Source organism: Mustelus asterias, chromosome 12 (genome assembly GCF_964213995.1).
Source record: "Mustelus asterias chromosome 12, sMusAst1.hap1.1, whole genome shotgun sequence".
Classification (NCBI taxonomy): Eukaryota; Metazoa; Chordata; class Chondrichthyes; order Carcharhiniformes; family Triakidae; genus Mustelus; species Mustelus asterias.
The window spans coordinates 85,052,000-85,166,168 of NC_135812.1; the positions used below are offsets into that span (position 1 = coordinate 85,052,000).

General features: G+C 42.7%; 1 protein-coding gene across 4 annotated transcripts; it reads left to right on the forward strand.

Annotated features, from left to right (window-relative positions):
• The first annotated feature begins 25,925 nt into the window (after positions 1 to 25,925).
• On the forward strand, positions 25,926 to 77,077 carry LOC144501636 (casein kinase I). 4 transcript variants are annotated; one of them, XR_013499168.1, is made up of 11 exons: positions 25,939 to 26,363; positions 47,004 to 47,114; positions 51,539 to 51,687; positions 52,861 to 53,089; positions 53,660 to 53,830; positions 55,932 to 56,080; positions 58,256 to 58,424; positions 63,267 to 63,406; positions 68,299 to 69,983; positions 71,024 to 71,083; positions 75,241 to 77,077. XR_013499168.1 is itself a non-coding variant. In XM_078225535.1 (10 exons), the coding sequence occupies exons 1-9, from the start codon at positions 26,288 to 26,290 to the stop codon at positions 68,329 to 68,331; spliced, it is 1,227 nt and encodes a 408-aa protein (XP_078081661.1). In that variant the 5' UTR covers positions 25,939 to 26,287; the 3' UTR covers positions 68,332 to 68,344; positions 75,241 to 77,077. The 4 variants fall into 4 exon arrangements, 3 of the variants coding, with proteins under 3 accessions (XP_078081660.1, XP_078081661.1, XP_078081662.1); XM_078225535.1 differs by lacking the exon at positions 71,024 to 71,083 and having other exon boundaries at positions 68,299 to 68,344; XM_078225536.1 differs by lacking the exon at positions 68,299 to 69,983.
• Positions 77,078 to 114,169: the final 37,092 nt, after the last annotated feature.

Below are 114,169 nucleotides of genomic sequence, written 5' to 3' on the forward strand. Positions count from 1 at the left end.
GTGCAACCGTGCTACCTTAAAAATAAAATGTGATTGTTCACTGTTAGTTTGATTTTGTTTTATGATGTGAGGTTACAATGTAAATCCAGGACACTCCTGTCTAGCTCAAAAGTGCAATTTACACAAATACACCCTGAGAGGTTTTTACTGTTTTGCATGGTTTAAGGGATGGACAAAAGTTGCATTTGATTCAATCCAGTAAGGTGCTGAGTGCAATTTTCCTGAATCTTTTGCAGTGCAATAATGAAACGACAAATGTGTAACTGCCTTAGATTGTGAGGAACTTCACCTTCTGTTTCACTACTGGAGAATAATAATCAGAAATTATTTTCATTTTGAAGCTAACCTGATGCAGTACAGCTCTTTGTACACCAGGTGGTGATGTCCTCCCACACAAAACGTTTCCTGTTGGTCTTTCGGCTTTATGTTGCCAATCCTTAAAATAATAACTTTTCCTTGTAACTTGGATCTCAGGAATGGATTTTAGCACATAAAAATAAATGGAACTCCTCGAGCTGTGTGGTGAACCATGGTTGGTTACCACTATGAGTGCTGAGCCATGGATGGTCAGCACTTATGGGTGTTTGTAGATATGTTACTGTAGTTACTGTTGGTGTTAGGGTTGGGCTGTTCTACCTGTTGATATTGTTCTGTGGTACACTCCAGTTGGCTCCGCCTACCAGGGGAAGTATAAAGGTCACTGCATTGCCTGGTGACCCTTTAGTCTGGGATTGTATTGTATATAGTGTGCTCCATTCTTGTCAGTAATAAAAGCCTTTATTTCCCGGGTACAATCTAGTCTCCCGAGTGATTTAATCGCGCATCAAGCTGGTCTTCTCAGCTCAGAAGCACAGTCTGCTACACCTGCTCAAAATTTTCCTTGCACAACTAGAAATGTCACTGTGAAATATTCATCGAGCGTGAAAAATAAAATCCAACACCTGAGAAAGAGCTGGCAGTCCGGACCCCCATTCTATTGCTGGACCCCTATTCAGCAACAACGCCTTAAAAGATGGCATCTTAGTGAGGTGACTACTTGTGAGCTGTCTCCAGCATACCTTCTAATTTCATTTTTATGCACTTCTAAGACTGAATTCTTTTAAACTGTCTAATAATGCTTATTTAAATTCACTTACAGAATTGGTGATCATCTGGACTCTGAAGACTCCCAACCTGGAAGTGACCCAAACAGATCAACCCTGTGGGCCCGATAGCTGGCGCAGCAGCTACAGAACCAGGGCCTTCATCTACACTTCCCGCTGCCTCGGGGAAAGCAGCCAGCCTAATCAAGGACCCCACACACCTTGAACATTCTCTCTTTCATCTTCTTCCGACGGGAAAAAGGTGCAAAAATCTAAAAACACGTACCAACCAACTCAAGAACAGTTTCTTCCCTGCCGCCATCAGACCTTTGAATGGTCCTACCATATATTAAGCTGATCTTTCTCTTCATTCTACCTGTAACTGCAACACTATATTCTGCCACCTATCCTTTTCCTTTTCCCCTATGTACTTTATGAACGGTATGTTTTGCCTGTATAGCGAGCAAGAAACAATACTTTTCATTATATCTCAATACATGTGACAATAATAAATCAAATCATATCAACAAAAATCTACCGTCACTCAGTGACCATGCACCATTATATATAACCTCAGAGCTCTGAGATGAGAGAAGAAATTTCTTCAGGTTTCAGTTCAGGTTCGCTATCTAGGGCCTACATACATGCGTGAGTGCATGAGATGCGAGGACAGAATGAAGCTCAGTAGCAGCGATCCCATCATGGGTGTGCATCTCACCTATACCCACTCTAATGGGCTTGCAATGTGAACAATGGGGCAATGTTCTAATGGTGTTTGCTTTATTCTTTCATGGGATGTGGGATCACTGGCAACGCCTGCGTTTGTTGCCCATCTCTAACTGCCCTTGAACTGAAGGCAGTTAAGGGTCCATATGTAAAGCCCATCTGGTTCTCTAATGTCCTTTTGGGAAGGAAATCTGCCATCCTTACCCGGTCTGGCCTACATGTGACTCCAGAGTCACAGCAATGTGGTTGACTCTCAACTGCCCCTGGGCAACTAGGGGTTTTAACAACACCAGGTTAAAGTCCAACAGGTTTATTTGGTAGCAAATGCCATTAGCTTTCGGAGCCCTGCTCCTTCGTCAGATGGAGTGGATATCATCTGATGAAGGAGCAGGGCTCCGAAAGCTAATGGCATTTGCTACCAAATAAACCTGTTGGACTTTAACCTGGTCTTGTTAAAACTCTCACTGTGTCTACCCCAGTCCAACGCCGGCATCTCTGCATCACAACTAGGGGTTGGCAGTAAATGCTGGCCAGCCAGCGATGCCCATGTCCTATGAAAGAATATAAAACAAAAGGCCAGACCAAGCAAAGATGGCAGATTTCCTTCCCCTGATGACTCTTTACAACAATCAATTTCACGGTCACCACATTACTGAGACTATATTCTAGATTAATTAATTAAACAGCTGCCATGGTGGGATTGTGAACCTGTGTCCCGGGACCAATAGCTCTGGGCCAAGTGACATTGCTAGTATCTCCCCCTATATTGGAGCCTGAGGAAACGTGAGGCAGTAAGGAATCAATGGCTTCAGGAGAAGGGTAACAAGTGGGGGAAAATAATTGATAAGGAATAATACTCACCACACCAAAATCAAATAGTTACTGGCCTAAAATCTCCAAATTTGTGGAAAATGGCAAATTATCCTGACTGGATTGCAAACTGCAGGTAAAAAAACAAAGAATAGAATCCTACAGTGCAGAAGGAGGCCATTCAGCCCATCGAGTCTGCAATCCCACCCAGGCCCTATTCTCGTAACCCCATGCGTTTACCCTATCTAGTCTCCCTGACACTAAGGGGCAATTTAGCATGTCCAATCCACCAAACCCTCACATCTTTGGACTGTGGGAGGAAACCCATGCAGACACGGGGAGAACGTGCAAACTCCACACAGACCTGAGCCAGGGATCGAACCTGGGTCCCTGGCGCTGTGAGGCAGCAATGTTAACCACTGTGCCACCATGCTGCCCAAGAATGGTTGTATATTTTATGACTTTCAGTAGGCCAGCATATTGAGCACAGAATAATCTAGATGAATCACTGACTAAGTTACACGAACAGAAGGTCAGCATCAAATAGTCGTCCTAAGTTCACCCCTTCTTCCATTGCTCCTTTCCAATATCTGACCAATCAGACGCAAGAAATCATTTAAACTCTTAAAGCATGCTTCGGCATAATTATTCTATCCAATCATATCAAATTATTTTCTACCCTATGCAGCATTTCCTGCTAATGATACTGCGATGATAAAAGACTCTTCACTGTGGTTTGGGTCTCACCACTTGCTGTAGAGGAGCAACTTATGTACCACAGATTGAAAGACCAATCTTATTGGAACAAGTTAGGTTAAAGTATAGAGCATGATGGAACCAAATCCAGGGGGAAGGAAGAGGAAGCAAATAGGAGGAGGAAGGGGGGAGAGATGGAGGAGGAATGGCAAGGATGGCAAAGAAGTGCAGTGAAGAATGAAAAGAGGGGGATTTGGAATAGGAGAAGTCTTTATCAATTTGGTTTGCCTTTAGCTGGTGCTGTTGTGATATGTGCCTGCATGCCCCTGTAACATGAAGGTGCTTGGCAGAGCAAGGGTTAAAATAGGAATATAGGAATTAGGAGCAATTCAGTCCTTTGAGTCTGCTCTGTATTTAATTAGCTCATGGTTGATTCCTTCCTGGTCTCATATCCACCCCCCATACCTGTTCCTCATATCCCTTAAAATGTTTTTTTTATCAGAAATATATCTATCTCCTTCTTGAAACCATTTAATGATTCAGACTCCACCGCGCTATGAGGCAGCGAGTTCCATAAAAACTGAAGCATCGTACCACCCACCGTATGATGTATTGAGTCATATGGTAAGAGATTCTTATCGAATAGCGTAGAAACAGAACTCTGTAAGTAAGCAGCCTGGCGAACAGCACCAATCATGACTATATCTTGGATCTGTGACAAGTTAAAAGACTAGTCTTAAATGTTTCAAGTCTAAAAATACAAGTCTCAAGAACTCATGGTTCTATAGGTGCAGGTCAGTGGGACTCGGCAGAAAAATGGTTCGGCACAGCCAAGAACGGCCAAAAGGCCTGTTTCTGTGCTGTAATGTTCTATGGTTCTAACTCCACATTGAGACCTCACTGCGCATTCTTCAACCTGATTGGCAACTGTTGGAGATCAGCATTATCAGTATATTAGAATAGGTGCCAAGCTGACGGCACTCTGGAAAACTAGATCTACATACAATCTAAGCAGCAGTTCTAGGCTGCCATTAAGAGTGGTTTTATCTTTTGGAACGTAGAGCAGTGAAGTACAGAAGTGCTCCACTTCCATATTAAAAGGACAGAGCACTGCTCACTGGAGTTCAGAAGAGTGAGAGTGGATCTCATAGAAACTTACAAAATTCTAACAGGGCAGATTCAGAAAGATTGTTTTCAATAGTGTGGGAGTCCATAACTAGGGGTCATAGTTTGAGGGGAAGGGAAAACCTTTTAGAACTGAGGTGAGGAGAAATTTCTTCACCCAAAGAGTGGTGAATGTGTGGAATTCACTATCACAGAAAGTAGTTGAGGCCAAAACATTGTGCGATTTCAAGAAGAAATTAGATATAGCTCTTGGGGCTTAAGAGATAAAGTTAAAGAATTAAAGTTTATTTATTCGTCACAAGTAGGCTTACATTAACACTGCAATGAAGTTACTGTGAAAATCCCCTAGTCGCCACACTCCAGCACCTGTTCAGGAACACTGAAGGAGAATTTAGCACAGTCAGTGCACCTAACCAGCACGCCTTTCGGACTGTGGGAGGAAACTGGAGCACCCGGAGGAAACCCACACTGACATGGGGAGAACGTGTAAACTCCACACAAACAATGACCCAAGCCAGGAATCAAACCCGGGTCCCTGGAGCTGTGAGGCAGCACTGATAACCACTGTGCCACCATGCCACCCACACTGTGCCACCATGCCGCCCATTAGATCAAGGGATATGGGGGGAAAGGGGGAATCAGGATATTGAATTTGATAATCAGCCATGATCATAATGAATGGCAGAGCAGGGTTGAAGGGCCGAATGGCCTACTGCTGTTTCTATGTTCCTATATTCCCACTTTTCCAACCTCAGTGTTCACTGGGCATCAGCCAATCTACTCCCAGTCCTTTTGCAACACTGTGCTTGAAGCAGCTGGCAGAATGTGTACAGGAGCTGTACAGGGTGATACATCCTGTAATTATCCTTTCCTCCCTCCCTGTGGGGAAGAGAGCCTGTCTCTGCCGGCTGCACCCCTGAAGATCTTTTATTTGGCATGTCACCTTCCAGCGCGAAAAAAAGACACAGTTTTCTTCAGCAACATAAACCGAATAATTGTGACTCGTCTTGATGTCATGAGACTGGTTTTAAATCAAGGTCCCCGTGCCCTGTGACACCAAACACTGTCTGCACTAATGCAGGGCTGTGTTCAACTTGCTCAACAGGAGCTCAAGAGCGAATTTTAACCATGCTAATTCAACTGTTGGCAAAGGAAACAACAGGCCTGTCAAGAAACTGGAACCCTCACAAGTACTTGTCAACAAGGAAATGAGGCCAATTCTTCACTCGCTCCCACATCGGTTCAGCACTGAGCAAAGGCAGGATTAGGCCTGATTGTGATGTGAAAGAACCTGCTGACTCTCACCGTCAAAGCCAGGGATGTCTAAGTTTTTGCCTTTGTGAGCAATCAGGACTGGCATCAGCTAATTGTGCTAAGTTGAATCCAGAACTTTCTGCTCTGTGTGGCCCACTATATGTTGGAAGAAAATCTTTTTTAGATGATAAGCCCACCAATAATTGTTGAGGGATATGGAGGAGATCCACCCAATTGACACCGTCAAATGCTTTCCAGCATTAAAAGCGAATATTCTGGAGCATCAACTCTCCAGAACACAGTGTGTTCACACTAGAGTGGCAGAGCTAGTCGATATCCAAGGGGTGGCAGTGGGATAGGGGGAGACATATCACATCCAAACAGCCCGGTGGCACAATGGTTAGCACTGCTGCATCACAGCGCCAGGGACCCAGGTTCAATTCCCGCCTCGGGTATCTGTCTGTGTGGAGTTTGCACGTTCTCCCCGTGTCTGCGTGGATTTCCTCTGGGTGCTCTGGTTTCCTCCCACAGTCCAAAGGTATGCAGGTTAGGTGGATTGGCCATTCTAAAATTGTCCCTTAGTGTCAGGGGGATTAGTGGGGTTACGGGGATAGGGCCTGGGTGGGATTATTGTTGGTGCAGACTCAATAGATCGAATGGCCTCCTTCTGCACTGTAGGCATTCTACGAAATCGCCCAACCCCTCCTCATTCATGCCATGGTCAGGAAACATGCTTTTGGACAACCACCTCATTTTTTAGCCTCCATGTTCAGCCTGCAACCAACTGTATGTATTCAGGCCAGTTTTCACAAACTGGTGTCATCGCATGGACACGTGTCCACAGCGTGAGGTGGAGGCCGAGTTAATCAAGATCACCGGCACTCAGAGAACTGCTGAAGGAGAGGCATCTGTGACGTCCAAGTTGGATGATGAGCTTCTGGGCTGGAATCTGCATGAGATGCTGTGGGAAGCTGCAAAATGTCATCAAGACACCGATAGGTAAAAGGATGCTATATGTGCCAGGTTTTTCAGGAACACAGTGACTTCAGAGGGAAACTCAAGGTATTGGTGGAGTGGGAGGCAACTCATGTCAATGAGCACAGGATTGATGGATGAATGGTTTGGGATGCAGCTGACAGAGATTTGGATGAGCTCCAATTTATGGAGGGTATGTGTTGGGAGATTGGGCAGGAGAGCACTGGAGCCATTGAGTCTGAAGTTAACAAAAGCAAAGTGATGGCAGGTTGGGAGGCAGGTCAGGCCGGTGGGGGGAGTGGGGGGGGGGGGGGGGGGGCGTCGGTGTAAGGTAAGGTGGGGTGGAGTCCCTGGACAGGTCAGGCCTACAGGGGTGACGGTGTGAGAGAGGTCAGAGCTCAGGTGGAATCTGGAATAATCTTCATAAGTTCATAAGATATAGGAGCAGAATTAGGCCATTTGGCCCATTGAGTCCACTCCGCCATTCGATCATGGCTGATATGCTCCTCCCCCCCATTTTCCTGCCTCCTCCCCCTAACCCTTCAACCCATTACCAATTAAAAATCTGTGTAACCCCTCCGTAAATTTCCTCACTGTTCCAGCATCCACCACACTTTGGGGTAGTGAATTCCACAGATTCACAACCCTTTGGGAGAAGTAGTTTCTCCTCAACTCTGTTTTAAATTTGCTACCTCTTATCCTAAGACCTCTTATCCTAGAATGCCCCACCAGTGGAAGCATCTGCTCCACGTCTATTTTATCCACACCTTTTATCATCCTGTATACCTCAATTTGATCTCCCCTCATTCTTCTAAATTCCAGAGAGTATAGGCCTAAACTATTCAATCTCTCTTCATATGACAAACCGGCACCTCTGGAACCAATCTAGTGAACCTCCTCTGAACTGCCTCCAATACCACTACATCTTTCCTCAAATAAGGGGACCAAAACTGTGCACAATACTCCAGGTGCAGTCTCACCAATCTCTGGAACAATTTGAGGTCTGGGGGGCTGGTGGAGGCAGTTGGACCTCAGGGCGTTGGGGGTGTCAGTCGGGGAAGGTCGGGCCGGGCCTGAGGAGAGGTCAGGTCAGTTAGGGTCAAAGGTTTGCATGGGATGGGGGTAGTCAAGATGGGTTGGCATGGGGCCTGGACAGGTCAAGTCATTGTTGGGTGTATTGGGTGTGGGAGGGGTATAGACTAGCCATGGGTGCAGAATCCCACAGGGTGTCAGGGGGTGGGAAATACCCTTGGAGTGTGGTTATTGGTGAGAGTCCCCTGGGGTGTCAGGGATGTTGGGGAGAAGTCCCCTGGGTCTTTAGAAAAGTTACCCAGAAGTTGGAAGAGGTTTACATTTGTCCAACTTTCTCTGAGTAACTATTGGTGTAACCCTGTCAGAATCACCCAAAGTTTGTGATTTAAATCATATTTTTGAATGTTGCCCAGCGCAGAGCAATTGTCCAGAGAAGTTCGCACTTGACATGTGGCATTCCGAGAGGGATTTCCTCAGTGAATCTCCCCCTAATCAGCACTGGGGAGCTCAGAAGTTATAACCCATATCATCTTCGGCACCCGATACAAAGATTTCATCAAATTCATTCTAAGCCACTTTGGTAATGGCATCATCATAAGATTCCCACTCTGGATCAGATGTGGCACTTTCAATTTTATAACCATCCCTCCACAACAAATCATCTTCCAAACCATTCATTGAGGTGGATATTCTGCATTTTCTGAATAATCCGCTGACAGTTTGTGTGCCAATAACATCCTACAAATTGATGCTGAAACCACACAAAACATGGTGCAGGGCAAATGTATATTGCTACGTATTGTGAAGGATTTTTCCCTGTCATCCATCCAACTCTTCCATTTGGTGTGAACATGATCTTTGAATGGCTTCTTTACGCATTATTTCTTTCCAGGCACCTCTTGGTCCAATTAGATATAAGAGATGGCAACATCTCCATATTAATAAGCTGCATATTTTTCCAAAAGCCATGGGACACCTACTCCATGCTTCCACAACTTTGCCCCATCCTCATCTTTGTCATGAACATAAACAGATCCTCCTGAGCCAGCTTGATGGTTCTGCATTTGAAAATTACTATCGTCTTTAATTTGGTTCTGATGGCCATGCAGGCTAGCACCACCACCATGAATCGCAGCTTCTCACGTCCTGTGGTTTTCATCAGAACTGTTATCGAACATTTCCACTTATGCAATTCAGTTGCTGGGCATAGCAAAACTCATGAGTGCTTCATCCATGATGTCAATGTGACATAGCGAGTACTCGTGTTACTGCCAATGTCTGAGGAGGAATCACTGGAAACTGGTCATTTTGACACTGAGATCTTTTGGTAGCCTCTGAGTGATCTATTGTTGATCATCTGCTGTAACACGAGACAGTTTTGTTTCATGAAGTAGCCACACCAAACAGCTGTTGCTCTGAAATCCTTGCTAGACAGGATGGGGAGATGCCTGCGTTGGACTGGGGTAAACACAGTAAGAAGTCTCACAACACCAGGTTAAAGTCCAACAGGTTTATTTGGTAGCACAGGCCACTAGCTTTCGGAGTGCTGCTCCTTCGTCAGGTGAGTGGGATTTCAGTTCACAAACAGGGCATATAAAGACACAAACTCAATTTACAAAATAATGGTTGGAATGCGAGTCTTTACAGGTAATCACGTCTTAAAGGTACAGACAATGTGAGTGGAGAGAGGGTTAAGCACAGGTTAAAGAGATGTGTATTGTCTCCAGCCGGGACAGTTAGTGAGATTTTGCAAGCCCATGTCACACTATCTGTAACCCCCATGACTTGCCTGGGCTTGCAAAATCTCACTAAGTGTCCTCGCTGGAGACAATACACATCTCTTTAACCTGTGCTTAACCCTCTCTCCACTCGCATTGTCTGTGCCTTTAAGACTTGATTACCAGTAAAGACTCGCTTTCCAACCATTATTTTGTAAATTGAGTTTGTGTCTTTATATGCCCTGTTTGTGAACTGAAATCCCACTCACCTGATGAAGGAGCAGCACTCCGAAAGCTAGTGACTTGTGTTACCAAATAAACCTTTTGGACTTTAACCTGGTGTTGTGAGACTTCTTACTATCTTTGCTAGACTCAGGGTTTAATTTGCCCCATGTAAGTGCATATACACACGCTCCACTTCTAGTAACGATGTAACCATTCTGATGATTTTCAAGGACCCATTCCGATGCATGCTTCTCAAGTCAGGCCAGTAGTGGGTTCCCTGTTCCTCCCATGGCACACTTCGTCTTGGACATCTTCTTCAAGACGCTTTTCTTCTTCTATTCTCGCACCAGGTTTTCACTGACATCGAACTCCCTTGTTGCAGCACGAGGTATTTGACGAATTAGCAAGCGTTCCGAATTTTAGTTTAAAACCGGCTTCCTACATCATTCCTTTTTCAGGAGGACCCATTTCTGTTTTGTTGGCTGGCGCGTGCAATCTAATCTCTGTAGGTTTATCTTAAGCCTTAACCCTTCACAAGTTCTTGGCAACACGGCCCATATCACCCACTTGATCCCAGGCAGCAACTTATAGGGGAAGTATGAATCCAAACATTAGTTAGTCAATTTATTTATTAGTGTCACATGTAGGCTTACATTAACATTGCAATGAAGTTACGGTGAAAATCCCCTAGTCGCCACACGCCGGCGCTTGTTCGGGTACACTGAGGGAGAATTTAGCATGGCCAATGCACCTAACCAGCATGTTTTTTAGACAGTGGGGGGGAAACCGGAGCACCTGGAGGAAACCCACGCAGACACGGGGAGAACATGCAAACTCCGCTTAGATAGTGACCCAAGCCGGGAATCGAACTCATGTCCCTGGCGCTGTGAGGCAGCAGTGCTAACCTGTGCCGCCGTGCCTCCCTGTGTGCTAAACATGTATTTTTGAATTGAAAAATTGAGGCTGACACCTAACGTGAACTATGCCCTAAACATACATGTATAAGCTTAAAAATTGAGGGTTCGGTTACAAGCTAAGCATGCACTTTGGCACCGAAAAATAGGGTCATATTTTGCCGGGTCAACTGATATATGCTTATATGCGATCAATGATATTTCAAACTCTGGCAAGGAGAGGAAACAAAAAACCTCCTTTCTGAAGCTCATTATGCTAATGACTACCTCCACGAGTGCAGCAGTAAAGCTGAGTCCCCCGGATGAAACTATCCTGCGAGCTGCTTCAGAAATTCAATTTCTACAATGCACCATCGCAAAACTCAACCTCTCCTTTAAGGTGTATGAGTATGCCTTTAAATAGAGGCCACCTCATCCTATTTACCAGCCTCACAGTTGCCCAGTTGCCTATCGGGGATATGATTAGTGCTTGCAGCTCACTGATTACATTTACACAAAGTCCGGCCTCAACTTTCCACAAACTACTGTATCGAGTGAACATTGTGGTCTTCCTCTTCTATTGCCAGCCTAATCTGTGCTACCTACAAACATTGATCTATTGGAAAAACACAGTGAGTGGATGAGCATCTAAAGGAGGAAGATAGATTAATATTTCAAATATGCCTTAATCAGAATTGTAAGGTGAGGTTGAAGAAGCCTCTTTTTTTTAAAAACTGGCAAGAATTTTTCTTTCTGTTGATTGATCCTTATAATGTTTCTGTCTTCACTCAATGTTTACACACGGATTTGCATTCCTGGGCCAGATATACAACATGCACTGGATGTATTTAATGGGATTACTATCATACCGGATATGAAAATAGCTTTTGCAAGGTTTGTTAAACCCTTCCTGACAGAAACACTTAGCAGCTGCTCCAATGCGTTCAAACCCAACCCACAGTGCACAGCACCTCCTCTGGCTGCTACCATGGTAACAGCTGAACATCCAGTAAGCACACCACATATAATCCACAATCAGGTCATCAGACAATAAACACGATTACCAAAAAGCGCAAACGGGAGAAGAAATACACAGAGAAAATAAATTAAATTTACATATGAGCGTCAAGTTCTCAAGACATAAAGCACCTCATTAGCACAAGATGTCAAGGACTTGATGGAATCAACAGAAACAGAAAATTACACTTTACCACAAGATAGAAACAATCACAGAACCTGAACAATGAAATGATATAATTAGAGGTACAAAGTGAGCTGCAATATACATGTAAATGCAGGATGCTTGGCAAAGTCAACTGCAAATAAAGACCTGTTAAACATCAGAATAACTGCCCAACAAGTTAAAAAGGTATCGCACAGGGGGAGAAAAAAACTTAATAATATGTTACAAGACTCATAAAACAAATGACACAGGAAACAATAAAATTATACGGAAAGAAAGGCCTAGAAATTCGATCGGGCACCAATTTCGGTGCAGTTTGTGCTGCACTTCCTTCAGAAGGCCAATGCCAGGAACATGCCAAAATAGCTCACTGTCCTCATTTGTATAATACTGGCAAGCTGCAGGCACCAGGTATGGCCAAGAGACCATGGGTAGCATGGTCAGCCGGCCAAGGGCCTAATTTGAGTGTGGGAATGGGGGGTAGATAATCAGGAGGAGCAGGTGAGTGGTATTATGTACGCTCCTATGGACTAACGACGCATAAAGAACCACGAAGTAGGCTTGAAAACTTGAACACTGGGAGCTGTTTATTTAAGGTGTGCACTGGTTCACAGTCAATCTTTTTAACTAAATGAATAAACTAAATCAAATTAACTGAGGGGGCAAATTAAAAGGGGCAGCCCCCAAAAGGAAGGGAATCGCCCGAAACAGAAAACAAAACGGAAAGGAAACTTAAAACATCAAACTAAAATGTGATTAAAGGGGTCAATAATACACCCCAGTCCCTGCGGTGCCCAAAGAGCACGGAAGGCCTCTACGGTACCCTCGGACACTGCATGCTCCCTCTCCAGGGACACCTAGCCATGAGTGTGGCCGCGGTAGAGGGGCAGACAGTCGGGCCAGGCGACCCGACCCCCTCGGTTGCCCGCTCCCTGGACCTGTTGAGAGCAAGTTTGGCCAGGCCCAGGAGCAAGTTCATGAGGAGGTTCTCTGCCTTCCCCCACCCCCCCTCCCCCAACACACAGACACACACACACACACACACACCAGATGCCTGTAGATCAGGACCGTGGGACTGAAGTGCAAACAAAACATCAATAAAAGATTTTTAAGATAACTAAAAAGGGAATGCAGCCTATAACATAAAACATAAACACGGTCCATGGACTTTGCAGTAAAAGGCAGGTTTCTTGGGAGCCCGTGAACCGGTGCAATTTACGGTTGTGTGGAACTACTGCAGGCAAGTCCCCAAGTCCCTGATGTAATGATGGAGGATCCCTCTGTAAAGGGATCTCCAATGGGGACCTCCACCGCTGGACAGCAACAAGGCCCGCCAAGGTGTATCCGGGCGATGGGCGAGGACATGGTAGCGGAAGGTGTGCTGCAGCAGCCCATACAGGAAAACGCTCCGTGCCGTGGCAAAGGGCACGGAGGGCATTTCCGCAAAGTGGCTCAAACTGTGGGGCACCTGACCTGGGAAGGGAGGTTTAGACTTAGGGCCAATGTGAAATTCCAACTGATTCACACTCAGGGTTAAGTTTGCCAACAGGGTCCCACACTGGGGAGGAGCTAATTGCCCAGGGGTCACCTGACCCATGCTCTTAAAGGGGCAGTCCGCACCCCAAACCCCAACATACAATATATATACATACTATACATTATATATATATATATTACTGCCAGCCACCACATCATATGTGGTGGCTAGCAGTAATCTGTAGCTTTAAGGTAGAGCCCATCAGAGTACCCCTGCTCCTCCTGGCTCCTTAATAAGGGTTTTTATTTCAAAATCTTTTTTTTGGGACTTTATTCCTGATCAAAAAGCCAATTAAGTCCAATCACAGTCCCCACATGAGGGACAAACCAGATCCAAGCTGACAAGACATGATATACATCCCATCTTGGGCTCAATCAAACAAGCTCCAAGCTGACAGGATGAGGCATTACACCCCCTCCTGGGCTCAATCTGAGCTTCACCTTAGCCAAAAGGTCCAGATGGCTTTAAAAAATTGCATCAGGTGAAGCTTCAGTTTAACCTCATTGGCTACCCTGGGTGCTTACACTTGATCCTAGCCAAAAGGCCGAGAAGCACTTATCTTATTAGAAGCAGTCAACAGCAATGTTGTTAGGGTTGCTGGTTAAGCTGCATGTGGACCAGGTAATCCTATACCTATTAGATTCAGGGTAACCACTTTTTGGTTTGGATCCTAAAAGGGCGCTATGGCCCAAATTTTCACCCGCAAGTCACATGCACAGAATTGGGAGAAACCCTGGTTCTGTGAACCTGACTTCTAAAAATCACCAACAAATGTTAGATTTTCGGTCCAGGTGGGTGCTGGGGAGAGGGGGTGGGTCCAGGAGGGCTAGATTAGACATGTGGGTGGGCAGCCCCGGAAGAACTGTAGCAGCTGCCAGTTGCAGAGGTGGGATTGGAGGAAGGCTTGCCGCGAGACTCAGCACTGTGTCCAACAATTTAAAAAGGAGAATAAAACATGAAACATTCCTACAGTCCTTACCATTCACCCCCTTCACCACCCCACATACTTACCATGCCCCTTCCATGCCAATCCATGCCATCTCATGCCCCAAACCCACCCTTCATGGCCCCTCATACTATTCATGCCAATCTATGCTCATAATCACCTTCTGAAGAGCAATTCAGGATGGGCAATAAATGCTGGCCTAGCTAGCAATGCCCACATCCCGTGAAAAAATAAAATGTGCCCCTTTTCCTACCCCTATGGTCCTTTACAGCACCAATGCCAACTTAATGCCAACTCATGACCTTTACTCTTATGCCCACTGTGCCAACTCATCCAGTATCCACCATGGGCAGACCTCAGGACACATGCAGATATGAGATAAAATAAAGTTCTACGGACTGGATTTTCTAGTCTAGACTGCTACGGAAATTGTAGCAGGCAGGACGGAAAATTTGATGGACCAGCAAAAGGTCCTTGACTTCAGGCAGGAATTTCCTATCCTACGAAAGGTAGGACCAGAAAATCCAGTCCCATGTTTCTATTATAGAGTTCATTATATTGAAAAAACTCTCACTCATAAAAACTGATTTACTAAATTTACATTCTTTCAACTAAATAAAGGCTTCTAACAACAAGCATTTCATTCACATAGACAATTCCTTATAACAACAAGCATTGGAATTCATAGTCCCACTTCAAAGAGTCTATAACCATTGGCCGTTGTGGATCTAACTGTGAAATGGCAAGCCCCTATTGTGACAAAGGACAGCTTTGAAATCAGTCATGCAGCAGTAATCCAGTAATGGAAGCCCTCAGGTTTATGTCAACAGAGTGAAATAGCAAGCAATTTTTTAAAAAAAACATTCTAGACTTTTTTTCAAAGACCTAAAGGGCAGGACTTTTAAATGCCTTGAGAACTTGACAGCTCCCTTTAACAAGGGTTTTTGATACTGTTGAAAGGTCCTCTTGACAGTTCCTCTTGACACTTTTGACAGTTGATTTGGACAGGGCTGCTGGCAATTCCATTGAGCTTGACAGTTAATGAGTTTAATAACATTTTATGCACATTCATGTCTACTCTTAACAATTCCAAAATGCACCTTACCTTCCCCAAAAAGCACCTGACTTTCCCCGAAGTTTTTCCAGGACTTGCTCCAAAGAGGTACCTTACCTCTTCACAGGGGCATCCTTACTGCCAAGATGAATCCACAACATTCAGATGTTCAATATTCTTATATGTTCTAATCTGCACACTTTGGGTTTTAGAATCCTAGGCTACTAAAATCCAATTTGAGTGGAGTAAGTTGATGATTTCAATGGCCAGTTGCCTCCATGAACCACACATGCGCAAAACGCAAACTGCCCCATCCCTGCCCCTATGAAAATGGAAAGTACCATGTTCAGCGGTGGGACTTATGATATTCTATCACTTGTGCCATTTTCACCAGGACAGAGCCTCTGTGTTGTGGCAAAAAATCCAGGCCCATGTCTCCTATTAGCACACCTAGGAGACCTTGAGCTAGATTTTCAAAGTGGGTCCAAAGGTCTGATACCTGGCTTAATTCCTGATCCTGACTATGTATCTAACATGCATCACTCGTGTGATGCTGTTTTTATATGTAAATGGGCTGATTGGGCAGGAGACGAGCTTGCCATCCATTGAGGAGTGCAAAGAGGATACGGGAGGCAGAAGCTGATTTTCTGGTACCAGCTGCAAAGGCAGGCGCCAGTCATATTGGGGGTTGCTGCTGCCTTGCCAAGGAGAGCAGGCAGCTCACAAAAGCTCACGAAAGGGCCAGGAGGATAAAGATGGCACAAAGTGACCATGAGTGCCAAGTCATGGTACAATGCTCATCTCAGAATTGTTTGACCACCCCAAATTTCACAACAAAAATACAGATGCGCAGCGGACTGTTTGGTTTCGTCCAGAAAAAGATTGAAAATCCCATTCTGTTCTAGACAAGCCCGATGACATGACTCTTAAGGATCTTAAGGAACCTTTAACTGGCAGCTAGCACATTCTACAAGATGCACTGTAGCAACTCACGCAGACTCCTTTGACTGCATCCTTCCAAACCTGCAACCTCTAGTATTTGGCAGGACAAAAGCAGCTGATTTTTGGGAATATCATCACCTACATGTTCCCTCCAAGCCACACATCGTCCCAGTTTGGAGCTACATTGCCGTTCCTTCATCATTGCTGGGTCAAGAAGGCAGCTCACCACCACCTTCTCAAGGGCAATTAGGGATGGGCAATAATTGCTGGCCTAGCCAGTGACACTCATCCTGTGAATGAATTTTTAAAAATGATAAGAGATCTGATTGAAGCGCACACAATTCTGAGGGAGCATGACAGAGTAGCTGATGAGAGGTCTTTTCCCCAGCATGGGAGAATCTAGAACTGGGGGCACAGTGCAAAAATAAGGGCTCTCCCATTTAAGATGAAGATTAGGAAGAATTTCCTGTCTTAGAGGGCTGCTAGTCTTTGGAATTCTTTTGCACAGAGAGCAGTGGAGGCTGGGTCATTGAAATATTCAAGACCGGGTTAGATAGATTTTGATCTACAAGAGATTTTAAGGGCCATGGGGGGCAGGTAGGAAAGCGGAGTTAGGGACATAATCAGATCAGCCACAATCTTACTGAATGGCAGAATAGGACTGGTGGGCTGAATGGTCCACTCCTGTCTCTATCTCTTGTGATCTTACACCTTTTTACTCTATCACAGTATTCTCCTGGGCAAAGGTAACCAAAGTTTCTTTTTGGCTCAGTTTCTTTAGGTTAGTTGAACAAAATTTAAGAAAATCTACCTAACCTTTGAAACCACATTAAATAGCCCCTCATCTTCCAAGTCCACCCAGGATTATAGGTATCTCCAGGACATACAACAGTCCTCGCTCAGACTGCTCCATATCGTGAGATCCACATTCAGTGCCATGCGCCACTATATGCACATACGTGATACCTCTCTCCAGCAGCCTGACCCAAAACGTTGGCTCTATTCTCTCTACAGATGTTGTAAGATCTGCTGAAATTTTCCAGCATTTTCAGCATCTGCAGTATTTTGCTTTTAGCCTTGATTTGATTTGTCGACTTCTTGGTATTAAACCATATCTACATATTATTATAACCCTACATTCCATTCATAGAGTCATAGAGGTTTACAGCATGGAAACAGGCCCTTCGGCCGGACTTGTCCGTGCCGCCCTGTTTTTATAAAACCCCGAAGCTAGTCCCAATTTCCCGCATTTGGCCCATATCCCTCTATACCCATCGTACCCATGTAACTGCCTAAATGCGTTTTAAAAGACAAAATTGGACCCGCCTCTACTACTACCTCTGGCAGCTTGTTCCAGACACTCACCACCCTCTGTGTGAAAAAATTGCCCCTCTGGACCCTTTTGTATCTCTCCTCTCTCACCTTAAACCTATGTCCTCTAGATTTAGACTCCCCGACCTTTGGGAAAAGATATTGACTATCTAGCTGATCTGTGCCCCTCATTATTTTATAGACCTTTATAAGATCACCCCTCAGCCTTCTACGCTCCAGAGAAAAAAGTCCCAGTCTATCCAGCCTCTCCTTATAACTCAAACCATCAACTCCAGGTAGCATTCTAGTGAATCTTTCCTGCACACTTTCTAGTTTAATTATATCCTTTCTATAATAGGATGACCAGAACTGTACACAGTATTCCAAGTGTGGCCTTACCAATGTCTTGTACAACTTCAACAAGACGTCCCAACTCCTATATTCAATGTTCTGACCAATGAAACCAAGCATGCTGAATGCCTTCTTCACCACTCTGTCCACCTGTGACTCCACTTTCAAGGAGCTATGAACCTGTACCCCTAGATCTCTTTGCTCTGTAACTCTCCCCAACGCCCTACCATTAACTGAGTAAGTCCTGCCCTGGTTCAATCTACCAAAATGCATCGCCTCGCATTTATCTCAATTAAACTCCATCTGCCATTCATCGGCCCATTGGCCCAATTGATCAAGATCCCGTTGCAATCCCAGATACCCTTCTCCACTGTCCATTATGCCACCAATCTCGGTGTCATCTGCAAACTTACTAACCATGCCTCCTAAATTCCCACTCAAATCATTAATATAAATGAGAAATAACAATGGACCCAGCACCGATCCCTGAGGCACACTACTGGTCACAGGCCTCCAGTTTGAAAAACAACCCTCTAACACCACCCTCTGGCTTCTGTATTCAAGCCAATTTTGTATCCATTTAGCTACCTCACCCTGATCCCGTGAGATTTAACCCTATGCAACCATCTACCACCATGTGGTACCTTGTCAAAGGCCTTGCTAAAGTCCATGTAGACAACATCAACTGCACTGCCCTCATCTACCTTCTTGGTTACCCCCTCAAAAAACTCAAATTTGTGAGACATGATTTTTCACTCACAAAGCCATGCTGACTGTCCCTAATCAGTCCTTGCATCTCCATTCTACTCTATTCCAAACCATCCAACTATTTTGTATTAGCACAGTGTTGATTGCCTCAGTTGAGTCTGTTCACAAATCCACGGCCCTGTGGGGAAACAATTGGTTTTCACCGGAGGTCTTGCCTTAGATTCATTAATTTTATACTCATGTCTTCTAATTCTGTGCTTGCTTTCAAATGAAGTAATCTGGAAGTATCTATATTCTGCTTAGAATTTTAGCAACCTTGGTCCTGTCTCCTCATCTCTTATTTCTGATTAACATGATTTTGTCAATCTTCTGGACTTGTTTCAAAGATACTGGGCGGGATTTTCTGGTCACGCTCGCCCCGAAACTGGAAAATCCCACTTGAGGTCAACGAACCTTTCCATGGTCCGCCCTCACCTGCTCCAATTCCCGGGGCAGGGAGATTGGGAAAATTCGCCCCATAGAGCACGCCTCTAAGATTGTACGAGAGGCGAAAAATCAGGTTCGTGTCCTCACATATTCGTACCGGCCCTGTTTTGCCAGGGAGATCGAGCGCGAAGCCGATTTAAGTATTAATGACATGATTAACATGTCATTAGCGAGTCCCGGACGGCATCAATGGACTCACTTGCAGTTACCAGCTCGCTGGTCGGTTCTCTCACTGGCGAGAATCACAGCTGGTCTCCACCAGCGGAGACCAGTGTGATGGCCTTGCCAAGGGGATTGGAGGCCATTGAAGCCTCCGGGAGATTGGGGGCATGGCCAGGCAGTGCCTACAGGGCAGTGCCAGCCTGGCAGTGCCCATCTGCCACCCTGGCACTGCCCCTCCCAAACACTAAAACTGTGCTGGGGCAGTGCCAATGGGCTGGGGCCTGAGTGGGGGTGGAGCTATGACAGGGGAGTAGGCAAGGGGAGAGCTCTGCGAGTGGGGGGGGGAGATCTGCATGGGGGAAGCAAGGGAGAGAACTCTACAATGGGGTAGCGGAGCGGGGGGTTTGATCTGCAGGGGGAAGCTCTGCAGACCCAAGGGGGGTGTGAGTTGATCGACATGGGGGAGCTCCACAGGTAGGAGGGGTGATTGGCTGACAGGAACTTTGCGGGAGGTCAGAGACCGGTGAAGGGGAGCATGCAGGGTGGGCGCCATGGTGGGATTCATGACAGGGATTCATCAGCGGGGGGTTCCAATTCCCCAATGCCGGTGACCCATGCTGCCATGGGGGGGATGACAACGCCATCGATGATGGGGGTGCGTCTGACATGCAGGGTAGGGGGAGTAGCAGGAGCTCTCCCAGTTCACTGGGAGACTGGGCTGCCTGCGGAATGGCATCCCGAGCTGTCAGCAGCTGGCTTCTCTTGCAAGCTTAGGCTCTAGCACCGCCATGCCAATTGGCAAAACAATGCGCTTCATTGCAAGTTCTGTTTGTGCATTTGAAAAGAGGTTTGTTGAGATGAAGAGGTCGGATGAGGGAAAGGAAATAAGGCACAATCTCATATAAAAAGCCAGTGCATGGTTAGAATTGTGTAAAAATAGCTTCGGGTTCAGAGGCATCAGGGATGAGGTGATGTGTTTCACCCCCATCCCTTTCAAGAGCATAACCTGGATCTGCCCTTGCTTTCCAGTCCAGTAACAACACCTTGCACCTATTGTCCTTCCAACTCTCCTCTTCCAATTTCAGACACCCTTGTAGCTCTGGTTCCAACCTTGTCAATCTTTTTTGCACTTTCTCCACTGCTTCTATTTTTTTGCAATATTTAAACCAATACTGTGCTCAGCACTCTGAAGTGTTGTCTTTATTTTCTATGTTTTGATAAACACCAGAGCATTTGTGTCTGGCTTATTTGTAAAGGTTAGATGGCTTGGGCCAACTGTGAATATGATAAATTTACAAGTTTTCTTCTGGTTGACACAATTGACAACTTACTTAGCACAAAATGTGTGTTTCCAACAACTGTTTTAAAAATAGGCAGAAAATTCACCCAAAGATAGGTGCCGAAATTCTCTGCTCACCCCACTCCCGCTGCCAGCGAGAACGGAGAATTTGCCGTTCAGCCAAATCTCTGTTCACTGCAGCGGGACAGGAGAGTCCCGGCCGCAGGCAAGGTCAGAGAATTCTGGCCACTATTTAATCTGATATGCTGCTTATTCAAAGTAAATTTCTGGCCAAGAAAAGACAGATCGGCCAGAATTCTCCGGTCCTGGATGCCCCACTACTGTTGTCAGTGAGAATGGAGAATTTGGCACTCAATCAAATTTCCGTTCACTGCAGCAGGACCGGAGAATCCCAGCTGTGGGCGAGGGATTCTCCCCCCAGGTTGGAACCAGAGCTCCAAGGGCGTCGTGGGAGAATTCTGGCCATAAAAAGATACAAAAATGCACAGCATAAGGATATATAGAAAATTTTATATTTATCGCATCTTACAATGTATAGCAAATATTATACCACACATCCACAGTCCAAAGATGTGCGGGTTAGGTGGATTGGCCTTGCTAAATTGCCCCTTAATGTCAGGGGGACTAGCTGGGGTAAATGCATCGGGTTATGGGGATAGGGCCTGGGTGGGATTGTGGTCGGTGCAGACTCGATGGGCCGAATGGCCTCTTTCTGCACTGTAGGATTCTATGATTCTACATCATTTGGTACCATATATTTTACTATATTGTATTCTAACATTGTACAGTGAACAAGTTTATAATACTCCGTTACTAAGGTCATAAGGATTGGTTAATTCCACATACTATGCATAGAATAGTTAATTATGTCACAACGATAATTCAAAGTCACTTTTCCTTCAATGACTTTTAAATTATGTCCTAAAGGTAAGGTTTTGTGCTTTGTTCCAGTTTGCATTAAAAGTCCTGAATATGGCTATTCCCTAGTTGAAGTTTGCCTTAACAGTTATGAGTCCTTTGATGTGTCAAAGAATATTATTGCAACGTTTCCACTATATTACTGGGAAAATGATTTATTTTCAGCTCTGCGCCACTATAGCTGAATGCAGTTATTTCTGCTACTTTGGTCGAGCAGCTTAGTTCTGATCCATTTGTTACAGGATCACTTAGCTCTGTCTATCGAATGCTGCTTCAGCTGCTTGGCATGAAGTGGACGTGTGTTGTAGCTTCACCAGGTTGGTGCTGTTGCTGGTTTGCCCCCCTCCCCGCTGCACTCGATAGAGTGGGGGATATGCTGGGCCATGCGGTTATAGATGGTGGTTATATGCAGTTCTGCTGCTGATGGTTCACAGTGCCTCATGGATGCCCAGTTTTGAACTGCTGGGTCTGTTTGAAATCTATCTCATTTAGCATGATGGTAGTGCCACACAACACAACAGGAATTTGTCTCCACACCGACTGTGCAGTGGTCATTCCTAACGATATGGTCATGGACAGATGCATCTGTGACAGGTAGATTGATGAGGATGAGGTTGAGTAAGTTTTCCCTTCTTGTTGGTTCCCTCATCACCTGCTGCTGACCCAGCTGAGCAGTTACAGAGCTGCTTCAGGACTCAGCCAGCTTGCTCAGTCGTGATGCTACTGAACCACTCTTAGTGATGGACGTTGAAGTCCCCAACCCAGAGGACATTCTGAGCCCCTGCCACCCATAGTGCTTCCTCTAAGTGGTGTTCAACAAGGAGGTGTGCTGATTCATCAGCTGAGGTAGGGGTGATAGATGGTCATCAGCAAGAGATTTCCTTGCCTATGTTTGACCTGATGTCATGAGACTTCCAGGGGTGCCGAGTGAATGTTGAGAACTCCCAGGGCAATTCTCTCCTGACTGTATGCCACTGTGCTGCCATCTCTGGTGGGTCTGTCTTGCCAGGGTGAGGGAGTACCAGGTATCGACTTAGGCAGCAGAAACAACAACAGCAGATTAAGCCTTGTCAAACCTTCAAAATCTTCCTTACTAACATCAGAAGGCTCATGCCAAAATTGGAAGATCTGTCTCACAGAGTAGTCAAGCAACAACCTGACATAGGCATGCTCACAGAATCAGACCTGACAGACACCCGTCCCAGACACCATCAACACAATCCCACCAGTAGGACAGGCCCAGCAGAATTGGCAGCACAAAGTATAAAGTTGGGAATTGCCCTGGGAGTCCTCAACATTGACTCTAGACCCCATGAAGTCTCGTGGTACCAGGTCTAATATGGGCAAGGAAATCTCATCACTGATGCACAGTGGCAGCAGTGTGTACCACTGCAGGAACTTAATAAGCCTCCTCAGGCAGCATCTTCCAAACCCATGACCATTACCATCTAGAAGGGCAAGGGCAGCAGACACATGCAAACACCACCACCTGCAAGTTCCCTTCCAAGCCACTCAGCATCTTGACTTGGCAATATATCACTATTCCTTCACTGTCATTGTGTCAAAATCCTGGAACTCCCTCCCTATCAACACTATGAGTCTATCTACACAACATGGACTGCAGCAATTCAAGAAGACTGCCCAGCATCACCTTCTCAAGGGCAATTAGGGATTTATAACCGGAGAGTAGTGGTGGAAGGAATAACTGCTGGTCTAGCCAGTGACACCCAAATCCCAAGAACGAATTTAAAAAACATTGCTGTGGGTCTGGGTTACAGGTTGGCCAGACCAGATAAGGATGGCAGATTGCTTTCCTAAAGGACATTAGTGAACCAGATGAGTTTTATTTGACAATCAATAATAGTTTCTGCAGAGTATTGGGTTGAGGAGAGCCAGATACAGAACCACCTGCATCTTAAACACCATGTGCTTGCCCTGAGGTCCTTGTAAATAATTCTAAATAAATTGTTTGAAGTTAAACTACACTGACCATTTAAGTCCATCATAGGGAAGCAAAGTCTCATCAATGTATATATGGTAAGACTAGAAAGCATGGTAATAGTGAAACCTCACTAATGTTTGACAATAACATCAAAACAATTTTATGGTCACTATTACTGAGACTAGTTTTCGAATCCATATTTATTAGCTAAATTTCAGTTTGACCTGCTCCATGGTGGGATTTGAACTCACGTCTCCACAGCTTGGGCCTATCTTGATTGCCACTCCAATGACATTATCACTATGCCACCATCTCCCCCACCCCCATTCTTATAACCTCCACTATATATAGGCCCAACCTGCCTAGCCTTTCTTCATAAGTCAACCACTTTCATCCCAGAATTCAGCCTTGTGAGCCTTCCCCAATGCAATATATCCCTCCTTAAGTACGGAGGCTAAACTGTACATAGTACTCCAGGCGCAGTCTCACCAATGCCCTGTACAGTTGTAGAATGATTTCCTTACTTCTCTACTCCATCCTCCTTGCAATAAAGGACAGCATTCTATATACCTTCCTAATTACTCCTTGTTAATGTTTTGTGAATCATATACAAGAACTCTTTGATAAAGTAGAAATGCATGGCCAGTTCTTACTCTAAGCTCTCTTGTGTCTTCATGATGACAGGTTCTAAAGTTATTGCACAGGTGTATGGGTTGTAAATAAAATTCACATTGAAAAAATATAAAAGGATAAAATTGTGCAACAGGTTTTTTTTATTCTGTCAGATCATAAAATCTCTACAGTGCAGAAGGAGGCCATTCAGCCATTGAGTCTGCACCAACTCTTACCCCAGGCCCTATCCCTGTAACCACACATATTTTACCCCGCTTATCGCTCTAACCTATTTATATCTTGGGACACTAAGCAGCAATTTAGCATGGCCAGTCCACCTAATTTGCACATCTTTGGACTGTGGGAGGAAACTGGAACACCCAGATGAATTCCACGCAGACACAGGGAGGACGTGCAAACAGACTGTTACCCAAGGCTGGGATTGAACCCGGGTGCCTGGCACTGTGAGGCAACAGTGCCAACCACTGTGCCACCATAATCGCTTAGAACATAGAACAGTACAGCACAGGAACAGGCCCTTCGGCCAACGATGTTGAACCGAATGTGACACCAAATTAGACTAATCCCTTCTGCCTGCCCTTGGTCCACATTCCTCTATTCTATTCCTTGCATATTCATGTGCTGTTCAAGATCCTGACATTAATTATATACTTACCCTTAACATTTGATCTCCCAAAGTGCAGCACCTCACATTTGCCCGAATTAACCTCCATCTGCCATTTCTCCGCCCTTATCTGCAGCTGATCTATATCCCACTGTATCCTTTGACAACCTTCTACGCTATCCACAACTCCATCTATCTTTGTATCATCTGCAAACTTACTAACCCACCCATCTACATCTTCATCCAAGTAATTTATATATATATATCACAAGCAGCAGAGGTCCCAGTACAGGTCCCTGTGGAATACCACTAGTCACGTACCTCTAACCAGAAAAACATCCTTCCACCACTACTCTCTGACTTCTACCTTTACATAGAAGAATAGAATCAAAGAATTCTTACAGTGCAGAAGGAGGCCATTCAGTCCATCAAGCCTGCACTGACAACAATCCGACTCAGGCCCTACCCCCTTAACCTCACTTATTTACCCCACTGATCCCCCTGATACTAAAGAACAATTTAGCATGGCCAATCCATCTAACCTGCACATCTTTGGACTGTGGGAGGAAACTGGAGCACCTGGACGAAACCCACACAGACACGGAGGAAGAACGTGCAAACTGACAGTTACCTGAGGCCGGAAGCAAACCCGGGTTCCCTGGCGCTGTGAGGCAGCAGTGCTAACCATACCATGCTGCCATGATCGCTTCTACCTTTTCATATCACCGGACGAAATATATCTAAAAACTTCAATGTTTACATCTGCTTTAGCAGGGGACAGCACCGTTGCACAGTGGTTAGCACTGCTGCCTCACAGCACCAGGCATCCGGGTTCGATTCCCGACTTGGGTCACTGTTTGTGTGGAGTCTGCACATTCATCCCGCATCTGCGTGGGTTTCCTCCAGGTGTCCAGTTTCCTCCCACAGTCTGAAAGACGTGCTGGTTAGGTGCATTGGTCGTGCTAAATTCTCCTTCAGTGTACCCGAACAGGCGCCGGAGTGTGGCAACTAGGGGCTTTTCACAGTAACTTCATTGCTGTGTTAATGTAAACCTACTTGGGACTAATAAATAAACTTTAAGGCAGTGGCTTTGTGACAATGCAAAAGGGGGGCAATTGTCTGTCATGACTAATTGGTAACCACACTCATCATGAAAACTATTGCTTGTTAATGTTGGGTAGTGGGCCATAGTAGACATTATTTCTCATGTATATACATAGTGTACTTCTAGTATATCTATTTAATGGCCACTCTGCACTTGTTGTAACATTTTATAGTATCTATGACGTCACCGAGCCGCCTCCTCCTCCCTGTCCAGTGACGTCAGACAGCGGATGTGACGTCAGAGGGTCGGCTCAGTCAGGCAATGGCGGAGTAGAGCCGCGGAGAGGGAAGGAGATAGAGTGAGCAGAATCCGACGCCATCCTGCCTACAGCGGGCCAGAATGACTATAAAACCCGGCGGAGCATAAACTCCAGCGTTTAGCGGGTCCTCCGGTGCGGATATTGCCGGGGTGCGTTGGGACAGGGGCGAGATAAGTGTCGGTGAAAATCCTTCTTGTGAGAAAGGCTGGGAGAGAGAGAGTTTCCCTGAGTAACCGGGGTTCAAATCAAACTCCATTCAGTGGCGAACCCCCCTCCCCTCCTCATCCCCCCCCCCCGTCCCCACTCCACCATGGAACTGAGAGTGGGAAACAGGTACCGACTCGGCAGGAAAATCGGCAGCGGCTCCTTCGGAGACATCTATCTGGGTAAGAACTGAGAGTGGATCTGAGGAGCAAAAACAAGAGAGAGAATAGTACTCCCTAATAATAACAAGGCTAAAAACTGTGTGTGTAACATATTTAGCTCTGTGTCACTGGCCCACGGGGGGAATGAACAGGGTAATAGTTAAGAAAGAAAAACTGTCATCCACCTAGTCACTCTCCATATCCACAAGCTCCTGGGAAGATTATGATTCAGAGGGATCACATATAGAAAGAGCTGACTATTTAGATAATGTCCAGGGTTCATTTCAACTGAGCAGATGGACTGTCCCATCAATCAAAGGATAGAATATCAGTCATATATTTCAACCGAGCAACAAAGAAATCACTAAAGGGGAGCATAACAAGCAGAACTGCTTTCCCCCCCCCATCCCAGAAAAGCCCAGCTGATCTATAAAGTAATACTCCTGGGGATACAAGCTGTGGGAATTTCTCAGAGGAAGTGGTTGAAATCTTTCAGATGTCCTGGGTAATGTGCATGTAAAATAGAAAATTGTGTGCTGCCAAAAGGCATAATGGTGCTGTTTTCTAAAGGAGTGTTTCAAAATAATTGTTTTGTTTGTGTAAAAGTAGTGGATTGTGGGAGGGCTGCATATAATCAGATTTGTTTCCTGGTGAAAATTAAGCAGCAGGAGCCAGGAGTACCAAATGGTTTTACACATGTGAGAATGATTGCACTTTGGTTGAGGTCAGAGAGTGTAATTCATCTTAAAAACCTGTTTCTGAATGGGCTATTCATAAAGTAAATATTGAACATCTCAGGGCAATTACCTGGGCACATGCCAGTGGAACAGTGTTGTAACTTGAGTTTATGATGTTGGGGATTCTGCATATTGGACGCTCAGCGTTATTTTGAAATGCCCACAGTTAGCATAGCTTTTCCAAAATCTCTCCACCTCAATGTCCTCAGCAGCAGGCCTAGAGTTAACCTCATCATCCAGGTTATTTCTTGAGATTAAATGAATAACATGCTGGTAGGAATACATGAATGTACGTCGAACTTTTGTTGTAGGATTTGATTGAATATCATAGATGTCTGATTCCTGCTTGGATAATGTTGACCTCTATTTATCTGAATGCACATTCTGTGCTATAGCACTGGAGTAAAAGCTAGACAAGAAAGAGAGCAAGAAAGGCAGACAAAATCTAATTGCAGTTTGTTCTTTTGCAGTATGTTGTCATTTAAAATAGTGGCTCGCTACACAGTATGGGAGAGTCTTACCTTTTGTGTTGAACTGATCAGCTGTGCCTAGACAACAGAACTGCACAAACTGATATCTGATAGGCTATTCGTGATAATTAAAACAATTGTTTTGGATCTCGTCAGGAAAGGAGCCAGAAATTAACCTCTGACAACACACAATCAAATAACATTTGTATATTTTCAACAATAACCAGTATTACTAAAGTCAGTGTTTTATCAATTGCTGGTTCTTAAGTACAGAATGTGTTTCACAGATTGCAAATTTGACAGAATTTGTATCAGCCTTTGAGGGAAAACAAATTTGTTTCAGATTTTAAATATTCTAAAATAAATTGAGAAACTTGTTGATGTAGAAAGTAACTTCTGTCATGGGGTGTTGTTCCCGACTGCAGTCCTGACTTTACTGGCCCTGCTGTAATATAAATGCATCAATAGTATTGCCTCTTAGATTATCAGCCCTGGTCATTTTCCAGAGCTACTCTGAAGGCAGCAGTGCCACTGCAAGCTCTTGTACCGTGTGACTTTTGAAGCACTTTTCCCCAGTTTTTTTCTCACTGTCAAGTGTTCTGAAAGCTGTCCTGCATTGTAAATGGGGGAGAACGGTGTAGGGTGAATATTTCAGAACACCATATTTCTGTCATGTCTCAGATTTCCTTTACAGTACTGCATGTCTCCTAAATTCACATTAGAGCCATTTCCAAATTTTGGCTGGTTCCTGTTTATGAACAATAACTACGGTTACCATTGTTTCAGGAAATGAATCATGTACCATTGCACATAAATGCCCCAGGTCAGTGAGAGTTTTGTTGATCAGACTCTAGGTTATACTGCAGAACCCATTTTCCCTGTAATAATGAGTGCAGAACTCCGATCGATATATGTACATTTTATTATGGTCAAATGTCTGGTGCATTATTTACTCATTGTTAAAGGATTCAAGGATTTTACCTTGATTTCTATGTACTAATTATTGACTTCATTATGCTCCTGTTCACTATGGTGTAATGTATTTTGCCACTTTTCTCCCCACCCACACTCTGCAGAAATACCATATTTCGGGTATTTATCTTCATGTATCCATGTGAACAAATTCTACACTTGTCTTTCAGTGGGGGGGAAAATTTCCACCTGTTTAAATGGCAGCCCTAAATCCTTCCCAAATGTCCTTTTTCTCAAAATCCAGATTAGAATTCCTTGGTAAAATAGTCTCCTATTAATAGGGTGCACTTTAAAAAGTGTTTTAGGAATCAATTTTTAATAGGTTCTTGGTTAGATTGTTCTTTTTTGTTGTGACTTGTGCCTTGCCTGTCACTTCCCCCACCCCCTCAAGGCCTTGATTCCTTTGTTTCTTTGTCCTGAAGCTGTATTGTGTAATTTGTTTTATAAAACACTGTTCAGAAGGCTTTAGATGACGTGCAAGAACTACAGCAGTTTTTAGACAAAAAAATCTTTATAAAATCTGGTTAGTCCCCAGTTTGAACTCCAACTGAGAACTCGTGTCAAGGTGCTTTAGTGTTTTATTTCCAATTTTCTTCTCAATTTTCCTCATTGTTTGTAAGAAAGATGTTGCATTTGGTAGATTGACCTCAAAAGCAGAAGTACCCCGCGAGTTCTATTTAAATTCTGAACTCAGCCCAGCTGATGCTGCAGCACTTTGTAATACCATTTGAATGTGACTGACAGTCTGTACCAGCTGGCCGTTAATGGATTTTATTCCCATCTTCTTAAAAAAAAATTATGCGTTCTTCAGATTAAATGTTTCTTTTATCTGCAATAAATAAAGTGATCGGCAGCTTAAGTATAAAAAGCAGTGTGTGTAAGCTTTTTTCATTGTTTTTGGCTGTGGCGTCATGCTAAAGTGGGTCTAGTGAACATCTGCAGCGTTCAGACTAGGCAGGAAAAGGGCCACCTTGATGCTTGAAAGCTGTCTTGCCTGATCTTTAAGTAAAATTGATCTTCTAAAAATATGTGCTTAAGTAGGGATGTGATGAAGTTTTGATGCATTTATTTAAGGAAATCAATGGAATTAATTGCGCAGCCTCTCAGCTAGTGTGCTTCTTGGGATATAGGCAGGTTTGTTTTTCAAACAGACTTGCACTTATTCAGCTCCACTGATCAGTTTTTGGTGCAAACCACTGTGGAAGTCAGAGAACTTGATTATTACTGCCTTGTACCTCATCTGGATCGAGTTGCCTTTTCATTTTAATCTTGGAACTTGAACTTATTTCAGCAATTACCAGGTGCTTTGCCACTGCCATTTGGCATGACTCCAATGGTTCAAGAGGCAAAGCTGTGGCAGATGGCCTCCCTTTGTTGTTTTACCGCTATATGAATTTTGCATCCCTAATTTTGTGCGAGAGCTTGATGTTTATCCTCTACAATTGTAATTGTGGGGTTATTGGATCCCAGTCTGCCAGCATCTAAAATGTTAAATTCTTATCCTTATCTTGAAACCCCTTTGTATGCTTACCCCTCACTAACCTGTTACCTCCTGTGACCCTCAGAATTTTCCATTTCACTGATTGTGGCCTTTTGTAAAATGTCAGCTGAAAAGACTACAGCTTCAGTTTGAGGATTCAAAATGGGATGGTCTGAAATAGAAATCCGTCAAATAAATTATACCGAGAGCAACTCAGCTAGTGCAGCAAATGTGGAAGGTGATGCTACTTGAGAGTTTTCAGTTTGAATGTTTGTCCCATGAAGCTGCAGTGTGAAATGTTCCAAATGTGCTTGTTTGTGCTTTTGAGGTGGTTGTTTGTGCTTGGTAATGTGTTTTAGTTGACACCTTCAAATTCCCTGATTTCCTTTTTGAAGAACAATAGTGTGTGAAACTGGCTTTCATATGTCCACTGAAGTCATTTAACGCAAGACACAATGCAGAATTCAATACTAGGAAAGGGCCTCTTATCATTTAGAGTCCTTTTGTGGGGCGAGGAAGCACAAAGCTTCCCCTGAAACTTCAACACTTTCTTCAAATATACTCTGCATTACAAATAGATTTCAGCTCTGATTAGGAAGGGGGAAGAAGTGAAGCGTCATTCTTTTTAATATATATTTCATGCAAGGAGGGAGAGTGTATTTATCTCCCAACAATATTCCCTTATTGAATAAATATAGTAGCACTTCACCAAATGTCTATGGGTGACTTCCATTTGTTCAAGCAGCAACCAGAAAGATTGCCAGGTGTAAGTTGATAAGCATTGAAGCTTTTAAAGGCTGGAAAGAGTTCTAAAGGATTTCCATGCTAATACTATTCCATGCTCATAGTTTGACACCATCTGAGCACAAAGTTATTCTAGAAATGATTTCACCCTCCTGCTTTGTGAACTTGCACCATACTTGTCAACATATAAGTTGACCTTCTGAAGCCTCAAGAAATCCTTCCAAAAATGGGTTGACTTGTCCACCACGTATAAAGGTGAGCTGCTCGTGTAGGTCCCGTCGTTATGAAATATGAAAAAAAAGCACCAATAATTCACATTATATCTGAGTGACATGGTTTATTGAATAAGATACAAAAAAACTTTTAACCATGTTCAAAGTGTTTTAAAACCGATCAAATTCTTCATTCAAGTATGTTTGGAATTCAACTCGAGGCAATTACATCATAACCATCCCACTTTACTATAGATTTGGCACTCAATTTCAGAATCATTCCTGTTGATTTAATATAATGGATACTTGTGTTTTAGCCACTCTTATGAATTGTTGCAAAATGATGATTTTGGCGTTGAGGTTTTTTGATAGTGTAGTAGCTGGCCCCTTTAAGGGTTGCACATCGGGAAGATCATGTGATCTGATCACCCAATGGGGAACAGGCACAGGGATCTCAGTGCAGAGCGTGGGCTTTTGCAGCCAGAGTATATCCTCAAGCTCGCAGTGTTAACATTGTAAAAAACACACTGCACGTTTCCAAAGATGTGCAGGTTAGGTGGATTGGCTGTGCCAAATTGCCCTTCAATGTTCAAAGATGTGTAGGTTGAGTGGATTAGCCATGGTAAATGCACATTGTTACAGGGATAGGGCCTGAGTGGAACCCTCTTTCAGAGGGTTGGTGCAAATTTGATGGGCCGAACAGCCTCCTGCTGTGTAGGGATTCTATGTTTATCTACTTGTAAGTAAAATGTTATAGGTTCGTTATTGGTGGTCGCCAATCCTTGCAATCACTACACTGGCGACAAGGTAAACCAGAGCAACTGTTTTATTTGAGGAATTCGAAGAGAACATTGTTGCAAAAGTGCACAGTGAGATCAATCTGAGTCTGAAAAAGAGGGAGCAAACGTGCCTCTCTTTGCTCGAACCCTTCAATGTGACCCTGGAACGGTTGGAATATTTTTTTCAGGGCTAATGGAATAGAGGGGAGGATAAGAAGGAAGTTGTCTTACTACATGTGGGACCTAGACGTATAACTTGATCTGAAGTGTAATGTCCCCGGCTGCTCCCAATACAAAGACATTTGCAAACTCGTTGAACGAACAAAGGGCATTAGACTCTGTAACACTGCAAAGGTATAAGTTTAACTCGGTGGGGAGGGCCCCAGGGGACACCATTGTGGCCTTCGTAGCAAGGCTTGAAGCAGATTGCAGAGCATTGTGACTCCAAGTCGGCCTTAGATGACGTGTTGAGAGATCAGTTGGTATGCAGTGTAAATAATGCTACTATACAAAGGAAACTGTTGGCTGAGCCTGAGTTGACCTTTTAAGAAGGCAATGGAAATGGCAATAGCTATAGAGAGCGGAGTGAAGGGTGCTCAGGAGTGGGAAGAAACACTAAATACTGAAGTTTTAAGCAGCCTAGGCACATCACCAAGTGCTTTCAATGTACGGGAAGCCAGTCCTCAGAAGTGTGTAGATTTAGAGATTCAGAGTGCTTTGGGTGTGGGGGGGAATAAAGCGTCATTTAAGGCACAAATGTAGAAGCAAGCAGGGCCAGCCAAGTACAAGCAGAGTAAATAATCCAGCCCCACTGCATAGAATGGAGGATTGTCCAGCGGGGGAGCAAAATGTTATGCTACTAAACAATGTGGAATTGCCAAGGTAGCTTACATCGCAGCAATGCTGATAGTGAATGGCTGGACACTGAAGATGGAGGTAGACCTGGGGGTGTCAGCTACTGTTATGAGCAAGCCGATCTACCGATATTTTAAAGGAGTTCAGCTCCTGAACTTGATAAACTCTGCAGCTAAACTAGCTACATATATTGGTGAGGCCATAAAGGTAGTGGGAACAACTACAACCCATGAGAGTTACAGACAGCTACCGCTGATGGTGGCGTCGGGTCAAGGGCCCAGTTTAATGGGGCATGATTGGCTTCAGGAGCTTAAGTTGAATTGGTTGGAGATCTTAAAAATAAAAAGAAGGGAGCCTGCACGAGGTCATGAGGAAACACCAATAAATATTACAAGAGGAACTTCGAATGGATTGTAAACTAGAATCCATGTAGATCTGGAAACCCCACACAAGATTTTTTAGAGCAACACCTGTGTCTTGCACATTAGTAGAAAAGGTTGAAGGGGCGGCACGGTAGCACAGTGGTTAGCACTGCTGCTTCACAGCTCCAGGGACCTGGGTTCGATTCCCGGCTTGGGTCACTGTCTGTGTGGAGTTTGCACATTCTCCTCGTGTCTGCGTGGGTTTCCTCCGGGTGCTCCGGTTTCCTCCCACAGTCCAAAGATGTGCGGGTTAGGTTGATTGGCTATGCTAAAAATTGCCCTTCGTGTCCTGAGATGTGTAGGTTAGAGGGATTAGTGGGAAATATGTAGGAATATGGGGGTAGGGCCTGGGTGGGATTGTGGTCGGTGCAGACTCGATGGGCCGAATGGCCTCTTTCTGTACTGTAAGGTTTCTATGATTTCTATGAATTATAGAATCCCTACAGTGCAGACGAGGCCATTTGACCCATCGGGTCTGCACCAACTCTCTGACAAGAGTATCTTACCCAGGCCCTCTCCACTGCCCTATTCCCATACCCCATACATTTCTCATGGCTCATCCATCTAACCTTCGCATCTCTGGACTGTGGGAGGAAACGGGAGCACCCAGAGGAAACCCATGCAGACACGGGGAGAATGTGCAAACTCCATACTGTCACCCAAGGCCAGAATTGAACCTTGGTCCCTGGAGTTGTGAGGCAGCAGTGCCAACTACTGTGCCGCCCTGCTCATCCTATTTTGACCATTATTTGTCTAAAGTAGAGCATTTGAGATGGATGATCCAGTCCTTATGAAGCATTTTGGAAATGGATCAAATTGGATCTCCGAAGTTGTGGTGGTCAGGGTGGGGCCACGTGTGTGGTCTTGGGCACCTTCATCAGGGCAGATTCTTCTTTCAATTCGCACACCAGTTTTTCACCAGATTCCCTCGCTTACAGCAGTTATTGGTATTTATAACATTTCATCAATGAAATGCTGAAAATCCACTTGGTTATCCTGGAGTCTAGAACCACAAAGTAAAAGAATCTTATGTTTGATCAACAAAGTAATTAGAAAATGCCTTTTTTTAAAAGTCCATTCTCTTTATTGAATACTTTCTAACTTAATTAAGAGTAACTCTTACACTTGATTCTGTTCAAAGATGTTTCATCTGCTCCACATTCAGGATGTGTTGATAAAATGTAAAATTGTTTCTCAAACTTAATTGTTCTATTGGTATGCATCCTTTTAACATGTGGGATATGGCTGTTGAGCAATAGTTGTTTTAAGTTACAACGTTTTCAGTTTTGTGTTTTTCTGATGTAGGAATTGACAACTGGTATGTTTTCTTTTTAGTTGTGTTATGAAATACAGTTTGTAGTGGAACAGGAAATTAAACATGTTCATCAGTAAGAAGAATTAACTTGCTGTGTTGAGACACCAGTGGGAAGAATGATGTGAAGCACGTTTCCCTCCCTGGGAAGATTGGGTGCAGTTGACTCAAAACATTCAATATAAGTATGCTGTGGAAATCCTAATTAGAGATGTACATTTTTTTAAAAAACTAGTCTGTGGTTTGAAACCACTCTTCAATGGAACTTAAGGAAACTTGCATTTAAAATTAAATGTTTTTTAAAGCTTATCAGCCACAAGTAGGCTTACATGAACGCTGCAATGAAGTTACTGTAAAAATCCTCTAGTCGCCACACTCCAGCGCCTGCTCAGGTACACTGAGGGAGAATTTAGCATGACCAGCACACTTTTCGGACTGGGAGAAAACTGGAGGAAACCCATGTAGACATGGGGAGAAAGTGCAGACTCCACACAGACAGTGACCCAAGCCAGGGACCTGGCTTGGGTCACTGTCTGTGTGGAGTCTGCACTTTCTCCCCATGTCTACATGGGTTTCCTCCAGTTTTCTCCCACAGTCTGCAGTGCTAGCCACTGTGGAGTGTCTGAACCGAACCCAGAAGTAAATGGTGGACTATCTTCCTCATCAGCTGAAAAGCGATTAGTCCAAGCCATTACCTGCTGAAGAAGTTAGCCAGTGACTTGGTGCCATGAAAAATTATCAAAGCTCTTTGGCTGTTTGGTCGTGTGTGGTGCTGCTTTTTGGTAGTGGGGCAGAAAAGGTCTGGATTTTTTTTTACTTCGCCTGAAGGCATAGCTGAGATCGGATGTTCTGTTTGTGATGCTGTGTTTTGCTATTCCCTGGCAGAATGCATTTGTACTGGAATAACCAGGGTTACCACATTGCCCCAATCCCCGCCCCCAAAACATTTGTACTAGCTAAAATAGGAGCAGAGTACTTGCAATAAAACATCACAAGGCAATTGATTTATTAAAAACCTTTTGGAAAATGCTTTTTACTTGGCCAGGCCTTTTAGTTTTTTTGGAAAGCTGGGCATTAATTTAAATGGATTTAAATTGATGGAAAGCCACATGGTAGCAAGCACAGGGCAGAAAACCTTGGCTCCTTGTGTGTTACTGTGTATGTATATGATAAAGCAAAAGACTTGGATTTGTAAAGCACTTTTCATGATCACTGAACATCATCTCAAAAGTGCTTTACAGTCACTGAAGTAGTTTTGAAGTGTAATAACTGTTGTGACATAGGAAACCAGGCAACCAATTTCTGTGCAACAAGATCACACCAACAGCAATATGCTAATGACCAGATCAATTATTTTTACGATGTTAATTGAAGCTAAATATTGACCAGGGCACCAGGGATAAACTCCCCTGTTATTCAAAATAATATCATGGGATTTTTTTTATGTCTCTGAGAACATGAATGGGTCTCGGTTCAACATCTCATCCGAAAGGCAACATGTCTGACAGTGCTAGACCAGAGTATCAGCCCTGATTTTTGTGCTCAAGCTCTGTAGTGGGACTTGAACCTGCAAACTTGTGATTCAGAGGTGAGGGTTCTGCCAACTGAGTCGCAGTTAACACGTGTCATTGTTGTGTCTTTTTCTTGCTTGCTACTGTCAAGCATCTCAAGAAAAATATTCCTGGCTTCAGAGAAGATTTGTTTGCACTGTTAGCAATCTGCTGTACCACAACACGTAAAAACGTAGATCCTGACCACCAACACCAGAGCGAAGTTCAGCATTAATCTAAAGCACTTCAGAGAGGTGGCTAAAAAGAAGCCCTTTGCATAATTCTTTACACTTTATGCAAATTAGTGAGTCTTCACTAAATAGCATTGTCAGAGACATGGGGAAATTATTTGCCCTCTACTTAACCATGGATAATGCCGGGAGAAAGGGTAATTGAGAAGGAATAAGAAAGATGATTTGATTTATGTATTGGTCGATATATTCAGAAAGGAACGTTCCTTGCTTGTCTCAAAAACAGTGTATTGCTTCTTTAAAATTTTAATGCCTTCGAGGTGACCATATAATCAAGTAAATTTTTTTAAAGTATAAAATCACTAGACAACTGAACTGTGAAACATTGCACAAGTGAGACTATAATATAAAATAGACCAATTTCAGCAATAATTCTTGCTCTTATAATGGGATACATAACATGATGTCATCCATATTCAGTCATATTATATTACAATCCGCAACCTGGTGGTAACTTATTTTAAATAATCATTGGCAGTAAGCAGCACTTCTTCCCACTGATGTAGATGTAATCTGGCCTGTCCATTTGATTTTGGAGGCTGGCACTTGGGACTCGATTCTGTATTTTTTTTAACAGTGAATTGCAAAATCAATGCAGCCTCCTTAATGGATCTTCATTTTCTTCTGCATCACTCTTGGACTCAGCTGTCAGCTTCAATTGCGAACATAGTCCACTTTTTTTTTAACGCTCCATAGGATCAGCTTTTTAAAAAAGATTTTGAGACTGCTATTTTAGGAGACTCAACAGTTCACTTAAAAGCTGTTGTGATTGAGGAGTGAAAGAAGGAAACCAATTGTCAACTTTGGTTATACTTCAGTAAACATTAAAAATCCAGGAACAATGGCAGTCACTAACCCGTTTGGTGTTGATAATTTAATTCAAATAATAGGATATTCTAACATGGTTTTACTTTTCAGCTAGATTTTTAAAAACCCTTAAAATCTTTCCCATCCTCAGTTGTCGTTTAATTTTCAGAACAACAGACTAAGATATTGTACTATCTGTTCTCTGCATGCGAGCTAGGAATGAAGTGAAATAAGTAGCCCTAAACTGGAACTTTCCAGAAGTGTTATTTAAATCAACTTATCATCGGTATATGCATTTTTATAATCAAATTTAAACTTTTATATTTTTAAATGATCAATTAGAATCATTCTATTGCCGTGCAAGTCGCTGGGTCCTGATGGGCTTCATCCTAGGTCCTTAAAATAAGTGGCTAGTAAGATACTTGATGTGTTGGTTTTAATTTTTCAAAATTCCCTAGATTCGGGGAATGTTCCATTAGATTGAAAAATAGGAAATGTAAATCCTTTATTCAGAAAAGGAGGGTTAAGGTTAGGAAACTACAGCTTAACAGCTGTCATTGGGAAAATGTTAGAAGCTATTATTAAAGACGTTATAGCCAGGGCACTTAGATGAATTCAAAGTAATCAGGCAGAGTCGACATGATTTTATAGGTGTTCTTTGAAGTAGTCACATGTGCTGTGGCTAAAGAGGAACTGGTGACTACTTAGACTATTACCTGGAATGGGCGGGTTTTTTGAGCAAAGTTTGGACAGGCTAGGCTTGTATCCGCTGGATGAGTAAGAGGCCACCTGCTGACTACATACAAGATCCTTGCATGGCTTTGACAGGGTGGATGTGCAAAGGATGTTTCCTCTTATGGGAGAATCTAGAATTGGTGATCACTGTTTAAAAATAGGGGGTCATCCATTTAAGATCAAGATGAGTAGAATTTTTTGCTGAGGGTTGAGAGTCTTTAGAACTTTCTTTCTCAAAAGGCAGTGGAAGCAGAATCTTTGAATATTTTTAAGGCAGAGATAGATTGATTCTTGATGAACAAGGGGGTGAAAGGCTATCGGGTGGGCAGGAATGTGTTCCTTAATGTAGAGAAAAACTAAAAACCTGCAAGACTAATCAAAAATTTAAAGCATTCTGACTTGCTGTTAATTCATACGCTTGTGTGTTTTGTCCATTTTCTTGAGCACTGGACTTTTTAAGGTTTTAAAAAGCATAAGTGCATTTTATACCATACAAACCCATGCAGTTTGAAATCCTTGTTTCACAGAGGCTACAAAGAAAAGCTCTTTATAGCTTTATTTAACATTAACATGTATACCCAATGTTTTTGTAGTCCTTTTAATTGTAGGTCCAGTACAGAGGAAAAAATTGTTTCCCTATGGTAGTGTTGCAATGTGTGAGGATATTTTTTGCAATGAATGTGAGTAAACTGCACCACTCATAGTAAATCAGACCAGGATTAGTAATCCAGATGAGTTCATGTTGACTGGAATTGTAAAATACCACAATACAAGAACAGGCAATTCTACTCATCAGGTTTGCACTTTTCATTCATAGTGTATTTTTTCAAGCATCTCATTCCCTTTAGACAGGATTTATGAACTGTGCATCAACCATGGTTTCTGGCAGCGAATTCCATTCTGCTTGTAATGATTTTTTTCCTTGCCTTTTATTTAATTTTTCCCATGATTACCTTTAGATTTGTGTCATCTCATTACTTTCCTGGAGACCCATAAATAATCATAACTCTTCATCTTGAAGATCTCAATCAGTTCATCTGCAACCATTTGCCTCCAGTGAAGAAATCTATAGCTGCTCCAGTCTCTCTTCATAACTCTTAACCCCTTGTTCATGGTAAAATCCAAGTGAATCTATGCTGCACATTTATTTTATATCCATCCTGTATGCTGCACATTTACTTTGTCCATCCTGTAATAAGGTACCTAGAGCTGTACACAGTACTCCAACTACAGCCTAACTACAGTAGTGTGCATGTCCAACATTATCCTCTTATTTCCAAAATGCATGACTGCACATCTTTTACTTGGAACAGTCTTTACAACCCATCTGCCTCGCTTCGCTGTGTCCTTTTGCAGTCTTTCACAATGTGATCTGCTTCTCCTTCCCACTCTTAATTTGATGTCAGAAAATTTCAGTATTGTGTATGTCTTTTTAAAAATTAAACTGTACCTTAAATGTATGGTTTAAAAAGTATCCACTCTTGAGGAACCACATGATCGTTTCTCGCTCCAAACTAAGACAAATTCTCTAAGGAGAAGTCACATTAAGTCACATTCTTCTGCATCATTGCTGTTTAGTTCATGTCATCCATATTCATCTTTTTGCATGTGTCCCAGTTTAAAAGAGCAACTCTTGCTTTGGAAAGATGAGCTTAAAGGGAGAGAAAATGTGGAACTAATTTTTCAAGTTTTTGATGAATCACTAACAATTTGTCTGTCATACTCTTTTTACCCACTTCTATGTATAGCGACTGCTCTTGAGTGACTGCTCTTGACAGTAAGACAGCATTTTACTGTGTGTGATATCAAGGAGCCCTAGCAAAATTGAAGTCGATGGGAATTGGTTGGGGAAATTCTCCAACTGGTACACAAAGGAAGATGGTTATGATTTCTGGTAACCATCATCTCAACCCCACGATATCCTTGCAGACACTCCTCAGGGTAGTCATGTCCTAGGCCCAACCATATTCAGTTGAGTCATCGGTGACCTACCCTCCAATATACCATTGACCAAAAACTTAGCTGAACCGGCCATTTAAGTACTGTGGCTACAAGAGCAGCAGAGAGGCAAGGAAGCCTGGGGTGAGTAACTTATCTCCCGATTCCCCAAATGCTGCCCACCATCTGAGGCACAGATGATAGTGTGATGTGATACTCTCCACTTGCCTTAATGAGTGCAGCTCCAGCAACTCAAGAGGCTTGACGCTACTCAGGATAAAGCAGTCTGCTTGATCGGCACCCCATCCAGCACATTAAATATTCACTCCCTCCAACTGGTGCCCACCACTAGCAATGTGTCCCATGTATAAGGTACATTGCAGCAACCCACCAACTCTCTTTTTGACAGTATCTTCCAAACCCACTTTCTTGACCACCTTGGAGAGTAAGGGCAGCAGAAGTGTGGGAACAGCACCACCTGCTAGTTCCCCTCCAAACCCGACAACACCTGGAATTATATTACCATTCCTTCACTGTTAGAGTCACAGCCCCTGAACTCCCTTCCAAACAGTAGTGTGTGTGTGCCAACACCACAGGAACTCCAGTGGTTCCAGAAGATGCCTCAGCAACACCTTCTCAAGAACAATTAGGGACAGGCAACAAATTATGGCCTTGCCAGCAGCACACATTTCCTGTGGAACAAATAAAAAAGAGAATTAATTTCTAAAATTGAGTTTTTGTAGCCGTAGCTTAATTGGATATTAGGACTGTAAAGTCCTTTTACATAAAATGTCCCAAGATACTTCCCAGGAGCATTATGAAGCAAAATGACACCAAGCCACATCAGGAGATATTGGGTCAGGTGACCAAAGGGCTATCCAAATCAAAGAATCCCGACAGTGCAGAAATAGGCCATTCGGTCCATTGAGTCTGCACCAACTCTCCAACAGAGCATCATACCCAGGTGCTATTTTCATAACCCCACGTATCATCCACATCTTCGGACACTAAGGGGAGAGTTTACTATAGACAATCCACCTAACCTGCACATCTTTGGACTGTGGGAGGAAATCTGAATACCTGGAGGAAACATAGACACAGGGAGAACTTGTAAGCTCTGCAGAGACAGCCCCAAGGCCGGAATTGAACCCAGGCCCCTGGCGCTATGAGGCAGCAGTGTTGACCATTATGGCACTGTGCTGCCCTTATGTGCAAGATTTAATGAATGTGGTTTAGCTGAATGATTTGTTCCTTTTAAGTATATAAAACAAAAGTTTAAATTTTAATGGTGTTTAAAATTGTTAAACGGCACATTTGGTTTTCATTCTAGACTACTTTTTCATTTGTATGGTCGAAAAAACAGTTATAACTCGATGTTGAGGTAAACAATTCCTTCTAGAGTTTCAGCTGACGTAATGTGAAGGATTGTGAAGCCACCAAGTTTGGATCGCTTGAGGTAGACTCGGGACTTTATGTGGAAATGTGATCAAATCTGTGTTGCAAATTCTGTATTGAATTGTAGTTAACTCACTCTAAGTAAAATAGGCATGGTTGAAAATAAGCAAAATAATGCAGGTGCTGAAATCTTAAATGAGAACAAAGGACCTGGAAAAACTCAGTTAATTTTGAGTCCATAGGCTCTGAATGCTTCCTGATATGAATATTGATTTTTTGGAGTTATAGGACATTTAAAATATTGAATAAAACCATGTCAGTTTACGAGGAGTAATAGTTACATCAATTAGTGTGTAAAGTCCAGACAAAGAGTACGTTTTTGCATGGTTCGTGAAGAGATCACATAGAACCAGTATAGTATGTTGTACTTTGGCCAGGGTTAACTAAATATTTTAACAAACTCAACGTTTGTTGTGAGGTTTTACCACCCCATCAAGTTTGGGATTAGTTAAATTACTAACTAACAACCACTTCTTGTATCCTAGCAAAGTATCATTTCCTCCTATGAGTCATTCTTAAAAATTCTACTTCCCCCTTCTGGACTGGCCCAAATCTCATGTTAATGACTTCCAGGCATTCAGTGTTCCAACTCCTGTGACTGGGTCTTGGGAGGTGGGGGTTGCACAAGAGAAGATCCGATGACTTGACTTACTAACTGAGCTCCCACCGAGCAGGAAAACAGCTGGTCTTCAATCCATATCACTGAGGTTACTATCTTCCATGCAGAAGTCTGAACAAAGTGTGAATTTCTGTTGAGGCTTTTATTGTGACGTTGTTCAGAGGAACGTTACAGTTGCACATTGCGGTGCAGGTGGCTGCAAGTGTCACCTTCATCTGTGCAGCTAGAGCAGGGGTCTCCAAACTACGGCCCGCGGGCCACATCCGGCCCGGACACAAATTTTATTCCTTCATTTATAGAACTGATTTTTTTACTTTGGCCCGCGAAGATGTGTAGAATCTACGATGTGGCCCTCGTACTGAAGAGTTTAGAGACTGCTGAGCTAGAGGATCAGATAAAACAAGACGTGCTGGTTATAAGTGCATTGGCAATGTTATATTCTCCATCAATGTACCTGGACAGGTGCCGGAGTGCGGCCATTAGAGGATTTTCACAGTACCTTCATTGAAATGTTAATGTAAGCCTACTTGTGACACTAATAAAACTTTAAAAAAAACAACTGCTTTGCATGTTCTATGATTCACACACAAGTAAGACGAGAGGATACTTACATGTCAAAAGAGACATGTTCCCTTGCTCTTGTGTTTGAATTCCAAACAGTTTTAAAGAATCAGCCCAGTTTATCTTGTCTCTGTCTTGCTTCACTGTAAACACAGATTTTGGGTTGTGAGTGACTGGGATGCTATTGTGACAGGCCTGTAAATTTAATGCTACAGTTTCTTCTCTCCATTTTGCTTTCAACCATTTCAGATTGTGTTTCTTATAGCATTTACGCAGCATAGAAAAAGTAGACTTCTCAGAAGACTAACATTGTTATCGATGCATTTACCATAAAGGTAAATGCACTTGTATCGTCTTTTTACCTTATTCGACTTCTAGCTATCAGCCAACATTTAAAAGTTGATGCATACAGGAACCTCTTCATTCAGCTTTCTGTCCAAAGCTTGGACATAAGTTAATCAGAAGGTGTTTCTAAAATCCATTTTTTAGTCTACATTAGTTTTGGACAATTATGATGAGAGACAGTAATTTCCATTACCATGTTACATTGAAGATGTGTACTGCACAGCGTCAGCACTGGACTTAAGCAAATACGTTTTAATGTTGTATAATTGTTTTTTGTGTATTTACCCTCCATTACCTCAAGTTGTTCACAAGATCGCTACCAGTGGCGTATCCATAAATGCCAATACTTTATTCCTAATGTATGCTCCAGATGCTTTCTCTAGAATCTCCCGTAATTTGGAGAGTAGTCTCTAATTTTCCTTCTGGCAGTTATTTCTACAGTTCAAGTGAGGAGAGCATTAACATACCACACACCCACCATATTAGTGACAGCACTGCTGTGTGACATTACAAGCCTTCTGTTGAGTTAAGGCTCATTTGTTTACTTGGTTTTTCAATGTGAATGCATATATTGGAATAAAAAGGTTCAACCCTGTGACATTTAAATGTGTTCTTTTTTAAAGGTCATATTACCATGAATGTTTATTGTTTTTGATGTCACCTTCTCCTAAGTGTAAAGTAACCAACAAATTCCTTTGCAACCTCTACCGCTCATACTGTTTACAGATCTGTGTTGTTTTAGCTTGTTAGATGCAGGTAATAAATATATATCATTGAAATTATTGTCAAATGTTGAGTGTAACATTTTATTTATTAAGCTTTTATGCTCTTTAAAATGATGGATAAGAAGCAACATTTCCTATTTGTGATCCAAGGTCCTCCTTAAGAGGACTTATGAGATTAGATGAAGAGTAAAGCTCCCCAGCGTCAGAAAAACATTCCTAATTGTCCAAAGTAAAACATCACTTTCCTGTATCAGCTCCTGTGGACAGAACGTGAGCGATAGTGCTGAATTAGAATTTTGACCCAGGAACAGCAAGCATGTCCAAGTCCAGATGCTGTGTTACTGGGGAATGCGATTTCCCCATCTTCTTTATGATAGAGGCTTCATAGTGGAGTGGTTCTGTCAAAGCAAACTTGATGAGTTGCCATTAGTACATCCTGTAGATATATACTAAAGTCACAGTCTGTAGGTGGATATTGAGCTCTTGGCAGGGACAACAGTAAATCAGACTGTTTTATGTGAGATAATGTTGAGCTTTTGTGAATGTTGTTTCAGTGGCACATGGTGAGAAGTCTACTTCAGCCTTGTAAATAGCTTTGAGAGGTCAGGAAGTGAATCATTTCACCCAATCTCGGTCGAGTTATTATACACTCATTGTTGATATGACTAGTCCAGTTAGGCTTCTAGTCAGTGGTGACCCCTGAAAGAAATGTTTGGTGAGGGAGATAGTACTTTTGAAGATTTGAGGAGAGATGTTTGGAAGTGTGTATTGTGAGTGTTAACCGGTTCCCACTTAACCCAAGTGTGGACTTGCTATACTATTGGGGGGAGTTGTGAATGAAACATATTGGCCAGTGAAAGTGAGTAATGGTGATTGGATCTGGGATACTTTGAGGAATTCCTACTGAAGTGCCCTGAACTTTGGTGATCAGTCTTTAATAACAACCATCTTCTCTTTTTGTGTGCCACCAGTTAGTGGATGGTTTTCTTCTTGATCCTGATTGATTTTATCTTATTGTACTTGCAAAAATTAGATGAATAATGCCTTGATATTCAGGGCAGCTACTCTGGCCTCCCTATTTGCTCCTGTCATATATACTATTTCCCTTCATGTCAGTGAAATTTCAATGTATAAGGGTAAAAATTTAGTACTGAACAAAATGCCCTTTTAGATTCCAATAGCTTGTGTGGCATCAGAAATTTTGAGTACACTGGTTATCAAATTTGTATGCAATATATGTAACTACTGTATAGACATTCTAGCATTTGGAAAATGAGAAGTTTCAGAAGTGGCAAACAGAATTTGCTTGTTATTAAATCTTAAAATGAAATGAATATATTGCCGTGTGAGATGCAATTAATGATTCCAGCTTTGATTTTTTTTGGGGGGGAATGCTCATCGTACATTTAGAATTGTACTGATCATATCCAATGTGCATTTTGGCACATCATTGTAGGATGAATAAAAATGGTTTGGATATAAAAATGTCAGCATAGTGGCATAACTTTGATACTGATTTTTGTCCTGTGGAAACTGGTGCCCCTTCCCATTGGGTGCAGACCATTTAGAAGAGGGTATTTGTCCCCATAACTGTTAAAAATCATGATTTGCTGAATTTATTCAATAGTCTCTAAGCAACTGTAATTTAGATTACAGAAAGAAACCTGAGCCTTTTGAGAGGGATAGTGATTTCTATATATAAAGCACAGCATGTTTACTGTAGCAGGTTGCAAGCTAGTGCATGAGAGTGGAAGCAAAGTGGCAGTGCTTGACTTGATTACTATTCCTCCTGTTACCGCACGGTAGCACAGTGGTTAGCACTGCTGCTTCGCAGCTCCAGGGACCTGGGTTCGATTCCTGGCTTGGGTCACTGTCTGTGTGGAGTTTGCACATTCTCCTCGTGTCTGCGTGGGTTTCCTCCGGGTTCTCCGGTTTCCTCCCACAGTCCAAAGATGTGCGGGTTGGGTTGATTGGCTGTGCTTAAAAATTGTCCCTTAGAGTCCTGAGATGCGTAGGTTAGAGGGATTAGTGGGTAAATATGTTGGGATATGGGGGTTAGGGCCTGGGTGGGATTGTGGTCGGTGCAGACTCGATGGGCCAAATAGCTTCTTTCTGCATTGTAGGGTTTCTGTGATTATGATACTGGATCATTTATATTACAATCATTTTGACAATTAACATTTTCTTTTTTTTAAAAAAAACATGCTCTCACTTATTGAGACATAAAGGATTCTCTGAGGGCTGACAGGGTAGATGAGAGGTAGTGTCCAACAAGGGCACTCCCTCTTGTGGGAGACTCTAAGACCAGAGGCCATAATCTGAGTAAGGGGCTGTCCATTTGAAACAAGAGACCAGAAATGTCTTTGCTGAGAATCTGTGGAATTCTTTACTGCAGAGAGCTATGGTGGCTGAATGTTCTAGGCTGAGATAGATTTTTAATCAGGAAAGGAATCAATAGTTATAGGAATAAAGCAGGAAAAGTGGAATTGAGGATTATTTCAGATCAGCCATGATCTCATTGAATAGCGGAGCAGACTTGATGGGCCAAATGGCCTACTTCTATTCCCACAGTTTATGGTCGTACAAATATTTTCTTTGCTTCTGTGTCAAGTGGCTAGACAAACTGTAAATGAGCTGTTCAAGTTCCTCATTCCTTGCACAGAGCGAAACACAGCCTTACATTGGTAATCATTACCATCTTTGATGCTTATCTCTTCAGATCTTTGTGGCCAACTGGCTTTGGAGGTGGTCCTGGGAGCCACTGCTTTTGGTGCATGGCTGCTTTTGATTCCTTTTACGGTGAAGGTTTAATTTTGCAAGTTTACTGCTGATTTCTGCATTTCTTTTGGTTTTAAATTTGCTGTATAAATTGGCTAACCCTTAGCTTACAAGAGACATGGAGTCATATGGCAAGAAAGAAGGTAGTTTTGCTGGTCGTGTCCATGTCAGCTCTCTGTAGGTCAACCAGTCAGTCCCATTCCCTGCTCTATCCCATAGCCTGGCAAGTTAGTTTTCTTCATACCCTCCCAATTGCCTTTCTGGAGTTATGTCAAACCTTTATAAACTTTGGTTAGGCCACAAATAGAGTATTGTGTTCAGTTCTAGTCATCACACTTTAGGATGCACTTGAGCGGGGTGCAGAGGAGATTTACCAGAATGGTTCCAGGACCATTAATTGTCTGCTTCAAACACAGTAAGTTCTAGGTCATTACCACTCGCTGTGTAAAATGTTGTTCTTCACACGCCCCTGCATCTCCTGCCCAAGACCTTAAATTTGTGTTCCCCAGTCTTTGTACAATCAGCCAATGACAAAAGCTTTCCTTTGTCTTCATTATCTAACCCTTCATAAACTTTCACACCACTATCAAATCTCCCCTCGATCTCTGCTTCAGGGAGAACAAACCCAGCTGCTCCATCTCAAAACGCTGCAACCAAAATCCTTCCTCCCTGGAACCATAAGAGTTTATAAAGGTTGCTTTTGTTCTCTTACCTCCATTTATGAAGCCCAAGATCCCATCTGCTAATTATTCTCTCAGTATGCATTGCTCTCGTCAGTTGTCTGATAGAAGAATATTTAAGAAGTACTTTTATTTTTCAATTCTACACAATAGAAAATGGCAACCTTTTTAACAGGTGACATGGTGCCTTGTCCTTTCAATGAAAGAAGTGAACATTCACACGTTTTCCTACAGGAACTGACATTGCTGCTGGGGAGGAGGTGGCCATTAAGCTGGAATGTGTGAAAACCAAACACCCACAGCTACACATTGAGAGCAAGATCTACAAGATGATGCAAGGAGGTGGTAAGTTTTTTATTGACTTTATTTGTCTGACTCACTTCATTCAGCATTCTATATTCAGTGCTCTGTGGTTAGATTAAAATTTACTTTTTGCCTGTTTGACACACTGCTGGATAGTTGTATAAATCCTTGCTGGGAAACAAGTTCAAGGTGAAATTCTTGGCTTTGTAACATTTTCTTTACCGTTGTAGTATGTGTACAATACTGTGGTGGAGCGAGTTTCTTTTCATTCCCCTCCCTGCAACTCATCCCATTCGTTACACATCCAATTTGTTTTGGAACAATGACTGTTGCGTGTCAGTGTTAATGAGATCAAAATGTTTGTTTTCCAATTCAGTTGTGTGAATCTGAATTTATTTAACACATCATTTTACTCTGAAAAGCAAAATATCACCAGGGAAAATTAGTATATTGTACCCAATGTAGTGACTTAAGGAACCATGAATAGTGAGGGTTTTATTTAATGTCTGTACAGAGGCTGTTTTGGAGTAAATCATTATAGTGTACATCTGCGAACACAGGATAAATGCTTCATTGCAGTGGTCCAGGCTATGCTACACACTTAGTTCCTCTGATCCTTAGCACCAGATTCTACATGACTTCATGCTGCAATGTGTAATTGAATAAATGAGGAAGAATGTTAGATTAGCAACTGCAAGTATGGTCTTCCGCTTTTGTAAATGCAGCTATATGCCACGTGTAAGGCTTTCTCTTCCTTCCTGCCTGTTCTGAATCAGTGGTGTTTGGAGCTTTAAGTTTGCCCATGGATTTTCTCATTCAATATTTGTGTCTCTGTTGCTTCCATCTTTTTTTTAAAGTTTGTTTATTGGCCACAAGTAAGGTTTACGTTAACACTGCAAAGAAGTTACTGTGAAATTCCCCTAGTCGCCAGAGTCCGGCATCTAACCTACCCTCCACCTGACCCAGATAAACATGGCCACTACTGACCCACTCAACGACACACCACAATATGGGCCAACAAACCAAGTATCTTCATGTCAATCTGAGACATTGAACAAAGCAAACTACCCATTTCTAGGCACTCAGAGGCACCATTTAGGCCCCTCCACTGAAGAGATTCAACCCATTTCCCCTCACCAGGGAAACCATAATAACAGGATAATATGCCCACTGAACATTGCATGAGCCAAGTAGTCAGGTAACCACTGTCACCACCTGTACAGCCAAGCCAATGTAGAAGATGAACAAGGCTAGATTTCTAGGGATTAGCCAACCATGCTGGGACATGCACCAGTACATAATTCCGCCACTCCCAACAACACCAGAGATGCTAACAACAAAAAGAAAAGCACCCAGTTTTTTTTCTAGAATACATGATCTGTCTGTACTATCGTAGCAACCAAGCAAGGATTCCTTAACCCCAAAACAATGGAAGTACAAAAAGATTGTGAGCCCATAAGTTCTAGGGGAGATTTCTTCACCCACTGTGGGAATGCTTAGGGCCCTATCCATTACTACCATGTTAAACTACTTGCCCACCTTCCTGCAATGGAGTTGCACATCTTGACCATAATTGTAATAAAGGATATCAGGTTAAGTCAACCACTATATATATATACACCAGGGTTATAAGATGATAAGATGGATGAAAATCTCACAGCTCTAGTAAATGGATGTTCCTGGATTCACCAGGATAACAGGATAATGAGCAAAGATTTGCTACCATGCTCACTCACAGGATTGCTCTTGTCAATATGATAAATCACGTAACAGGATCAATTGAGAGATGAAATTACAGGGAATACATTCAAGGATTTATCTAAACAGGATAATCACCGAAATTTGTCTCAGCTCAGTTACAGGATTGCCCCCATCAGTATGCAAACTGCCCAGTGCAGGATCAATACAAGAATGTAATTACAGGGGGTACAGTCCAGGATTAAGGAATCCTGATTTCCGCAGGATAGCGGGCGAAAAATGTCTCTGTACCCATATATCATACATACCCCTTTGTCAGATTTTTTAAAAATCACACAATCAGGATTATAATTGCAAAGGAACAAAGTTCAGGATTAATGACGAACTGCAAGATAATATAACCATCCACGGAGCTTGAAAAGGCCAAAGCAATGCCAGGAACATTGAGCAACATCCAGGGTCCATCCAGAGTTTCACCGAAGCCTGTGCACCACTGTCATGTCATTGTCCCAAAGCCCTGGTAAAGTGAAACGTAGGTCCCGACGGGTGGAATAGACCCATTGCATCGGCTGCCTCCCACCCTTCTCGATGAAGACAGAGGACAAGACAACAGAAGATCAGTGGTTGGAGTCTTCCACCGACCCTAGGCTTGAGGACCGGATACGATGTGCTCCATTGAACTCAATATCCAGCCTTCAAACCGAGATTGTGAAAGCATGGCAGCTAGTTCTCCCATTCGGCCAGGAATTCATCCCCAGCTCCCCTTGGAACCAGGTGCAGGGATACTCCTTTTTCAGCCCCATCTCCCCAAGTCAGCCAGGATGTTCGACATACCATGTGGCAGGATTTCCAAAGACTGAAGGTGAGCCCCCACTGAAGAAACTGCCCTTTCAATTGACCGCATTCTCTTCTCTACTTCATCCATTCTCTGGAATATCTCATAGTTCATCAATGTGAGCACCAATAGTCCATGCTGGGGAGCTGAGACCGTCGTCCACTCACAATAGCGGTCATCTCAATGTCTACGGCACAGCCAAGCATAGGCCCTCTTACCAGCAAAACCGTCAGCACGAACTGGGCCCATACTGACCGTCTCTGACCACCTTGATCAAACAAGGGTTTTCTTGTCTTGACTCAGTTCCCCATCGCCAAAATTTAGCAAGGATCTTCCAGGAACATAGCACAGATTATACACATTAGGATCAAATAATTATGGTAAAAGCAGAGTCATCCAGACTTAAAACGTTGGCTCGATTCTCTCTCCATTGATGCTGTCAAACCTAGTGAGATTTTCCAGCATTTTCTCTGCCGTTTCAAATAATAATGGGTTGATTTAAAATTAAAAACAGGATTAAAAGATGAGTAGTGCCAGAGCTTCTGAAAAGGCAGTCACTCTCGCACTTGCATCACATGACACACACACCATCCCTCCCCCCAATTTAATTTTAAGTTTCTCATGTTAGCTTTCAAAAAGCAGATTTGTGCAATTTCAACAAGGTCCGTATATGCAATGATACATTTACTTACATGTCTCACCTGTTTTCTCTACTAGCTGTTAAAACTGGAAAATAACTAGCACGTTTTTAAAGTACTGTGGTATCACAATAGTTTTCTTCGTGATACTAATGTCTTTTTACTTATTTTACCCAGTGAAGTTCAAAAGTTTACAGAAAATTCTGATTTCTTAAATGCAGCGCACACATGGAATTATTTTATAGCAGCTTTTTTCCTTCAGTTTCCCTTAAACATTTTCACAAGTGCAATCAAAATGGTCAAGATGAACAGCGTAATGAAACACTGCAGACCAATAAAACCATACATGTGTATGCACAGATACAATTTATAAGTGCAGTAACATGAGTTTTGTGTGGAAGTGTGTTTGAGGAAGTTTAGATGTTGAATTCTGGTTCTCTATTAAACAAGCTATTTGAACTTGCTCCTAACTTTGTTTAGCCCTGTAAATTAACTATTAGTGAACAAAAGATCAAGCAGATTTGCCATTTTGAGGTTTGTTTTTGTCATGCTTCATTTAAGGTCCAAAATTAACCTTGACTGGAGTTTTCAAAACATTAAGTGTGATGACCTACTCTCGGATGTGGTTTTAAGAAACCTCATACAAATGAAAACTTGTTTACAGTCACAAGTGTTGCAGCGCTACGTCCCAGCTATTTCCTGCCGAAAATGATCGCCATTGCCCTTGCCATAGCAGTATTTGTTGGATAGAAGGTGGCACTGTAGGCCAACACTGTTCTAGAAAACATTAAAGACCATTGTATTAACTTGTCCCTGAAGAGAAGTTGATGGGTGAATTATTGGCTTGCATCAGAGGTTTTAATAGTTAAATTTGAAAGTGAACTGGTTCTGCATGGCATTTAGCCCCAAAGCTTGTGACCACAAAGTTATCTCACTAAATGAGAAAGGGCTCCTTTGAACCTTAAATTAGTTTATTTAAACAAAACTTGGATAATTTAGTTATCCAGAGACTAGGTGACATAATATGAATAGGAGAATATACTTTTGTACTATTTTCTATTTTGGATGGTCCTGTCGATACTACCGTAAAGTTTTATCAATTTTGAAATGTTCCCAACACTTGGCTTTGGTGGAAAAGGTTTAATTCTGCACTTGGACACTTCCATGGTCTTCAGTCACAAGTTGTGCCTTGTAATTTGAAAATGGCTTTTTCTTCGGAGATCCGATGTATATGTTCACACAACAGTGTTTGTTTCCTTTTGATTCCACCTGCCTTAAGTCTTTTTCTTGTGTAGTTGGCATTCCCACCATCAAGTGGTGTGGTGCAGAGGGAGATTACAACGTGATGGTGATGGAGCTGCTTGGACCAAGTCTCGAAGATCTCTTTAACTTCTGTTCTCGTAAATTCAGCCTTAAGACAGTCCTCCTCCTTGCTGATCAGATGGTAAGAAACAGTCTTGTGCTTGCTTTTTAGTGTTCTTGTTGTGGATTGGTCAACTAAAGATGCAACCTATATATTTTTTCTTCATCCTGCTTTACACCCACGAACAATATCCTGATATAATGTGTGTCTTTCTTTCCAGCAACTGTTAATATATCTTGAATTGAAGAGATTTGTGAAAGAGGGAATCAAGCAATGTCCAGCTTTAGGGCTTCAAGTGGTAAAAGATGGGTTAGTAATCACTGTTTCCCTGTGTTCCTGGTTCCAGTTGTTGAAAGGTGAAAGAGCAAAGATGGAACCCCATGAACTCTCCCATGAACCCTATCTGGCTCTTGATTGATTGCACAGGTTTAATTATAGTACCACTTACTTCAATGAAAGCTGTTTTGGGTACACATTGATGCCAAAGTACCAATATCTGATATTGGTATTGATATTATTCCCACAATCATTAATGATGTGCAGCTCAAGGTCAGTTGCCTTGTCTAAACAGATGTTTTCAGTTGCCCTCTCATCTCAAAAACATTTCAGTGTCTTTGTAGCTGGCTTTAATATCAAAGTCCACTGTCAGCAGTATGATTGTACTCTACATTTGCTCCACAGACACCAATTGATAGTGGTGGGTGTAGCATTGCCAAGTTAGTCCAATGGAGAGCAGGAAAGCCTGACTACGTATGGTGTAAGTTGATTAAAGTGGTAAAGGTGGGGAAATTATCCTTGTAGAAAGAGACCAAGCTGGTTTGAGGGAAGCGTTGTATGATACTACATACAGCTTTCCAAATGAATAGCTTGTTTCATCCAGTAATTTTGGCTTAAAACAATTCTAATATAAGTAACTAGGTTGGATCGTGAATTTTTACTTATTTTGAAATTCATAAAAATGTTCACTAAGTAACTTTGTAACTGAAACTTTGACTCCAAACTAGAATTAAGAGTTAATTGTTGCTTTGTCCCCAAGTTACTGTTGCAAGATTGGGCATGTGGGGTTATAGCTCTTACTAATCCTGTATCATTCAAGATTGCTTCATGGAAAGTCAAAGCAGGATTGATAAAAGGTGGGCTGTGCCATTCGCTCAAAGTTGGATGCAAGGATTGATGGTTCCACTCTATACAAAAGGATAATCCATGTGAGCTTGCTGACTTTTCCGATCTAAAATTGTTTTTTCTTCTTTTTAGATCAGTAGAATTGAATATATTCATTCAAAAAATTTTATCCACCGTGATGTGAAACCTGACAACTTCCTAATGGGTTTGGGAAAGAAAGGCAACTTGGTCTATATTATTGACTTTGGGCTAGCAAAAAAGTATCGAGATGCACGGACACACCAACATATACCGTACCGTGAAAATAAGAACCTCACAGGAACAGCTCGATATGCTTCAATTAATACCCATTTGGGAATAGGTAGGCAGTTTTACACTTCTCATTTACCCCGTGAGTTAGAAACTCTCAGGTTTATTGTAAATATTCTTCGTGTATTACAACCATGTTAGATTGATGGAACTTCCAATCCACAAACATGTCATTTTTTTTCAGTCAGCACTGCCAAAACTGAATTGTAACTCGTATCACTGCTGTTGTTGGAATTAAGTTGAGCCTCTGATGCCCACATTTCTGTCATTACATTTCAGAGCAATTCCTTGTGCGAAGTATTTGGAGATGTCTGAGAGATGTGATAAGGCACTGTGTCTAAATATGTGTCAGTCTTTTGTTGTGTGTGAGCAGTTATATGTTTACTCAATTATAGGCTTTGGAGTTTGGGAAGAAAATCTGTAATTTGAAGTATGTGTACTATGGTAAACTTGTGTGGAACATTTAACAGTTTTGGTAGCTGTGAAGTTTTCACACTGAAAATTTGTATAAATTGTAAAAGATTACAAACTGAATTTCATTATAAATTTCCAGTGCTGATTGCAAAAGTGGTAGCTTCCAGCCTGATGGTGTCCCATAGTAGTGTGCATGCCTCTTTTCCAGAACAAAGCCGCCGTGATGATCTGGAATCCTTGGGCTATGTTCTGATGTACTTTAACTTGGGATCATTGCCCTGGCAAGGTCTGAAAGCAGCAACAAAGAGACAGAAGTACGAACGCATTAGTGAAAAGAAAATGTCAACGCCCATTGAAGTACTCTGCAAAGGTTACTCGTGTATGTATAAAGATTATCTTTCTGACAATTTTATATGGAGATCTATGCTGTTGATCCACCGGGGTCAAGTGGCCATCTGTCATGATGTATTGTTACAGCAATCTGTTCCTAATTTGTGGTATTAAGATGTCAGAAATTAGCCTATATTACTTCATGATTACAATGTACAAACTGGTAGGAGTAATTAGTTCCCAAAATTTGATGGTTATGAAAGAAGTCCTCTGGCTGCTTAACACGTTTTCCTTGAAGTGAATTCCTATTGGTGCTCAGTTAGACTCCACATCGAGTCCTTCAAGGGATTATATCTCAAGATAACTTAAGAATTTTAGAAAACTGACTTAGATTAGAGCACTTACAGCACTAACAGCATAATAAAGAGCTGAAAGGCCATTTATGGATTTGAGATTCTGACAAACCGCCCCCCCCCCCCCCCCCCCCCCAATCTCCCCCAGCAACTAGAACTGTTGGAGGCAGCCAAGAACGAACAACATAGGAGGCGTTCAATTTTTCTATTCATTTGGTGCAGCTACTTCTAATGCTCATACTAATCAGAGAACCCGTACAGTGCAGAAGGAGGCCATTCAGCCCATCAAGTCTGCGCTGGCTCTCTCTAGCAGAGTACCTTAACCAAACCCCTTAGCCAAGGGGCGGCACGGTAGCACAGTGGTTAGCACTGCTGCTTCACAGCTCCAGGGTCCCGGGTTCGATTCCCGGCTCGGGTCACTGTCTGTGTGGAGTTTGCACATTCTCCTTGTGTCTGCGTGGGTTTCCTCCGGGTGCTCCGGTTTCCTCCCACAGTCCAAAGATGTGCGGGTTAGGTTGATTGGCCAGGTTAAAAATTGCCCTTTAGAGTCCTGAGATGTGTAGGTTAGAGGGATTAGCAGGTAAATATGTGGGGGTAGGGCCTGGGTGGGATTGTGGTCGGTGCAGACTCGATGGGCCGAATGGCCTCCTTCTGCACTGTAGGGTTTCTATGATTTCCCCCACCCTATTCCCGTAATATTGTCTCTCTTTTGATGCCTTCCATTTAGAACCCACATTATAGTAGATCCCATAATTTCTTTATGGGGAGGTAGGATGGTTGTACTCATGAACCCGGAAGGTCTTCTCAACAGTCAAAGAACAAAGAAAATTACAGCACAGGAACAGGCCCTTCGGCCTTCCAAGCCTGCACTGGCCATGCTGCCTGACTGAACTAAAACCACCTACCCTTCCGGGGACCGTATCCCTTTATTTCCATCTTATTCATGTATTTGTCAAGACGCCCCTTAAATGTCACTATTGTGCAAGTTCCAAGCACCCACCACCCTCTGTTAAAAAAAAACTTGCCTCGTACATCTCCTTTAAACCTTGCCCCTCACAGCTTAAACCTATGCCCCCTAGTAATTGACTCTTCCACCCTGGGAAAAAGCTGACTATCCACTCTGTCCATGCCCCCCATAATCTTGTAGGCATCTATCAGGTCGTCCCTCAATTGCTGTGGTTCCAGTGAGAACAAACCAAGTTTCTCCAATCTCTCTTCATAGCTAATGCCCTCCATATCAGGCAACATCCTGGTAAATCTTTTCTGTACCCTCTGCAAAGCCTCCACATCCTTCTGGTAGTGTGTCGACCAGAATTGAACTCCATATTCCAAGTGTGGCCTAACTAAGGTTCTATAAAGCTGCAACATGACTTGACAGTTTCTAAACTCAATGCCCCGGCCGATGAAGGCAAGCATGTCGTATGCCTTCTTGACTACCTTCTCCACCTGCGTTGCCACTTTCAGTGACCTGTGTACCTGTACACCCACATCCCACTGCCTATCAATACTCTTAAAGGTTCAGCCATATACTGTATATTTCCTATCTGTATTAGACCTTCCAAAATGCATTACCTCACATTTGTCCGGAAAATTTAACAGAATTAAAGAAAGATCCATGTGTAAGATTTTCATTAAGATTAATTAGGTATGAAGTATTAACAGTGTCCAATGGACTACATGTTTCAGCTGGATTTGATCTTTTTTTTTTGTCTCAATGTGAAAATAACCACATTCTGAGCACATTGCACACCAGGCTTGCAAACGTAAGTAATTTGCTGTCCTTTTCCTTCCCTGCAGCTGAGTTTGCCACATACTTGAACTTCTGCCGCTCTCTGCGTTTTGATGACAAACCAGACTACTCTTACTTGAGGCAATTATTTCGTAATCTCTTCCACCGCCAAGGCTTCTCCTATGACTATGTCTTTGACTGGAACATGCTCAAATTTGTACGTTTGTTTTGTGCTTAATACTGATGATGTAGCCGAGTGTCCTGTGCATATCTCATAAACTTAAAGTTCTGATGGAAAAATAAAACTGAAGCAGAGTCCGCTTCCCAAATGTTTTTGTTGCCAAAAGGATTGATTCTTCCCTTAGTTTAGCATCGTTTAAAAGTGTTTGTGTCAATCCTGGCTTGTTAGTAGCATTATTATCTCGTGAGTCAAGAAGGTTATGATTGAGCCTCACACGAGGGCTTTTAATGTATAAATTCCAGTGAAGTGCTAATGGAGGAAGTAATGTTAACCGTATCAGAAGTAATGTTCATCTGAGCTACCAGAATAGAGAGCCTTGCCTTATTTTGGTTGTTCAGAAGAATTTGGAGATCCCTTGAAACTAGTGAAAGGGCAGAGTCTTCTGGTATTTTGTAAGTGTTTCCTCTGCAGTGAATAAATACTATTTTTGCCAATGTCAACCATACAATTCCAGGCAATAGAATACAGAAGGTGGCTATTCAGCCACTCATGCTAGTATTGGCTCCTTAATTGAGTTATGGATTTTTAATTCCTTGTCGTCTTTTTATGTTCCTTTTCTAATTCTTTCAAATGTTGCCAAGAATAGTCATGAGCCTGCATAAGTGTTTTAGAAGTCAACATACGACGACTAAAAAGTAGACAAGAAGAGGAAAATATTAAATTAGAGTAAACCAGCCAGGAATATACAGATCGTAAGAGGTTTTGCAAAGGAGAATGGCAACAAAAAAAAATTATTGGTCTCTTAGAGGCAGAGACAGGAAAAATTACCATGGGAAAAGACAAACTGGCAGAGACATTCAACAATGTTACATACCATAAGACATAGGAGCAGAATTGGCCACTCGGCCCATTGTGTCCGCTCCGCCATTCAATCATGGCTGATATTTTTCTCATCCGCATCCTCCTGCCTTTTCCCCATAATCTCTGATCCCCTTATTAATCAAGAACCTATCTATTTCTGTCTTAAAGACACTCAATGACCTGGCCTCCACAGCCTTCTGCAGCAAAGAGTTCCACAGATTCACCACTCTCTGGCTGAAGAAATTCCTTCTCATCTCTGTTGTAAAGGATCGTCCTTTTAGCCTGAGGTTGTGCCCTCTGGTTCTTGTTTTTCCTACTAGTGGAAAAGTGCAGTGTAAGCAAGGGGCTAATAAGAGTGAAGAACTTGAGGATAAAGTATTGGAGAAACTTGAGGGAGGAAATGCCGAAAAATCACTTATACCCTAGGTTTCTAAAGGAGATATCTATAGGGATGGTGGATCACTGGTTATAATTTCCCCAAATTTCCTATATTCCAAAATGGCTCCAGCAGATTAGAAGTTAGCCAATGTAACATTGCTATTTAAGAAAAGAGAGATGGAGAAAATGGGGAACTGCAAACCAGTTAGATAGAAGTCTATGTTCTGGAATCTATTATTAAAGAAGCTTTAACAATATACTTGGAAAATCATAGTATGTTCAGACTAAGTCAGCATGGTTTTACAAAAGGGACATCACGTTTGACAAGTTTATTAAAGTTTTTTGAGGATATAACTAGTAGGGTAGATAAAGGGGAGCCAGTAGATGTGATGCACTTGCATTTCTGAAAGGCATTCATTAAGATGCCACAAAAAAAGGTTAATATGCAAGTAACAAATGTATGTGGAGTTGGGGTATAATCTATTAACTTGGATTAGAAGATTGGTTAACAGACAGGAAGCAGAGTGGGGATAAATGGTGCATTTTCATGTTGGCAGGCAGTGGAGTTCTGCGAAGTCAGTGCTGGATCCTCAGCTATTTACAATCTATATTAATAACTTAGACAAAGCAATCATGGGGAATTTATCTGTTTGCTGACGATACAAAACTAGGTGGGAATATAAGTTGTGCGGAGGACACAAAGGTTGCAAAAGCTATAGACAGGTTAAATGAATAGATGACGAGGTAATTGATGGATGTGGGGGAAGTGAAAGATTCATTTTTGGATGTGCAAACAGAAAAGCAGAATGGATTTTAAAAAGGTGTGAAACTTCAAAATGTTGCCTTGACAGTAACAAATGCTAGACAAGTCAGCAGATTGGTGAGTCATTTACAACTGATTTCAGTTAAAATGATTTTTGTTTCAGCAGAAATGACTCTTCCTCTCATTTTTCCCCCTTCGGATCATTTTAGGGGGCCAGCAGAGCAGCTGATGATGATCGTGAACGGAGAGAACGAGAGGAACGAATGAGGCACGGTCGAAATCCAGCAGCACGGGGATTACCCTCGACTGCCTCTGGAAGGCTCAGAGGAAATCAAGAAGTAGCACCACAGACACCCCTCACACCCACGTCCCACACTGGTAAGATAAAACTGTGAATTTACTTATGGATGTTGTTAGAATAGATGAGTCAAAGCCTGTGTGACAACGCGATAAAGGCCTGAGTTTTTGTCCAGATCAATTTTTATTTACTATATTTTAAGCAAATAAACCAGAGCTTGGTAACTTTACACATTTTGCTTTTATTGCAAATATCATTGAGTTGCTATCATCATAAACGAAACATGAGTTTGAAGCACAAGTTTAGCATAAGGGGACTAAGGAATAGCAATGGGTGCAAGGCAATGGCAAAAACGGTCTAGAAACATCCTGGGGAAATGGAAATCAGGAAGCACGTAGCAGTAACAAAGATACCTCCTGGCCTTAAAGTACTTCAGACTGATATCAATGCAAGTTGGTATGTGAAGAGATCTGTAAGTATATAAAGGGAAAAAGATTGGTAAAAACAAATATGCGTCCCTCATAGTGAGAAACGGGAATTTATAAAGAGATGGCTGACCAACTAAATACATACATTGATTCTGTCTTCACAAAAGAGGACACACACAACGTAGCAGAAATGTTAGGAAATACAGGGTTTTGTGAGAGGGAGGAACTGAAGGAAATCAGTATTAGTAGGGAATCGGTGTTGCGGAAATTGATGGGATTGAAGGCTGATAAAGCCTCAAAAGCCTGATGATCTACATACCAGAGTCCTAAAGGAAATAGCCCTAGAAATAGTGGATGCATTGATGGTCATCTTCCAAGACACTATAGACTCTGGAACAGATTAGAGGGTAGTTGATTACCCCACTATTTGAAAAGGGAGGTAGAGAGAAAACAGGGAATTATAGACCAATAAGCCTGACATCGGTTGGGGAAACGCAGAGCACCTGGAAAACAATGGCAGGAGAGGGCAGAATTGCATGGATTTACGAAAGGAAAATCATGTTTGACAAATCTACTGGAATTCTTTGAGGATGTAACTAGTAGAGTTGATGAAGGTGGACCAGTTGATGAAGGTGAACCAGTTGATGAAGGTGAATCAGTGGATGTGTTTTATTTGACTTTCAGCAGGCTTTTGACAAGATCCCACATAAGCCATGAGCATGTAAAATTAAAGTGCAAGGAATTTGGGGTTTTTTATTCAAATGAATAGAAAGCTCGTTGTCAGAAAACAAATAAGGAATAAAGGGGTCTTTTTCCAAGTGGTAGGCAGTGACTGGTGGGGTACCATAGGGATCAGTGCCAGGATCCCAGATTTTAAAATGTTCACAATGTATAATTATTTAGATGAGGGAACTAAATGTAATATCTCCAAATTTGCGGATGGCACAAAGCTGGGTGGGAGGGTGAGCTGTGAGGAGGATACAGAGATATTTCCGTGTGATTTGGACAAGTTGAGTGGGCAAGTTATTCACTTTGGTAGCAAAAACAGGAAGGCATATTATTATCTGAATGGCTGTAGATTGAGAGCGTGGAATGTGCAATGAGACCCGAGTGTCCTTGTACACCAGTTGCTGAAAACAAGCATGCAGGCAGCGGTGGTGAAGAAGGCAAGTGCTGTGTTAGCCTTCATAGTGAGAGGATTCATGTACAGAAGCAGGGGTGTCTCACTGCAGTTACAAGGGCCTTGGTGAGACTACACCTGGAGTATTGTGAGCAGTTTTGGTCTCCTTTTGGTGAGACTGATGTATGATGAGTGATTGAGTTGCTTAGTATTCGCTATAGTTTAGAAGGATGAGGGCGATGTCACAGGATCGAGGGGAAAGCAGGAACGGGTTGAGTTGGGTATTTAGCCATGGTCATGTTGAATGGCAGAGCAGAATGGCCTACTCCTATTTTCTGTTTCTATTCAGTTTATTTTCAAACTGCCTCTAAATATCTCACCTAACTATATGCTACATTTTAATAGTTACAATGGTCTGGTTATCACCATTTAATGCAGTTAAAACAGAGCGCTCAAGTCCAAGCTTGGTAGACTTGTAGTTTGGTGCCCTCTGTCAGGTTCCTGTTGTTTCACACTCTCTAACTCAGCTTGGACATTACAGCTGCAACTTTTGCAATGTGCGTTGATTTCAGCATCAAGTGACGGATTGCTGGTAATTGTGGAGCCTAGATTTGCAAAGCTATCAACAACCTCCAGCGTCACATTGTCAGTGCTGATGGATGGTGGTATTGTAGCATCTTGGACCCTTACGTTCATTTGTCTTCCTGATGCTGATGGTCAAACCAGGCTCATAACATGCATGAGAGAGTCTGTCCATTTGCCACTGAAGATAATAGTTACACCAGTAAAATCTCAGTTACCCCTGATCGATCAAGGCTTAAATTTTTAATTGTTTTACTGTGGGAATAGTGTGTCAAAAGTTAGTTTACGTCATCGATTCTGTATTGATTGTATCTGTGAAGGCTGAAACAGTACATCCTGTGGAGGAGGGTATGACCGACAGCAACTTCTGCATTTAACTCCATATATGGACGCTAGAAATTACCGTCAGTTTTTCACAATAAATGGCCACAAATAATGACAATTTTGCTGTCATTACAACTGCACATTCTGAGCCTAATGCCTTGCTACCATTCCAACCCTCCAATGACTCCTTATAAATTTGGCTTCCAGTTCAGCACATTGGTATCCCATTAGTGCAGTTCAAAGTTGAAATTTTGTGTGGCTTGAAATAGCGCCTTGGCTCCTCCTCGTCTAAATTCTCTCAAGCTTTCAACAGCGTTGACTGATCCATGCTCATTTTAAGGTCATTGTTGACATCTAAGCTCAAGGTGATGCTTTTGCCTGGTTCCCTTCATAAATCATAGTACTTTCTTCATTGCCAGTCATGACACATTCCTCCTTGTTTTCTCACTGTCTTTGTTTCCCTCATCCCCCTGTCTAACTTTATGTTGCTTGTAGTTGCTGCCCATTGCTCTGTCAAGCCATTTAAACATGTCTTCCTACAAGTGAAGAGCCATCTTAAAGGCGCTAGTTCGTACAGAGGACTTCAAATGTGCATTTCTGCTTCATTGCCCTTTTTGTCAGTCTTAAGAACACAGTGGAATCTGGTCTTTAAAATAGTTTGTTGCATGTTACTGAAACTGATGAAAATTTCAGTATAATTTATCGTTTAAATCATTGCCATAGTGAAGCAATAAAATACCACATGAGGCTATTAGGGCAACTAGCATAGATGCTTTTAAAATGAAGATATAAATACACGAATGAGAAATAAATACATGCTGATGGGGTTAAATAAAGTAAGATAGAAGGAGGTTCATATGGAGCATAAACTGATGTAAACCTGCTAGACCAAATGGCAATTATCTATGCTGTAAAATTCTACATAAAGATACCATTTAGATTAACTGTCTGCGATATCAATTATAGGCTTGTGGTTTGTCAGTGAGGGTGGTGAACAGAGATGCCAGTTTAAAAAGTTGGAACAATGAAGTGTTTCTGGCAATGGAATTATGTTGGCCTGATGTGGGATGCAGTCTTAATCTGCTTACTGAGTTCGCCGAGATGGAGAAATCTCTGAGAGAGCTAATTGCGCATTATATTAGCTTCATGTCCAATAAATTCTTCATCATCTTGTTGATGTTGCCAGTTCGAACTAAATTACAAGTTTGCCCAACTAGGATAATGTCAAAAGTACATAGTCGTGCAAAACATGTGCAGACTGGTGATTAGATTATGAGCTGTAGGCCTTGTTGAGTAATTTGTTGGAGCAGTAAGTTTAGCCATTACCAAAACTATTGCAAGAGATGTAATAGTAATTAGGAATCCTCCTAGAAAGCATTTTTTTTTTTAAACATTTTTATCCTAAGCTTCAAAAGAGGGAGCAAGTGATCTGTTCCTATGTTTGTCTTTTTATTGTTCCTGTAGCTTCAGTAATGTTTACATTTCTACTAAAAAAAAAACTGATCACCATACAGCTCTGACTGAATGAGAACTATTATTGATGGAATTAATTCATAGCCCAACCATGGGGCTTGCTACACTGTTAGGAAATTGCAACTTTCAGCCTTAAAGTTAAATATTCAAATGAATTGTAGAGCAGCTTTAGATTTTTCATTGTTCAGTTGTGGATTAGCTTGCGTTCATAGTCCATTTTGAAAATGTTCCGTCTACTCACCCAAGTTTTCACGAGAAACAATACGTTAAACATATGGTAGATTAGTTCATAAATCAAATAACAGTATGTTGGTATGAGCCTAGTTTGAAGCAGTTCAAATCCAATTCTGGGATACAAAAACTGTTAACAGTAAGAATGTGGTTCCAATGTCAAGCTGGTGATTTTTAAAAATCAGCAAGATTGCACTGGTTAAACTGAGAGTTCTGCTTTTGTTCACCATGTGCAAACTAGAGTCAAAAAACTGATGTTAGCCGTTCAATTATCGAACCCCACAACTCAGCAAAAAATCAGTATAAAAACTTGAAAATCTTTATGGTAAGAATGGAAATATTTAATGCATTTTTCTTGTCAAAACAGGGGTACATATGTGAAGCATTTGAAAATGGAAAGGCTTCAAAATGGCTATTGACGTGGCTTAATCCACAATTGGACAGCAAGCAGGGCTGGGAATTCATTCTTTAAGAGGAAGTTTTCTCCTTACCTGTAAGCATAAGATGTAGGAGTAGAAGTAGGCGACCATCTGGCCCCTAGAGTCTTCTCCGCCATTTATTGAGATCATGACTGATCTGATATGATCCCTGGTTCACTACCACAAACACGTCCATATAATAAACTTGGCTTTGGGTGACAACAAATTTTTAAAAATTTTTTATCCACCATTAAGCAAATGAATGTTTAATTTGTTCAATAGATTTTCTTCTCTATGATTGTAAATTGGGGCTGGTTTTACCTAACTTTGACATTCATTCTGCAGCGAACACATCTCCACGCCCTGTTTCTGGCATGGAACGGGAGCGGAAAGTGAGCATGAGGTTACATCGTGGCGCTCCTGTTAATGTTTCTTCGACAGATTTAACCGGACGTCAGGACACATCACGAATGTCAACATCACAGGTAAGATCAACCCAAATTATTAAACTACACATGGTGTTTTTCCTAAACTTGATGCAACATAAAGAATTTTTGTAATGGTTCTGGGGTTTTAAACAACTTTTTGACCAACTCAATGCAGAATTTTAAAACTAGAAATAACAAACTGATATGGTTCAAGGGCCCATGAATCTGTCCGAGTCATTTTATAAAACCCTATCGGCTCTCTGCCCCTTAGGGAAGGAAATCTGCCCTCTTTACCTGGCCTGACCTATACTTGACGGCAGTACCACAGCAACGTAGTTGTCTCTTAACTGTCCTGTGGAAAAGCTTAACAAACCACTCATTGTACAGGGCAACTAGGAGTGAGTAATAACTGATAGGGATGCCTAAATCCATAATTGAGGACAGTTTGATCCATATAGAGATATTGATCCATTTTTTCAAAATGTGTTTTTCCTTCCTTCCAATAGTTTTTGTTTCTCTCCTCCCCACCCCCAATTCCCAAAGTTGGAATGGCTCATGTTAGGGTGCAGTTTCATTGGATATAAAATGTCTCTATTACCATTATCAAGTTGGCGTTGTTCAGTGAGCCACAGTGGTGGTAATAAGCTTGTCACTGTTAAGCTAACTCCCAACACCTTGTTTCCATTTACTTGAATGAAAAATTAGCTTCCAATACGAGTCCTTGGAATAGTGACCAGATAGAAAAACTGCCAAAGTTAAACCATGAGATCGACAAAGTGATGCTTGCACACGCTATTTGATCCCTGTTCTATTAGTGCTTTATTTTTCTTCTCCGTCCTGTCTGGTAACTGGCAGTCTTTGAGCTAGATTAAAAAGAAAGAGGGGGACCATATTTACCTTGGGAATGTTGTCAGGAATGGCATCATCTAAATCGTTAGTCCCAAAAAGGTCAAGTTTCTAGATTTTGATTTTAATTATTTGATTCCATTCAGCTTCGAACTTCACAAAAAATATTAACTGAAATCATACAGTGTTCAGTAAATGCATATTTGTTTTACTTTTAAGCCTTTCCCCATGGGCAAATAAATCTTTCACTGTGCAATGAAAATTGTATCCTGGTGATTCCAGCCTCTAGCAAAACCATTAACATTAGACCAATATTTAAGTGTTTGATGCCCTGAAATCAGTTTGTTGTCCGTTATTTTTGATCTTAGCATCAAGGAAGTGCACACTCTCTGTTTATCAATTCCTCCCTCTAAACGTTCAGCTGAAATATGAATTTTGTGTACAAGTACTATCTCTCGCATAACTATTGATCATCCCAGACTGGACAAGTTCCAGCAGGCCATTTTTATACTTTTTTATATAAGAATTAAACAGATCTAACAGTGCAGTAATGCATTGTGAAGCATTTGTCAAAACAAAAGAGAAGTTATGGCATATCAGCCCCTAATAACCTTTCCAGTGCGTTATTGGAAGGTTGTCCAACTTTTTTGGGTGAGGGGCCACATTTCCATTATTTTCCTCACTCGAGGATCAGATGAGCAATTTTGGCAGGATAAGGTGTGGGAGGCAAGGGAGGAAATTGCAGGGGCTCTGACCCAAATTTTTAATTCCCCTCTGGCCATCAGGAAGGTGCTAATGAGGTTCCGCTATTTGAGAAGGGTTGTTGCGATTAGCCAGGAAACTACAGACCAGTGAGTCTCAAGTCAGTGGTAGGCAATCTTGTCTCCACCAGAAGAAGCATGGTTTGAGCAGAGATAGTCAGCATGGCTTTGTCAGAGGGAGGTCGTGCCTAACAAATTTGATTGAATTTTTTGAGGAGGTGACCAGGTGTATAGATGAGTGTAATGCAATTGATGTCGTTTATATGGATTTCAGCAAAACCTTTGACCAGGTCCCACATGGGAGACTTATAAAGAAGACAGATGTGCATGGGGTAAAGGGTAATTTGATAAGGTGGACTCAAAATTGGTGTAGTTCTGGGAGAGACAGGGGGATGCTTTGGTGACTGAAAGCCAGTGTCCAGTGATCTGTGCTGGGTCCTCTATTATTCCCCATTTATATAAACGGCATAGATGACTATGTGGGGGTAGGACCAGTAAATTTGCAGATGACACAAAGATTGGCCGGGTGGTTAACAATGAAGTTGTGTCCTGAGCTCCAGGAAGATATAGATGGCGGGATGGTCAAATATGTGGCAGATGGAATTTAACTCTGAAAAGTGAGATGATACACTTGGGAAGGAATAATTAGCTGAGGAAAAATGTGATTACACTGGAGGAAGTGCAGAGGAGATTCACCAGGATGAAACATTTAAGTTATGAAGAGAGGTTGGATAGGTTTGTTTTCGTTGGAGCAAAGGCGACTGAGGGGCGATCTGATTGTGGTGTACAATATTGAGGGCGTGGATAGGGAGCAGCTGTTCCCCTTGGCTGAAGGATGAGTCGGGGGGGATGCAAGTTCAAGGTGAGGGGCAGGAGGTTTGGGGGGGAATGTGAGGAAAATCCATTTTACCCAGAGGGTGGTGACAGTCTGGAATGTGTTGCATGGGAGGGTGGTAAAGGCAGGTTGCCTCACATCCTTTAAAAAGTACCTGGATGTGCACTTGCCACGTCATAACACAAGACTATAGGCCAAATACTGGTAAATGGGGTTGGGAAGGTAGGTCGGGTGTTCCTCGTGTCGGTGCAGATACAATGGGGAGAAGGGCCTCTTCTGCACTGATTCTGTTAAACATAAAGTTCAAATAAAAATCAATGTCGCAGCAATAAATTATTTTTAAAGAGTAACTAATAAAAATGACTGGTATAAACTGCCAAGCAGCAGAGCTAACCAATTAAATCTTTTGCCTTTTTGCTCAAGAGCTAGAGATGCAGACTAGGCCCCAAATACTGGTCCCCAGGTAAGAGTTGGGAACTGGGGCCAATCTAAGTACTAGCTTCGCATTTGTCAGTGGTGGCGCACACACTGCTGGGCTTCTTCCTTTCCTGCTTTGTAGAAAGGCTGTTGGGGAGAGAGGAGATGGAGAAGGATGTGTGTGTCCTGCTCACTCCCAGCCTCTGGATACTTGCTCTCGCAGGTTCCTTCGTCTGTCCCTCCCTCCCCTGGCGCTGGCTCCCTCGTTCCTCCCTCCCTCGCGCCAGCTCGCTCGCTGTCACTTCCCACCTGTGCCCAGGATATCTGGGTATTTTACTTCAGAGGAGGAATTCAGAACAGCTGTGAAGATGCTACAACAAGTTTCCTCACTTTGCCCTGTTAAAGACTTGGGGCGCTGTTGCTGCCGCGCTGCTGTTCCTCTTGCCCTCTTTGTCCACTCCGCCATTTTGATCCCTGGACCGTGGGGGTCTGCGCCTGTGCAGGAGGGTGAGAGAAAAAGCACGCAGCCAAAGACAGAGCGAGCACATGCTGTGAAAGCAAAAGAGAAGCCACTCACCTTCACTCTGTTCACTGATGAGCCTATCTCCAGCAAACGTGGGTGAGAAACAGCCTGTAATTGGAGGAGCAGCTCCCTGCAGAATCTTTCATCGAACTTCCCTGGATTTTGAACAGTGAGTCCACGGGCTGGATATAGCATGGCAGGCTCGATTGTTGGACAGGCCTGATCTATTGTGTTTCTTAATCACTAATTAAATGTTTTCATTGTGAATGAGGATAATTTAAGACAAGTAAATGTGTGATCTATCAAATGTGAAAGAGCAGTGACTCATTTTTAGTTGCATATAGTGGATACCAGTTGCTTCAATTCTCTTAGTGTGCAGCTTTTAACCTTAATTTAAAATATATGTATTTCATCATTTTGAACACACTTTTTCTCAAGATTCTACATTTCAACAATCCCTATCCTTGTAGTAACTAACTGTAGTGCCAGTAAAAATGTATCAGTAGTTTTTAGTGACTAGATTAAGAAGACAGATTGAGGAGGGACTTACATTTGTACGTCAGATCCACATATCGCACTCACCAGCATTCAGAATTTCATACTTTTGAAAAAGTGCCCATAGTCAGTATTTAGTCACTCAGTCCAAGTAGTTTGAGAATGCATAATTTACAGCTTAGATACAAGTGTTCGCAGTCATCAATGGGGGAAGTAATAAGCAGAAAAGAGTAGAATATTTTTTAGTGAACCATTGAACAAAGGGTGGGCCTGGCCAGTGGCGCCCACATCCCATGAAAGAATATATAATTTTCAACACACAGCTGTTGTTTGCTTACATATTAATAAGGAAGTGGTAGATTGATGGTTGTACCTGCAACTTAACAATAAAAGAGAAGTTGACTTATCTGTGTAAAAAATTCCTCCAATCATTCCTTTGGTTCCTTTTCTAACCGTACTCCCTTTCCAATTCAAAGCCCTTTTAAAGAGGAAGTGGTTGAACATACATGTCACGAATAAGGAAAAATTAACTAGTGTCAAATGTTGCATTCCTTCCAAGTCCACATCACTAATTCCAAGCATTGATGTGATTTGAGAACTCCGCTAACACGAATGATGAGCATGTTGAATTATTTTTCCATGGAACACCTGGCGGTAGAGAAAACTGGGCTACAAATGGATAAAATAGAACATCCTAAAAACAGCTTTTGTAGCGCATATACAAACAGCAGTGATACAAGAGCATCAATGGGTATTGTTGGACAGCTTCCCTCAAAAGTGACAGTTTTGTTTTAAAGTTCCAAATGTCTCTTACAATATACTTACAAACGGGGAAATAAATTATGGCACGAACTTGTTTAATGTTCTCTTAATCCCTTTGGCAGAAGACTGTACTAAATATTACCAACTCTTCCAACATGGAAGATCCAGATAGGCAGGAGATGCTTGTCCGTTGCCCTGCTCTCCATCCTTTCAGCAGCAGCATCTCAAAAAAAAATCTCAAATGTAGTTTGTCTTTGCAGGCTTGAGTGAAAGTAAATAGAAATTGTGCATCATCGGTTTTCCTTTGCAGATGTTTCTCGATGAATTACGGTGGAGGTTGTGATGGTGCATTCCTGGTAAATTTAAAACTGAGATTACAGCACATTGGCTCCAAAAGTAGTAATTTAAATTGAAATAATCCACACCTACACTGGCTTTATCATTGCTAGTGTAATGCATGTCACACTTTTCTAGTTATTTGAATTTTCAGACAATTCCTTACTTTGTATATAGATAAAGCTCAAGTGTTCTCTTTTCAAGGAAACTTTTAATTTAAAAGAATAAGCCTAGAAAATACTCTTTTAAATCAAAACATTAATATAAAGGCTCCCGTCACTAACTATTTGAAAATAATATTGGTTCCAAAAAATGATTTTACACTAAGGCTTTCCTTGAACACAACTTTCTTTCTTTCTTCCTCATCTGTTTGCGGGTCACTGTTGTGGAGGAGCCTTACTGTATACTTGAACCCTGTAAAACGTCTCAGACTTTCACCTTGCAGTGTCTGGATTATTTTGATGAAAATGGAAAAGTTGCATTGCAACAGTTTGCATCAGCCGGGCTGGTTTGGCTTGTGGTATGACTGCAGCGTGTTTTTTGTGTGTGTGTGTGTGTCAGTGTATGTGTGTGTGTGCAGGCTGGCAAACTGTCATTCAGTAACAGTCGCATTTGCTTGCAGCATTACCATATGCAACAGGTTTTGCAAATGTGTGTGAACATGGCACGTTAATTCAGAACAAAATGAGAGCACTTTGTATACGGCTGCAAATGTTATTAGCTGACCATGTCAGCTTGGGGTAAAGTGAGATTCATTTGCTTTCCGTTTACTTGGTTTCTATGTTTTAGGAAGTATTTTTTAAGGCACGCAGAAAGGGTTTAATTGAAATGACTGACTGACTCCATTTTGTGGACAGTTCTATTTTTACTCTCCTACTCCCAACAGTTTGAGTTTTGCCATAGTTCTTTCAGCATGCCAGAGCTCAAGTATTAAACTTTAATATGGTTGAAAATCACTCGTCATGACCTTCAGCAGAAATTAAGTGACTTCCTTTATCAGATAATATTGTTGCTTGGGAATGTTGTTGAAATAATTTCACTGTTTACAATCAATATTTCCTTAAAATTGAAGGCAGAATTTAGAATATAGTTCCTGTATACTTCTAATAACAATATATTTATTATCCAACAACTTGAGGTAATCCTATGATGCTATATTGTTTTATATATAGAATTTCACTGTTAGACTTTACAACTCGACAGTTTGTACCCTTCATGCTGTCTTCACTGTTGAGATCCACATGACACTGAAGTTTTACTCAAATAAAATTGAAGTCCTTTACAAATGTTTAGTTACCACTGTATTAATAGTTCTGTAATATTGTCTTGATTCTGTTAGGCCTCCAGATCTTCCACCATTTATCTAATTGATGCATTTTATTCCTTTTTTGACTTTTATATCTTCCCTTTATTTTCTTCCTATTAATGCAAAGCATCCAAGCGTTAGACAACGCTGATTTATATGAACCATCTATTCAAGGGACCCTGGACGATTCCTAGTCCTGTAATGTACAACAGCATGAAGTTGCTTTTATATACAGTAACTTTTAATGTAGTAAAAGATCCAAAGATGCTGGACAGGAATGTAATCAAATGTAAAGAATTGCCACCAAACCAAAGAAGGAAACATTAACAGATGACAAAAGCTTGATCAAAGAGGTAGGATTTTAGAACTGTCTTAAAATAGCAGAGCATGATGGTGGAGCTATTGTGTTGTAAGCGATATTACAGAGCTTGGGGCCTATACAAGTGAAGCCAATGAGTGATTGAGTCCTTGGAGGAGGAAGTAAAAGATGAGCCATGGAGGGATTTGAACTCAAGGATGTGAATTTTTAATTTGAACCACTAATGGATTGGGCACTAGTGTAGATTAGCTAGCATGGGTGAGAGATGTACGACACAATACTGTTTTGAATGTGGACAGCAGAGTTATGGGTGAGCTCTGCATTGGAGCTTGGGCAATGGGATGCCATTGTTCTGGTTATAACTTGAGTATCAGCACTAGCTGATCTGAACTCTGCTAACCTAGCTGTACTGGCCAGGTGCACAGTGCATTTTTCAGTCAATTTTAGTTCCTGGGGAATGAAAGGGTTCACGGCAGATTGCTAGTGTTGTCGGAAGCTAATGTGGTCTTGGTGTGCAGTTGGCTCAAGATGCTCTGAAGGAGTTTATAAACTACCAGCACAAGCATTTGAAAGATGTGTGGAATCATGCTTGAGAATGTAATGGAAGTTGATGTGCATTGCACCCATAATTAGAAATTGTATATAGCCTTTGAATATCCACTCCGCTCTTGAAATGACCTGTTTTATTTAGTATCTGAAAAGAATTGAATTCTGAAATGTCAGCCATGTTTATAATTAGAATGCTACCGTTACTGCTGCTCAGGTCCATTGTTCTTAAGAGTGCTCAATGAGCAAATGGTTTGAATCCTTATAGATGACAGTTTGCACTTCTTTAGGCATGAACCAGATTGTCCAAATTCTTGCTGACCTACTGGTTTATTGACGTGCAGATAATAAGATGGAACTTGCATCCCTTTAAATTCTGGATGGTGTGCAATATCAAACTCTTTATGTCCAATTTGCTAATTTAGCTGTACAGATAATTACTGGAGTTTTACAACTCACTGTTAACCATGGTTTTTTTGTGTGGGTAGTGGCACAGATTACAAATGGCTGTCTTTTCCCCCACCTCAGAATAGCCTCCCTTTCGAGCATGGCATGTAGCTGGTCCACACGCACTGAAGGCAGCACTGGGTGAGTTTATCTCAGTCCCATCTCATTGAAGTAGAACAGACCACGGATATTAGGGTTCAAATCACATTGTGTAGGGGTCAAATGTCTAATAAGTACAATAAAGTGCCATGAAATTCCCACAATGGAAGATCCTTCTCATGATTCCATTAATGTAAGGTAGATATTGATGCCTCAGCCTTTGTGTAGAGCTAGATATACAAATATAATTGTAAAAAAAACTCTTGATGCTTTGTTCACATTCAGCTTGTGCACTACATTCCAGCCTGTACATTTTGGATCATTTAAAGTTGTATTCACAGTGTATAAGAGAGGAGGACAGCACTGATTTTATATTGGAGTTTTCAGCTCCTTTTGCAGTGTAACTATGTTAAAGATTAGTTCCAAAGTTGCAGTGGCTTCAAAAATGGAACCACTCAAAGACAATTCAGAACAGCCATTATATAAATATGGACTTGTGTAAACAGTCTACTCCAACACAGTTTCCCAAATATACTGCAGAACATGTTAAACTTTGTAAGACAAAAAGCATACGAACAAGGAGCAGGAGTAGGCTATTCAGCTCTCGCGCCTTCTCCATCATTTAATAAGACCATGTCTGATATGATAGTAACCTCATTCCACCTACCCCTGATAACCTATCACCCTCTTGCTTATCAAGAATCTATCCACCTGTGCCTTAAGAATATTCAGAGACTTTGCTTCTACTGCCTTTTCGGGAAGAGAGTTCCAAAGACTCATGATCCTCTGAGTGAAAAATCTTTGCCTCAGCTCCATTTTAAATGGGAGACTCCTTATTTATAAACAGTGACGCCCTAATTTTAGATTCTCCCACAACAGGAAACATCCTCTCTACATCCACCCTGTCAAGAATTCTCAGGATCTTGTATTTCAATCAGGTCGCCTCTTACTCTTCTAACCTCCAGCGGAAACGAGCCTAGCCTGTCCAATCTTTTCTCCTAAGATAAACCTGCTATTCCAGGTATTAGTCTGGTTAAACCATCTTTGAATTGCTTCCAACAAATTCACATCTTTAAATAGGATGGCCAATACTGTACAGTACTCCAGATGTGGTCTCACTAGTGCCTTGTGTCACTGAAGCATAACCTCCCTACTTTTATATTCAAATCCTTTTGCAATAAATGGTAAGTGGTTAAACCTGACCTGTATTGTAATGAATTCTCAGTACCCGAAGATTTGAAATACATGTGAACTTATCCAGCGCAATAAAAGTGTATCCTATGAAATTGTAGTAGTGTGGATGCACCATCAAATGGCATCAGTATGAATGATGGCTAAGAAATCAGTATAAATTACTGGGTATTTTATATATATATATAAAAAAAACTGGGGGTTAGGGAATAGGGCAAGATTCTGCTTCATTTTTTACATTACAGGTCTGTGTTTAAGGAAAACCCCTCAAAGCATGGATATTGAAAGGTAGTTCAACATTTCCATGCTAAAAGTGGAGGATCAGGTGTATATTTATTCTTTTATTGTCTGGTGCTTTTCCCCAGTTACTTGCTGCCACGCATTATCCTGCTTGTAATCTCTGCACCCCACCCCTGAGACCAATCCTGGCTTGGAACCTTAGTTTGCATTTTCCAGTTTGTTAGTATAGATCATGTCTGCAGTGATACTTAATCTTTGTAAGTTTTGCTTTGATTTCCATTTGATCTGCTTGTGAAATCTTGTTGCACGGTATCCTGCTTTGATTATACTGTCAACACTTCACTTTCTGCATGGGGGAGATTTGCAGTGTTACAACATTTTTCTTTAAAAGGAAATTGGAAGGAGATATGTCATTTAAACTGTTTAATATTTAAACTGTTATTTGTTCCTGTGCAACTATTTGAATAAATTTGATAGATCTTTAGCATATTGTCCTGATAGATGTTTAAAGACATGAAACAAATTAAGAGGGGATAGTAGCAGCTGGTAGTGTGTGTTGGTGGCACCTACCTACAGCATGAGGCACTGTGCTAAGCTGCTATTCCTGTTAAGACTGTTAATTTTGACCCCAGTTATCATGTTTTTCACTATGAATTGTCCAAGGGCTGTCCAACAAAAAGAGCTTTTAGCTGTATAACTAAGTGAAAATCTTTGTCAGCACTGCTGCCTTTCATTTGTTTTTTTAAAATCACATTGTCACCATTTACAATGCTGGCTGTGCATAAGGAGTGTATGTCAGCCAGTTCAGTTACAGGTTACCTCTGCAAATTAGTCGTGAGTACAGGCTTGCGGTTAGAATCATAGTTATCAAATACACCAGTGAAACTGGGGCTGCCTTTTGAATTTTGGTAATTCCAAATCTGTTGTTTAAATAGTGAGCAAACCAAAAAACATTAAGGTTTGATGCTGCTGAATAAATTAAATATTTTGATAACCATCTTGCAGTAAGAAGTGAAGTAAATTTAAGCTTAATATTTTGCCTCGGATTCTACAACATAGCGAGGTGCGTGACCACAGCACTCAAGATGACTGGAAGTTTAGGCTAATCATTGCATTGTTATGGTTGTCACAAATGCATACTGCAGAAACCGTAAATGGTGAACAATGACTAAAATGCCTTTTTGTCAAAGGTAACACAAAGTGTCTGTATGGTCATGTTTCAGACTAAAAAATATTTCAATGGGTAGTCTGTTAATGGTTTTGCCTTGGTACACTTTAGGTGCATACCTGGGACATCTGAAAACCTTGAAGTTTAATAACTTCTCATAACTGCAGGGTTGAGAATAAGTTGTGTCTTACAGAGGTGAATCTTTAATATACTTGGAGAATCTGTGCTTAATCCTTTTGGGATATTGTATTTAAATTCTTTTTGCTGTGTTGTACCAATGGCAGTATTTTCTTGTGACATTTGAAGAATTGTAACCTCAAAATCTTACCCACTTTAAATTGAAAGCCTCAAGTTTTTTTGAGTTTAAAGGTAAAATATTTAAATGAAATTTCCAAGTCAGTTTAAATTATTGAAAGTTAAATTTGAAGTGCTCCAAATCCACTTTCCGAGTGTTTTTTGGTCTGTTCTGTTGTGACCAGCTTGATTGGTTCTTTTGCTCCTGTTGCAAATGATTTTTGTACATAAGTGAACAACCTTTCTTGATAGAATAGTGAAATATGACTTTTTAAATCATGAGTGAAGTCTACTGAGATCAGTTTCGGCAAAATAACCTTTTCCTTTTTGAAAAGTTCCCTTCAGTTAAAGGTAGGAGGGAATCGGGAATGAGGATTTTCTGTTCAGAAGTTGTTCGCTCAATCTTTTCCTTTCAGGAAATTAATTTCTTTGCAACCAAAGTATAGCTACTCAGTTAATCTAGGCTTTGAGCAAATCATACAGGTGTTATTTAGAACAATCTCCTGGTTGAAGGGAAGAAGCCTTATGGAATATGCAGGTCCGGCTGGATCTTTCAGCAGTTTCTAAGGGTTTAATTGTGTGCTTTTGAAAAGTGCTATTGATCACTATTACTATTGGAGATTGAGGTATTCTCTATCTACACTTTAGCATATCAAATGTTGCCAGGCCAGGTATGCAGTGGGTAAAATGCAAATTGCAGTTTCAGCTACCAGTCCCAATGGATGCCTTAATCCCTGCTTTACTAACACCCTACTGCATTTAATACTGGTGAGGATGTTTCCATTGCTGTTACACCAGCATCTCTGGTTTCTGAATTTGAAAACTTTGAAAAGTAATTGCAATAGGTAGCCAGTTAATGGCTTTGCCCTAATCCACTTTATGCAGCATTACTGGAGGCTTTTTTGTTTGGACTGTTGCCCACTAAGAACTGGGTTAAGAGCCTCAGCCCAGTTCAGCTCACTTAAAAACCATATAGGAGGTAATAAGGAAACCATCATCCCATAAGTCTGGGCTGGATTCATTAACACAGTTCGGAAGTGAAGAGGTTGTACTCCAGCTCACTGCACTATCCAGTCCCCAATTTCCTTCATTGTTTTGTTTTATGGATTGAATATCCTTGAGTTATAACTGCTTGGAACATGAATTGGTAGAAAGTATGAAGCTTTATGGGCTGTAACCCACTTTATGCAGCTTCCTTGTGTTTGCATTTGTAATCCACACTTCCCTAACAATGTACGTCCGGTGGTTAGATACTAACTTTGTGAACTGCTGGGGAACTAACTTATTTTTTGTTTACTTTGGACAGATCCCAGCCCGGGTGACTTCCAGCGGCATCCATTCCGCTGTTCCTCGATGAAAGTGACTCACCATGGAGGGCGGACAATGCATGGCTGATGTCCCATTCTAACCTTGAAACTCGTGACCCCGTACAAAGCAAACCAACAAAATGAAGCTCTCGATGCCTTTAACTAAAACGCCGGAAGGAAAACTTTTTTTTAAAAATGTTTTCTTTAAGAACACCTTCGCAAGGAGATCTTTTGCCTGACTGCAGTGTAAATTACAAGTTAAAAGATTGTGCCCACTACTTCAGTAGCAGGGGCTCTAAAGACGGTTTACAGAATTGACCGCAAATAGAATAGATATCGCCATCCCTTCTCCTTCCATGATTGGCATTATGTAGCCTTTTATTATTCTACAACAGTAGATCTTTACCCAGTTTAAATATTTTGTATCAGCCTGCTAAAATTGAAAGCGGCATCTATGTAGATAAGTAGAATGTTGTCCTGCTTTTATGTATGTGATGTTCTTATAGGTTTGAGAATCTGAAATGGCGATTGACTGACTTGAAAAATCCTGTAACACATAGGGTTGGCAATGAGTGTTTGTGAATTTAAAAGCAGCTGATTTTATTTAAAGCTTTCTCCAGTCTTTTGTATTAAACTTGAGTTTGAAAATGTTCCCTTTTTTGGTAGCACACTGTATCGATTAATGTTTTCGTTTTTTATTATCTAGGTTGTTTGCGCACTTTTAACTTCCACATTTTATTTTTTTTATCATAATAAAAACTGATCATTGGTGCCAGTTAGCCATTTTCTACCTTGTGGAAGAGACTTGTCAACAACACACCCAGCAGAAGCCATGCAGAGTAAAATGGCAGTGCCAAGGTCCAGCAGAAAATGTGACCTTAAAAATCAAAATGTGGAAGAATAAAGTAAAAAAATAATGGTAAAGCTGTGTTTTGGTGACAGTTATTTTTAAAACTAGTGTCTGATTAGTGTTGGTACCGAATTTACTCTTGGGGTTCCCTGGCCTAAGGAGTCATAGCATCTCCATTAATCACTTGGGTCCAGAGAGAGCTTTTTAAACAAAAAGCTGTGAAGGACTTGTACAGTAATAATGTGAATTCTGCCATTAGCTTATAGGGGCTGATGAATCTATACATTCCAATGCGCATGCTTCAAAACATACTACTTTGTTTTTAAAATGTTTACACGTGGCACTAGTGAATCCAGCTTGAAGGTTTATTTGGAAAGCTAACTGAGATTCAGCTAAAAATGGAGTATCATAATGTGGTTGCTATATACAGCTTCCAGGTAGCACACTGAGGGGAAGGAGGAACTCATAGATGCGTGTGTTTCATTAAAGGCACAGGTTATCTCTTTTTTTGGTATCAGCCACACTTGCATTTCCCATCAGCTTCTTGGGAGGTAGCATGGAAGGGTATCTGGCTAATTGTCAGAAATGCCTGACTGTTGATGCATGCGCACTGACATGTTAAACAGGAACACCGTGAGAACTGGCGTTTACTGCATTAAGATTCTTCCCTTCATTTCAATAGTCCTGTGGGGGTTTTGTTGTAAATGTTTGTGGTCAGTTTAATATTTCCCATAAGGTTTGTGCGGAGGAACTTGAAGATCAGTGTTTCCTCCTCGCAGCTGATTTGTCAAACTGGTGGTGCCTCCAAGATATCGGACTCTTCCAATTTTTCTTTCAAGCAAATGAACCACCTTGATCTTGGGTGGCTGATTTACCCCTCTGTAGAATGTCTGTGTATATCCTGTGTAATGGTAACATAATACCTATTTGTATTGCAGCTGTATTTGTGTACTTTAAAAATGTAAATAAATTCATAATGACTTGTACTGGGTTCTCTGTATTCACTCATTCAAAGTTGGGGCATCTTTGTAATTAAAGCTTTAGATAACGCCTTAACGTTGGCTTGTTTGTGTTTACAGTTTTATAAAGTTGGCAGTGATTTGTTCTGTTGAAGTTTGGAAACCAATGGGGGTGTGTGCTCGATAACCCCCTTGCAATTATAACCTCCAGTTTTTTGCATTCCACAAGAATTGTCCCTTTTTTATTGGGATCCAGGATTTCTTTGAAGCTTTGAACAGTTTCATTCAATCTCAAGGAAAATGTCCAGCCATCCTCCAAACAGGTATTCAGGATACAAAGCACACCACAAAACACCTAGGTACTACAACTGATTCCGATTTCATTTTGCATGATATAAAAAGAATTGATGTGGAAAGGTTCCCAGTAGCGTAGCAGACTGGGAGACTCAAGCGGAGGCCATGTAGCAGGTTCCCCGCTAGGTGCCATAGCCTGTGCGTATCTCTGGCCACTGGATTAACAGCGCCATCAGCTCCGTGCCAGAAATTGGTATGGAGCTGTATAATTTGTTCATATGAGAATTTCCCTATTGCTAGCAGGCCCGGGACTGAAGTTTCTGGGCCCGCTAGAGCCTCTCTTTCCCACCCCCCCCTCCCCAAACCTGCTAGCGGGGTTGACAACAGCTCCCCATTCGCGGGGAGCTGGCGGCCCCACCATGTTGGTGTGAAAGGAGGGCCATGGAAGCCCCCCAGGGGGTTGGGGGTAAGGGAGGTGCCCCCTGGGCAGTGCTAGCTTGGCAGTGGCAGGCTGGTCCCTGGCACTGCCCAAGGGGCACCTTGGCACTGCCCACTGGGGGTGGTGGGGATCTGGAGTGCCAATTGGTGAGGGTGGGAGGGTCCCACTGCCACTCTGCACTTGGCAGTGACAGAGGGAGGCCAGCGATTGGGTTGGACATCAGCAGGGTGGGGGGGGGAAGATGGTTGGGGTTGGCCCAGACATGTCCAGGGGGCCAGCAATCAGTGATCTCAGCACTGACAGATCGGCGCATGTGCAGAGGCTTGCTCAGCGCTATCCTGCCAGCCTCTTCAGTGGGAATAGGCCCTGCCCCTGGATTTTAAATGATATTGACTGGAAAATCCCATGGGATTTACTCCAGTTCTTAAGCAAATTAGGCACTTATAATTTTTTGGGGAGAATCCCACCGGTTGATTTAACCACCAAGCAATTGGTGTGGGCCATCATTTTAAACTGGTTGTCAGCTTTGTTGATATTAGATAAAATATTGCCCCCTCCGTTAATGTAATAAAACTAACTTCTGGATGCTGTTTCCATATTATTGAATTGTCGTCTTCCCTTCTGTGAACCATCTGCAAATTGTTTGACCAGTTTCCCCTGGCCTAAATATTTGTCAGCCCAGCCCCACAACATAGCTGCTGTTAGACAAGTGACAATCGTCTCCTGTATAGAGGATTTTTGTATTGTGCTCCTCATTGGCATAGCTTTTTCCCTTTTAAAGGGTGACTTCAAGTTATATTTTAATGGATTTATCATTTACTAGTGTAATCATATGCAACATTTTTAATCAGTAGCAGCAAAAATAAAATGTCTTTCAAATCACAATGATGTACCAGTTTACAAAAGTAAATTTATTGATTAGCAAACCTTAAGATGGAAGAAAAATTGAAACTTCCATTGCAAACTGATCAGTCAATTAATTTGTGATAATGGCCTATACTGTAGTGTAGTGTTTATAGTGTGTGAATATATGTGTGTTTCTATTTATAGTATATATTTGTAGTAAATTGAAACAGTCTACAAATTAAATCATTGGTTATTTATTGCAGAGACCTAATGTCATATATTTCATTTATAAAAAACTGACCCCAGCACAAAACACTCTTTGGAGGTTTGCAATATATTGGACAGGTACATGGATGGGAATGGTTTAGAGGGATTTGGGCCAAATGCAGACAAATGGAACTAGTTCAGTTTAGGTAACCTGATCAGCTTGGACAAGTTAGGCCAAAGGGCCTGTTTTGGTGCTTTATATCTCCATGACTCTATTAGGCTGGCTAACAGATACAGCACAATGGTCAAAGACAGTTGCATGATTTTTGTTCTGAAATTTTAAATTGCAACTCCAGACTGATTTTTAAATCTATTCTTGTTAACCTTTTGTTTCTGTGTTTATATATAGTTCATTTAATGCTCTGTTCTCTAGTTAAGATCACACTCTCTCAGCATCATCTTGGCTTCATGCAACTTGATAATTAACCTCGGGTGCAGACAGCAAAGTAAACCACTCCTCCCTCAGGCTACACTCATTTTGTCAAATAGCATTCTTTTTTGCAAGATAATTAAAAGTGCAAGTGTTTCTGAAGTTCTTTCTTTATTCAATAATGTGGAGACGATCAATCTGTCTTTAGTGCTAAGGCCAGTTGCCAACCTCTGCAAAAGTAATTTGAAATATCTGTTCAAGCCTTTGTGAGTTCGTTCAGACTGGGAAATGGAGAAAATGACCTCTTTACAGCTGCATTTGTACTCTGTGCAATAAATTAGTGAACACTAGCCTGCTGCCTGTGGGGAAATGGAGCCAGGCTGAAATGGTCGAGACAGCAGCTGTGGCCTTCTCTGTCCATCTTTTAATAACTACTTGAACATGTAAAATTGCAATGTTAGAATCATTGCAAATGATTAAAAGCATAACTTTTCTGCTAATCCCAGAAAGTGCAGCATCATTCTTAACAAGTCTCCTCAATAACCACTCCATTCATGAGGATGGAAAGGTATCCTCAGAAGAATGACGATTTTGTAGGTGTTAGAGAACGTTTCTAAAGTATTTTACTGTAAGAATATTTTGTGCTGTGCCTGTTTGAAGCTTTTGTAAAGGAAGACCTTGCAATTATGTAATATACTTCTCACTGCATGCCAAGAGCACTTCACAATGTACTGCTTTTCAAGTTTAGTCATTGATGCAATGAAATGCAGTAAGCAATTTGAGATAAATAATCAAATACTTTTTAAACAATGTTAACTGTGGTGATCGGGGCACTTGGAAAACTTCCATGCTCTTTGAGTAGTGCCATGGGGTCCTTTTATGTTCACTGGAAAGAGCAGATTGTCTCAGTTTAACATTTCATCCAAATAGCAGTGTCTCTGCCGATGCAGCACTGCACTAAAATGTCAGCCAAGATTGCTATCGTGATTAGAGTGGAGCTTGAATCCTCTGACTCAGGCTGTCCCCCAGTTTACATTTGGTTCATTTTGTAACCAAGCTAGATGCTCTCTGAACTGCAATTTGCAGATAGTTAACAGAAGGAAAGATTTCCATGTAACAACATTTGGTTTGGTGGTACACTGGCTCTTTTATTTAAGTATCCGTGCAATCTAGTTACAAAACTCTTTCCTATTGTGAATGTTTTACTTTTGAAAATATTGGACTAAAGTTGAGACATTTGTTGAATAGCTGTCAGATGGTGCCCTTGCAGGAGCAGGACAAGAATAATCCAAAGATTAAAAACTCTAGGATGAATTACGGATTTATACCTTGGCACAGATCTTTTTCATGAACGGAAATCATTAAATTAAAATCACCTTTCTATGCAAAAGTTTCACGCGCTCTATCGATCAGAATGTTTTCTCACTTTCTCATCACTTTTTTTTAAAGGAGTAAGAGTTTCCATTTTATTACAGGGAAATGAATTGCCTATGGATTTTTTTTCATTTTCATGGGGTGTGTGTGTTTCTGTTGCCCTAGAGGAGATGGTGGTGAGCCACCTTGAACTGCTGAAGTCTATCTGGTGTAGGTACACCTGCACTGCTGTTGCAATGATAGTTCCAGGTTTTTCACCCAACAATGGCAATGTAGTTCTAAGTTCGGATAGTATGTGGTTTGGAGGGGTTCTTGCAGTCGGTGGTGTTCCCATGTGTCTTCTCTGGGGTCTGGGGTTTGGAAGCTGCTGTTAAAGGAAGCTTGGCAAGTTGTTGAAGTGTATCTTGCATATGTTACTCCCTGCTGCCACATCATCGTAACAGCAGTGCAGGTGTACCTGCACTGGCTAGACTTCAGGAATTCAAGGTGGCTCACCATCTCCTCTTGGGCAATGGGCAGCAACACTCCTATCCCATGAAAATGAAAACATTCCATAGACAATTCAATTTTCCTGTAGTAGAAATGGAACCTCTTACTCCTTTAAAAACTGATGAGAAAGTGTGGCGGTGGTGGAGGGTGGGAATGTTTAATTAATTAATTTATTACAAGTAGGTTTACATTAACAGTGCAATGAGGTTACTGTGAAAATCCCCTAGTCACCATACTCCGGTGCCTGTTTGGGTGCATTGAGGGAGAATTTAGCATAGCCAGTGCACCTAACCAACACATCTTTCGGACTGTAGGAGGAAACCAGAGCACCCGGAGGAAACCCACACAGACATGGGGAGAGCATGCAGACTTCACACACACACTGACCCAAGCCGAGAATCGAACCTGGGTCCCTTTTGTCAGGCAGCAGTGCTAACCATTGCCACCATGCCACCAATCCATGTCAAGATGATGGATTGGGAAGCATAGCCTCAAAGAAATATCTTGTACTTAAAAGTTGAGTAATTAAAATTGTTTTGTTTTCCAGTATTCTTTCTATTCAATATTTTCTATCCATCTATATGCTTCATCACGCTGTGGGGCTCTACATGCACTCGTCATCCTTCGCTATTTTAATTTAGGCTACTATTCATTCTGGTAAATTTGCAGTTGCTTTGCTGACCTGAGTCAGAGATTTTGCACGAACAGGAGTGTTGTACCAATTTTCCTGGCGGTATTACTGTTTGCAGGTGATATTTCGGAGGAGTCCCTGAGCAAAATATACTTTATTTAAGGCAACGGAACACTTTTTTATATTAAACAGAAAATTTATACTCCAACTTATTTAAAATTTCTTCAGAAACTTTTTTTAAAATAAAAATTGTCACTCAATGGGAAGACATGCCCTTCAGCTTGTTGTGCTGCAGGTTGCACACTGGGAAATTCTATAAACTGAGGATGTGAAGAGATGAGTGAGAGCTGTATAACAGCTGAAGTCTGGGCTTTTGAGACCGACTGAATCTGAGAAGCTTGTAGAAGTGAAGAAAATAATGGCTGAATTTCCTGTTATTGAGAAAAATTGCATATTTCATTCTGTTTTTAGACAACAAAGTGCAGATCCTTGAATCCCCACAGTGCAGAAGGAGGCCATTCAGCCCGTCGAGTCTGCACCGACCCCAACCCCACCCGTTTACCCTGATGGCCCCCCTGTCACTAAGGGTCAATTTAGCATAGCCAATCAACCTAACCTGCATATCTTTGGACAATGGGAGGAAACCCATGCAGACACGGGGAGAACGTGCAAACTCCACACAGACAGTGACCCAAGGTCAGAATTGAATCCCGACCAGTGCTAACCACTGTGCCACCATGCTGCCCAGGTGGAATAAATAGCAGATGATTTTTAAAGTATATTGAATCATTGTGGGGAATGAAGTTTATACAGTACCATATAGTGGCATGTTAGATATTAGTGACAGGTCAGTATTATCATTGAAGTGCCCAATGCAGACACATTGACTGGCAGCATTATTTATGGGTAAGTAAAGTTAAGCTTGTCACTTAAACACTGGAATTCAATTTGAAAATATTAACACAGAAGTTGTGTATTCCTGAGCTTTACTAAATGCAGATGTGACATTTGATAGCAGCAACAAGCTATCCGCACCCAAGGTTATCACCCTCTGTCTACATCTGCTGTTATGCATAAATATTTCCAGCAGAGGTCATTGTATAGCAAACAGGAGCAAGATCTCTGGGTGTTTGTTTTGTATCTCTTCCCGTACTCCTATCATCATTTCACCTCTGCCAACCCAGCATATGCATGGGATGGATCTTCCTCCCTGTGTTCTGTTTCAAAATTATACTTTTTATTCATAAAACCTACAAAGGTGTATTATAATATAATCCAAATGGTACCATTCATAGGATGCAACATGGATCAATAGATTTAAATACAGGAATGACACACTAGGGTCCGCTACTCAACTTACAGTGCATCCACATTTATGTTAAACGTTTCCTGATTTGTGCAGCATAAGGGGTTTTATGCTGGCTCCAGGCCCTTGGTGTACTATGGAGAAAGGACCCTAAATTGTAGCCTTTCCTCATTGAGCCTTCGCAGCAACTGCCTGAAGCTTCAGTCTGTTCCTCAGTATGTAGTTCTGGACTTTGCAATGTGCGGCTGTTGGCACCTCCTTGTACAGGAAGACCAAATTTGGGCAATCCACAGTGTTCGCAGAGTTGATGGCCATCCAAAAGCAGTTAATGTTTATTCCAGTGCATATCTTCATAGATTATGTTTTTTTCATAGAATCCCTACAGTGCAGAAGAAGGCCAGTCAGCCCATCGAGTCTGTACCAACCACAATCCCACACATTTACCCTGCTAATCCCCCTGACATTAGGGTCAATTTAGCATAGCCGATCAACCTAACCCACACATCTTTGGAGTGTGGGAGGAAACTGGAGCACCTGGAGGAAACCCACGCAGACACAGGGAGAATGTGCAAACTCCACACAGTGACCTGAGGCTGGAATTGAACCTGGGTCCCTGGCGCTGTGAGGCAGCAGTGCTAACCACTGTTCCACCATGGCACTCTCTAGAAACAATAGAACAGAGTCCTGTATTAACAGAGTCCTGAAGCTCTGCAAAAACAACACCATCTCTTCCCAGATGTTCCAGCAGGAATCTTGTTGTGTTGAGGACAACAGGCAGCAGTGCTGAGACACTGGGGGTGTATGATGGATCTGACCTCCAGTCAAGTTGTGCCTTACTGATTGGTGGACAGTCTGGTTATAAGGCGCTCTGCTACATCACTTTGACAGTGTGTTCAGGAAACAACCCACCAGGATCCACCATCCCCCTTTTCCACTGGGCTTCACGGACAGTAAGTCAATCTGCCAGTGGTCTGCACACATGGTTAAATATATGCAAACCTTTCTGAGAGGGTCAAACAATGGGGCATGGTGCAACTGAATGGAGCATTCCACATCAAAGTGGTCTGACCCATCCTTCACAACACCAGGAACAGATAGATTCTCAGCACATAGATTTTGTACTGGGTCTTTGCACAGTTTGCTGCAGCTGCATATGCAGATGGACATCAAGATGAGGGCAGCATTGGGTATGTTTTTCCTTCCTTTATCTGCAGATTTCAATTTTGATTGAGTAGAAACTGGCAACCAGTGAAGGGATACCTTGACTCTCACCCACATTCTGCCCATACCCTTTCTGACAGACATGGTAAAAGATTCAATCCAGCACATGAACATGGCAGCTGCGAGAGGGCAGTTCTGCCCCACTCCAGATTTAATGAGAAGGGAATTGTGGATTTGCTTCCCAAATCCATTTTGGAGCGTACATCCATCAAGTATATGTGCAATATTCTATCAAAGGCTGATCCAAACTGATTAAGCAGCGGACCACCCTCCTGTACTGCACGTAGGTAATAGACTCAGGGGGGTGGGGGGGATATAATCAGAGATTTTCCTGCCACGTACAGAGCAGGTTTGATCCAGGTGGATCTCCAGCTTCAGAATAGATGCAATTGGTGCTAATCTTGGACAAAAAGTTGTCGCCAACATGAATGAGCTGGCTTTTCTGATCTGTTCGCTCTCTCCCCCCTTCTGCTTGTAATTGAGGGTGACAATGCCTTTCCATTTAGATTCCAACATGGTTCTGGCCAGGCGCAAAGTCATGTATACTTCCCAACAGTTCTGGGAATACAGACCCACAGGCTCAACAGAAATAAATAGTAAACCATCTCTTCGGGGAGTTTTACTCATCTCGAAGAACAGGATGGATGATCTTTGTCCAGACTCTCCCGCCTGCTGTTATCCCAAACCGCCAACACGGAGGACAAGTAGGACTGGAAACCTGTGCTGCTTGTGGGCTTCACATAATCCAACCTGGAATAAAAGGATTTGCTGCTGATCCTTCATAAGTGTGGCTGCGCCGATGTCACGGGGTATAATCTTTCTTCAGGTTACTGATGACAATGCTCTCTGAGTACCTCCCTATACTTTTTCTTTCAAAAAATATACTTCATAAAATTTGGAAAGGTATATTATATAACTGTAAATTTAATGTTACATAAAGTTCAAAACAATTGGGTTTCTTTCAATACTCAAAGTGGCCTCATTACACTTCCTGAAGCACATTATATTTACAATATTTACATTTAATTTTAAAGCGTTCTCTTTTGCATAAGGTCCAAAAGGTTTTATATGGGTTCCAGCCCCTCAGAATGGCAGTGGGGGGTTTTAGACACAGGCCTTCCCCCATTGAGCCTTTGTGGCTTCTGCCCTAAGCTTTAGTGTACCAATCCCTCAGCACATAATCCTGGACCTTGGAATATTCCAGTGTGCAAAACTTTGTCATGGACAGCTCATTACACTGGAAGACCAACAAGTTTCAGGCAGACCAAAACAGCATCTTTCAACGAGTTGATTGCCCTCCAACAGTTGATGTTTGTCTTGTAGATCCCTCAGAACAGCCTGTGGAGCACTGAACTCTCATATACCTCGCTGTATGATTCAGATGAAGGCTCCTGTATCAGTTGGCACATTTTAACTTTCCTTTTCTATTTCCTAAAGTCCCAATGGATCATGTATTTTACCATAAATACCATAGGGACAGTACGGTAGCACAGTGGTTAGCAATGCTGCCTCACAGTGCCAGGGACCTGGGTTCAATTCCCAGCTTTGGTCACTGTCTGCGTGGAGTTTGCACATTCTCCCTGTGGGTTTACTCCGGGTGCTCAGGTTTCCTCCCATGCAGGTTAGGTGAGTTGACTGTACTGAATTCTCCCTCCATGTACCCGAACAGGTGCCGGAGTGTGGCGACTAGGGGATTTTCACAGTAACTTCATTACAGTGTGAATGTAAGACTACTTGTGACTAAATAAATAAACTTTACTTTATAAAGCTGAGAAGGTGCAGTTCTTAAAGATTCAGCCAATGTAGCTCTTGCATGAAATTTGCCTGTAATGATTATTTTTGGCCATTAAGAACAAAGAACAAGAACAAAGAAAATGACAGCACAGGAACAGGCCCTTTGGCCCTTCAAGCCTGTGCCGTCCATGCTGCCCGACTGAACTAAAACCCCAAAGAACAAAGAAAATTACTGCACAAGAACAAAGAAAATTAAGCATTAACTTAACATCTATCTGACCCATCTTCCTTGCAATGGACAACTTGCTAACTCCCATCAACATCACCAGAATTAGAATTTACTGAATTGAAACAACAGGCTGGACCTTTGCAGCACCAGCACCAAATGGTAGAACAATATGGTCTCAAATGGTGTACATTTGTAAATATTTCTGTGTGGAATTCCAACGGTATTCAGAGACTTGTGTAAGGCCCAGAGGTTTGTGAAAACGATTTCCAATTTAACACTTCACCCGAACAATATCGTCCTGATGGCAAGACCTCTGCAAAATACAAATCCTACTTGGAAAAGTGGTCTTGTTGGCTTTTGAAGATTTTCCAGTCATGCTCGTCCCAAGGCCGGAAATTCCTACTCGAGGCGATCAGACCTTTGCATGGTCCGCCCCCACCCACTACAATTCCCGTGACAGATGGGACAGGAAAATTCCGCCCATAGTGTCATGTTTAGGGTTGCCATCTGTGACTAAATGCACTCCTGGAGGTTTCATCACATGACTTGCCCCCCCCAATCCAGCTATTCGTGACGTACTACCTTCCTATGCCTTGGAAAGCAAACAGTCTCATTAAGTTTAAGTTTATTTATTAGTGTCACAAGTAGGCATTGCCTGGAAGTTAGGTGGCCGAATTGTGGCGACTAGGAGAATTTCACAATAACTTCATTGCAGTGTTAATGTAAGCCTTACTTGTGACTAATAAATAAACTTTAACTCTAAGTTACTGTGAAAAACCCCTAGTCGCCACACCTGTTCGGATACACTGAGGGAGAATTTAGCACGGTCAATGCACCTAACCAGCTCCATTACCCAACTGGATGATGCTCGACAGTCAGCCAAAAAGCCTTTTTTCCCATACTTTCAATATTTTTATATCTGGCAAAGAGAAATGTTACAAGGAAATAATGGAGGAAAACAATCTTTTCTTATGTTCTGATGATTTGTCTCCCGGATTGCAATAGCAGTGTCCTGGAGACTGACCGCCAATTCCTGGAGACTCCAGGCCAATCCTGGAGGGTTGCAACCCTAGTCACATTGGGTGCTATTTCTGTTACCTTATCACACCATGTGCAGGTTATTGGCCAACACTTGGGTAGTTCAGAAGGTTATCGATCATTTATATATTTTTTAATTATTGATGACAATAGATTGTATTTCAATTGAAATTCCTCTGTTCTTTATACTCTGTTATTTCAATGACCATTGGAATTCAAATGATAAAGTACTGACAGGTACCAATTAAATGATTCTTAGAAACAGTATCCAAACACAACAGTACAAAGTACAAAATGAGACCGGTAATGTCATGGTAACCATAAACAACAGTTAGTTTTGTGGAATGATTGGTGGGTTCGTTTTAACCGCAGCATAATGCAATTTGCAACTGAAACAAAACTCTGGGGCAAACAAAAAGACTTAAAATTGGACCCAGTTGCTTAAAGCGTGCTTGTACTCCATAGAGAGCGATTAAAGGGAGCGAGGGTGTTCAAATCAACTACGCTGGCACAAAAAATGATTTTAAAATGAGGGAAAACAATAGTACATACAGTGGAGATAGTCTCTGGATGAAGAGAAGATCGGTACCAAGAGGGAGTCACTGATAACGGGATTCCCCATTCTTGAATGTTCACAATAAACAAAGCTTTTACTGTGCAAACAATTTGAAAGAGAAATTGGTGCAATTGGTGGGCGGCACGGTGGTACAGTGGTTAGCACTGCTGCCTCACAGCACCAGGGACCCGGGTTCAATTCCGGCCTCAGGTCACTATCTGTGTGAAGTTTGCATGTTCTCCCCGTGTCTGCGTGGGTTTCCTCCGGGTGCTCCGGTTTCCTCACACACTCCAAAGATGTGTGGGTTAGGTTAATTGGCCGTTCTAAATTGCCTCTTAGTGTCAGTGGGACTAACAGGGTAAATACATGGGGTTACGGGGATAGGGCCTGTTTGGGACTGTTGTCACTGCAGGCTCGATGGGCTGAATGGCCTCCTTCTGCACTGTAGGGATTCTATGATTCTCTATGATTGCCTCTGCTGTAAGTGCTGGTCGAAACTTTCCATTTGTCTGTAACATTAGGCACACTCTTGTTTAGAATCATTGCTTTTATCACAGAGAATCATGCCTAATGCCAAAACAATTCAAATGTTCATTTAAATATTGAATATTTGAAATGATATTCAGTCATTTGCTTTTCAATTTTTTCAAAATGATTTGAAATAGCAAGTCTAAAAATCAACACATACGCGAGGGCTCTCATTTCGTAAATATTTTCAAATGTTGTCACATGAATTATTGTTTCTCAATATTTCAAAATTCTTCCTGCCAAATCTTCAAAACCACAATTTACCAGTTGGGTTGAGTCACATTAGCAGCTTCCTCTTGTAAGTCATCTATCCCCACTGGATACAGCTCAATGTAGAAGCACACAGAGCTGGCAGTTTCTGCAAAGATCATCGATACCAAAAGGGCAAATTTTACAAATATGCAAGTGTACACCTGAAATGTAAATGAAAAGAGGGCTGTACAAAAAACACCAATCCATCTTTGTTGATGTTCTTTTGAAAACCTTGCTTATTCCACCTCCCCCCGCCACAGGCCCAAACCCAACCCCCACTGTAATACAGCTGCATGGGTGCTGGGTCCCTTCTGGCACCTCAGCCAAATGATAATTGAGTGGCACGGTGATACAGTGGTTAGCACTGCTGCCTCACAACTCCAGGGACCCGGGTTTGTGGTCATTGTCTGTGTGGAGTTTGTCCATTCTCCCCATGGCTGTGTGGGTATCCTCCAGATGCTCCAGTTTCTTCCCACAGTACAAAGATGTGCGGGTTAGGTTGATTGGCCATGCTAAATACCCCTTTAGTGTCCCAGGATGTGGAGGTTAGAGGGATTAGCGAGGTAAATGTGTGGGGTTGTGGGGATAGGATCTGGGTGGGATTGTTGTCGGTGCAGACTCAGTGGGCCAAATGGCCTCCTTCTGCACTGTAGGGATTCTCTATGATTGCCTCTGCAATAAGTGCTGGTCGAAACTTTCCACTTATCTGTAACATTAGGCACGTCCTTCTTTACGCTCGCTGTTTTTATTACAGAGAATCATATCTAATGCCAAAACAATTCAAATGTTTATTTGAATATTGAATATTTGAAATGATATTCAGTTGTGTTGTCGTTGAGTGTCGGCAGGTTTATTTGACTGCATTTTTCCAAATTCTGCACTCACCCAATGTTTGCATGCATACACTTCCAGCAGCACTTATAACCTGCCTGTTCTTTCTTTCCTGGACTGAAGCAGCTGATGTCAATGGTAGCATTACTGCTATCCCTGTTTGCATTAGATCAGACTTGGGACTTATCGCATCTGTATATCTGCCGCTTCTCATCAGTTAAACCTTTTGGGTAATTGAGCATCATAAGCTTCGATCAGAAGTCCACTAAATCCTGTAGTTATTGGAAAAAAGGCTGAGCTGCGACAGTCAGAACCAGGCCGATTTTGAAGGTGTGGTCAAGATTTTGTTTGTGTGTTAGTGGCACAATCTGTGCAGATGTTTATGTTTGCACAGAAACATTGAAACATCGATGATAGGAGCAGGAGGAGGCCCTTCAGCCCTTCGAGCCTGCTCCGTCATTCATCACGACTATGGCTGATCGTCCAACTCAATAGCCTAATCCTGCTTTCTCCCCATAACCTTTGATTCCGTTCGCCCCAAGTGCTATATCCAGCTGCCTCTTGAATACATTCAATGTTTTGGCATCAACTACTTCCTGTGGTAATGAATTCCACAGGCTCAACACTCGCATGTGGTGTATCCAAGTAAACAGTAAGAACAAAAGAAGTAGCACTTGTTTTTGGTGAGGATGTCCTTCAGATCTATGACAACTGGATGACCTTTTTGCTGCTCACACTGTGGTATTTTGCTTTAACTTGCAAATTCGAGGATTTTACAGCCAGCCAGGGATCAGATTGATGGCATAACGATTGATTCAGCGTCTTCATTCTTTTCCATTCTGTTTTATGACAGCGCAGGCTGTTAAACAGCATCAGCTGCGGCTCAGTGTGTAGAATCCTTAACCCTGAACCAGAAAGGTTTGAGTCCCAGTCCAGAGACTTGAAGGTAAAGAGTCTAGGCCAATGCCGTAGTGCTGTGCTGAGGCAGGGCGGCCTTGCGGAAGGTGCAATCTTCCTGATTAAATAATAAACTGAGGTCAATCAACATCACAAAAACAGATTATTTGGTCATTATCACAGCCCTGTTTGAGAGACCTTGCTGCATACAAACTAGCCACGTCCTTTCCCACAGAGCAACATCAAAAATATCACATGAAAGCAAATCACCACGGATTGCCGGACTCTGAAACAAAGACAGGAAATGCTGGAAAATCTCAGCAGCTCTGACAGCATCTGTGGAGATAGAATAGAGCCAACTTTTCGAGTCTGGAGAAGGGTCGTCCAGACTCGAAATGCTGGCTCTATTCTCTCTCCACTGATGACCTGCTGAGACTTTCCAGCATTTTCTGTTTTTGGTTCAAAAGTGCTTCAATTAGCTGAAAAGCAGTTCTGGGCCGTCCCGAGATTATGAATGGTGCTGTATGCATGCAAGCCTTTCTTTCTTATTGTTGTCTCCTTTCTATCGTAAATTACAGTTTATTAATTGACACTCATTACAGTCAAACACACCGACTACAGTTCACAGTCGGATTGTTTTATGATTGTCCTCCCTTAGAATCATAGGATCTCTACAGTGCAGAAAAAGGACATTTGTCCTATCTAGTCTGCACCGACTTAGCATCTTACCCAGGCCCACACACCATCCCCCTGCCCACTCAATCCCCATTAATCCCTAATGCATCTAACCTACACAACCTGAGACGCTAAGGGGCAATTTAGCATGGGCAATCCGCCTAACCTGCACATCTCCAGACTGTGGATGGAAATCAGAACACCCGGAGGAAACCCACACAGACACAGGAGAACCTGTAAACTCCACGCAGTCACCTAAGGCCAGAATTGAACCTGGATCCCTGGCGCTGTGAGGCCTCTGTGCTAACCACTCTGCCACCATGCCTTCTTCTGAATGTGTTGATTCCTTTTGAGGCTGCAGTTGCCTGTTGCCAGGTGCCTTCTATACACCTTCTATACACCATTACAAGAGAGGAAGTGTTAGGTTTTTTAGGGAACATTAAAACTGACAAAGCCCCAGGGCCTGATGGCATCTATCCTCGACTGCTCAGGGAGACGAGAGGTGAAATTGCTGGGCCTCTGACGGAAATCTTTGTCGCTTCTTTGGACACGGGTGAGGTCCCTGAGGATTGGAGGATAGCGAATGTGGTCCCGTTGTTTAAGAAGGGTAGCAGGGATAACCCAGGAAATTATAGGCCGGTGAGCTTGACGTCCGTGGTAGGGAAGTTGTTGGAGAGGATTCTTAGAGACAGGATGTATGTGCATTTAGAACGGAACAATCTCATTAGTGACAGACAGCATGGTTTTGTAAGAGGGAAGTCGTGCCTTACAAATTTGGTGGAGTTTTTTGAGGAAGTGACAACAACGGTTGATGAAGGAAGGGCCGTGGATGTCGTCTATATGGATTTCAGTAAGGCATTTGACAAAGTCCCACATGGCAGGTTGGTTAAGAAGGTTAAGGCTCATGGGATACAAGGAGAAGTGGCTAGATGGGTGGAGAACTGGCTTGGCCATAGGAGACAGAGGGTAGTGGTCGAAGGGTCTTTTTCCGGCTGGAGGTCTGTGACCAGTGGTGTTCCGCAGGGCTCTGTACTAGGACCTCTGCTATTTGTGATATATATAAATGATTTGGAAGAAGGTATAACTGGTGTAATCAGCAAGTTTGCGGATGACACGAAGATGGCTGGAATTGCGGATAGCGAAGAGCATTGTCGGGCAATACAGCAGGATATAGATAGGCTGGAAAATTGGGCGGAGAGATGGCAGATGGAATTTAATCCGGATAAATGCGAAGTGATGCATTTTGGAAGAAATAATGTAGGAAGGAGTTATACAATAAATGGCAGAGTCATCAGGAGTATAGAAACACAGAGGGACCTAGGTGTGCAAGTCCACAAATCCTTGAAGGTGGCAACACAGGTGGAGAAGGTGGTGAAGAAGGCATATGGTATGCTTGCCTTTATAGGACGGGGTATAGAGTATAAAAGCTGGAGTCTGATGATGCAGCTGTATAGAACGCTGGTTAGGCCACATTTGGAGTACTGTGTCCAGTTCTGGTCGCCGCACTACCAGAAGGACGTGGAGGCATTGGAGAGAGTGCAGAGAAGGTTTACCAGGATGTTGCCTGGTATGGAGGGTCTTAGCTATGAGGAGAGATTGGGTAGACTGGGGTTGTTCTCCTTGGAAAGACGGAGAATGAGGGGAGATCTAATAAAGGTATACAAGATTATGAAGGGTATAGATAGGGTGAACAGTGGGAAGCTTTTTCCCAGGTCGGAGGTGACGATCACGAGGGGTCACGGGCTCAAGCTGAGAGGGGCGAAGTATAACTCAGACATCAGAGGGACGTTTTTTACACAGAGGGTGGTGGGGGCCTGGAATGCGCTGCCAAGTAGGGTAGTGGAGGCAGGCACGCTGACATCGTTTAAGACTTACCTGGATAGTCACATGAGCAGCCTGGGAATGGAGGGATACAAACGATTGGTCTAGTTGGACCAAGGAGCGGCACAGGCTTGGAGGGCCGAAGGGCCTGTTTCCTGTGCTGTACTGTTCTTTGTTCTTTGTTCTTTACTGCAAAAGTGCCTAATATTCACTGAAAGGAAAGTCAAAATAGTGCATGCTAAAAATTTCATCATGTTTTTTATCTTGTGTAAGAAGGCATTTTCAGTTTGGGTTTATTTATTAGTGTCACAAGTAGGCTTACATTAACACTGCAATGAAGATACTGTGAAAATCCCCTAGTCGCCACACCCCAGCGCCTGTTCGGGTACACTGAGGGAGAATTTAGCATGGCCAATGCACCTAACCAGCACGTCTGTGGGAGGAAACCGGAGCACCCGGAGGAAACCCATGCAGACACAGGGAGAACGTGCAGACTCCGCATGGACAGTGACCCAAGCAAGGAATTGAACCTGGGTCCCTTATGCTGTGAGGGAGCAATGCTAACCACTGCGCCACTGCGCTGCCACATTGCATCAACTATTGATACTGAGTTGTTTTGGCTATGTACCTATTATATTGCCATGTTTTCACTAGTCCTATTGGTATTAATTGCCACTGAGATGTGGATGAGGTCACCTGCTTAAGTAATCATTTATTATGTGTAATCCAAGATAGCAACCGCGAAGCAGGTAATTTGAATGCAAACTAAATACAGCCGGGCTGTATCTTACCAGCCACCCACGCATTTTTTAAATCAAGGGTCAAATGATTTTCACTCCACAGCCCAGAGTATCAGAAGCCAACACAGAGAAGGCGATGAAAATCTCAGCAGGTCTGACAGCATCTTTGGAGAGAGAATAGAGCCAACTTTTTGAATCTAGATGACCCTTCATCAGAGCAGCTGAAAAAGGGTCACCCAGACTCGAAACGTTCGTTCTATCCTCTCTCCACAGATGCTGTAAGACCTCATAGAAACCCTACAGTGCAGAAGGAGGCCATTTGGCCCATCGAGTCTGCACCAACCACAATCCCACCCAGGCCCTACCCCCACATATTTACCTACTAATCCCTCTAACCTACGCATCTCAGGACTCTAAGGAGCAATTTTTAACCTGGCCAATCAACCTAACCCACACATCTTTGGACTGTGGGAGGAAACCGGAGCACCCGGAGAAAACCCACGCAGACACGAGGAGAATGTGCAAACTCCACACAGACAGTGACCCGAGCCGGGAATCGAACCCAGGACCCAGGAGCTGTGAAGCAGCAGTGCTAACCACTGTGCTACCGTGCCGCCCTGAGATTTCCTGCTGAATCACCTGAGAATCACCTGCTGAGATTTTCCAGCATTTTCGGTTTTTGTTTCAGATTCCAGCACCCACAGTAATTTGCCTTCATGATATAGGGAAGGCGATGGCCTAGTGGTATTATTGCTACACTACTAATCCAGAAACTCAGCTAATGTTCTGGGGACCTGGGTTTGAATCCCGCCACGGCAGATGGTGGAGTTTGAATTCAATAAAAAAAATACCTGGAATTAAGAATCTACTAATGAAAAAATTGTCGATTGTTAGAAAAACTCATCTGGTTCACTAATTTCCTTTAGGTCTTTACCCGGTCTGGCCTACATGTGACTCCAGACCAACAGCAATGTGATTGACTCTCAACTGCCCTCGGGCAACTAGGGATGGGCAATAAATGCCAGCCAGCCAGTGACACACATAATGAATAAACAAAAACATCAGTCATGGACAGCTACTTTCAGTTTATTTGACTCATGCTTGCTGTCTGTCAGTGAGGGATACCAGCCCTCTTCTGAATTCAATACCATTGAAATGGGGGAGGGCAGAGCAGCAAGAAGAAACAAAAGGGAATGTGGAAAAAGTATTTCACAAAAGGTATCCTGTTACCCTGGTCAAAGATAGTATCAGGTACAAAAATGGAACTGAGCTTATATTTATATTGCCTGTCAAAAACAACTCTAAGCGTTTAATATACGTTTCTCTGAACCGCGCTGACTACTTTTCAATCAACAGCAATTTTGCATGCGAGATCCCACAAACAGCAATGAAAGGAGATTTGGTGGAGTATAACGAGATGAAAAGAGGGGGTTGGGACCAAAAGAGAAAACGCTGGAAAATCTCAGCAGATCTGGCAGCATCTGTTAGGAGAGAAAAGAGCTGACGTTTCAAGTCCAGATGACCCCTAAGGGTCATTCCAAAGATTCCAGCATCCGCAGTAATTTGCTTTTATAGAGGGGGTTGGGAGTTGGCTGATGGAGAAACGTTGGCCAGAATCATTCTCCCCTTCAAATAATCATGGGCTCACTAATCATCCACCAGAAACACCATCATTTTACAGAGGGCAAAGTAAAGATTAGGACGTGCACATTTCGTTATGGTACCTAACCTAGGAACATAGTAAACTGTTAAAACCTGGTCACACCTCATTCATCAAAGTGCAACCTCTTCAAGACTTCTAGATAAAAGTGAAAGTTGATTTCAAAAGATTGCCATCAGTGGAGATTTAACAATACACCCTGTAGAGGAGTAGGTTTAATTATATATATGCAGATGCCCAAGATTGCTGCCAATTTCATAGGAGGTCATCATGAGCCCACGCTTGCCGTCCGTGTGAATGGCAGCAGAGCTCAAGATCCAGATGTCGCAATTCTCTCCAGCGATCTTTGGATCTTTCCCGCCCCTCGCCGGCGATGTCATCAGCTCCACACCCATAATGGATGTGATACCGCTTTACCTGAATCTGTTCACACAGATGTGAACCTGTCATGGGGGTCTCTCCGGGGGGCACAAAGGTAACTATAGGCGGGGGAGCAGAGGGACATGGCCAGGCAGTAGCCTGGCAATGCCCCCGGCACCACCTCTGGCACAGGCTGCAACTGCCAGGTTGGCACCATGCTCATGCCAAGCAGGTGGTGCCAACCTGTGCCAAGGGGCGAGCCTCAATGGGCGACTCAGGGGGGATTCATTTAGATGTAGTGGTGGCTAGAAGCGGACAGAGGAGCGGGGATGTTGGCGATGGCCGTTGAGGCGGGGGGTGGGGGGGGTGGGGGGTGGAGGTGGATGCCGGCTCAGACTATAGGGAGGGAGAGGGGAAGAAAGGGCTGATGAGTGGGGGGGGGGGGGGGGAATGATCGGGGTGGGGAGACGAGCCCCTGAGACCTCCGTGGTGAGCTTGAGGGGAGGAGGCTTACTAAGTTTCTGATCAGGGCGCCCTTTAAAGTTGGAGCCCTGATCTCAGTGCAGCCGGGTTTTGCTGACATGTTGAGGCCCCACACCCCTCTATAGCAGCATGAAACACACCCCCTTGATTTTGTTTTGGCAGAGTGTCGTAAGCTCTGGTGAGAAAACCAGCATGTTTCACTGGAGGGTAATACGCTGGTGTTCTCGCCGGAAACAACACTGCCATTTTTTGGTAAGATTTAACCAATAATTGTAATGATGCCGAAAGCTGGCAGTTTCACCATCATTAATTACAACCACAAAATCCAGGCAATTATTTTAAAAGTGTGATTGACGTTAAGCTGCTGGTTTGCAGCCTTTCTCAAAACACTGGCTTCTGATTGACTGGAGTTACAGAAGCAATCTTCTTCCCAACGGTGTATTTATATATTGTATTTGAAAGTTTGAAATCATACATAAACATCTGTTTAGGCCAGTAGGCACCATGCAGTCTGGCAGCATTTGACCCAGTTCTAATCGTGGGATTGATAGAATAAACGTATAAACTGCGTATAAACAACAAGTTCCATTTCCTTCCCTTGATTTCTGCCACTCATTTCCTCAGAGAGTTCCCCACGCATATCCCACAGACTCAGGACCTGGGACGTCAGTGGAACTGAGCAAAGCATGTTGTGCAATTCTCTCGGACGTCAGCGTTAATGCTGTACAGGCCCAGAGGTGGTGACTTCTCTTATTCTGCTTCCCAGCAAAGAAATGAATAAAATCCTCAAAAGTGGCTGGTGGATTGGAATATCAGACGCCTCTGTCACTCAATCAAATGTGGAGATGCCGGCGTTGGACTGGGGTGAACACAGTAAGAGTTTTAACAACACCAGGTTAAAGTCCAACAGGTTTATTTTGCTACCAAATAAACCTGTTGGACTTTAACCTGGTGTTGTTAAAACTCTTACTGTGTTCAATCAAATGCCCCAGGGAAAGAAATCTGACAATCTTTAGAAGGCGGTGCAACCAGTTCTTGGCCAAGCAAGTGATGACCAATAGCAAGACATTCCACTTCAGGGTAGAATCATGGAATGTCACATCGCATGAGGGATTGACGTGTTTATCTTTTATGGGGGTCATGTTGACCGTTGAAGATGGCAGAACATATTAAAAGAGCAAGTAGCAAGGATTTGGGGGCCCATAATTAGAGGTATTGTCAAAAGCAGGGAGGTTATGAGAAACATTGAAACAAGAGTAGGCCATTCGACCCAATGAGCCTGCTCCACCATTCAATTAGATCATGGCTGAACTTAATGCCACTTTCCTGCACTATCCCCAATATCCCTTGATGTCTTTAGTTTCCAGAAATGATCAATTTCCATCTTGAACATGATGAGTGATTGAGCTTCCACAGCCCTGTGGGGTAGGGGGGCATGGTAGCACAGTGGTTAGCACTGCTGCCTCACAGCGCCAGAGACCCGGGTTCGATTCCCGGCTTCGGTCACAGTCTGTGTGGAGTCTGCACTTTCTCCCTATGTCTGCACGGGTTTCCTTCCCCAGTCCGGTTTCCTCCTCCAGTCCGAAAGACGTGCTGGTTAGGTGCATTGGCCACACCAAATTCTCCCTCAGTGTAACCCGAACAGGCGTCGGAGTGTGGCGGCTAGGGGATTTTCACAGTAACTTCATCACGGTGTTAATGTAAGCCTACTTGTGACACTGATAAATAAACTAAACTAAATTAAACTAGAGCATTACAAAGATCCTTTGATTGAAGAAAATCCTCATCATCTCAGTCCCAAATGGCCTGAGCCGTGTTCTGGGACTGTGTCCCCTGGTTCTAGACTCACCAGCAAGAGGAAATATCCTTCTTGCATCTACCTTGTCACACCCTGTCAGAATTGTGCACACTTTAATGACACCACTCATTCTTCAACAGTCTAGAGAACACAGGCCCAGTTTCCTCAATCTCGCCTCACTAGGCTGTCCCTCCATCCCAGAGATTAGTCTGGTGATCCTCTGTTGCACTCCCTCTATGGCAAATATGTCCTTCCTTAGATAAAGAACCATTATAACGCTCTGGTTAGGTCACCGTGTGAGTATTGCATCCAGTTCTGGTAATCACATTTTAGGAAAGTTCAGAGGGTCCCTCAAAGGGTGCAGAGGAGATTTACCAGAATGGACTTGGGAATAATAGAGTTTAAGAACAAAGAGCAAAGAAAATACAGCTCAGGAAAAGACCCTTCGACCCGCCAAGCCTGTGCCAAACATAGTGCCCTAACTAAACTAAAAAAAAACATTCTGCCCTTACTCGGTCCGTATCCCTCTATTCCCTCCCTATTCATGTACCCATCCAGATGCCTCTCAAATGTTGCTAATGTGCCTGCTTACACCACCTCCTCTGGCAGCGCGTTCCAGGCACCCACCACTCTCTGCGTGAAAAACCTTCCCCGCACATCTCCCTTAAACTTCCCCCTCTCGCCTTGAGCCTGTGCCCTCTTGTAATTGACACTTCCACCCTGGGAAAAAGCCTCTGACTATCCACCCTGTCTATGCCTCTCATAATTTTGTAGACCTCTATCAGGTCTCCCCTCAGCCTTCGTATTTCCAGTGAGCACACGGAGCAAGTGTGGAATACAAGGAAAGTAGAAAGAAACTTAAGGAAGGAGTAAGGAGGGCTAAAAGAGGTCATGAAAAAGCATTGGCCAGCAGGATTAAGGAAAATCCCAAGGCTTTTTATACATATATAAAGAGCAAGAGGGTAACGAGGGAGAGGGTTGGCCCACTGAAGGACAAGGGAGGGAATCTATGTGTGGAGCCAAAGGAAATGGGCGAGGTATTAAATGAGTACTTTGTGTCAGTATTCACCAAAGAGAAGGACTTGGTGGATGATGAGTCTGGGAAAGGGTGTGTAGGTAGTTTGAGTCATGTTGAGATCGAAAAGGAGGAGGTGGAATCATAGAATCCTACAGTGCAGAGGGAGGCCACTTGACCCATCGAGTCTGCACCGACCACAATCCCACCCAGGCCCCATCCCCACAACCCCATGCACTTACCCTCGCCAGTCCCCCTAACACTAAGGGGCAATTTAGCTTGGCCAATACACCTAACCTGCACATCTTTGGACTGGGGGAGGAAACCAGAGCACCCAGAGCAAACCCATGCAGACACGGGGAGAAGGTGCAAACACCACACAGACAGTGACCCAAGCTGGGAATCGAACCCAGGTCCCTGGTGCTGTGCGACAGCAGTGCTAACCACTGTGCCACCATGCCACCCATGAGGGTATTGGGGTTCTTGAGAAACATTAAGGTAGATAAGTCTCCAGAGCCTGATGGGATGTAACCCAGAATACTGAGAGAGGCAAGGGAGGAAATTGTTGGGGCCTTGAGAGAAATCTTTATATCCTCACTGGCTCCAGGGGAGGTCCCAGAGGTTTGGAGAATAGCCAGTTGCTCCTTTGTTTAAGAAGGGTAGCAAGAATAATCCAGGTAATTACAGGCCGGTGAGCCTTACATCAGTGGTAGGGAAATTATTGGAGAGGATTCTTTGAGACAGGATTTATTCCAGCTTGGAAATAAGTGGATATATTAGTGAGAGGCAACATGGTTTTGTGAAGGGGAGGCCGTGTCTCACTAACTTGATCGAGTTTTTCAAGGAAGTGACGAAGATGATTGATGCGGATCGGGCAGTGGATGTTGTCTACATGGACTTCAGTAAGGCCTTTGACAAGGTCCCTCATGGCAGACTGGTGCAGAAGGTGAAGTCGCATGGGATCAGAGGTGAGCTGGCAAGGTGGATAAAAAACTGGCTCAGCCAAAGAAGACAGAAGGTAGCAGTGGAAGGGTGCGTTTCTGAATGGAGAGCTGTGACAAGTGGTGTTCCTCAGGGATCAGTGCTGGGACCTTTGCTGTTTGTAATATATATAAATGATTTGGAGGAAAATGTAACTGGTTTGATTAGTAAGTTCAAATAGTAAGTTTGATTAGTAAGCACAAAGGTTGGTGGATTTGCGGATAGCGATGCGGACTATCAGAGGATACAGCAAGATATAGATCAGTTGGAGACTTGGGCAGAGAGATGGCAGATGGAGTTTAATCCAGACAAATGTGAGGTAATACATTTGGAAGGTCTAATACAGATAGGAAATATACAGTAAATGGCAGAACCCTTAAGAGTATTGATAGGCAAAGGGATCTGGGTGTACAGGTACACAGGTCACTGAAAGTAGTAACACAGGTGGAGAAGGTAGTCAAGAAGGCATACGGCATGCTTGCCTTCATCAGCCGGGGCATTAAGTTTAAAAATTGGCAAGTCATGTTGCAGCTTTATAGAACCTTAGTTAGGCCGCACTTGGAATATAGTGTTCAATTCTGGTCGCCACACTACCAGAAAGATGTGGAGGCTTTGGAGAGGGTACAGAAAAGATTTACCAGGATGTTGCCTGGTATGGAGGGCATTAGCTATGAAGAGAGATTGGAGAAACGTGGCTTGTTCTCACTGGAACGACGGGGGTTGAGGGGCGACCTGATAGAAGACTATAAGGTTATGAGAGGCATGGACAGAGTGGATAGTCAGAAGCTTTTTTCCAGAGTGGAAGAGTCAATTACTAGGGGGCATAGGTTTAAGGTGCGAGGGGCAAGGTTTAAAGGAGATGTACGAGGCAGATTGTTTACACAGAGGGTGGGTGGGTACCTGGAACTCGTTGCCGGGGGAGGTAGTGGAAGCAGATACGGTAGTGACTTTTAAGGGGCGTTTGACAAATACATGAATAGGATGGGAATAGAGGGATATGGGGTCCCTGGAAGGGTAGGGTGTTTTCGTTAAGTCAGGCAGCATGGCCGGTGCAGGCTTGGAGGGCCGAAAGGCCTGTTCCTGTGCTGTAATTTTCTTTGTTCTTTGTTCTTTGAAAACAATCCTAGTTTATTCAACTTCTCCTCATAGCCAACACCCTCGAGACCAGGCAACATCCTGGTGAACCTTCTTTCCGCTCTCTCCAAAGCTTCCACGTCCTTCTGGTAATGTGGTGACCTGAGCTGCACGCAATACTCCAAATGCGGCCTAACCAAGGTTTTATATAGCAGCAACATGATTTCTCAACTTTTGTACTCAATGCTCCGGCTGATGAAGGCAAACATGCCATATGTTTTCTTAATCACCTTGACCACCTGTGTTGCCACTTTTAGGGAATTGTGGACCTGCATGCCCAGTTCCTTTGTATGTTAATGTTCACAGTATAATCCACACCTAAATTTGATCCTCCAAAATGTATCACCTCTCACTTGTCCAGATTAAACCCCATCTGCCATTTCTGTGCCCCTAGTCTCCAATCTATCTATATCCTGTTATATCCTCTGACAATCCTCGACACTATCAGCAACTCCGCCAAACTTCGTGTCATCTGCAAACTTACTAATCAGACCCCCCCCCCCCCCCGCCATTTTCCTCCAGATCATTTATACATACTACAAACAAAAGAGGTCCCAGCACTGATCCCTGCGGAACATCACGAGCTACAGATCTCCATTCTGAAAAATACCCTTCCACTGCTACACTCTGTCTCCTATAACCAAACCAGTTCTGTATCCATCTAGCCAGCCCACCCCAAATCCCATGTGATTTTAGTTTTTGTACCAGTCTGCCAATGTGGCCCTTGTCAAACTTCTTACTTACGTCCATATAAACTACATTTTTGAATTACTAATTTTACTAATTTACTAATTTTCTTTGTTCTTTAAAGGTAGGGGGTTTTAATTCAATCAGGCAGCATAGTCAGTGCAGGCTTGGAGGGCCGAAGGGCCTGTTCCTGTGCTGTAATTTTCTTTGTTCTTTGTACATCCACAGCCCTTCCCTCATCAATTATCTTTGTCACCGCTTCAAAAAAATCTTTAGCTACAAGTTTAGGTTGGAGAAGCTGGGATTGTTCTCCTTAAAGATTGAAAGGAGATTTGAAAAAGGGCACACAACATTATGATAGATTAAAAAGGTAGACAAAGGGAATCTGTTCCCATTGGCTGATAGTTCAAGGACCTGTGGACAGAAATTTAAGGTTTTGAGCAAGAGATACAAGGGAGAATGTGGGGAAAAACATTTTTATGCAGCGAGTGGAGATGCTGTGGAAGTTGCTGTCTCCATGGATGGTGGAAGCAGAGATGAGTAAGGAAATTGAGGAAAACAACTTGCAGGGAGAGAGTGGAGAAATAGGACTGAATAGGTTGCTCTGCAGCGAACTGGCGTGAGCTTGATGGACTAACTGGCCTTCTTCTGTGTTGCAATGACTCTGCAAGTCCAGGCTTTAAAGCTATTCTTGACAGCTGGTAGTGAAATCCATGATGTGGAGATGCCGGCGTTGGACTGGGGTAAGCACAGTAAGAAGTCTCACAACACCAGGTTAAAGTCCAACAGGTTTATTTGGTCCATTGAAACATAGAAACATAGAAACCCGACAGTGCAGAAGGAGGCCATTCGGCCCATCGAGTCTGCACCGACCACAATCCCACCCAGGCCCGACCCCCACATATTTACCCACTAATCCCTCTAACCTACGCATCCCAGGACTCTAAGGGGCAATTTCTTTTAGCATGGCCAATCAACCTAACCTGCACATCTTTGGACTGTGGGAGGAAACCGGAGCACCCGGAGGAAACCCACGCAGACACGAGGAGAATGTGCAAACTCCACACAGACAGTGACCCGAGCCGGGAATCGAACCTGGGACCCTGGAGCTGTGAAGCAGCAGTGCTAACCACTGTGCTACCGTGCCGCCCCCAGGCAGTGATACCGCCTGAAGTCTACAGTTGGTCAAGGCCATTCCCTCCTCCCGCCAGGTGAAGGTATTTTGGCCGTGCAGTAATAAATATTTTGCTACAGGGTCAAGTGTGGAACAAAATTGTACAAGAGAAGATTCTATTCAAAGGATGAATAATAATCATGCTGCACCATTATTACATCTTCTAACAGAAAGCATTTTAGTGGGACGGCTGTCAAATGGTCCCAATGCACATTAATAGTTATATGTTTATTGCTCAAGCTCTAACGTTGTTTTCATTGAGAAACGTAGGTGAAGAGTTCACAATGTAAAATGGGCTAAGTAGTGATTAAGGTTAGTTTTTAAATGCCTGGAGATTAATGGATGAGGGAAAGACAGGCTGTAGGTGGTAAAGAATTCAGTAACCTACAGTTCATGGTAGAAATCAACTAGAAAGAAATCTACATGATGAAATCCTTTTTTCAATATATTGGGGATGCAGGAAGATCGTCATTCTGTTCCCGTGCCAAGAGGCAGTTGAAGCACACACTTACATCTGTTTCCATAGCTAGTTTCCCCTAGAACAGGTCACTCATCTGTCATCACAGACTGGAGCTTAAGGGTCACCCGTCAAGCATGGCTGACCAGGAGACCCTCCCACTCCTACTGCCTGCCATAGGCATATTGAAAGGATTTACAGGTTGTTTGGCCACATTATGAACATATCTTCCATGGCCATTAAGTCATGAAGTGGGATTTGAACCCAGAGCTGCTGGCTCAGGAATGCTACCCATTGTGCCCTCCCAGAAGGCCACCTCATAGAGAGATCAGAGAGCTCGCAACCATAATTATATTAGATATGAATGAAAGATGAACCCAATAAAGGCAGTAACTTACCCTTTAATAGGATACCGCCTGCCCAACCGTCGCCTAAACAGTCATTGGGTTCAAAGACCAACTGTCCAAAGGTAGCTTTATATCCGCCAACTGAAATATGTCATTAGACTTTAAGATAAAGCTATCACTATCTGCTATACTTTACCATTGGTATTTCAACATGTTGGCGAGTACGTGTGCATGTCCTTCTATGCATTAGGGTAAGATGGCACCAGTCTGGAATTCAGTCAAAGGAATCACTGATATCTTATTGGACTTTATGGCAAAGGATGAAAGCCTTGAGCCAGCAAGCAAGCACTGTAAATGTACCTGTTAAATTGTCTCAGTGTTCGGGCATCCTCAGGGCATGGCAAAGTGTGACCTAAATACAAATTGTTCTAGGACTTCAAGATCATAATAGTGATATTTATAAAAGTTATCAATTTATGATAAAACACGTGTTTTGCAGGAAACACTCAGGAGCTGTAATATCAGTTTAAAGCTTGTGATACGGTGAGTTAACCGGCTGCAGACACACTAACAATGTGATATTGAGCACACTGCAGAGTTTAAATGAGATACTATCTGTGTCAAAGTAGCCTGGTTTTCTGGGCTGTAGAATGCTTATTGTCAGAATGTCCGCAGCATGAATTGTGCTAGATTCCACATCCTTGCTACACTGTCAGAATAGGTGGCGGGCAGAAAAAAGCAAAACACTGCGGAGGCTGGAATCTGAAACAAAAAAAAACAGAAAATGCTGGAAAATCTCAGCAGGATTGACAGCATCTGTGGGGAGAGAATAAAGCCAATGTTTCAAGTCTGGATGACCCTTGAAAACAATAGGATGAGTCCTTTATTATTTAATATGGGGTACAGTTTAAGTAAACAAGTGCATTTAAAGATGCCCCTTTTATTAACTTGCTTTGAGATTTCAGTGTAGAACCATCTGTTTCTGAATCAATAACTGCGTGAGATAAATTGATCATAGTTATACTTACAGCTCCCTTGAAGCAAAACCCTGCAACTGCCATGTCCTCACTCTGTACACATAAAGATTGTAAGGAGTCTAACAACACCAGGTTAAAGTCCAACAGGTTTATTTGGTAGCAAACGCCACTAGCTTTCGGAGCACTGCTCCTTCGTCAGGTGAGTGGGAGATCTGCTCATGAAGGAGCAGCGCTCCGAAAGCTAGTGGCGTTTGCTACCAAATAAACCTGTTGGACTTTAACCTGGTGTTGTTAGACTCCTTACTGTGTTTACCCCAGTCCAACGCTGGCATCTCCACACACATAAAGATTACCAGTTTTGCTGGAGCATTAAGAACTGTTATCCACCCACATGTGTTAGAGCTACTGGGGGAGTTTGCATCACTTTGCGCACTGACCTACATTCAATCCTGGCTTTTTGGCCCAGCAAAAATATTAAAATTCTAATCCATATGTTCAAAACCTACAGGGTGGTGAATTTTCTACCCCAGAAGGCTGTGAAAGTTCAATCAATATGCATGTTCAAGACAGAACTGACTAGATTTCTGGATACTAATGACATCAAGCGATATGGCGAGTGTGCGAGAAAGTGGTATTGAGATAGATGCTTAGCCATGATCTAAATGAGTGGTGGCATGGGCTTGATGGGCTAAATGGCCTACTTCTGCTCCTATGTTGCCTCCAAGGGTTTGGCAATCCCATCTCTGTAACCTCCTCCAACTCTATAATCCTGTGCAATTTCTGTTCTTCACTAATTCTGGCCTCTTGCTAACTTCCTTTGCCCGTGGCCATGCCTTTAGTTGCCTAAGTCACAGGCTCTGTCATTTCCTCCCTTGGCCTATCCACCTCTCCACCTCCCTCGCCTCCTTCAAAGACCTTCCTGAAAACCTACCTCATTGGCCAGCCTGTCCTAACGTTCCTTTTTGTGATTCAAGATTTTATAGTTCAAGTTTGACCTGGTAATACTCCTGTGAAACACCTTGAAACCTTTATTATATTGAAGGGGCTACAAAATGCAAATTGTTGTTGTATCGCTCTGGAAACCTCTTTCGAATTCCAGCTAATTTTCACGGAAGGGAGACTCCAAAGAAGAACAGGGAGAAAACAAACAATTAATTTTGAAGAAGTTTTTACAGCATCATTGGGAAACAAACGTTAAACTTTTGATGAAGTGGTAATGTTTATGGGCAGACTGGGAAAAAGAGCCAGTGACTTAGTATGAAGTGGGCCGCAACACAGTTCAGGGGAAATGACAAGCACAATACCAATCTCAGGATGTGTTACGGGATAGAACGCGTTATGAGTGGTTTTATAGTGCGCACAGTTTTGGAAGAGAAAAACTTACATATAAAACAACACCTCCTGTGTTCTTGGGACGTCCCCATTGAAGTCAATAAGGTCCATTCACTGTGATGCAGTCATGTGTGGAGCGCAGTAAGGCAGATCAATATTTTGTTCTTGTGGAGTTGGTTGAGGGATAAGTGACATTGGGAAAGTCAAATATTCTGTCATTCTTTACTGTCAAGATTCATGTATGAAGAATATCCCTTAGAGGAAGCAGCCTTTGGAGGTGTGACAACATTTAGGGAGCTGTACCCCAGGATGCATCAGTGCATTTGGGGGAGTAAGGGGTTCATAGATAGAATCATAGAAACCCTACAGTGCAGAAGGAGGCCATTCGGCTCATCGAGTCTGCACTGACCACAATCCCACCCAGGCCCTACCCCCACATATTTACCCACTAATCCACGCATCTCAGGACTCTAAGGGGCAATTTTCTTTTCTTTTTTAACCTGGCCAATCAACCTAACCTGCACATCTTTGGACTGTGGGAGGAAACCGGAGCACCCGGAGGAAACCCACGCAGACACGAGGAGAATGTGCAAACTCCACACAGACAGTGACCTGAGCCGGGAATCGAACCCGGGACCCTGGAGCTGTGAAGCAGCAGTGCTAACCACTGTGCTACCGTGCCGCGGTTAGGAGGAAAATGTGAATTTGTTTTTATATAATTCTCAAAAGATCCATTTTTCACTCTTGTGATATAAAGCTCTTAATAATCACTACTAGTGAAATTTTCTCTAAGAGTTCACTGTTAAATTGGTGAAATATTTAGTGCAATCCATGGAGAAAAGTGATCATTTCTGTTATATGTTTTTTTTATATTTCCTTGAACAAACAGAAATTCAGATTTAACCATACTTTCATGTATCCTAAGAAGAAATTAATTAACCATAGTAATAAAAACTGTTTGTGCGGAGTCTGCGCGTTCTCCCCATGTCTGCGTGGGTTTCCTTCGGATGCTCCGGTTTCCTCCCACAGTCCGAAAGACGTGCTGGTTAAGTGCATTAGCCGTGCTAAATTCTCCCTCAGTGTACCCGAACAGGCGCCAGAGTGTGGCGACTAGGGGATTTTCACAGTAACTTCATTGCAGTGTTAATGTAAGCCTACTTGCGACACTAATAAATAAAACAAAAATAAAATTAATAAAATTAAATTTTAATTCTATGGTTTAATTTCTGGATTAGACACAGCGGGGATGCAGATTCAGTTTATTGGTGTGATGGAGTCAACGCATTGCAAACCCCAACATTGATAAACTGACTGCAATTTCAGTCCATAGATTTACAAGGGAGATTACAGCATCAATGGCAAGTATACTGAAGATGTGGAGATGCCGGCGTTGGACTGGGGTAAACACAGTAAGAAGTTTAACAACACCAGGTTAAAGTCCAACAGGTTTATTTGGTAGCAAAAGCCACACAAGCTTTCGAGGCTCTAAGCCCCTTCTTCAGGTGAGTGGGAATTCTGTTCACAAACAGAACTTATAAAGACACAGACTCAATTTACATGAATCATGGTTGGAATGCGAATACTTACAACTAATCCAGTCTTTAAGAAACAAAACAATGGGAGTGGAGAGAGCATCAAGACAGGCTAAAAAGATGTGTATTGTCTCCAGACAAGACAGCCAGTGAAACTCTGCAGGTCCACGCAACTGTGGGAGTTACAAATAGTGTGACATAAACCCAATATCCCGGTTGAGGCCGTCCTTGGATTAGTTGTAAGTATTCGCATTCCAACCATTATTCATGTAAATTGAGTCTGTGTCTTTATAAGTTCTGTTTGTGAACAGAATTCCCACTCACCTGAAGAAGGGGCTTAGAGCCTCGAAAGCTTGTGTGGCTTTTGCTACCAAATAAACCTGTTGGACTTTAACCTGGTGTTGTTAAACTTCTTACTAAGTATACTGAAAGCATAACAAAGTTCAAACTCACCACTAGGTGCTGATAATGAGTAAGTATAACTTTGGACATGATACTGTGTGCTGATTTTGATGCTTACCTAGATGAAAGATGTTAAGAGTTGGAACATGTAACTGATGCAGCATAAAGGCTCCCTCCACCACTCTGCGCCTACATTTTGTCTTTGGCCCAAACCCCGAAGAACATGCCCCAATCTATCTTTTCTTTATCCAAGCTGTCATCAGTCAGACTGCCAATTTAGTCATAGAATCATAGAATCCCTACAGTGCAGAAGGCAACCAATCAGCCCATCGAGCCTGCACCGACAACAATCCCACCCAGGCCCCATAACCACACCCCCCCCACCCCCATATTTACCCTGCTAACCCACCTGACACGAAGGGGCAATTTAGCATGGCCAATCAACCTAGTCATGCAATGGAAGTTTATTTTTCCATTATCAAACCATGCCTATTAAGAATGTGAAACAAGGAGACTTTCATCCGGCAGAATGGATCAGATTCAAACTCGGGCTCCAGAACTCAAAGAGCCAGAAAGCATTCCATTGCAGTCATCGACTGTCCCTCAATTAGAGGATGAAGTCTACTCAGGGTTGAGTTTCTGCCAGGGGTTTTGTGTGACTGAACAGGCCAACTCTCAATCCACGGATCTTCAGCCACATGGGGCTTGGTATCCCTCAAGGCAGTGGGATCCGGAGAACAGGACTTGCTTCCTTTTCTATCATTCTCTGCTGCTGCTCTGCCTCATCATTGAGGAATTTGGACCCAAAGCTTGATGGACAAATTGTCACCATTTTTAACGTTTGGTAGAAAGCTCCCTCTTGACAATGCTACAGCGCTTCAAGGAACTTCCAAGCGTCATTGTGGCATTTTCTTTGTCCTGTCCTGGAACGCTAAGGATTGAGAAAACAGGAACTTATGGCGGGGAGGGGGGAATGCCTTTTGGCCATCTGGACAGAGAGTCCAGTCCATTGAAGTTTTGCTGGTGCTTTGCCTGAATGCTGGTGGAGCTGGCTTCCGGAAGGACAGTAGCATCTGCTTGACAGTCATCCCATTGAATCCACAGGCTGTGTCGGAGGCATTGCTGATGGAATTTCTCTAGCACTCATATTTGTCGCTGTAACCCAGTCGATATCTCACTCTAGTACAAGAATATGGTGATGTCAACTGCTCTGTGCACTAGGACTTTTGTTAACTGGCGGTGGTCTTTGTTGTCAAAGACTCACTGCCGTAGTTTCATTGCTCCAGTGCAGCACCCACTCTTTCATACATATGTGCAACATGCCCAGTAAGATTCAAGTCTTGTGAACAATTTAACTATTAAATGCATATATTTACACACTTGTGGAGACAGGCAATTTAAATGCTAACATCAGGGTATAACAACCAAAGTCATTTAATGATGTATTATGTTTTATTCGGTGGCATTAGTTATAAGACTTTTGAATGCATAATAAGTTATTTAAATAATGCACAGTAAATCTCCAGCCATAAATACTCAAGTATTCATTCTGACCTTATGCAGAGACAATATTGCAGCTTAGAAATTCACAGTTATTATTAATCTACTCAATCTATTGTAGCAATGTAGGGTTATCATCGGGCATTAACAACTGTGCTGACAGCACTGATTTGTCTTTGCAATAATCTATCCACTAATGCAGTTTAATCCATAAAATAAGCATGTGGTAAACCGTATATGTGTAACTCTGATCATTACTGAAGCTGTACACATTGAACATTTTGGGGCAGTCTTTTAAGTATTTATAATAGCACTGAACTTCAGCACAATTTAATTGCTTTTGGTTGTATGTGTGCTTCAGGGACTGCAGCTGTTCAAAACCAGTCTAAGCCCCTTATACACATGTAGGAAGCGATTCTCCCAAAGAATTCTAAGTGTCGAATTCATGTAATAACTCGAGTAAATCCCATTGGTATTTTCAGCGGGATTTTCAAAATGAATCTCCCACACCCTGTGCATTGCAGGGTGCCCTAGTGTGAATCACGCGAAAAATCAGTGGGCGGGGCCTATTCCCACTGGAGAGGCCGGCAGCATAGCGCTGAGCGGGACACTGCGCATGCGCCGATCTGTCAGAGCGGAGATCGGCGCATGCGCATTCGCCCCACACTGCCGGCCTCCTGATCGCTGGCCAGCTGTGTGGTCGTCCCCACCACACCCCCCCTCCCAACCTGATTGTTGGCCCCCTCCCCAGCCCACCTCAACCACACCCCCACCTCTGGCAGTCCCAATTTCCCGACCCCCCTGCACACCGGCAGCTCCGACCCCCCCCCCCACCCTCGCCCCCTCGTAGGCTGACACCCTCCACCCTGATGGCTGGCCCCGATCGTTGTCCTCCCTCCCTCTGTCACTGATCCCAGTGCAGAGTGGCATTGGGACCCCCCACCTCGCCCCAGAGGCCCTGCTCCCATTAGGCCCCAACCCCATGGCACTGCCCAATGCCCAGTGATGTCCCCTGGTCATTGACTTTGGGCAGTGCCAGGGGGCCAGGCTGGCACTTTCAAGCTGAAACTTAATGATCTATTTATTTTATCAATTTCCTTCATATTTCAATAAGGTTCAGGTCTAATGCCCCTGAATTTCACATTTATCTGGGAACAATGTGTAACTGTTGCTTGGTAAAGAGGGAGTGTGTGTGTTACACCTGGTGCTTGAACTGAGAATAAGTCCACACTTTCTGGCAGCCACTATATTCCTTTATCATCCATAGAATCACAGAATCCCTAGGGTGTAGGAGGCCAATGCAAAGGATGATTCCATTTTCCCCTCTAATCTAGTACAGCACAGGAAACAGGCCCTTCAGCCCTCCAAGAAAAGGGAATTATCCCAATGTTTCCTGGTGGTCCGGTGCTGAGGGTTAGGCTTGTTGATTGTCGATCTGGATCCATCCATATTTTCTCTGTTAGTGAAAGGGGGTGAATTATATTCTGGGGTGGTCAGGTAAACGGGGTTACAATTGTCTTCCCTCTTTGTATATAGAAATCGATTGATTCTACCATTCCTGCTGGTCTAATGGGATACGTTTAGTTTCATGTTCCCTGGCACTGGAGGAGAAATGTACCTATATTAATTGACAGACTGATGGAGAAGGAGAAGGCGCTGGTAATTTTTTGAGGAAGAAAAAACGCCCAGGTTCAGTTGTAATTCCCTTCTAAATCCTCTTTGTCTCTCTCTCCCTTCCTGAAAAAGTTAGTTGAATCATCTTTGACCAAGCTTTGGGTTAACATGCCCATATATCATCTTATAAGGCTTGGTGTCAAATTTTCTTTGCTAATGTTCCTTTGAAGTCCCAAGGAACATTTGAGCACATTAAAGGCGCCACATAAATGCAAGTTTGGTGTTGTGGATCTAGCAGAAGTGTTGCCTCCATATTTCCTGGCAGCCTGGTGGAAGGGGATGAGTCTATATTCTATGATGATTTAGTAGGGGAAGATGGGGCTTCTTTTTAGTATGGATTATGGTTTTAGTATTTCGTGGTCCAGGGTGACTCTCCCTTGCATTGCTCCATGTTCTCTTTTCACTCCAGGTCTACATGATCCAAATCTTGTTTTGCAGCAACTCAAAATTAATAGTCGTAGAATGTTCCATCGCTTAAAATTGCAGGTTCTGCCCACAGTTGTGAGTCCCAACAGTAATCCGAGTATTTTCATTGAGGGCAAGGGTTTGAAAGTTATACGGGTCAACTTTTAAATCCTACAAAGGAAATGGGGCAGTAAAAATTGTCCAAAGGATTTACTCTCACTGAAGCCGGGGAGGCAATGGTCAAGTGGTATTATCGTCAGAGTTTTAATCCAGAAACTCAGCTAATGTTCTGGGGATCCGGGTTCAAATCCTGTCACGGCAGATGTGGAATTTGAATTCAATTTTTTAAAAATCTGGAATTATGAATCTGCTGATGACCATGAAACCCATTGTCGATTGTCATCTGGTTCACTAATATCCTTTAGGGAAGGAAATCTGCCGTCTTTATCCGGTCTGGCCTACATGTGACTCCAGAGCCACAGCAATGTGGTTGACTCTCAACTACCCTCCAAGGGCAACTAGGGATGGGTAATAAATGCTGACCAGCCAGTGACGCCCACATTCCACAAATGAATTTTTAAAAAGCCACTGGGTGCAAACCGATCACAACTTTGATCTGCCCAGGCTGAATAGGTAATGAGGACACGTTTTAATAAGTGTTTATCAGCAGGGAAATCTAAAGGCTGAAGGCACTCCAAACGGCGCTCCAAATGGCACACACGCAGATTTGGAAGGAGGGCAACTGCTCAAGTCTTTGAGCTGGAAAATTATCCACAATATTAGCAATATTAGGGGGAGTGGGGTTGAGGGAAGGTCAGTAATACACTGACAAACAGGGAAATCATTTCAAAATATTGACAGCTGGCTGGAAAAGTTTAGCTCATTCATGCCAATGTACTTATTATTTTATTTGTCTGCAGACGCATTGTGCTTATTCCTGATCATTAAACCACTTGTGTAATGCACAGGGAGTGAAATATCCTCTGTATCTATTGGATACCAGGAGGATTCTATGGGGCATGTGTAAAACATGTACATCATCAGTGGAAGGCTGAGTCCATCTTCTTGATTCACTTGTGGTTGAGAGGCCTTACTCCAGGTGCTAGACCAGAAGAGGAAATTAATTGACAAGTCACAAACAGGAGTGTAAATGTAAGGTTTACAAACCATAGGGGGATCTTTAATAGGAATTAAAGTAGAAGCGATACATTTAATACACAATCGCTGCCACGGGGCTATTTTTCCTCAGATAGCTAATGCAGCTGCCCGACTCAGGCAGGAGCCTGTCAAAGTAACACAAATCAGGGAACCGCAATGAAACACAGTGAACAAGGCAACTGGAGATGTGATAAACAGTGTTGAATTTTTCAGTAATGGGAAATACGGGTTAGGTTTGATTCATATATCTTGGGTGGTATGTTCTGACCTCACCGTGGCAAGCTTGAAGGCAGGAAGGGCATGTAATTAGGTGAGTTGGTGGTGTATTGGGACCATCCCCCCACCCCCCAAAAACCACTCCCACCTTCATTAGAATTAAGTTCTGGGCTTGAAGGCCCACGTTTTACCTTCATGCCACACCACCAATTGAAGCCCTTAAATGGCCAATTAATGATTACTTAAAGGTCTCATCCTGCCTGGTATTAACCCAGCTGCAAGGGGGCCTGTTGCCATGTGGCATGCAAGACTGGTGAAATTATGTGTGCTGCATGACATGCCTGGGAGGCAAAGGCACTCAGTGCTTGATCAGGGGACTGGACATGTGGAAGTGGGTGGGGTGGAGGTGTGGAAACTGAAAGCCACTCTCCTGCCCTTGCGTCTGAACCCCGTCTCTCTCCTAGTGACCTCCAACCTGTGAACACCCCGTCCCCATTACTCATCTGCAGCCCAGGTCCTCTGCAATGGGGGTGATGCCATCCATCTTGAATTTTGCCCCCAGGGTCTTCATTCCCTTCAGGGGAAGGTTTCATCACTCCCTGATTGACTTGGGTGGACCTTCCCGAAAAAAGCCACCACGAGTCTCTTGCCAGCTCTCCAGTTGGAAACTGAGACCCCTGATGCCTCAACAAGACTCTGCTCAGTGACCAGCAGCCAAAACCATTGGAATCAAATCCTTGCAATCTATTAAGTTCTAAGCACGGGAGAACTGTTTGTGAATTGAAAAATGCTTTGATGCAGGAAGTCTTAAAGAGCTGCCACCACCTTTAACTGGGAAATTGTGCAAAGAACACAAAAGTGCAGAGGTCGATTAGAATTGACACAATAGTGATCTGTGGGTAATACAGTTCCGTTTGATGATGCTTAAATAATTCTGAATCCACAACCTCTGGTCCATAAGAGTTGATGAGCATTAACATTTTTCCATTTTAAACAGGCTCCGCCATTGTGCCCGAGTGTGATGACACGTTTTTCTCACAGCTGGCAATGAGGTATTTGGAACAACGGGCAGGATTCTTCATTCTTGTTCACCCCGTCACTGCTGCCAGTGAGAACAGAGAATTTGGCACTCAACCAAAACTCCATTCACTGCAGCGGCACCGGAGAATCCCAGCCACAGAAATGTCAGTCTTCCAGCCCAAAGCCCCTTCCTGTAACTGAGAGGATTTCTCAGTGGGATCAATAGCCATGCATGTAAAAGGAAGATCCAGGCTAGGAATTTGTGAGCA

What these genes read in the sequence shown, in the direction of transcription:
- LOC144501636 (XM_078225534.1), top strand. Translation starts at nt 26,288, where the DNA reads ATGGAACTGAGAGTGGGAAACAGGTACCGACTCGGCAGGAAAATCGGC. An exon ending in CAAGATGATGCAAGGAGGTG is followed by an intron (nt 47,115 to 51,538) that starts GTAAGTTTTTTA and finishes TTTCTTGTGTAG; the next exon opens with TTGGCATTCCCACCATCAAG. An exon ending in CACGAATGTCAACATCACAG is followed by an intron (nt 63,407 to 75,240) that starts GTAAGATCAACC and finishes TACTTTGGACAG; the next exon opens with ATCCCAGCCCGGGTGACTTC.